This window comes from Bemisia tabaci, chromosome 5, assembly GCF_918797505.1.
Source record: "Bemisia tabaci chromosome 5, PGI_BMITA_v3".
Classification (NCBI taxonomy): Eukaryota; Metazoa; Arthropoda; class Insecta; order Hemiptera; family Aleyrodidae; genus Bemisia; species Bemisia tabaci.
In genome coordinates this window covers 54075702-54186218 of record NC_092797.1, presented here as the reverse complement: position 1 = coordinate 54186218, position 110517 = coordinate 54075702, and the positions used below count along the sequence as shown (strand labels likewise).

The window sequence follows — 110517 nt, the reverse complement described above, 5'->3', positions numbered from 1 at the left end:
CCATCGCATTTGACATCTATGGTCCAGACTTTCAAATTTTCAGAAAATGAGACTGTCTCTGCAGATCCACTTGTCCGGTCCTTGAAAAGTCGCCACCACCGAGAATGGAACCCTAGCAACCTTCTTCGCGTTATTGGCGAGAAATCGCGGCGAAACGGTCATTTTCGCGGAAAATTGAGATATTTTGACATTTTAAGCCCCCCCCCATTTTGGGGGACCGCGGGTCCTGGTCAAAGTCACTTAAGACTTTTCTAGACAAGAATTTCACGAGCTTTCAGAATGGTTATGTGGAGTTTTGCCCTAAAATCAAGCCTTTTCGGGTAAAAGTGGGAAAATTCGCAGAAAAGTCGGAATTCTGAGCAATTTTGGGGGGTTTAGGGGGGGCCTACTCCCCCCCACCACGATAAAATTCGCGTAAACAAGGAAAATCTTATTCTACTAGTTGAGAGCTTCAAGAAAATCACCATCTTCAAAATTCCCACGGGGGGGGGGGGGGGAGGGTTACCCCCTGCTGGCCCACGGTCTAATAGGCCAACCTCAGGCCGGCTGGGGGCAAGCTGATCATTTTTAAATTCTCCATGATTTTTTTCAACGGGACATTCATCGTCCTCCCAACGATACAGAACATAACTTTACTTCAAGACTCCTTTCTCAATCGAGACGTGTACGTAAATCAGAAAGCTGTCAAACTTGAAGCTGGCAAGTTTTTATGCCCATCTACAGGAGAGTTAAAACTCCTGACTGCTGCTGTCTTTCTATGGAGCTTTAAGTGTTTTTTGCAATAGACGCTCGTCTTCTTAAGTTCCGTAAGCGTCACTATCTGAACCGTCGACGCACAATGGATCGAGTCAATAGGTGAGGTCGTACAAAATTTGGAAACTATAAAAGCTTATAACTCCGTTTATTCAAAACTGTGAGGTTCTAAAAGTGGTTTTATCGATTTTCTCGTGAAATTTTCTTCTAGAGGCACCCCATAGAATTTAAAATGTGACGATAAAAACGTCAAAATTTGAAACTTTAGCCAAAAATTGTTCAACGTCAATTCTTAAAAACGTCCCTGATTTTTCTTCTCCGTGCCGAGAAATCTCCGTGAAAACTTGGAAAAATGTTTCTCTTTTTTTCTCCTGTAAAAAAATCAAATGGGAATGAAGATTTAGAAACACCGCAAACGATATACGCGGTCCAGGAGTCTATCATTGCGTCGATGTGTTAGTGATAGCAGTCCTTGACTACTCCACATCTCGAAGGTGAAGCACCCGAACCACGTATCTCGTTTGCGATGCTGTAAAATATTCGCGCCCATTTCATCTTCTCGAAGGAGAACAAATCAATACGATTCCGTGAAGTTGGCAGAAGACAGTAGTAAGGCAGAAAAGAAAAATCACGGAAATTTTAAAGAATAAACGTTAGGTAGTTTTTCATTTAAAAATTAAAGTATGACAAGAAGTCTGTAAGGTTGTAAACTGAGATACATGGTTTGGGAGTTTCATCGTCCATTTGTCTTTTTTCAAAGCCTCAAATGTAATTAGACTCTCTCTGTTTAAATATGCCCAATTTTCCCCTCCAATATTACCTTAAATAATGTATTTTTACACGTATGATAGAAAGTAAAATAAGCAATAAACTCTGCTACAGTATTTTTATGCGATGTGTGTGCTATTTTATATATTATATGTGTCGCAGGCAATTAGCAATCGCCGGCAAATTGCAATCTATTCGTGTTGAATCAACAAATTAAAAAAATTTAAAGTAAAAAAAAAAAACGAGATTGGAAATAGTGATTATTATGCTTTAAATTCAAACATTCGTTATACCCTTCCTCTTGAATGCATGGTACCAGCTAGCACACTTCGCGAGTTCGTGAAATATAATCAATAATCTGAGTTGGGTTTGGTTTGGTTAAGCAACTAAACTAACTCCTTGGCAAAGCGGAGAGTATCGCTGGATTTGAAGGCGTTCCAAGCTGAGGTCGTGCCTTGACTTTCTTTGCTAAAGAAACCTTTACTATATCGATGTCATTGTAATTTCAATTTGACGAATTGACACGCACGGAGCTTGCAAATTGCCGGTGACTGCTGATTGCCTGCGACATATATACTACGTAAGCAGAACTGATCAGGTCGACTTTACTCAAATTCTGAAGTACATCCGAAAGCACGAGAGATTCGAACGAACGATCCGAGACAGATGAAACAAAACCGAACATTAGCCACTGTCGTGTCGCGTCGTTCACGAACTGACAATGTCGCAAAAATAGCGCTCATTCCTCCAAATTATAGTTCGCAAATCTCATATCCGCTCGTCAATACTAGAAAAAGCTATTGCTGCATAAAAGTGAATTTCCGCCGCCTATCGTGTTGTCATATTTATTTGAAATCAGTGAAAAAACTGCCAATTGTTGCTGAGGTATGCTTCAGAATTCGTTGAGAACCTCATCAGTTAATCGATATGATGTTTTACCCCTGTTTCCTATAATTTTAAGTGGAGAACTACCGATCATTCGTCAGTCGATCATCAGATTTGAGTTATTCATTGCTACGGTGGTCAGCAGTGCCACAAAACCATATTTCTACTTTTCTTCGGTCACCATTATTATCATTACTAAGCAACACTTTGCTATGGACGGAATCGTCTTTGATGTCGGATCAATCTGCATAAATGTTTCAGATCAGAAATCAATCAAATTCTCGGTGGATCAAAATTAATACCAATTGGATTGCATTTTTCAAACAGGAATCACAAGCATTAGAATGTAACTAATAGACTTGTGCAATGGTTACAGCTTACATTCTTTGCAATGAAATTACTGAAATCATGCAAAAAAGGAAAGTCCCAAAGGCAATTTTCGTCTTGAATTCACATTTAATTGGGAAGATAAGATAAGATAAGATAAGATGAGATATTTCTATTCAAAAATAAGAGAGATAAAACTCGTTTAGATTATCAGTCTATATTTGCAAGGTAAAAAAATTGCACGATCTTACAGACGTCGGAATTCTCTTGGTTCATTTTTGCAAAATGCAATCCAATTAATTGGACACAAAATTTTGTGTCCAGCTCTCTCTGATTTAAACTCCGTCACTTCGATTCAAAACGTACAGCTTTCATTTCAAATGTTGCATCATGAGGTACACATTTATATGACCTCCCACACTCGAACACTGAGCAAGTTAATAGTGGAGGGAGTAATTGAAAACCACGGTGATTTCGCATTCGAGGGCTGAAAATTTTCCGTGACGTACGCAAATGGGAATGGGGAAGAAGCGACGGAAACAACGGTGGAGCCAAAAAGGTGATTCGTTACGTCGAATTGCAGCGTCAATATTGTCTGGGGACAAATAAACCGAACGGAATCAAAATTTGTTTCACTCGAGTGAGGATCCGAACAAATTTAGACCTAATGCTTAGACCTTGCCAAGTTTACTAGGGTTTAAGATATAGGGTCGTATTTTTTTCCGAACGATAGGAGGCGGGACCGATTGAGGCGAAAATGGCCGCCGTGTATTTTTCGCCGGCTAAACGAGACAAACATTTTGACTCCAGTGCTTTTCGCATGTTGACAGAATTTGGTCAATATTAGATGCGTTTCACAAAACCGTGTCAATAGAGGGAGGCTTTCAAGTGAATAAAAAAATGTTTTTTTCCGGGTTTGTTTGGGTTAGGAGATAGATCTATTATTTTTGGAATAGTCTTGACTAGCGGTAGTTTAGCATGCAGTATGGTTGCGTTAAATGTTTAATAAATAATTGTTTTAATGTGAGACGCCTTAGACTTTTATTTTGAGGTCATGGCTTCCATTTTTCTCGAGAGGGGCGAAAATTTGTGGGTTAAATCGTCGCTCCTCTAATTTTTTTTTTTTTTTTGGGGGGGGGGGGCTCAGTGTATGTACATCCCGGACTAATACTCCATTCTTAAGCGTGGACTGTCCCTCCATTTATGCCTCGCAACAATTCTCACCGAAAAAAGATGATCGCGTCGGAATAAAATTGTCTTTTTCAAAAAGTGCAACCCCTCGGTTCTACTACTAATACCATTCGAAAAATATAATATATGCGATATTCTCACAAACTTATTTGTTTTCAAGCACTGTAAGTGAAATAAATATGATGAGCCAAAATAGAAACTGCCAACATGAACCCTTTTTAAATTCAGCCAATCGATTTGCTGAGTGATATCGGCGATAATTTAGGAATATCGAGGATAGGGTGGGGTAACATCCCCGTAACACATCTCTGAAAAATTATGAATGCACATGATAAGGAAAAGGGGGAAAACGGCGGCTTTTCGCAGATAAAACGGTTTTCCTCCAGAATCGTTGCAGCTATGCATATTTGGCTAAACTAATGCACAACCGGGAATGGGCCTTGCATTGGCTGTATGCAAGAGATACAGCCGTGCGAATAGACTTTTTAGTGGTTAAATGACACGAAAATTACGATGCTCACATTAAAAAAGTCTGAAATACACTCCTTATTGCGCAATTTGCGTTGTCAGGAACGCGCTTTTTCAAATTTCCCGCGTCTGGGGGCAGTTTTCTAACGGAAACAATTAACGGCAACTCGCGGCTATTTCCGGTCAACTAAAACTGACAACATAACCTAAAAATCGGAGCTCGTGATATCGTGAAATGAAATGTAGAAGGATTGCGTTGGATATTTAAAAGTTGATCGATTTGGTTACTGCATAAAGCGTATATGGACCACTTTAAGAGATCACGTTGGGTTTGTAAACAAACTGAAAGAAAAAATAACAACAACAACAACAACGACTCGACATCTTCCGGAAATCACCGAGCCCGCCGTTTGCTCGTTTCCGGTGATTAGAAAACTGCCCCCAGACGCGGGAAATTTGAAAACGCGCGTTCCTAACAACGCAAATTGCGCAGTAAGGAGTGTATTTCAGACTTTTTTAATGTGACCATCGTAATTTTCGTGTCATTTAACCTCTAAAAAGTCTATTCGCGCGGCTGTATCTCTTGCATGCAACAGGCCCATTGCACTTAGCGAAACGGATCTACTTCTAGAGGGTTGAAAATATCTAAGTGACTTTGGAGATGTAATGGCGCCTTGAGCGTTTTCTGCGAGCAATCTCCGTTATTAGACTGTCCAGCTTCCATCGTTCATCGCACACTTCAAATTGCAAAAATTCCTCCATCTAGCGATTGTCATCAAACCCGTCCCGTTTTCTTAGTTCCAACCAGTTTAGGAAAAATGAATTGATTGATTTATGTCCCTAATATAATTCCCCCAAAAAGTCTCCTCCGTGCATAGCGGTCCTATTTTCTTTTGACGCTTACAAGTGATATTATATTAAAATAATATCATTTTGAACTCATTCTGAGCTATAGAGCAATTCGACGACTGGAGAATTCCACCAACATGAGTTGTCTAGCGCAAAACACTGCGAAATTACAAAAGCCCCTACAGAAGTTCGGATTCTTTACCTTCGTGTAACGCAATCAAAATAATTAAATAATTCTCACTTGACATCGTTATTCCTGCGAATATATTTCTGTTTGACAGTTTTTCCAATCAGTCTATTCTCCGACGGTTCATTTTATTTTAATGTTTTTCAATGTTTGTTATCGATCGCCTTGTCACTGCTTCACTTCGATTTGCGTCCGCATTTGACAGCTCCGTTTCATTTCAATAGCACCAAGTGTCATGTCATGTTTCGTTACTACTGTCTGAATATCGCGCTCCACCTACAATGCTCACTGATGTAGTCCTTTTGCTGCTTAAGGTTTTTCACCGATTGAAATAAAATTAGCATGGAAGTTTGAGTTAAACGAGCGTCCAAATTCCAATACTGAATTCTGAACTAATTTCCCTAGATGATGAATATCCAAGACGGAATAACTTTAAAAAAATCTTAAAATCTCATGTTTCCAAGAAAACTATGCCAGAAACAAAGATCATTAAACTAACCAATCAATTTCTGAATCTCTCAACAGCCGAGGAAATACTCTGCTGAAAATGGCAAGAAGGAGTAGGTGAAGGATTCTTCTGATATCAATGGAATTTCTTAACTGACAAAAGTAAAGAATCTAGTGATATCATGAGAATCTCTCCACTTGCTTTTGACCAATCGATTTGAGAAGAGACCCAACGGATTTGAGTAAAAATCCAGATAGACGTTGAATCTGAGAAGCATATTTCAGAAAATAATCATTGCATTACATATGAAAATTTTAAAACAATTCAGCGATTGTTGTTAGATTTTACTGATAAGTCTCCTGATCAGAAACCGCAATTTTGGAAAATTTAAAAGATACACTGATATGAGGATTTTTCACTAACATTAGTTGGGGGCTCTGATGAAATGGGTAGAATTTTCTCCAATGTAAATTGGTCAAAAACAAGTGGGCCTTTTCAACATTTTTAGGGGAATAGTGACGAAGAAAAGAAAACGTGTTCAACTTTTTCGATCCTTTCTTAAAAGAATAATCACATTGACATATGACATAGTACACGTTATTATGAGTTCAAATGAATTAAAAAGAGGTAGTTTCATGAAATACTCCATACTCGTGGTTTTAATTTTAGTAATTTACGGGAGGGTAATCAGATTTAGATCATTTCGGATCACTTTTTTGACTGACGACCAAACGCCACTGCCAAAAGCTCCGGTCGTGGAAGCCGTACTTACGGACTATATAGACATACCGTCGTTTTCCTCACGAAAGAACGTAACTACATTTCAATGTTGCCAAATTTTCCTTCATAAATTGCATTTAACCAGAAAAATCTTGGGCATTTCTAATTGAAAATTTCACTGATTTTTCTTCCCATTTCATGCAAAAATCAGACAGATTTGGATAAAAATTGCACACTTAAATTTTTGTAAAATAAATTGATTATTAGAGTCAATTTGGCGACCTTGGATTGGAGTTACGTTCCTTCGTGCGGGAGACGACGATACTGTCCGCGTTCCGGGCTCAGAGGTCGAAAATTCCGGGCGTAACACCCGGAGCAGTTGAAGCTAGGACTCCAGCACCCGGAACGGACGGTATGTCTAGTACAGCCCTTAACTGTCTTTCAATGTAAATAAAATCTACGAGGAATAGCGGATCTAGACGCCTACAGAGTCTGAAATATCCCGGAGGTATAACTCAAATATGTATACTTTCTCGTCTCGGAGTCAAAAATTATCATACCGAAATCCTTCTCCGGATCTCGGTGGAAGTGAGCGCCCTCTGTCGGTGCGATGTGGCAGAGTCGAAAACGTCTCGGAGGATTGCTCATGTCAGCGTAAGTCCCAGCGAAGAGAACATCACATCATTCGATGAAGAATAAATAAAATGATGTATATGTCATCGTACAATACGTGATTATCCAGCTTAACGCTCGGCGCACTGTGGTAAAACGAAGGGACGTGGCCAAGCAGGGATATCCCGCCATCAATCTGAATCCGATGATTCGTCATCCCTAAACAAAGGGACGTAAATTCTCGTTACCTTCCAGCCAAAGCATCACAAGCGACATGCGAAGTTCCACTATTTTCGCCGCCATTTATTTTTTTACAGAAAAATTGATGGTTGAATCTGTTTGAAAATTTTACTGAAAGTTAACGGCAGAACAAAAAAGAATTCAGTGAAATTTTTGGACAGCTTTGTTGAACAACTTCTCCGTAAAAAAATAAAATGGCGGCGAAAATTTCGAAACGTTACATAACGCTTTTGATACTCTGGCCGGAAAGTGACGACTTTATCTAGGTTCATGAATATGATAAATACTTTAACCTGTTCTCAAGAAGATGTAGCTGAACGATTTGCGTCTAAGATTTCGCTGATTTTTTAGCGTATTCAAAGGAATAAATGCCCAGTTAGAGACCTCAAACGACATCTCAGTATACATAAAGTCTGCAAATGAAGAAGAAGAAAAAAAAAAAACACTATGAAGTGGCCCGAACTGTATTACTGTATATAACTGTATTATAACTGTACCCAAGGTGGACAAATGGTGCTGGGTCCACACCATTTCGCGGGGAAACATGACATAAAGTCTACACGTGTAACTTTCGCAACGTTGACTTATAGTTATGTCCTTTTGTTTGAGAAACGACGGATTTTGTAAATCGAATGACCGTGGAGCAGCAGCTTGTTTTAACATTCATGAAAATTAAAACATAGTGAAATTGATCGTTGAAAATTGTTCTAGATCGATATTTAAGAGATGTTAAGCTATTAATTTTTTTTTCATATACCATCTCACTTAGCATATACCTTAATGTCAAGAAAAAACGCTATAAAAAACAAATCCGTTTCAGTCCATATCTTTTACGACTTTAAATATTTTTTCTACGATAGCTAGGTTTTTAATTACCTCAATGCTTGTCAAAATCATGACTTTTTTCTCGTGTTTTGCTCTTATTGCAGTTGCAAATCGTCGTACTGCTCTTCAAGGATTCGTTCCCATAGTTTTACTGCTAAATTTAACTCAAGGTTCGCATACAACTATATAGACGTATCTCTGCCAAACGGAACTATGTGCATTAAGGCATGAGCCTTGAGACCCAAAGGAGTACATGCGTAACAGGGCTCACGTCTTAATGCACATAGTTCCGTTTGGTAGAAATACTTCAATATTTTCTTAATGCTTTGTAAAATGCTTCCTTCATCCTCCCCTAATTCCAATGCAAACCATATGGAGCCCCCCCCCCCCCTTTTTGAGGATCAGTTTAGGAAGCGATAATGAACACCGCCGTGCTGAGGAAGAACGCCGTATGAACCTTCAGGCGTTTCCAAATTTCCTTAGGTAAATTACGAATTATCAGGAACATTTATAAATATTTTTCCTCCTATTTCCCAGATAATTGTGTTTGCAATTCCACCTAAATTTCCTGAAAATTTCAAGGCGAAATTTTCACAAATTCACTCAAAAATGAACATTTTATCGTAGGAAATTTGGCTACTCTCGAATGTTCATACGGCGTTTTTCCTTAGCACGGCAGAAGACGACTCCAAACCTCCCGGGCAGTCCCTGAATTTTGAACATTCGCACCACTGCATAGCTGAAGGTAGGTAACTGAAACTCACGAATACATCCACGCAAAATGTAAATGTGTCTCCAATGACGCATGGCTGTTGGCTCAAGATCTTTGTCTTCCATTGTATTCGCCCTTCTCGTCTCTCGGTGAACCCGTCACGTCCTTGTTGATTGCGATTACGAATTGGGCAAATAATGTGTCATTTGTCATTTGAAAAACCTCATACCTCTTAGCATTGATCAAAGAGGTCAAAACGAAGTGTAGAAAGGTGTTACGTTTTGATGCGCGCGCCGCGCCGCGCCGCACTATGGTCCAGAACTCATAAATAGGAAGAAATAAGTCGGTTAATGACTGAAACATCACGAAAGTTTCACTTTCAGTGTTTTTTGAGTCGTCGAGCCTCCCAAAATTCGCCCTTTTTCGGTATTCGATTCGACCATCGAACCAAGGTTTAAGTGGAAGCTGATAATAACAGACAACTCAGGAAAAAATTTCAAGATGAGTATAGGAACCGTTTTCGAGTTACGGGGGGGCAAAGGGGACAAACTTCGGCCTTATTTTTTGCTAATTTCTTGTTGAATTGAAGTAAGCCCGTACAGCATATCTAACTGTTATAATATCTTTGTTCCCAAAAAACACGCATCACATTGCTCAAATTCGTACCTTGTTGCCTGGGCCAATGATTCGCCTTCAACTAGCCGGCTATGCAAAATGACTGCCGTGACGCACGAATAGTGGTATCAGAATTTTGCATTATGTTTATGGATTGATTTGAAGGCGCTCTTCTGTATCCATTGTGAGTTGCCTTGTACAACGATGTTGACCAAAAAGTTCATAATTTTGGGTTTTAAATCGAGCTGCATATTCGAAAAATGCCGAGGAATATTATTTTGAGAAAATAATAAGTTTGTTTCTGGTCTCTACGTCTTATTTCAAAGAAGAAAGCGCAGGCAGCTGGATCAGATCGTGTTTTTTTAAGTCCCTTGGTTCTCCCGTCGTATTCTGAAGCGATACTGAAAGTGTCGCCTTACACGACCAAAACTTACTCAAAAGCGGTTGTGAATTTAAAAAGTTTCGCACGGATAAACGAGCTTTCGTTGATGTAATGTGAATTAATTAAATTTGAAGAAAAGGTACTTTTTCCACTGGTCCATTAGGAAAGCGTAAATCATGGATGGTGCATCGATGACCAACTAAATCTTATCTGATAAGGAATTCTAAGTGTGAAACCCTTTTTTCAGTCTTTAAATGATCCAAATCCACCAACAAGTTTAAAACACGAATTGCAAAAATGCGTATCTCTTGTTGAAGTGTCGATTCTTAGTGCCAAAAACTCGAATCTCGGCATTTCTGCCATATTTTCTAACAGTTCGTTAAATTATTGAAACTGCTGCTGGAGTTTGAAAAAACATCTTCTTCTTGGTATCCTCAAGAATTATTACCCTCCTATCGACAATAAAGAGAAATAGAGTCAGTTTCTTTAGCCTCCTGGAAAATCGTGTTTTCCGAGATTTGCACTTCTGCACTTTCACCGTCGATAAAGTGCTTTCGTATTGTTTAATTAACATTTGAAGTGAACAGGCAGTGATTGTGATTCTTCAGTCACTAATTTTTTTTCTCATTAATTTCTTCACAAACATTCTCAGGTATATATGTTGCAGGCAATTAGCAATCGCCGGCAAATTGCAATCTCTTCGTGTTTAATCAACAAATTTAAAAAAATTAAAGTGAAAAAACGAGATTGGAAGTAGGGATTATTATGCTTTGAATTCAAACATACGTTATACCCTTCCTCTTGAATGCATGGTACAAGCTAGCACACTCGCGAGTTCGTGAAATATAATCAATAATCTCAGTTGAGTTTGGTTTGGTTAAGCAACTAAACTAACTCCGTGGCAAAGCGGAGAGTATCGCTGGATTTGAAGGCGTTCCAAGCTGAGCAGGTTGTGCCTTGAATTTCTCCGCTAAAGAAACCTTTACTATATCGATATTATCGTAATTACAATTTGACGAATTGACAGGTACGAAGCTTGCAAATTGCCGGCGATTGCTGACTCCCTGCGAAATATACACTGATAAAGATTTCAGAGATATTTATTTTCATCTTTAAGTTTACATATACTTTTCTCTCTTCTAATCAGCATGTGTGTTTCTTTTTTGTTTCTGGTGCATCCCTCGGAATTCTTGGATTCAACAATCGATGATCTCCCTGGACAACGCAAATCGTCAATTAAAAAATTGGGATCGTTTAATTAAACGGGACACTTGATTCACTTGACTGAATCTTTAAATTAACTGGAAACTCTTTACCAGAAATCCTACTCAATCAAAACTTTACTCAACCGGTGATCTTACCCACCGGAAACTCAAATCAATCGACCAATCGTCCGGCCGAATTTTACTTAACCGGAAATCGACAACCATAAACTCTGCTCGACCGGAAACGTGCTCCGATCGAAAACTTGACCCAACTGCATATTCGATCCAACCTGAAATTGACCCATCCTGAATCTGACCCATCTCAAAATTCCAATTCACTGGAACCGTAATCCATCCGTATTTGACGTGACCGGAAATTAACCCAACTGGAAACTCTTTCCAACCGGCAACGTGTCCCTGTCGAAAATTTGACTCGACTGAAAATTTGATTCGATCGGAAATCTGACCGACCGGAAACCACAATCAACGGGATTCGTTATCTACCCGAAATTTCACTTGACCGGAAATCGGAAATCTTTATTTCTACTCGACCGGAAATGTGCCCCAATCGAAAACTTGACTCAACTGGAAATCGACCCGACCGGAAATGTGTTCCAACCCAAAATTTGGTCGTTCTCGGATGGAGAATAACCAATTTCAATACCAATATATCATTGATTTTCCTAAAAAATCGCAAAAATTCAATATAAACGATTGACATGTCCACTCGTTAACGTTAAAAATCGATTCTACAAAAAAAAATACGTAGGTGCCGGTGTACTTCAGTCATATTAGGTGCATTTAGTCATCCATGAATCAAAAATGAACAATTTCAATTTCAGCAAAAAATCGTCGATTTTCAGTAAGAAATTTTAAAAATCGATATAACGATCGATATATCGACGGTGAAACTACCAAACCACGTATCTCGGTTTGCGACGTCGCAGACTTCCTGTCATACTTTATTTTTTAAATGAAAAACTACTTAACATCCAGTCTTGAAAATTTCTGTGATTTTTCCTCTTTGTGCGGAGAAAATTCCGTGAAAATTTCAAGGAATGATATTGATTTGGTCTACTTCAAAAAAATAAAATGTGAGCGTAGATTTTTAAACACCGCAAACGAGATACGTGGTTTGGTAGTTTCACCGTCGATATCGACTCGTCAACATTAAAACTCGATTTTGCGTGTAAAAATACGTAGGAACCATTGTGTTTAACATGTGTAAACAACGATAACAACGCCGCAGACACATCAATTCAACAAGAAAATAGCGAAGAATAAGGCCGGAGTTTGACCCCTTTGCCCATATTCGTAACTCAAAAACGGTTCCTTTACCTTTACGGATACAGCAGAGCGCCTTCAACCCACTCCGTAATTTAAATGCAAAATTTTGATACCACTATTCGTGCATCACGACAGTCATTTTGCATAGCCGGCTAGTTGAAGGCAAATCATTGGCCCAGGCAACAAGGTACGAATTTGAGCAATGTGATGCGTGTTTTTTTGGGAACAAAACGTTCGAGGGTGCCCCTCCCCCCCCCCTCTTGGCATCCAAGAGGCCCAACCCCCGGATACTAAGTGCGTAATGTTACCTAGAAATTGAAAATATATAATGAGCGTTCATACGGCTTTTTCTTCAAGGAATTCACCCTACGCCTACTGCCTCAGTGGAATACTTCTATTTGAATGCTATATGCTTCATCATCAATAGTCAGATAATTCTTTCTAGAAGGTGTACTTGCGACAAAACAAAAGAACAAAAAAAAAAAATTGGAAACTTTTTCTGGCGTATAATTTTCATCTTATTTGAAAAAAAAAAAAAAAAAAAAAAAAAAAAAAAAACTAAGTACGCCTTATTTTACTCCTATTTCATTTTCATTTAATTTTATCGTGTCCAAAAAAGCTCAAAATCGTTGCGTGCATCTAGCTAACCTCCGTTAGGAATATGAGGGAATTTCTCTGTTGTTTTTTTATTTATCTAATCGTTGAAAGGAAACTATATTTATCACTCAGTGAATTGGCTCCGACAAAATACATCCGACTATGCACAAGTAAACTGTCCTTGACACTTTTGGAACATTGCAAGACTTACGCCCTTTTTTAAAACATGAATCCATGATCTCGTAGATGAGATCTATTTTTTCTCGAGGGTGCTGCGAGAAGCATCCCCGGACAAGCAAGTCAAACGACAAACAAGGTGATTGCACGGCAGGGATGGAGACCATTGGCAGGGTCATTTTACACTTGCCACTCCGACACAGAATATTGTTTTTATTTGCTCCTTTTTACGACCGTCCCATGCTTTTGACCACTTAATGAACAAATGCCAACCCCCTATCCCGCCTGTTTCCGGCCACGCCGACCCTCGCGGCATGGAAGGTCACTTGGACCACGTTAAGCAGAAACGAACCAAGCCACATTACCTATTCCCAAATTTAATCGGGCGATTTAATTATTTGCATGAAAACGGTTGCGCGGATCTACGGGCAAATTTCAGTAAATTTTCGAAATAGTTCGAAGCTGATTCCTAATTTCCAATAAAATCCGCACAATAGTTTTTTTTTTTTGTAAAAAATTAAATTGCTCAGCTTTTGGCAATATCTGATGTGGCTGAGTTCCTTTCTGCTACACCCGGTCCGCTTATGGGCGCTATTACTGCCGTGCTAAGGAAAACCGGTTTCCCCGACTTTGGCTGCTTAGTGTTCAGGGGGGCGGCCCCCAGCTTTCGCTGCTAAGTGTCCAGGGGGGTGGCCCCGCGGCTTTGGCTCCTTAGGTTTCTGGTGGGCGAACCCCCGCTTTGGCTCCCTAGGGGTAAGGGGGCTGGCCTCCGGATTCGGCTCCTTAGGGGTCAGGGTGCTGGCCCCCGGCTTTGGCTCCGTAGGGGCCACGGGGCTCGCCCCCAGCATAGGCTTCTTAGGGGTCAGGGGGCTGGCCCCGGCTTTGGCTCCGTAGGGGTCAGGGGCTCGCCCCCGGTTTTCGTTCCTTAGGGCTCAGGGGGCTGGCCCTCGGTTTTGGCTTCTTAGGGGTCCGGGGGCTGGCCCCCGCTTTGGCTCCGTAGGGGTCACGGGGCTTGCCCCAGCATAGGCTTCTTAGGGGTCAGGGGGCTGGCCCCCGGCTTTGGCTCCGTAGGGGTCAGGCGGCTCGCCCCCCCTTTTTGGTTCCTTACGGCTCAGGGGGCTGGCCCCCGGTTTTGGCTTCTTAGGGGTCCGGGGGCTGGCCCCGGGCTTTGGCTCCTTAGTGATCAGGGGGCTGGCCCCCCGCTCAGGCTCCTTAGGGGTCAGGGGGCTGGCCCCGTCATTGGCTCCGTAGGGGTCAGGGGGCTCGCCCCTGGCATAGGCTCCGTAGGGGTCAGGGGGCTCGCCCCCGGCTTTGGCTCCGTAGGGGTCAGGGGGCTGCCCCCGGTTTTGGCTCCTTAGGGGTCAGGGGGCTCGCCCCCGGCTTTGGCTCCCCAGAGGTCAGGGGGCTCGCCCCTGGCATAGGCTCCGTAGGGGTCAGGGGGCTGGCCCTCGGCTTTGGCTTCTTAGGGGTCAGGGGGCTGGCCCCCGGCTTTGGCTCCTTAGGGGTCAGGTGGCCGGCCCCCGGCTTTGGCTCCTTAGGGGTCAGGGGGCTGGCCCCAGCTTTGGCTCCTTAGGGGTCAGGGGGCTGCCTCTGTGTTTGGCACAGTAGTGGTCAGGGGGCTCGCCCCCAGCATAGGCTCCGTAGGGGTCAGGGGGCTGGCCCCCGTCTTTGGCTCCGTAGGGGTCAGGGGGCTGGCCCCCGGCTTTGGCTTCTTTGGGGTCAGGGGGTTGGCCCCCGACTTTGGCTACTTAGGGCTCAGGGGGCTGGCCCCCGGTTTTGGCTTCTTATGGGTCAGGGGGCTGGCCCCCGTCTTTGGCTCCGTAGGGGTCAGGGGGCTCGCCCCCGGCATAGGTGCAGCCCCTGCGTTGCTGCAATCCGTACCCCGTTGCCTGGAGTCAATGTTTCGCCTTCAAATGGCCGGGTATGCAAAATGACTGCCCTGACGCACGAATAGTTGTATCAGAATTTTGCATTAAGTTTACGGATTGATTTGAAGGCGCTCTTCTGCATCCATTGTGAGTGGCGTTGTACATTGATGTTGGCCAAAAAGTTCATAATTTTGGGTTTCAAATCGAGCCTTTTATTTGAAAAATGCCGAGGAATATTATATCGAAAAAGAATAAGATTTTTTATGGTCTCTACGTCTCATTTCAAAGATGAGAGCGCAAGCGGCTGGATCAGATTGTGTATTTTAAGTTGCTTGTTTCGGTCATCGTATTCTGAAGCGAAACTGAATGAGTCGCCATTTACAAGATCGCAACTTACTCAAAAGCGGTTGTGATTTTAAAATGTTTCGCACGGATAAAATGAGCTTTCTTTGATTGACTGTGAATAATCAATATTGAAGAAATGGTACTTTTTTCACTGGTCCATTAGGAAAGCGTAAAGCATGGATGGATGGAGCATTGATGACCGCGCCCTTGCCGTATGAACATTAATTTGACTGCCCCCAAATCTTCTTCGATGAAGATTTATTTTCAAGTGAAATTATGGATATTTTAAAAGAGCAATGGAAAGAGAATTGGAGAAAGAGAGGTACGAAGTTCGAGAAAGTTAGGTCGTAGATCGCCACAGTTTAAATGATCTTATTTCTACCAAACAGCACTATGTTTGCTATGACGTGAACCCTGTTATGCATATATTCTTATGGGTCTCCGGGCTCATGTCTTAATGCACATAGTTCCGTTTGGCAGAAATATGTCCAAATGGAGAGGAGGAAATTCTACTTCTATAAATTCATTGTAATTTTCTTTAAAAGGTCCCCTTCTAAATGTATGCAAACATCAGTCCATAAGAAAAGAATATTATTGTATTTTTTGGTAAACTTTAATATTTGCCTCTCCACGTCCAGCACGTCCTAAAGTCCGATTCTGGAAGGTCTAATAGTAAGATTATTTAGCAAGCAATGTGTGTGTCTTGCGGTACAAGCACCAGGTATTTGGAAAAAAGAGACGGAAATAACTTTGGCCAGACTTCATATTAAAAAAATATCAGACATTTATTTTAAAAAATCTAAAAAACTTAAAACAAACGAGGTTAAAAACTCAACTTTATCCTTAAATATGACTGAAGACTCATTAAAGTTTATCGAATCAATATGTGCCCACATACCCTAGTCAAACATAGCAATAATTTTCACTAGGTTTGTTACGATCGCTCCAAAGTTGGCGAATCCAAACTATCTTAGGAAACTTGGTCAACACAATACTCATTACATCAAACGAAAAACTTAACAACACTCATCAGCTTCATTATACTCTCAAAAATCTCGGTTAGAAATTCGAATCGAATTTCGCTTGGGAGCAAATGATCGGAGTGAATTCATTCTTCGACTTTGCTAATGGAACAAATTTCATCATCCACATTTTTCAGCGGTATCAGAGGCCTCGACTAAATGTGCACTGCGCATTCCACTCCGAGATTTCTAGCGGTGTAAATGTGTTGTTTTTTTAATGTCAAAGAGTCAATGAAGCTGATTTAATACCGCAAGCAAATCAGCAAACTATTTGCTTCGGCGATTTTAATTCGGAAATACTTTGCGACTAGAGCATTGGAAGTTAGACTTCCGGCAATTCTTTCCTATTACTATAGTCTATAGTCTATAGAGGCTGATTTTGTGGGATCGGCTCCATGGTTGGCTCCGGGGTCGGTGGTTGCTCTGTTGGTGGTTGAACAACAGCCGTTGTCGCTGGACGTGGAAATCTTGAGCAAAGAGAAAAAATTAGGAAAAAGAATGAATTAGGTCTTCCTGCAGGCTGATTGTTGAAATTGATAGACAAATCGATAGACAAAGAAAACATAAGGAATATATAGCGAGGTGGTTCTCATAGACCAAGGGAGAACATGATGGACTAACTAAGGGGTCCCTCGTGGGTTGCCGTTAGTTTGTCTACGACCTACCTACTTTGTCCATTGTGATCACCCGCTTCCACCAAAAGGATCCCCCATATCATCCCTTTTGTCATGTTTGTCTATCGCTGCGTCTATCAATTTCAATAATCAGGCTGCTGGTGGTTTAAGTCTTTATATTTAATATTTCTATTCCTTGTACTTGTACAGGGTGTCTCAAAGTTAAATTTTTGTAGTAAAGTTACAAAGTAAAATTAATAGATTTTTGGGGCCAAAATAAGACTTTTCTGTTCTGTAAAGTAGTACCAAAAATCTCCCCCACTTTCGGAGTCACGCCCCTCCCTCCCCCCCCCAAAAAATGCCTTAAAAAACCATCATAATAAAAATAGAGCTATTTTTTGGTCCGACTTTTAAAGGATTATAACTCTGAGAGGGAGGAAATGTTTTTTGGGAAAACTTTAAAGAACAAGAAGAAAGTCCTATGCTTTGATTCGAAAAATTGATTTTGACAATATTCGCGTTTAACCTTAGGACATTCTAGATGTTACAGAATCAGACGGTATGCGCCTTAAGGTGAAAACTCTTAATTGAACTGAAATCAATCGAGGAGCTGGAATGATCAATCTGTTCTCCAACGAAATTCCCTGATCTAGGATGAAACATTAAGTAGATTAAATTCTCACCTGACTTTGGATTGCTTCCTTCTCTTTCCGCGTATGAAAAGTTGATAAGCGATGCAGAGAAGAATCATGAGGAGAGGACCTATGATGATCAGCATGATCGGCAAAATCCTCCCGATCGTTCGGGACGAATACTCCTGCTGTCCTGCTCAAAATAATCAGCTTTTAAGTTTATCCCTGGCTAAAAATCTCTAGATTCACTTGAGACTATGGGTTTCTTCGCAGTCAAGTACAACTCCAAACACAAGTAAGCTCCAGAGTAGAGGGGACTTAAGGTGATTCGATGGACGCCATATTTTGTGTCAGAACGGCATGCGATATATCGCATCAAAGGGTTCATACTTTTTCAGCTACTCGTCATTTTTCTCCAAATTTGAGATCGCAATTCTGTTGTCAGGAGACTAATAAAGCACTCGCTTACCAATTTTAACAAAGAAATTCAACGTAATAAAGGCGTGGTTTTTTTTTAGAGAGAAAACATCGCATTCGATACTGATATCGAAACTGCACGCGAATGCGACATTTTCTCTCTAAAAAAACCTCGCCTTTATTACGTTGAATTTCTTTGTTAAAATTGGTAAGTAATGCTTCAGTCTCCTGACATCAGAATTGCGATCTCAAAATTGGAGAAAAATGACGAGTAGCTGAAAAAATGGAACCAATTTATGCGATACATCGAATCACCTTAACTTAATGATGTGTCTTCATGGTGAACAGAACTAGAATTTTTTTGCCGGAAGGGAGACGGAAGGGTACTTTTAAATTTTACTCGCCTGGTAATTCATATTATAAGGCACTAAACCGATATATTTGCTAAACTTATGTTCACCTTTCAAATTTTCTGTACGGGTCAAACATTAATTATGACTGTTCGCATATGACTCCTAAGTCATTTGGGAAAGCAGATTCCCTAAGAAATATTATCATAACGTAATGAAAACATATCGACGATGGAACTATACCAGACTGCGTATCTCGTTTGGGGTGTTTAAAAGTCTCCGCTCCCATTTTATTATTTTTTTGAAAGAGAACAAATCGATATCGTTTCTTGAAATTTTCACGCAGAATTTTCTTCGCACGGATGAGAACAAACACGGAAGATTTCAAAAAATGATGTTGAGTAGTATTTTATTTGAAAAATGAAGTATGACAGGAAGTCTACAACGTCGCAAACTGAGATACGTGGTCTGGTGGTTTCACCGTCGATATTGTTTATTCACTTGTTATAGTTGAATTTTTTCTACCTACGAAGCGCAGATCACACGCTGCAATGTTTATTGAATTTGGGCGTCGATGTGTTGTTGAATGTTATTTGAATGCTGAGGTGAGAAGCTATTTGAATAGAGCTCTTACAAATCAGATTTGAAAAAACTCAAAGAACGAAAGCAAACATGTCGAGTACCGATTGATTCAACTCCAGATTCAGCAAAAATTGCAACGCTTGATCCAGGTTTAAGCTCTTACTGTTTTGCTCTTTTCTTTGATACTAATTAATTTTAATTACATTATTTTGTACTGATTCTTTTAATAATTAAGTTTAGAAACACATTTTAGGGATATAGCCAGACTACGGAGTTTTTCAGAAAATCAGACTGCAGACTGAAAAACTCCGTGGTCTGGCTATATCTCTAAAATTTATTTCCAATATTAAAAAAAAACCACGCAATATGCGGCTCGCAACTCATGAATTAAGTTTACGTAAGGATATAAATCTACATAATATCTGGGGAAAATTCCTCGCTCGAACTAGTTGTGTAGCCAACTATCTTTTATTGTTGCTCAATGGTCAATATTTTATTTTCGAATCGGGGGGAGAGATTGGTAAAAATTCTTGAAATTTGGATGCTATGACTATTTTTTAGCTATATAGTATTGGGGCAAGGGGGAGGCGTACCATTTAGACCCCCTTAGGACCAGTGCTGTAAGTTTTCCATCCTGAAGAGCTTCAAGCCTAGACTTAATTTTTTCATTTTGAAAGAGTTATCTCGTCAATTTACACAGGTCAAGTTAAATGGAGGAGATGTAATTGATTCCTAAATTTAGAAGAGCTTTATTAAAAATGTATACTTAAACAAAAGTACTCACATGAGCGGCAGCATTGGACGGCAAGATATAAGGAGAGGGGGAAATATAATGTACAAAATTATCACATACCCTCAGTCAGAGCGCTTAAGCTAGAAAGCGTGTCACCAGGAAGATGACACTTGATTTACTCATCAAATAATGCTACAAAACCATAGTTTTCATTCCACTAATTTGTTCACATACGTAAAAATTGCATTTAACAATTTTGATCAGTACTTGACTAATTTATCATTCAACGTAATAATAATATGGAGTAAACGACAAAATCATGACTAACCAAAATGAATGCTTGCTTTTTAGGGAACATATCACGAGATTTGAAAGTTAAAGCTAACATAAAAACATACAACTGTATTTTTTCACAACGTTTCTCTTCGGAGAACGGGATGGTAAAATACAATCGACTGACTCTATGAAACTCAACTGCGAGAGTCAGCACTCAATTAGGAGTAACACGCAAATCAAATTTTTTAGGAACCTCTTAAATCATAAGATTGTGGTACCATCATTAGCGCAAAGACACTCCTTTCAACGAATAAAGAGACATGTTAAACGAGTGAAAGTCGCAGTCAGTCAGAAATTCACGGCAATTTGCAAGTGGCATGCAATCGAACTCGGCTTTTAGCGCCTTCAAATCCTGGGCATACTCTTCGCATTGCCGGGGAGTCAGTTTGGTCGCCTAACCGAGTCAAACTCCGATTTTACCATGCGCATTTGCGAAGGTGCTAGCTGGTGCCATGCGTTCAGGTGGAAATTGAACGTCCAGCTTAAGTATCAGTACTTTCATTCATGTTCCTCTTCACCTGAATTTTTACCCATTTTTTACAACAAAAATAGATTGCTTTTCGCCGGTGATCGCTAACTGCCTACGACAGATGGATGTGACAATAGTGCGGGATGACATGATGAGAGTGAGGATGTGCACGATTGGAAAAGCAAGGAAATTCTTACAAAGAGATGAAGGCTTAAGGTGCATTTGAAAAACAGGATTCAAAAATATTGCTCCTGAACATACAAAAAATGAAGAAAGGATCCTTTAAATTGTTCGAATCTCTCAATTTTTTTCATTTATAATTTGCAAGAACTGAGAGAGCTAAATTACATTGCAATATTTTAAATTCCTGTCAATTTGCTCACTCGAGAGCAAATGCATTTTTTTTCTATTTTTTTTTTCTTCTTTTTTTTTCTTTTTTTGAAAGAAAAGATTTTGCCTACTGGCTTTCACCTGTTCATTCTTGAGCGTTCGCTAGCACGATAAACAAGCTGCAATATTATTTGAATAAATAATTAAATATTATGATTGACATGATTGCAACTTAGCAATTTTCAGGCTACAGTTTTAACACAGAGGAATATAAAATATCACCCAAACGTATTTTTTGCTCTTTTCCTTGAAACTGTTCATCTCGTCCTCGTGTGAATAACTAGTGGAACGAAAACTATGCGTCTCGAAAAAATATCCATTTGAACTTTCCTAAAGATAAACTTTCGATGAATTAAAAATATTGTTCCTTCAAGAGAAGCTCCTTCAATTACAAAATTTCTTATCTTGTTCTATCTAAATGGTTGAAAATTTCAACATTTCGAATGTACATATACAAGGAAACTAATCATCAAGACTTACCCGTATTGTCGTTATAGAAATACAATTTTTATCATACAGGTCTCGTGAAGCTCATTGGTTGAAACCCGAGAGTATTAAAAGTCAACTTAAATTTTACGGCTTAAAATATCGAAAAACATTTAAATTACATATTTATGTACAGTTTCGTACGTCTAGACAAGTTCTTTACGTAGAAGTTTATCATGAATTTCGCTTAAATGGCTTATTAAATAATTGACGAACTTAGCTCTTTATACATCAGAATTTTATTTCTCATATAAGAGTTGAGAGCGATTCCGCAGTACTAATCTGGAGAACCCAGTTCCAGTTAAGTCCCTTTTCGCAAAATTCAGTCAACGCCGACAATTTTACCAAAAGATTCCTAAACTGGGTGGCATGAAACGTAAGAAAGAAATAAAAGATTGGAAATTTCAGTGAAATATTTCATGAAATTTCACGAGGCTGCGAGATATAATTTCATATTCTTCAGGGGCTAAAGTTTGCAACCCTCACTCACTCAAAAATAGGAGGCAATCACGATTTTTAAATTTGGCGACACATGAGAAGTAAACCGGTATTTTTCAATATCTATCATTAATTTCTGACATTTCATGAAATATTTCACGTGAAATTTCAAGATGTTATTTATCATGAAATGCCACCCTGCTCCTAGATCAAAGTCTGGATCTGCGTCCGTTTTTGGGGGGTTTTGGGAGGGGGGCTAGCCGTGGAGTCCGGGGAAGCGCTGCTAGAGGGGGCAGGACGGGTGGGATCAGCAACGGGGACCGGGCGAGGAAGAGCCTGCCGCTGCTGGGGTTGGCGGGTGTAGGTCAGGGTGGAGGGGGAGGCGGGGAGCGACGAGGGGGACGGCGCCCCCCTGGGGGGCCTCGCCCCGGGCCCGGCATACTGGGGCGAGGACATGGGCGTGGAGATATCGCTGCCGAGGGTGGTGTTGTCCTCCTCGTATTCCAGGTCCCAGACCTTGTCCTCGAACTCGATGTTGGGCTTCCCGGGGAGCGGCTCGTGGGTGCGGTAGATGCCGTCGTAGAGGACCGGCAGGGGTTTGTCCTTGGAGGAGGGCGTCGAGGACTCGGAGCTGCGGAGCGTGAAGGAGATGTTGGAGAGCTCCTTGTTGATCTCCGGGTCCTTGGAGCGGGCCTCGCGGTCCGGGCTGCGCGTCCCGGCGAGGGCCTGGACGAAGGACATCCGCTTCCGGGCCGCCGGACCGGACTCGTACTGCCAGGAGCCGGGTGCCCCCGCCGGGCCCAATGACCGACGCTTCCGGACGACGTAGTTGGCGAAGCAACAGAGCGCCACTAACAATGGTACCACTATGACTACAATTATGCCTATCGTTATCCACGCGTTCCTCGATTCGTACTCCACGTGACCTGGGGCAGAAAACGAGGCGTCAGTTGCCGCATCAAAGCCGACCCCTTTTTTAAAAAGGCCAGTCGGTTCTGAATTTTTTTTTCCAAGATTAGATTTTCTATTTTTTATATCCCAATAAATTGGCAGAGTTACATTTGTTTTTGTCACGCAAGTTGTCAGTTCAAAAAAAGGTCATTTAAAATTGTTGTTCCTTTTCATTTTGCGATACTGAAAAGTTTAGTTTTTGAACACCTTAGCCCCTTATTCTCAAGATCTAGTTATTGGATTTTCGAAAACTTGTTTTGTTATACAGCTCTAAATTTCCTCTTTAATTGACACATGATTGTTCTGATATGTTGTTAACCAGAGTTTTTAGAAGACTTGGAAGTGAAAAAATCATTAAAAATAAAATGAAAATTTCAGAAATGTCTCAAAATTTTATTTTTAGGAAAATCGAAATAATTAGGTACACGTCAATTAAAATAACACGTTTAGACCTGTCTAACAAATACAGTTTTTAAGAAACCATTCAGTAGAACTTGAGAAAATGGGACAGATAGTGACATAGGTTTCAATGTGTAGGGATAGACAGAACCGACTAGCCTAAAACCTCTCTCTCTCTGGCCGAAAAGAAGCGGCTTCCATACATATTAAATTGTATTTTAAATCTCTTTGTGTTCGAAATTACTAATTTAATGATACACTGCGAAAGTATTCCTGCTGTTGAATACATTGGTGACAGTACGTCAAATAGGTAGTAAAGAGCTGTTGGGTGATATGACTTGTCAACAACGAGAAATATTACTTTTTCAGGTGCGAAATGAATTTCAAGAGAAAAAAGGTATATGTGTCTACCTTGAGAATCACTCTACAAAGAGCTTTAACAAAAAATTCCGATTAACAATGAATAGTTAAACACTTTCACGCTGATCGAATGAATGGAATGAAAATTATGGTTTTGAGCAGGGAAAATTATCATATTATTGGATGAATTCACCTAATTTTCTGGCATAAAAGCTGTAGATTTAAAATTTAAAATGTGCTTTGTCTTAAAACGATCAATATTGCACCTTCCAATGTAAACGTGTTTAGGCATACATATTGTTTGATGTTTTATCCTCCGGGCGAGTCAATGCGAAAAAAATGGTTAAAAGTCTCAGGTACTGTGCGGAGGAATAATTTGATATACAATGTGGATCACTAGACAGAGTGTTATCCCTTCAAAATTTTACACAATAAAATGGGTCTTACGACAGGAGGTTCAGAAATTAACCTCTGAAAAGTTAGCGCTCAATTTCTTTTGATTTAATTGATAATCCCGCTTTTCCATTTTCTCAAAAGGAACTATATCTACTTTACATTGTTTCTTCTGCAGCTTCCACGAGCACACCCCATCTTTCACTTGCACATAGTTCCTTTTCGCATATATACGTCCAGTTTTAAGTGAGCATATTAATATCTCGCTACAAAGTTAATTACCGTATTTCCCATGGCGTAAATAGCTTTCTCGTTAAATTTTAAAGAGGAAACATAATAGGTACAGTGTTTTACCTTACTAAGATAGGTTTCTAATGCCTCGTCTAGGGGTCCATTTTGCAGAAAAATCAGGCAAAATTTGGTGCGAAAAAACAACGCGGTGCAAGAAAGAGAAGCCGGATATAAGGAAAAACCAAAGATTTGGAGGTTTTAGCATGGGTGAAGTGACGGCAATAATTAATATGGTGCAACAGAATTTACACTTTGTTCGTCAACAATGTTGAGCACGAACCCAAAACGTCTCACGAACCTCACTGGATCAGAAAGTTTGCTATCAGCTGCTCATGTCTAATTTAATAGCCTTGTAAGATCTTCATAAGATATTTTCACCATCCCGATAAGAAAAGTGATGGAGTTATGATTGATACCATGTGATGGGTCAATCGATTTCCGCAGGTAATTTAACAAAAACTACGGAAGTTACAATTTCTAAATTCTTTGAATTCAATTCTCAAATTACTGTAAAAACCTTCTCTCTGAAATAATTTTCTCTAATTTTTGTACAAATTTATTAAAGTAAATTCTGAATTTATATTGACATTTTGGAAGTTTCTTTTCTGTCCCAAAATTCACGAAAATACTGCTCATATAACTTCGATATCGTATAGACAATCGAAAGTATCTCACTCATGTCGGAAATCGATCGACTCCTTATGAAACAGGACGTGTTGAAAGGAAGGAGCGTGTCAGCAAAGTGAAAGAAGATATGAAAATAAGGGAGCACTCACGAAGGCATTCCGTGTAGCCGTATTCGGGGATGTCCCAATGACCATCCGCAGTGCACGTTCTTCGTTGGTCTCCGATCAGAACGAAGTCCTGGTTACACTCGAAGGTCACCTTCGTTCCGGGAACGAATAAGAAGTTACTCTTCCGCCCGAAGCGTGGGGTCTCCAGGATCCCGCAAGAAATCACTGGAAAATAAATGGATCTCAGTCAACTTCTGAGTGTTGTCGCGAATAAAATTGCCTTAATGGTCCAGTTTTGCTGGTAACAGAGCCTTTTGATGCTTAATTCTTGTAGACTAGCTAAAAATAAGAAAATCTGTCCAAACAGCAACTTTCTACGTTGAATATCAACCAAGATATGGCCCTTTGAAAAGTCGAGTTTTTGACCTCATCCACCGCGGTAGTGCATAACATGGTATGTACCTCTGAGGTGGATGACGTTATTAATCGAGTTTTTCAAGCCGCGATATCTCGGTTAATATTCAACGTAGAAAGTTGTTGTTTGGACATGTCTTATTATTTTTAGTTGATCTGCAAGAATAAAGCACCAAAACACGATTCTGTGACCAGCGCAACCTACCCATTCAAGTACCTACATTTTGCAAATAGGAACCACAAGTTCTGGCACAGTTCTGAAAGAACGTTTGTATAAGTACCATTTGTTTCCCTATGCAGACAGGTGTTTTTACAGATGAGCTAGAAAGAGTAATTCCTAATTGCAAAATGACGTCCGATTGATCACTGGAGAGGGTAACAATAGAACGAACGTTTCCTCATTTAAAGTTCATTCAAAACCCACTGAACTCATTAAAATATTTCATAATCAACGCTGAAAGAAAATCCAGTGTACTCTCGGTAATTCGGCCTTGCAGTAGTGTTCGAGCCTCACCAAAAAAAAGCCATCTTGGTCAGTATGCTCAGTATTTAGAGGTCATTATAGTTTATTCGGGGGCCACAATGATTATATTTTTATATAAAAAAAACTTTGACCACAAGTTCAATTAGTCAGGTGTCGATTAGAAATGTCTAGGTGCATTTTGTGCATTGCCTTCGTTGGGTTTGAATACTGGCCAGGAGGGACTGCGGGTTTATCCGCATTAATACTGTTCGGCTGTTTCCACTGAAGTTGTTAATTTTCATAAAAATGGAGATCAAATCATACAACTTTTACAAAATAAAGCAAACTAATGCGTTTCTTTGTAACTTGCCTGTGAATTACGAAACCTCCTTTTTAAAGGAGTGATCATGGTTACTGCACAAAATGTCACACTATTCCCATTAAACCTTTCATAAATATTATAATTTTGGGCAAAGGTATTCCTTAAAGTTCTTTTATAAAGGTAAAGTATGGACAAAATTATTCTGAAACTTTGTTGTTTCTTGTCTTTACATATTTTCAATTTAAGTAGTTTCATTGTTTATAGTCCAAAACTTACATGAAATTATTCAAATTTAACAATGTTCTCCTAAAAACCACAAAAGCGTCACCTCCTTCTTCATTATATCTTTAAGTTGACCTTAAGAAGCGCTACTTCACAATTCAGGTGTAAGAAGAATCGTTTACCTCTAACGACAAGAGATAAACGACCGCCCATGCTAGAGCGGCAGGTGTAAAAAACACGAGCGCCTTCAACCACGGACGCATACCACTATTCGTACTCCGAATACAACTATTCGTACTCGATGGACGTCTGTATTGCATGCTCCTAAATTGAAGGCGCTTGGATTTTCTTGACCGTCGCGCCTCGCGCGTAGTGGCAGTCTAACGCATCGTGCAGTTATTATTAATTACTTGTGAGAATCCACTTTGAAGAGTACGAGAGTCGGTAAGGGTGGTCACTTCTCGATTAAATAAAATCCCCACGTGTGTGATAGAAACCACTTACCTCTTTTTTCGGGCGAATTTTGTGATTTGATAGCCGTGAACTGCTTCTGGTAGGACAGAGTGTAGTAAGCAAGATCGCGATTCAAAGAGACCGCATAATCGTATTTACACTGGTACGAGTCACCACAGAGTTCATTTGCTCTTATGACATCTTGAGATCTGCCCAACATAGAAAGGTTTCGACGAATATCAAAAAAAAAGATGGATTAAATCAAGGAAATTTTACTATTTAGTAAGGAGGTCTTGGGCTGATTTAATGAGTTAATTACTAAAAGTTTTTTAAACAAGGCCGTAGCGTAATTAGAAAGTGAGAACTTGAATTCTATATTTCTTTTATTAAATTTCTTTCTTTCTTTCGCCCCTTTTTTAACCGTTACGACTGAAAATATTATTTTCAGGGTTGTTTACGCCTTAGAAATCCTAAAACCTCGGGAACTCCTTACTTGGAGGGTAAAATCATGATATAACTACTATTTTTCGTACTCTACAACAATGGCATGCAAAATCTAAAATAGTTCTAACTGCCTACATTGTTTTAATGCTGGAAAATGTTTCCGGGGAGGGGGGGGCGCATTCAGTCGTCTGATTGAAGGAACCTTTGTCATCAGGAAGAGCTCAATAATAGCTTAGGTCTTAGGTAATCATACATGCATAATTACTTTGTTTAACTCTATCATTCCCTGGTTTCAATTTTAACTTAACTAAATCCAATTTTAAAGGGATCTTTCGATTTTTCGGAGAAAATTTGGCAAAACTAGAAAAATCAAGGTCACCTTCGGAATCAAGGATAATACTTGACTTTGAATCATTACCAAAGTCAGTAATGAATCATTAAATGACAAATGTAACCTATTAAAAGGAAGACATGCTGATTGTAATAATTGAAATGTACGTTTATGGGTATAATATAACGCAAAATTACCGATTTGCCGGGATTATGTCGAAGGGAGTGGACCGCCATTCTGGGACGAAATACTCGCTGGCGTAGTAACTGGCCGTGCGCCCGTACTCCCGGTGAAATAGGGCTGCTCCTTTATTCTTGTCTTCACGGTCCTCCAGAAGCCCTGTTCAAGCATTCATTTTTAATTGTTGCTATTTCAGATTCAAAAAGATCATCGTTTGGTCTCATGTACCACGAAAAAATGACCACCCTCTGTAGAGTGATACAGGGCAATATTGCAAAAATGAAAATATCTCGCGAATTGTTTCTTTTATATTATTCCTTACTTTTTAGAAAAAAAAGAGCAGATATCACTGCTAATTATTCGCTTAAATTGGTTGTAATTAAAAATTGCAAAAATCTCAGGGCTCCACAAGTCTGCAATTTACATTGGTAAGGCACAGATATTTGAAAATCACGATCGCTGAAATTTCAAACCTTTTGGAAAGTAAGAATTTGGGTTTCCATTTTTGCCATTTTTTTAAATTTAGGTCATATCAGCCAGAATTTGGTGCCAACCCAACAAAATCTAACAAAATCTTAAACTGGTCAAAATAACTTTTCAAAATATTTCACAAAATATGTGAAAAAAGTTGGAAACCGCAATACATTGCAATTCAAGAGATCTTATAGGTAGATATGAAATCCTCTTACATTTTATCGCAAAATCTCTATGAACCCTTTCAAAGTTGTTCAGATTAGGGTTGACAGTAGAGCCGTCTGGGAGAACGAAATCGTCACTCTGATCAAGGCTCCATTTCCCAAGAAGTCCAACGGTTTGATTCTGAAGGGAGAGAAAAAAAAATTATTTAGAGAAAAGAAAAGTCAGTAAATATTTTTCATCTTAAAATAATTAGGGAATCTAGATATACGTGATTTGTCTCAAAGTACAGTATATAACACGTTCTGTGTATTTTTAACTCTCAACATAGTAAATATTATATTTTACATTTTTTTATAAAAAAAAAACAGCACATTATTTTTAAATTCATTGCTTTGTGACTGCCCCGAGAAAAAGTATCTTATTACCGAGTGATTTAAAACATACTCAATGACTAGAGATGTGAGTTTTGAAAGTTATGGCACAAGAAAGCTTACAATTGTCATACCACACCGAAATCATTTTAAAGTTAGCAGCTCACAAAATCTAAGAGCCTTCGTTTCTACTCGTAGTTACAATCTTATTTGTGTGATAACAATTATTTCCTTCCTGGTAACAATGCAGCATTGTGGTCGGGGTTTAAGCACTATTGTACCGGCGGACTATACCACAAATGGACGCATTTCTGCCAAATAGATCTATATGCATTAAGGCATGAGCCCCGAGACCCATAAAAATACATGAATAACAGGGCTCACGTCATAATGCACATAGTACCGTTAGGCAGAAATACGTCCAAATGTTCATTCGACTATAGCTAGAAAAATAGGTTGAACATAAAATCCAGGCGGAATTGTATCAAGAATTGTAAAAGCGACGACTGCACTTTCTTTGTTGCACTGGATCCAATTTTTTCCAACCAACTGCCTTCGAACGAACATATTTCTTAAATATCCAATGCGGATATCTCTACTTTTTCACCTTTACGAAGAAAAAACCCTTACCATGAACTGCATCGGTAAGTAAACCCTGGCGGTCATGTATCCTATGTTCTCGACAACTTCAATTCCGACACCGGACTGGAACATGACGACGACCTCTGATTGGTTTAGGATATGCGATGGTGTGTAGACGGTGACTCCTGTAACAAGTATCGAGGCTGGACATCATACTCCATAACATCAAGTGTATTCTGTCTTAAGCGGTTTTACAGCTCATTCTGATTGTGAGTGGAGGCGTGGCGCGCGGCCGAGGCGGGGTCCAACCAAAACTCATCGACAAAGCGATCAGTAATCATTGCTTCGGTTAAGGCTCTTACTGACGCAAGTTACAGTACACGAAACTAGGAATTTTGAGTGACAGAACAACTCAAAATAATGTCGAATCATTATATAGAACGACATCCTGTCGAATGTTTAGAACCGTACTTTTGCAGTTTGCATAGAGAGTTTGATTTCATTAACCTTTCATTATAGGTACCTACTTTTTATATTTTACTCTCATGTATTATTTTACCCATTTTTGAGGCCGTGGACTATTCAATTAAACTTGTAAACTGTGAGTACTTTCTGATGGGCTTTGGAATGATTATGTGGAAAATCAGCTGCACCATTAAGTACGAGTCTAGGGAAATAGCGAAACCACGTATCTCCGTTTGCAACGTTGCAGACTTCCTTTCATATTTTGTTTCTATTTTAAAACTTAAAATACGAGCCGAGAAATGGAAACACTGCAATGGAGATACGTGGGTTCAAACTTAAGATATCGATATGTCGCAGGCAATTTGCAAATTGGCGAATTACAATATTGTGCACCGGCATAACGAAGGTTCGCTTGGTGATAGCCTTCAAAGTCACGATCCTGGATTGGAGCGCCTTCATTTTTCTATGATACTCTGCGCTCTGCCTTGAATTTATTTTGGCTGCCTGCAGGAGCTCCATTACGGGGATAGATGATTTTCAGGTTTTAAGAGTTTACTGAATTTCTGATTTTTTTAAAATGAATTTTAATGAATTTTATGCAGTATTTGGAAAGTTATGATAGATCGAACAAATTTACTAAAAATAGATGTATGTGAACGGGTAATGCCGACCTTGTGAAGTCATGAGGCAAAAAATTATCAGATTTTTTCTCTGAATCACTCATATTACAGGAAAAATATTAAAAAAAAATGCTGCCCACTCGGCTTATCTCGCACTTTCATTTGAAATAGCAAAATTTTGCGAAACAATGAAAACTCTCAATTTTAATGGCTGCTTCTACCAAAATGTTTTTTCAGTTATTCATAGCCACTTTAATTTTTTACTAGGGAAAATAATTGGGAAGTTATTACCTTGGAAATGTTGAATACGGTATGGAGGTCGATCAAAATAGACACGCTTTCCGTCCGCAAACACGTCCAATCTATACCGCCATTGAGCGTGACGGGGTCGCACCCTTAGTTCAATGATTGCAGATGTATTGTCACGCGCTGAAAAAAAAGAAGAGAGAGGCATTCAGTTTTTGTTACAAATTGATTAACATGTTCTTTGTTTTCAATAAATTGAGGTACTGGATGCGAAAAAGGGCACTAGAGTCCCTTTATACCCAGAGTTAAGACAACTCGATTATCAGCTGACTGGCAGCCGGCCTTGGCTGGCCATGGAGGCCGAAACGAGTGCACCCAAACGAACGATATTGAGGGATAAGGATCAGGAATCCTGCGATGTCTGTCACACAAAAACAACAACATCAACAAATTGATCAATTAAAAAGAAAATGAGATTGGTTTGTGAATAATTTCTTATTCTCTTTTCATTTTGGACCGATGGAAATGACAATTTACTCTTGATAAACCACAATTAGGTGATATTTTCATTATTCTTGTTCACATTCGAGGTACCGCCATCTTGGTGCACTCGTTTCGGCCTCCATGAGCGAGAACCAATCAGAATTGGATTTTTTTTTAGGCCACTTTCAGCCGAACCAAAAGTGAGTTGTCTTAACTCTGGGTATAAAGGGACTCTAAAGGGCACTTCTCGATTGCGGTGTTTCAAAATATCAGTTGCTAATTGGACGTATTTCTGCAAAACAGAACTATGTGCATCATGACGTTAGCCCTGTCATGCATCTAATCTTGTGGGTCTCAAGGCTCATGTCTTAATGCACATAGTTCCGTTTAGCAGAAATATGTCCAATTAATCTCTTGGAGAAGAATTTGATGGGTAATTTTTCCAGAATTATATCCATAGGAAATCGTAGAATCATGAAGAATATTCTGTAAAATTTTTAGAGAAATGGATGCATTCACTTTCCTTACAATGAATGAAATATTAGAGGAGGCTCTGAAACCGAAAAGTGCCCTTTTTGCATCCAGTGCCTCAATTCAATATTTAAGTAGCGGAATCAATCAGAGAAATTATAATTCTTTGGAATCTCAGACGATGGACCACTAGACACGGTACGAAATTAAGCATTCTGATACATGTTCCTAAACCAAAATTTCACGTAAAACACGATTCGTGCAACAAAAATTACTGACATTAACTCCTTACCAAGATACTTAATGTTTCTTGTCGCATAAATTCAAACCTCCCGCTCACGAAAACACGATGGTCTACGTGAGTCAAATCATACATAAAACATTACTGTGGCCGTCTTTGCGATACGAAAATATAGCAACCTCTATCTTGACGCTTTGGCTAAGGTATAGCAATTTTTTTAACACTTCGTACAATAAATGGTGGGAAAGGAACAATGCACGATTGAGAAGCTTGTCAAAACCGAAGACGCGATTTGACTCACGTAGAGTATTGTGTTTCTTGTGAACGGGCTATGCGAATTTCTCGTAAATAATGAAAAAAGAAAACGTTGATATCTTAATTAGGAGTTGAAATCAGTAATTTTTGATCCAAGAATCGTGTTTTACGTAAAATTCTGTATAAGAAACATGTATCAGAATGCTTAAATTCGTACCTTGTCCAATAATCTCTTTGCTGAGTTTAAGCGTGGGATTTTTCGGTCTATCGGTTACTTTGATCTGAAATTGATTCCTTTCAGGTACTACAGGCGTGATCGAACAGGCGCGAGATTTATCGCATTGATCAAGTAAAGAATTTTGACAAATTTTGAATTATCAGTCCAAGAAACAGCGATAGCACCAGCATTGGCTATAAAAATAATCTGCAACGGAAAAGATTCTTTTCGTTGAGACAAATATAAGAACTGGCTCTGAAAAAACTATCGCATTCGATACAGCAATAGATCACCATACTGAATTCAAGTTTTTTTTCGTGGTCATATCTTGTTTTCATTCCCTATTCGACATTGAGAATTTGTCTCGTTACGAATGACTTTATCTATGTTTTGTAGGCCCCTAAGTCAAAATCTTTGACTTTGACCAAAAATTTTTACTTAATCGCGGTGCGACGAATTACACTTCAGATATCTGGATGGATCATGGGAACATGCATGGATCCGGGAAGAATCGCCCAAAATGTAGATTCAGGCCTGACATTAAGGGTTTATGGGGGATGATATTTTTACCTGCGATGGAAGTAAGCTGTGTTGCTCTGACAGGGCCGTAAATATTGTCGGGAAGCTGTTCGAATCTTCCCTGGATATCCAGCTTCGTTTTTTCCGAGTTCGTGTGGACGAGGACGAACTCCCCTTTGCCGTTGAACGTGTATTGGACGTCATCGAAAGTAATGAAGTGTGGGTCTCCAAAAACGGTCCCTAAAAGCCAAAAAGAGATAAATAATGAGTGTGCCACAAATAATCCTAAATTGGAAAAATACTCTGATGTGTTGGACGTTGGTCGTGTTGCAATCTTTGAAAGAAAACAAACGGATTTTTTTTTAAAGTATCCGTCAATTTTCGTCTTTCATTCAGAAGTGTTCATGGAAAATTTCAGACAGTGGTTAGTCTCCTTGTAAAAGAATGGACATGGGTGGAGATTCTTGAACTTTACGATGACGATTCAAATTTTTCGAGCTCTCGTCCTTCAGTGTAATAACGTCAAATAAGTGTGTTAGTTAAACTGCTGGATTTACGAAAATTTCAAGAAAATTTTACTTAAAATGCTGTTACGTTTGAGAAGTTCTTAGGCTGCTCTCAATCACGACGCACAAGGCGCATTAAGCCACCTTTTTATTGGAAAAAGCTGTGTAGGGAACGAATATGAGGGCCCCGTGACTTCGACAGTGGCGATTCTTGTTAAATGGCAACACTGTTTTTTCCCCGTTTAAATGTATGTAAAACAATCGATTTTTGATGAGGCAGCCTGTCCCGCCTGCAATCGATATATTCAGTGCATATAAATGAAACAGTGTTGCCAACTTGCTGGAATCGCCACATGTCATTTTGACCACCGAATTTGTACCGCAGTCTTAACCGGGCGAGTCTTTTCTCATTTATGAATTTGTGTCCCGACGGAATGTGTGATGTGGGTCACGAAAGCTATGATGAGCGGATATCTTACCGACGGTGGGCGACTGATAAGCGACGCAATCTTGGGACGGGCGCCGCTCGAATCGGAAGGTTTCGCAACCGACGGCCTGCTCCTCCTGCCATAAACAGCACATGTAGAACGGGCTCATGTCGTGGAACCATTGAGACAACGTCGGCACCTACAAAACAATACATTCCAATAAAAAATGACGCAAACACTTGCATATTCTAGGGCTCACACTGTAGACATCTCCAACACGGAGGAACAGTGTTCGTCTTAAAATCCTACTTACTTTCTTAGTCGTAGTTATAATCTTACGAGCGATTCATGGATCGGTTTCTCAAGAGTTTGATTATTTAAGCCCAAGAAATTGATTTAATGTCGGTACGCTAATCTTTTTCCAAGGAGATTCTGGCACAGCTCGGAAATTATTATTTTTTATTATTATTATTATTTTTGTTTGCGTTTCCACCCTTTACGAGTGGTAAGATAGGAAAAACTGGAGCCTGGTCTTCCTCACTTCGGCGTTTTTCACAGCATATTTTGTTGATAATTTGTGTGAAAGAAAAAGGAGGCTTGTTTCGGTTGGAGTCGACCCTTTTTGGGTCAACTTGGAAAATTATACCATTGTAAATGGTACATAAAATAGTTTACACAAATATGATTAAATCCTGTGTGAGGAGATTTCATGAATAAAAAGTTTAAAAAAAAACAGTATTGACAGCTCGTAGATATCTCTACTGCAAAATTGTGAATCGACTATTATAAATCGTGATTTTAGCTGATTCACCGCAAGATCGTCTAGTAAGTCGTCTAAGTAAGCCTTGAAGATAGACGTTTGGAATGTATTTGTATTAATCCAGTTCGATTCAGCGCCAAAAAATTTGCTCCTGGTAAAAGATTGACGGGCTGGATCGATCTTTCAAAAGATCGATTAAAAAATCACCACCACGTTCCAAAACCAGGCCTGACATGCGCGGAAGATTCTTATAGAAAAATAGGTTTGGAACCACTAGAATTAAACGAAGACTCTATCGAACTGTTGCAGATCAGTTAAAATGAGTTGAGTGAATTTGCTTCATGGGCATAAGCATCAGAGCGCCAGGCGGTGTTATTTTATCATCATATCAAACACAGTGTCATTTTAACAATTCTTTTCTGTGTTATAACTTTCAAACGAGTGCTTAATGTCTTTTTGGAGAATTTTTCTAGTGCATATGAAAAAGTTTCAAATTAGGCTTCAACCATATTTTACAGATAATTACGCGACGAGTCGTCAAAAGCTCACCATTCAGTCGCCGAGTCGCAACTTTTAATCTAATTTAGCTTTTTTAAAGCTCCCTTTTCCTCGAAACTGCCGTAGATCAGTTTAAAACAAGTTAGGTAAATTTGCTTCATGTGCATAGGCATCAGAGCAGCGAGTAGAATTCTCATCATTTCTCAAACGACAGTGTGATTAAATAATTTGCTCTATTAGTTTTTAAGGGATGACACGATGTCCTTTCCAATCGTTTGTCATATTTTAATCGTGTAATTAGCTAAAAAGCAATGTCAATGATAAAAAAATTCTAAAATTTACCTTATTTGCTTCTGTCCAAGGAATGTAGCCAAGATTATGGGAGCGACGTGGTCTAGATCCCCATTGCTGGTCGTAAGAAAGCATCAAATAGTGGTTTTTGTCATAGCAGCATTGCTGCTCAGAGCCCTCCAAACTAAAAAAAAAAAAATAAGTTATGTCGACGATCGTTTATTTTAAAGAAAAAACTCAAATTTATGGCGAGAGGAAAAAAATTCTATAGTGAGTAAATGCCCCTTTTTCGAATATACTTTTCACCTTTACAGTTTGGGAATGGGAACGCGTTACTGGCAGCATGTCTCTAAATTGGTAGAGTCTATACCCTACACCAACTTAATTTCGTAAAAAGTGGCAAAGCTACCCTTATATGGGCCAGCCGTCCATATAGAGATATGCTTGGGTAGAATAGAAAAGTAACAAGAATCGGTTCTGTTAGTCTCTATAAATGACATTGACAGTAATTTAAAACTTAATGTGTCGACAGGCTTATAGTAATGATAATAATCCTGAGTTTATTAGAAAAAGAACGGGTAATCTCCCCCAACCATCGATTTAAAAAAAAAAAGAAAAAAAAGTATCAAAATCTCTCAGATCACCGATTTGAACAAATGCCAGATTTACACTTTAAAATTGAAAAGAGAGAGAGAGTGAGGGGGAAAAGGAGAATGATCATACCTTGGCGCTCCAGTCCGAACACAGTGAACAGCCCCTTTATTGTACCTGCAATCTGGATTGGCATCCTTGTCGCAATCGAAATCAGGCAGGAATCTACCTTTGTCCGCCAAAGCGTGTTCTAGAGTGCAAGGACACTGTGCAACCTGAACAAAATTAAGAAAAACGTGCGATATGAAACAAATGCGACTGGAAAAATTACGAAGATGCGCATGGTATGTGTGTACGCGCGATCCGGATAAAAGAGCCTTCATTGCTTCGGCTATGCAACCTTTACAACAATGAAGCACGAATAGTTGCATGCAAGGAGAGTCGATAACGTAGCGTCTCGTTAAGACATCGCGTGGGTATGTCAAAGCAGATACGCATGGGTCTGTTCCAAATTTTTGTCCGAGCGAAAATAAAAATTTAATTTCTTTTTTAAATCGCTCTAAATCATAATGAGCTCATGAGCAAAAAAAAAAAAAAATAAGGTAAATTTTACTCCTACAAAATTTCAATTTTTAACTTCAATGTGTTGTGTTTTCTTGCACTCACACATTTCTTGGTGGATTTTACTTGTAAGAAGTTGATTTCTCTCACACACATGTGCATTGTCATAAAGATCTATTTTCAATGTTTAAAATTACTAGAAGATATTTTTCAGGAATATAAAAGTCGCAAAACACGTTCCCCAATTACAACGTTTTAAAATCTTTGCAATGGTTTTAGTTCATCAAAAAAAAAAATTCAATGAACTTCATTTGTCAAAATTTTGACAAAATATTTTGCACGAAATGAAAAAAAAAACCAGTACAAATTTCAAACAATAATTTGTCAGTCCTTCTTAGAAAAACAAACCCAAAAATGTGTTGATAAGAAAAAAAAACCAAAAATAAAGAAAGACTTCTTGTGACAAAAAGAAAAAGAAGAAAATACGAAAAAATTTGAAATGTCGCAAATCGAGGCTTTCTTGTGACTTTCATTATCAACATGCTGAGTTGAAAAAATAAAATTGACCACTGACAAAATTAATACTTGCCAAACTTGTATTGTTTGCTCTCTCCTTAACGTAGTAAAAGCGTTACACTCAAAAACGCTTGTACTCAGAAATGTATTTAAATAGTTACCTCTGCGGCAAAGTTCTTGAGGTAACGATCATTTTTGAGCCATTCATCGCACATGCGCTCTGCCCACCGTTGGCCATACATCCTTTCCCACTGACCCGAGAAATACCAAGCCAATGGAATCGGCTTGCTCCATAACACACTTTAAAAATAAATCAAAGTAAAATATCATCATTTAAAACAAATATAAATCACTAAAAACTAATATGTAAACTCACATTTTCCTTTAGTGGGAAATTAAAGTTCACCTAAATCGTCAAATCGGACACTAAACCAATTTCGGAATATTTCATGATGGAGGAATTTTTTTCTGCGTGTTAAATTTTCTTCGAACAGATGCTTTGTATGTATAATGGATGTTCTTCACACAAAATGACGGAAACCCCCTAAGCCGTGTTCTATTCATCTCATTTTATTTATTTTTTTTTCACCTCACGGACATTTTTACACACTCCGTCATAATTGGAACACACTTCGCACTAGGACCTAACTAGTATATTTGGCTCTTCACAAATGACATATCGTTATTGGTCTATCAATACGCAAAAGTGTTTTTATATTAAGGCATTTAAACGGACGAATTTGTGCTAAAAGGAACTATGTGCATAGGATTTATGCGGAACATAGTTCCTTTTAGCATAAATACATCCAAATATTAACTCCTGATTGGTTATGTAGTCCAATTAAGAATTTTCTATACTCACGGAGTGACAGAAATTCCAGCGTGAGATATCGGATCGGTAAGATTTATTTGAATGAAACCAAAGCGGAGATCCTTGACGTTCATCTCGTTGTTTCGACTGCGGTAGCTCCCAGGAGATATTGAATAGGATCCGGTATTTGGTACTCCATCCTGAAAATCATTGGTTCTTTTACAGAATTGTCGAAGAAAAACTGAACCGTAACAGCAGATAACCCTGGTAAAAATTGGCTGTAGAATCTGTGTTCCAAAATACCATAGACCTACGGCCGGCTGTAAGATTTTCAATAGCTTCTATAGCCGGCTACACAATTTCTTATTGCCTTTTATAGCCGATGGCGACTAAGCAACTCACAGCCAGGCGATCAAGTGTATGCTAAACGTCACTAATTATACGGATGCTAAGACTTAGTGAGTTTTTGGCCTACCGCTCTCTTTTTGGGCCGTAGTATCTTGATTTATTTTGCAAGGAAAGCTCCGTACTTTTGATGGATGCCTGCTATTCCTAATATAGTTCCTCCTATAGAGCGCCTTCAGTATCGTATGATACTGTGTAGCACCTCTGGTGTGAAATAGTTGCTCCAAGCGCCGTGGCACGTTGCGGTGCGGCAGGCGGGCAGCCAGCGCGGAACACGCATTGGCGCCTACAAACCTAACAGGGATACTTCACGCGTTGCGCAATGCGTGAAGTATCCCTGTTAGGTTTGTAGGCGCCAGTGCGTCGCCGCTCCGCTTTGTGCTAGGCTCTAATATTCAATCTGGCGGAGTCAGCGTTATTTAACTCATGATTTTGAAATGTTTGCACATCCTGTATGGATTATCCTCGTTTCAATGGACCACTAGACAAGGTACGAATTTAAGCAATCTGATACATGTTCCTTGATCAGAATTTTACGTAGAACACGATTCGCGTAACGAAAATTACTTAAACCAACTCTTAACGAAGATATTAACGTTTTTATTTCACACTGGTTACGAGGAATTGAAACTGCCCGCTCACAAGAAACTCAAAGCTCTACGTGAGTCAAATCGCGCACTACAACGGTCTCAGCAAGCTTCTCAATCGAACAATGTTCATGTCCCACCATGTGTTGTTCAAACTATAAGCAATTTGCTATAGCTGAGCCAAAGCGTCAAGATGGATGTTGCCAGATTTTTATATCGCAGAGACTATCATGATAACGTTTAGCGCGCGATGTGAACCACGTAGAGCATTGAGTTTTCATGAGCGGGTGGTTTCAATTCACGCATCAAGAATCATTAAATATCTTCGTAAAGAGTTGATTTCGGTGATTTTCGTTAGGCGCATCGTGTTTTACGTGAAATTTTGGTTAAGAAACATAAATCAGAATGCTGAAATTCGTACCTTGTCTAGTGGTCCATTGATGAAAAAAAATATGTATTCCAGGAAAATATAACGTGTGTTTTGTAAATATTTAGGTGGTTCCGTATCAAACTTAATGATTTTCAAAGCACATGAATTTCAATACAATTTCTTACAGCCTTTTATAATCGATGGCGAAAAAGCAACAGGCAGGCGATAAACTGTAAAGCCCGGCTATAGGAACTATAGCCCGGCTGCATAATTTTTTATCGCTTCGTCTAGCCCGGCCGTATGATTTTCTCCGCATTCTATAGCCAGCTATATGATTTTCTGTAGCCTTCTTTAGCCGGCTATAAGAATTCCTATGGTATTTTGAAACGCAGCTCTTATCGCCAATTTTTACCAGGGAATGATAATGTACGAAGGAAAGGTTCACATGGGTACGGATTTACGACAGAGAATCAAGTCACAGAGAAAAAGTGATGACACCGAATGAAACCTCTTTTTGGTCGTCTCCTTGAAAGACACGAGAACTAGTTTTTTTTTTTTTTTTTTTTTTTTTTTTTTTTTTTTTTTTTTTAAGGAGACAGCTTTTCGCGTTAAATACAATTTTATGTGTGATTGCGAAATTGTATCTACAGTAGAGCATATATTCATCATATGATAATACCATGGTATCATCTACCTAAATAAGATTTGACCTTCATTTGATCATTTTATTTTATAACCTTACGTGAGTCGTTTGCCTTTGTAAGTTTTATAAAATAAAATTATGTGATTCTAGTCAAGCAATACGCAGTGATATCATCATATCATGACTCTCCAATAATTATTTTATGTTAGCGCCGCTAATTGTGAGGAAAATTAATGTTTAAATTCTTCTGATTAAAACTTTGATACTGAAAATTTTCTTCATTATAATTGATATTGAATATCTTCGATCACTTCCTTCGAGCAGAATTTTTCTTACCCAGGTAAGTTGCTTTTTTTCGCTGAGCGCTATGAGACTCTAACAGAGCTGTCTCCGTAAAAAGTATCCCATGATGTGGAGAAACGAATTACGAATTCTCCTTAAAACGACACAAATCAGTGTAATCCTGTAATCTGAGTTTTACATAAACTGAACAGCACTCTTACCTCCAGCAGATCAATGTACAGAAGTTGCGGTAAAATAGTTGTTTCTTTGTAGCCATAAAGCGAGATTCTTAGAGGGGCATTCAAATTGGTGGTTAAATTATATTTGTTCCAACTTATTTTGATCTCCTCGGGGTATGGTTCGTGAACACTTTTTGTATCGAAAAATATGCGCTCTGTCGCAGTAGCAGGTGTCTCTAAAAAAAAATTAATAAATGAAATTAGTGCAACTAATGAGGCATCTTAGAGAAATATGTTTCGATTTACGAAAGTATCGGATGCAATAAAATAGTCTAGAGATTTCAGGGAAAAAACCCACACTCTAATCTCAAAAAATTCAATTAAAAAAAGAAATGTAATTGCAATATGCATCTCGTACTATAGAACAATGCATCAAGCTCGTGCTAGTAGACCCACTGGTGGTCGTTCACTGACGTAAGGGAGTAACTTATATTTGAGTTGAGCCATATTGTCTATATAATTCCATGCCTTTAAGAGCTCATGTAGACTTAAAGTCAGGAAAAAGCGGCGTGATGAGGCCTACGTGAAGTTAATACGTTATCTCATGGGTAACTTTGTAAACTTACCTACGAAGTATTTTCCTTTCCAGTTGTACTTGTCGTCATCAATTGCAATGTCAAAAATTACGTATCCTTCTGCCATTAGAAGAGGCTGTACGCAAATGGCACGATTTTTATTCACAACTGTTCCCACCACATCAACGATATCAAATCTTTACCAGGGCAAATAAAACAAAAATTAAAAATTAATGACCAACATATATGGACTGAGTTAAGCAGAAAGGAACCAACCCACATTTTGGAAAAAATTGAGTTATGAGTGGTTTTGAACTCAACCTCTGCTCTACTATCCATCGCCAAAAATTCAAAGTTTTTGTTGGAGCAAATTTTGCAGAAATTCAACTTGAAGTTTATCTTTTACATTGAGTCTTATGCAGGAGCTAAACTTTAAGCCTCTTTTTCTCGGTTCGATCCGGATGTGGCTTGGTTCCTTTCTGTTTAACTCCGTCCATATAATAATCTTAAAATAGGACAGGAAAAGGCGGGGACGAGGCTGAAAAACACAAAAATTTACAAAACACGGGACGTTTCATTTGTGAATTTTTGTGTTTTTCACCCTCAACCCCGCCATTTCCTGTGCTATTTTATATCTATGTTCTCAAACTGCCATAGTGTGCATTTATCTATATATCACAATCTATAATATAAAATCATCATAACTTGTTATGACACCTACAGCGCAAGGGGTTTTCGAAGGGTAGGACCGCGAAGCAGTTAGAGGGTGTACCTGTACCCCCTAATTGTGCGAGAAAATCAACCTTGAAATGAGTAAATTGTCCCTGAACACTCGGAACAAAAACATTGAAGAAAAAAATGAAATTAAAAGTGGAACTTGGTGCATATTATTTTTTTAAATCAAATTTCTTGCATTGGTAAAATAAACGCAATTGATGAAATCTCAAAATTTCATCAATTTATTGCTGATGTCCAAAATCCTTACGGTAGAGCATTTTTATTGAAATTAAAAGGAAGCACTTTTTTCAAGTAATATCGACCAAACACCAGTTTAAATATTTAATTTTAAATCAATCCCCTGCATTACCTCAAATTTGTTTTGACTCACTACAAACTTTTTTTTTTTTTTTTTTTTTTTTTTTTTTTTTTTTTTTGTCGCAAATACATTCAGTGTTTATATTTTGACCTGATGCAACATCTAATGGATGCCCTGGATTCAGTTTATATTTTTTTAAAGGATGTTAATCATTTCTTCTAGGCCCATATATTAAAAAAGACCGAGAATATACTTACTTGCATCTAATTTTCATGTTGGGGGTGAAACATGGTCCCGTTATATTGACTACCGTTCCACCAAGCATGTTTCCACTTTCAGGGGCAAAAACAAGCGGCAGAGTTGCTCCAGCTGCAATGAATAGTCGTAAAACTCATTACGGTCAGTTCACTGAAAAAATCTTCGCGCAAAAACTTGAAATACTTGGAAAACTTTAGACTTCATAGGGTCAGTATTTGTTTTAAATAAAATCGTCACACTGAAATGTCTTCACTGGCATTAATGCAAGTTAAAGAAATCCGGACAGTTGACTCTTAGATAGAAGATAAGATCCAAGAACTCCAAAATAGGTTTCCTACTCGAAATTTCAAGCAAAACTTATTTATTTTGTTAAAAAATTCAGATTCAATAGATTCGATTAAAAGTTAGTGTTTACATTTCGAGTTAGAGACAGAATATACACTCTAAGCTCTCACTCACGAGTGCACCAAAATAAACTTTAGTCTACCCAGGCAACGGAAGCAAATGTTGCCCTCGACTAAAATGGAAATTGATAGACAAAGCGGTAGACAAAGGAAGTCAAAGGGAAAATATGGAGCGATCCTTTTGGTTGAAACGAATGACTGCTGTAGACAAAGAGGGAAATGATGGACTAGATATCAGTCTATTACTCCTCTCTTGTTTTTCGCAAGACGTCGCGTTAGGGTGGTCCAAACTGGGCAACTTCGGAAAATGAACCGCGACTCAACCTAAATTTGTTCCTTACCATCCAAATATGATACCTGCCAAATATTTTCGTTCTCCGATAATATTAACACGTGCCGACTTGAGGCTGAAAATCTCCCAAAAAATTACATTGATTTAAATGGGGCGAAAATCGGCCGATCCGCGGTATTTCGTTTTTCGGCTGTAAAATGCGCCAAAATGCAAATAACTTGCTCTTAACTTACGATGATACCTAGAGGCCTATTGTGAATGAGAAAATCACACATTCGACCCATTGGAGGGGGGGAGGGGGTGACAGTGGAGCCGATTCATAGTTGCTGGGGCGCCGCGTAAAGCATCATGCGCTAGTGTGATACGCTCCGGGCAACTTCGGGAAATGGACCGCGTCGCTCCCTAAATTAGTTCCATTTGATCCAAAAACGACGCCGGCCACGTTTTATTTTACTCTCTGATAATGTTAAAACCTGCCACCGTAAGACTGTTTTTAGGAAAATTGCAAGAAATAGCAAAACAAGACGAATATTATTAAAATTTGTAACGTTGGTATAAAAAAGCAGCGTTGCACCTTACTTGTGTTCGACCGCACCTATAAAATACGGATTTCAAGTTTCAGCACTTGACATATAGCATTCAGAAATTTTTTTTTGGAGAGAACCTAAAAAATATTCGAAAATATCAAAAACTGCAACAACGGTAAAGTAGCTAAAACATGTTCTAGCTTGAAAATTTCTGATGCCCGCTGATAAGTATCAGTGCGTATTTAAAAAAAAATATCAATTGAAAACTGAATGAGTATGCTTTTAAAGTGAATTTAAAGCGAGTAAGAACACTGAAAATAATGATGATGACATAACTATAATAACGAGACTATATCCTAGATAAGGAGCAACTCTATCTCGTGAACAAAAATTTGTTTTGTATTGCCAAATGTTACACAATAAATTATATACACATTAAACATTATGTAGACATTAGTTGTGGAATAGACTTTCGTAATTAAAGTTCTTAAAATAAAAAACAGGCAGTAAAAAGAATATTACCTTCTGTTCTATTCAGAAGTCTTGAGTCATCCTTTTTTTGTTGAGCTCCCTGAAGAGCTTTCTGTACTCGGCAACATTTTGTAAAATACTTTGCCTCTGTGCTTATCAGCAGGTCAGATGATTTGCTTTTCAAACTCTAGAAATAACATCATTTAATTTGCAGTACGGCAATGCGTATCAGGGAGCAGGGAGACCGAAAATGCGAGCGCGTTCCTCTTCTATCAGTTTGGCGCATGGAGCCTCGCGCAGCGCGCAGGGCCGCGGGGCCTAGGAATCCGCTCCGCTGTGACCCCCTCCCCCCCCCCCTCCCAATGAGTCGAATGTGTGATTTTCTCAATCACAATAGGCCTCTAGGTATCTTCGTAGGTTAAGAGCAAGTTATTTGCATTTTGGCGCATTTTACAGCCGAAAAACGAAATACCGCGGATCGGCCGATTTTCGCCCCATTTAAATCAATGTAATTTTTTGGGAGATTTTCAGCCTCAAGTCGGCACGTGTTAATATTGTCGGAGAACGAAAATATTTGGCAGGTATCATATTTGGATGGTAAGGAACAAATTTAGGTTGAGTCGCGGTTCATTGGGCCAAAAAAAAATTTCCCCATGTTAACTTGGACCACCCTAACGTCGCGTCGTCTTGTGCTTCCACCAATATCGGTCCATTTTACTCCGTCCCCTATGTCTATCACTTTGTCTATAAATTTCAATGATCAGATCGCAGAATGAGCCCACTGATTTCGTGAAATGTCCGTAGCGACATTAATTATAATCTTACCGGCATCTTTATTGCAAGTTCCAAGCATGATGTTTTCGTCAATTCGGAAAATATGCCGTCCGGGAAACCCGTTGGCCCAGCCACGGCCAGTGAGATCTCGAATGGTCGACCTCTGGGAATACGGATAGTAATCATAACTGCGAGTCCCGTTTCCAGCGTTGAAACCCACCTGAAACAATCGACACCTTCAGAACGACCGGAAACAATAACGACAATTAAGTTTGAGGATTAATAATAATTGGCGATTCCGCAGATAAAACCTGACTATCACTGAAAAAAGTTACGGGCCATATAGACATACCCTCCGTTCCGGGCTCAGAGGCCAAAAGTTCCAGGTGGTGAATCTGTATTTTCGATTTCTCCGGGTGTTACGCCCGGAACTCTCAGCCATTGAGACCAGAACGCGGACGGTTTGTCTATGTATAGCCCGTAAGTACGGCTTCCACTGCCGGAGTTTTTTTTTTTTTTTTTTTTTTTTTTTTTTTTTTTTTTTCAGAGAAGTAATTATTCCGAGCAATCGCAAACCACGCCGCAAAAATTGGTTGGGAAGCATGTTTCAACCTGGAGACTGAAATCTCTCCACGGGAAATATTTTTGAGACACTGAAAATTTTTACTTCTTAATTTAAATAATATTTTTTCAATTTCAATATCAATATCAATGGAGGCTTCTCCATTTTCCTTTCAAACATATTTAGAAAACTCTCTTTAATATATCCAAAAGTAATGGGTATCCGCCCTTAATTGAGATTATGTTCAGAGATGTTTTGAAATCACCGAGTTTTTCTCCGTCCGCACACAAAAATGCCTCATTTAGTCCAAGATCTCAGTGCTGATGGACTTTATCTCCATCCGCCATCCATTTCACCTTCAATTGTGCGCTTAGGCATAATCACTTCCGTCACGCTCGGTAAGTTGTTTTAGTTCAATGGGCCTGTTGCAAACTTTTGCTGGAGCAAAATTAAGGGTTGTTTCTTTAAGAAAATGGCTCAAAAATCACAATGAGCGCATCAACAAAGTCTGAAATGCAATCCTAACTTCACAATCTGCGTAAGAAATTCACGCTTTTTTGAGCTTCTCGCTTCAAAAGCAATATTACGGTACAGGTGAGCATTTCGTTAGAGAAATCGTCCCTTCAAACCTCTGTGCAGTAGGATACTGCACAATATTCAACATAGCCGACGCCAATTCGCCCAAACTGGCCAAAACTCATGTGCCGAGACGAAATTCTAACCATTTGTTAACAACCTGGCGTGTTTACATTCACGTTTTACCCGCGTTGATAAAGATCCGTCTTGATAGCGTCGGTTATGCTGAGTATTGCAAAACATTGAAGTACGCAAGGGTTGAATGGAACGACTCCTCTGACGAAATGTTCACCTGTGCCGCGGTATCGTTTTTGAAGCGGGATGCTCAAAAAAGCGTGAATTTCTGACGCAGATTGTGAAGTTAGGAATGCATTTCAGACTTTGTTGATGCGCTCATTGTGATTTTAGAGCCATTTTCTTTTAGAAATAACCCTTACTTTTGCTCTAGCAAAAGTTTGCAACAGGCCCATTGATCATCCCCTGCTGGTCTCTTTTCACTAACTAGAAATATTTAACCAACCTAATGGCATATACAGGCTGATCATTAACATCCGTTTGGCAGAAATACGTCCATTTATGAATGACCCCCTACACAAATCGTCGCTCCTCTGACGAAAGGGCGTATCTTGATTTCCACTTGACCCCCAGGAAGCATGCATGCATACGTAAAACGGGGTTCACTCGGAGATTGAGGTACGCCGTTACGACAGAGGAACGAGGAAATGACTCATTGGTATGTGTTTGGTAAGCATCGGAATGAGAGGCCGTAGTAAAGTGTAATCTAGGTACTCGATAGTGAGTGACTCACAAAGGCGGGGGTTCCTCCTTCGCCGCCGGAAGTGTCACCTCCCGCTTCCGTGTGACTCGTCCACTGCAAATCCGCGTAGTTGAAAATAGCGTACGTGAACACCTCATCCGTCGCCAGCACCAGTTGAAACGTGTTCGTCTAGGTTCCAAAAAACGGAAAATCACATTATAAACAGAAGCGGATTCAACAATTTGGCAAAACGGGCTCCCTTCATTTAAATCTCGTTGAACGATCGATTCTTGTCGGAGCACCTTGCCTCTCCAATAATCGATATATTTCCATAGGTTTAAATGGAGAGCTACAATGTTGCCAATTTTCTGGATACGCCAATTACTGTGAGCCCTATGGGCGCAAGAGGACATCAAGAGAATGGGTCACTAAACATTCTGTTTTTTATTTAAGGTGATTCGCATAACTGCCGGCCAAAGTAAAGATGCCGTCCTCTCCATTCAAGACTTTTTCAATTAGTTCTGACAAAATGCTGTTTTACAGAAAGCGTAACAAATATTCATCCTTCATTTTTTGAATCCAACTCCGCCGCACCATTAGGAACTAGAAATGAAAAAATGAAGCCTTTCTGGCAATTGAATTTTCTTGTGAGAGAGCAGTACGTGCTCAAAAAAAGGAACAAATTTTCAGTTGAGTTACGACGTTTTTGTTATGGACAATAGATAAGTCTAAATAATCATTCTAAACCAAAAAATTGGCAAAATGTAGAGAAGTGCATGAAAGCAGAATCCTGTTAGGAGAAAAACCTCGCATTCGATACAATTATCGATTTCTGTATCGAATGCGAGGTTTTTTTTTCCAAGCCAATTGATAGTTTAGAACGATTCTGTAGGATCATGCGCAGGGGCTATGGTTCTTTTTTCGGCTAAAAATTCAAAATCTGCCGAGATTATTTACCTAATCGATGCGATAATATTGCATGCCAGTTCGACCACGTCAGGAAGCTTGACGAATTGCCTTAATTTTCTGCTGAAAGCATCGGACGAGAAGATTGCGTGGTGATTGCGAGAATCGGAGGAGAGCACCTGTGGTCACGTGACCTCGCGTAATGCCACTTTGAGAGCTCTACTTTGATTTTGTCGACTCGAAGCGAAGGCGGATCCAGCAATTTGGCAACACCGGATTTTCTCCATTTAAAGCCATGCTAAAAGATCGATTTTTGTCGGAGCTTCTGGCCCCTCCAAGAATCGATACATTTCCATAGGTTTAAATGGAGCAAATACAATGTTGCCAATTCGCTGGATCCGCCAATGACTGGCAGAGACGAAAGATGACGGAAATATTCAGTATAAATACGAGTTATGGCATCACTGACAAAAAGAGTGCGTATGTCATGTATGTTAAGTTCATAATGCTGCGTAATACAACATCTAATCTGACCCGAAGGCCGGTTCTTAGATAGAAAATTTTGGCCAAAAGTTTTGGTGTGTCTCTTGAACAAAAATTATTTATCTTTATATTTTTCTTTTTTTCTGTGAACATCGTTTTTTCAAAAGGGGAAGATAAAAATGTTTACCTTGTACAAGGAGTTATCTATGCCTCCGGCGAAAGACATGTTCTTCCAGGTGACGATTACAGAGTGTTTGGGGATGAAAGTTTCAGCCCCTACGACCCCTTCGCGAATGTCCCACATTAAGCGCTCTCGCATTTCTACTCCAAAAATGTCCGTCCGAGACTGCAAATCTCTCTCCAGCCTGAAAATAAAGCAGAAATGTCTTAAATTGACTACAGTAATTTTACAGAATTTTTAGGGAGATCGTGGACTCTGAATTTAAGTTGTTTTAGATTCACAGCATGGAAATTGTTACAAGAAGATTATTTAACTTTACTGAGTATTAAGTTTAAGTGATTGCATCACCGCGAATTGCGCACAAGTTACATGACTAGTATAACAAAAATTTTGAAAAAAAGTTACAATGCAATGCAATAAAATTTCATTTTAACGATCGTAAATTTTAATATTGCACATTCCTGGTAAAAATTGGCGATAGGAGCTGCGTTTCAAAATACCATAGGAGCTCTTATAGCCGACTAAAGAAGGCTATTGAAAATCATATAGCTGGGCTGTAGAAAGCGGAGCAAATCATATAGCCGGGCTATACGGAGCTATAAAAAAGTATACAGTCGGGCTATAGTTCCTATCACCGGGCTTTACACTTTATTGGCTATAAAAGGCTATAAGAAATTGCGTAGAAATTCGTGTGCTTTGAAAATCATTAAGTTATATACGGAACAAACTTAATATTTACAAAACACTCATTATATTTTCCTTCAAAACATATTTTTTTTTCATCAATGAAAATGAGAATCGTCCGTACAGAGTGTGCAAACATTTCAAAAGCATGAGTTGAAAAACGCGTTGACTCCGCGAGATTAAATATTAGAGCCTTACACAAAGCGGAGTGGCGACGCACTGGCGCCTACAAACCTAACAGGGATACTTCACGCATTGCGCAACGCGTGAAGTATCCCTGTTAGGTTTGTAGGCGCCAATGCGCAATGCGCGTTTTGCGCTGGCTGCCCGCCTGCCGCACCGCAACGTGCCACGGCGCTTGAAGCAACTATTTCACACCAGAGGTATTGCACAGTATCATATGAAACTGAAGGCGCTCTAATATATTAGGAATGGCAGGCATCCATCAAATGTACGGAGCTTTCCTCGCAAAATAAATCAAGATACTACGGCCCAAAAAGAGAGCAGTGGTCCAAAAACTCACTAAGTCCTAGTATCCGTATTTAGTAGCGTTTAGTATAAACTTTATCGTCTGGCTGTTGCTTAATCGCCATCGGCTATAAAAGGCTATAAGAAATTGTACAGCCGGCTACAGAAGCTATTGGAAATCTTACAGCCGGCTTTAGGTCTATAGTATTTTGGAACACGCATTCTACTGCCAATTTTTACCAGGGATCACTTGGTCAATAAATGCCTATTTTAAACAATTAACATGATGAGTTCCCTGTATTAGAAATATGGGACATCTGCATTACTAAGAAAAATTATAGCTTATTCCAATTTTGCCGCAAAAAACTTCAAAAATAAGAGCCCCTTCAATTTGAGGATAGGCAACGTACACAACGCTCTGACGCAAGAACAATAATTGGACTACATTTTGCAATTTGGACCTATAGATTCTAGCCCGGTTTAAAAACAACGTATGTGCCATTAGTTTCCCTATGCACATGAGTGCTTTTCCAGAAAAACCAGAATTTATAATTCCAAATTGCAAACTGCTGTCCAATTTTACTATGTAATCGCACTATATTTCGACCTTTGCTTCACGGGAATTTGAGATTTCGACGTGAGGCGTTTATTAGAATACTTCACTTTTTCACGGATGTTTAGATGAATAATTGTTTCTAGAATTGTAAGGGGTTCTATGTCTTCTTTTTCCACGTGGGCGTGGTAGGAATTTTTGTAGACAGCTTCCATTGTATACAATTCCATCAACATTTTATGGGGCCGTTCATAAAATACGTAAAGCTAAATTTCAGATTTCCGCCCTCCTCCTCTTGGTAATGATTTTGTGACGTAGGTCCTTATCCGCAAATACCTAAAAACTAAATGACGTAACACTCACCTCAACCCTTCGAGCGATACGTATTTTATGAACTATACCCCTAACTCACTAAAATCAATAGAAAATTAAATCCCACAATTTTCCCATAAGAACGCACGAGAAAGTACCTGAAATAGACTCCTGGTGCGCGCTGATCGACGTCGGAAGCTCTGAGAGCTCCGATCCGGCATTTGCTGTAGAATATTCCGATGAAAGAGGGGTCATTTTTCTTGGGCCAGTCCTTGTTCGGAAACGAGAGAGGGTATGTGAAGTGCTCAGGCGGATCGCTGAACTCCAGATATCCGTGCATCGATAACTGTCGATTTTCAGAAAGGAAAGAGAAAAGTTAATGACGCTTTCATAGGTCGGACAACCACGAAATTCATTGCGCTATGAACGGAGAATTCTACGGCTGGATTAAACAGAGAGTAACCGAGTTACTCAGTAAAAAACAACGAGTTAGGAGCAGTTTTGATCTTAACTAGCCGTTACTATTCTTTCTGCGTTATGTCGATGGCCAAAGTGCGAAACCACGTATCTCTGCTCGCGACGTTGCAAACTTCTTGTCATACTTCATTTTCTCTTTGGAAAACTAGTCAACGTATAATTTCTTAAAGTTTTCCTTGACTTTTCTTCTCTGTTGACAGTATGTATTGTGTATAAAAGTTGGCTTTTTTCTCTTCAAGAAAATTTAATGGGAGTGCAAATTTTGAAACGTCGCAATGGATATACGTGATTTCGCACTTTGGCCATCGATGTGTACCATTAGATCCCCTACACACACAAGTGTTTTTACGGGTGAGCCAAAAATTGAAGTTCCGAATGTGTCAGCTCCACTGGTCACAATAGTATTTTGATGCTTGATTCTTGTAGATTTGCTGAAAATAATTCGATCAAACCAAACAGCAATTTTCTACGTTCAATTTGAATAGAGGTAAAGCGCTTTGAAGAATGCGGTTTATGACGTCATCCACCGCGGAAGTGACGCACCATTGGTTTCTTACACATTGGAAGCATCAATCAGAGAGATATCGACGGCGTAAGTCCGCAATCACATATCTCGTTTGCGATGTCTGAAAATCTCCACCTCTACGTTTTTCCTTTAAAGGAGAAGAAATTGACATCATTCCTTGAAGATTAGGTATGCAGAATTTTCTTCGCACAGAGAAGAAAAATTATGGCAGTTTTAAATAATTGCCGTTGAGTAGTTTTCCGTTTAAAAAATAAAATATGACAGGAAGTCTGCGACCGAATTATGTGATTGCCAACTTACACCGTCGATATACATTTGCACTAGTTTCTCAACGTTTTTGGATGAAGGTACGATGGAAGAAACGAAAGATGACACTACAGCGGTGGATGACGTCGTAAACCGAATTTTTCAAAGCGCAATATCTCGGCCAATATTGAACGTAGGAAGTTGCCGTTTGGACAGATCTTATTACTTTTAACTAATCCACAAGGATCAAGCATGAAAACACGATTCTGTGACCAGCGCAACTGACCTATTGCAAAATGTAGCCCAAATATAAGTCAGAAAGGGCCCCGGTTGGTAATTCGTGTATGTAAAACACGTCGATTAAGCTAAGGCTGAAGGCCGGAAGTAACATGGGACTTACCCTAGTGTAATTGAATCGAAAACCGAAGAAGGGAAGTTGGAAGTTGAAGTTCTTGTGGATTTGGGGCGACGATGCGTGGATGTCCTTCTGGTAGTCGCCGTAGCCGTCGTCACCGCCACGGTCGTAGAACCAGTACAAAAATTCTGATCGGATTTCCCGCAAGCGCTGCTCTGAGATCACGTACAGCGGACCGTCCAAGTACCCGGCCCGCATCGACGGTGGCGCATACCTGTTGTTTCCTGGATCTGGACAAAAAACCGTTGCACTCATCAACAGGGGAAAATAAACCGATGGCCGACGTGCATAACCACATATCTCCATTCCAGTATTTCAAAATATTCGTTCCTATTTTATCTCTTCGAAAATCAAAATGCCAACTTCATAGTTTGAATTTTATGGAAAACATTCTGCCGATGGGATAGAACACTCGAAGAAGTTTTCAAGAGATCGCGTAGACTAGTTTTCCAAAGAAAAAATGAAGTTTGACAGCAAGGAAGTCTGCAACGTCGCAAACAGAGATACGAGGTTTTGTACTTTGGTAGGGGAGTTAGTGGAGCGTCGATTTGAGGAATGTTTCCCTACCTCCTCTTTAACCACAGTGGTCTTAAAGCAAAAAAAATGCGATGAAACTGTACTCAAAAACGGTTTGCAGGGGTGGGTCTATGGTGCATGTGTACTCAAAATCTCGAACAATCAGAGTCTCTGCTGAAATTTTTGGGGTGTAGGTACCACAGTCGCAAAAGTTAAAATTAGACAGTTGATTCTTTCCTTGTAGGTACACAGTGGTCTTGAAGCCGCAAAAACAATGCTACAAAAAGGAACCCAAAACGGTCTGCAGGGGGTGAGTCATAGTACGTGCGCACTCAAAATCGCGAAAAATCAAAATCTTGGCTGATCCTAATTTCGAGATATCGCAATTGAAATTTTCATAGTAAATGCAAGTTTTTTACTGATTTTGATCGGCTTCTTTATTTATTTGTCCATTGAATCGGTCTTGATCGGTTCAAGTTTTCATTTTTCGTTCGACCATGTCGATCAAATGCAGTCCCTCTTGTTACATGCAGACTACCTATCATACTCTTTTTTTCTAACTGTACAATTCGCCTTCTGCTACGTCTGTGGCAATTGTTGTTACGAATATGTTGTGCGTGCTGATTTTGGCCCATTACATACTTGACTCTCTGAAGGCGTTTTATGTGCGAAAGCAAATCGCCTTCAGCTGCGCCTGCGGCAATTGTTGTTACGAGTATGTTGTGCGTGCTGATTTTAGCCCATTACATACTCGACTCTCTGAAGGCGTTTTATGTGCACACCTAGCGCAATCTGTCGGAGAACGAACGAAGTAGGGGTTGAGCGATTCATTCGATCTCACTTCTGTTCATCTCTAACAGGGTGCTCAACTTTCGCAAATTAAACGCATTCAAAGAGTCAAGTATGTAATGAGTTGAGATCAACACGCTCAACATATTCATGACAACAATTTCTGCGGATGCATGCAGCTAAAGGTGAATTGAAAACAACCGTAAAATAATACACGTTGTAAAACATTTTAGCTTATTAATTAATATTGTTACCAAAAGAGAGTTGTACTTCATGGTCTTTTTATGGGGGATTGACGGTCCTGTTGGAGATGAACAGAAATGAGATCGAATGAATCGCTCAATCCCTGCTTCGTTCGTTCTCCGACAGATTGCGCTACGTGTGCACATAAAACGCCTTCAGAGAGTCGAGTATGTAATGGGCTAAAATCAGCACGCACAACATACTCGTAACAACAATTGCTGCAGGCGCAGTTGAAGGCGATTTGCTTTCGCACATAAGACGCCTTCAGAGAGTCAAGTATGTAATGGGCCAAAATCAGCACACACAACATACTCGTAACAACAATTGCCACAGACGTAGCAGAAGGCGAATTGTTCAATTAGAAAAAAAGAGTATGATAGGTAGTCTGCATGTAACGAGAGGGACCGGGACTGCATTTGATCAATATGATCGAACGAAAAATGAAAACGTGAACCGATCAACACCGATTCAATGGACAAATAAATAAAGAAGCTGATCAAAATCAGTGGAAAGCTTGCATTTACAATGAAAAGTTCAATTGCGATATCTCGAAATTAGGATCAGCCAAGATTTTGATTTTTCGCGATTTTGAGTCCACACGTACCCGGGGGGGGGGGGGGGGGGGCTTCAAGATCACTGTTCACAAGAAATTAATCAACCGTCTGCTCTTAAATTTTGTGATTATGGTACCTACACCCCAATGGTGAAATTACCCGGTCCGAAGACTGGGCAAATTCTTTGTCCCGTCTGTGGACAGTTCACCTACGTTTCCCAGTCAGCGAACTGGCCGATGTTCTTGTCCATTCTGTAAACCGGGCAGTAGTGAGCAGCCAGGCCGGTCGTCAATTTTAAATGCAATTCATACGCCAATCCGCGAATGTCCCCCTCTGACCGATTTCTGAAGAATATTTCTCGAGCCTTTTAACGAAACTCAAAAGTATAACAGTACAGTGGTAAACACTTCACAGGTTAAGTAAATGAATTTTACAACCTATTTTTTTTTTAATTCTTCAAAGGTGTTTATTAAAAATTAAAGATATTTTATTGCTCGTATTTTTAGTATCTTGAATGTGCGGATTACATATTCAAAAATTGGAGGCGTTTCCATTTGACACAGACTAGACTGAGTTGATTGTAGCGCCTTGATGCAACTATTCGTGTCCCATGTTTGTGCGTGTTGCATATTTAAAAATTGAAGGCACTTCCGCTTTTCTCACTTCTTCGGCGGAGCGCGAGACTTGTTACTTGAAGCACAGTAATGACATAATGACGGTGTGAGTCGGCAATCATATAACTCGTTTGCGGTGTCTGAAAATCTCCGCCTCTATGTTATCAAGGAGAACAAACTGACATCATTACTTGAAATTTTTGCAGAATTTTCTTGGCACAGGGAAGAAAAGTCACGGCAGTTTTAAAGAATTGCCGTTGTATAGTTTCTCGTCTAAAAAATAAAGTATGATAGGAAGTCTGTAACGTCGCAAACCGAGATACGTGATTGCCGACTTACACCGTCGATAAGTACCTTTGTAGGGGAGAGAATTACTAGCTACCGACACGAGGCCAGAGCATCTAAGGCTAATAATTGAATCGGTCATTCTCAAAAAGACATAAGCGCCAGAAATAAAAACCCGAGGAAATCATTAGAAACTGTAATTATCGACCCGTCTTAAATCGTAGATTACAAAATTATGTGATTAAATTTTTCATAGCTTTAATATTTCAGAACGCTGAAATTTAGAACGAGTCGATTAATTTTTTTTTTTTTTTTTTACTATTTTTTTAGTACTATTTCTGGCGCGTAAGCCTTTTTTAGAGTGACCGATTCCCTACGAATGACCTACAAATACTACGCTGATGGTGAGTTAGTTCATGCAACTATTCGTGTTCCACGGATGTGCGTGTTGCATGTTCAAAATTGTAGGCGCTTTCGCCTTTCTCACCTCCTCAGAATTTCACGCGGTTATATTTGCAGTAACACCCGACTAAAAGAGTACCTACATAGAAAAACTATAGGTATTGCATCTCAATCCTTTCATTACGAAAAAAAATGCCGCTTCCTAATTGGTCAACGAATTTCAAGCTCTCGTGAATTTTCTGATTTTCAAATTGTGAAATAATTTCTGAAAAAAAATTGATAGATTGGTATTCGCAGAGAATCATTCTTTTTCTGTTACTTCCCGCATTCATCCCATCTTCAATAGAACGAATTTCTAATCATCAGTTGTATCGGTTAATTGTGTCCGTCTTGATTTTAGACTCGGTCGACAGTTATGCTCCCCAGTCGGAGGGAGCCTGACCGAACGGTTTTTTTTTTTTAAATATGTGTCATTTATTGTGTGAAGAAAATTCTTGATCGAAAAGTTCAACATGATTCCTTCATTTAATTACAATTTTATTTTAATAAATGTTGAACCAATATATGTGAATCTCCTTTGACCCGCAATTTACGCTATTCTTGCTAGAAAACCAAATGTTCTAATTCAAATTACATTGATTGGTTTATCCATAATTTCTTTTGAAAAAAAAAAAATAGAAAATAAATCCAACGAAAATTCTGCAAAGGCGCAATAAGCGACTTTACTCATCGATATCATGTGCCACCACAGGTTTCGACTGAAACATTCTAAGCTCATCTTTAGAATCCATCTTAACGACTTTTTGTCTTTTTCCGAAAATTCGAATTATTCGATAAGAGCTGTTTTAGTGTAGTGTGATTCAGATGGAAAAGTATTGCAGCGATGTAACTGCCTACATTGCTCATCAGAAAATGCTCATTTCCGGTTCCTAGTGTGAGTCATTTCCGGTTGGTGACATCATTCTTGCTGAGAAAAAGTCGTGATTTCTGACCTAACTACATCAACCTATTTCTTCGGCACCACTGTCCGAGTGGAACTTTTATCAGTAACACTAAAATGTAAAATTTAAAATTATACACTTTAATTAGTCATCAAATGGTTATGTCTCCATTTTCAAAACCTTTTACTTACTAACGGAAGAACTTAGAGAATGTATCGCCTTAAAAGCATTAAGAGATTCAACAACTGAGATATAACGGTTTAGCCCAGGGAAAAAAGGTTATCAACGATTATAAGCAGTTGAGCGATTTGGTATCGGCGTCGGAAGCTATTAACACAACAGATGAGGTGGATTGCATTTTGCAAAAAGGAACCACTAGCATTGCAATGATGCTAAGATTGTGCAACTTCATCCTTTGCAATAAAATTGCGGAAATTGTGAAAAACTATGAAATTTAGATGGTAATTTTTGTCTTAAATTTACAGTTTTTAGCGAGTAAAATAGAAACTATTAAGGGATAATCGGATTTTTCCTCCAAGACAAAAGAAGTTGCACAATCTTAGCAACATTGCAATGCTAGTGGTTCCTTTTCGCAAAATGCAATCCAGGTGTGAAATAGGACACCATCCTTTATGACAATTTGCCAAAGCCCCTTCAAATATTGAAGCTAGGCAACTTCTCTACCACGTTGAGTAAGCACAAGCCTGTCTTGGGCGTTCTCGTATAGAACTGGATGTAGAGTGACTTGATTTAAGCAGAAATATGCTTAAATGTGCCATCTAGAAGATTTACTCCGGAATCAAGGAGGGCAGTGCTTATTATCCTGGAAGGAAGTTGCTTATATCAAGCACAACCCCACTTAATTCAAGAGAAAATCTTCTTGGCAGCAAATTCGAGAATATCTCTGCTTAATTTGAGCCACTTATTTTTCCACCGAGGATTGGAGGCTAGAGACTATAGATTACGGTTGAATCGAAAATCTCCGATTGGTCCATACTTTTTGATCCATCTTTGATTTCAGGATTTGACTAGATTTGTTACTAAGAGAGTCGGGGGAGGGGGAGCTCCTTGTTCCCCCAGATATATTTTCATTGTACGCAGTCGCTCATTACTAGTAAATCTTTTTGAAGGGTGAGTGGATCCTTTGCCCCCACAATGTTTTACCAGCTACGCTTATATTTCACGTAAAGTAATACAGGTCGAAACCATGGGCGGATCCAGCATATTGGCAACATTGTTTTTCTCCATTTAAACCTATGGAAACCTATCGATTCTTGGAAGGGCCAGGTGCTCCGATAAGAATCGATTATTTAACATAGATTTAAATGGAGAGAATGCGGTGTTGCCAAATTGCTGAATCCGCCTTTGGTCGGAACGGATTGAAACTCACCAAAACTTTGAGTGAAGTACGGCCTGACTTGCGGAATGTAGGGTCGGCTGAACTGATTCTGGCCCTGCTGCTGAAAACCGAAATTCTGAGGCGCCCTCCGAGATCTCCGCAACACTACGTCCAAAAATTCCGGATTTTGAGATTGGCACGCCAGGCCTTTCTCACACTGCACCACGTTTTCATCACACGCAGCAACAGAAATCACAAATATATTTATCCATAAGTATTTCAGAATGTTGTATATTCTGTCTTGTCTCGACATTCTGGCCCGTCTTTTGTACCGGTCAAAATTTGAAAAACATTGAGATGGGAAGAAAATTCACAGGTACCCGGGTGACTTCGCCATTTTTGAACGCGCCAAAGCCGTAGTATCACTGCACAGCGGTAACACTTCCCGACGAAATGAGAGATTAATTTTCAGCCTTATTTCCGAAATATCCGGTTGTTTCGAATTTACTGAGGTAAACGATGGAGGTTTAAGAGAGAGATATGTTGAAAAAATTCGAATCAAAAACAAACTAAACACACTTTTTTTTACCCAAAATATCGTCGATAAAATTTAAAAATGCGTTTTTTCCGCGCAGATTTTTGTCCGAAAAATCGATAAAATGTAGAGAACCGCAACTATATTCCACTGCGTATCAAATTTAAACGCACAGATTACTATCCATCAGTATCGGTAGGAAAATACGAGAGAAAACCCAAAATAAAATGAAAAACTGTCCAAAAGTTCGGGGAGACACGGCGATAAAAAATTACTAAATTTATTCGCACAGATCACTACATCAGCTACTATGTTAGTAGTAAAACACGAGATATAACCCAAAATAAAAAATAAAAATAAACGGTCCAAAATTTTGAAAAAACAGGGCGAAAAAAAATCACCGTAAAAGCAGGATTTTTGCACAAATTTGTTTCCTAAAACTAATTATGAATGTTTCGAGGGCCGAAACCTGGGATTCGGGACTCAACGCTGGAACACACCTGTGAAGCACTCATCGTGGCGTTGGCCGGGATGCGGCGCCCATCGGCGGTATTTTATCTTATCTCCGGGACCCACCTCTTGGTCCCACTTGCAGGATCTCCGTCTTCAGAGCCAGCTTTCGAGAGCTTATTCAGACCCGAAAATAAATAATTTTTTTTTTTTTTTTTTCAGATACTATTGCTCGCGGAGCGGGAGGTTTGTACACCTTGACGCGACGATAACGCCTTACTCATGCGTGTTACACAACCCTCTCTTTGCTCACCGCCGAAGGAGATAACGCAGCGACGCGACAGGATGCAGTCCTCTGCGCTTCCGAGCTGAGCTGTCGTGCTAAGGAAAAACGACTTATGAGCAAGCACATGTCGCCACATTTCCGCTGATAAAAGTCGAATTTTTCTCAGACATACACAGAAAAAAAAAAACACATTGGATCTAGAGTCCAGACTCTTGAAAACATTGACAAGAAAAAATACTCTTGATTCAATCAGATTTAAGCTTGAATCAAAAGGAAATCCGCTCAAATTAAGAGGCTTGGTTCTTGATTTAAGCAAAATTCCGATTGAATCAAGAGTATTTTTTCTTGTTGATGTTTTTAAGAGTCTGGACCCTAGATCCAATGTGTTTTTTTCCAGTGTAGTGCAAATTTTTCGTCGATTTTTTTTTAATATCACAATTTACAATTTAACCTAAAGTACAGCTGAAAATGGTTTAAGAAAATAAACACAGATTCACTTTAAAAAAAAAATTGTCTCGAGGAATTTGGCGGCGTCCGAACGATCATACTATGTTTTTCCTTAGCACGGCAGTAAGAATAAATACTGTATGAACATTGAGACGTTCCCGAGTTTCTTATGATAAAATGACGAATTTCCCGGAAAACTTGCGGCTATTTTCCGTTGAAATTTTGTAAAAAGACACTTTCCGATTTGTTTTAATACACCTGAAAATTTCAAGGACAATATTTGTAATTTTCCTCGAGAGTAAATACTTCATTGGAAGAAATTTGCCGCAATATTCGAATAGTCATCCGGCACTCTTCCGAAGCACGGAAGCACACGTACACATCGATGTCCACAGTGCGAAACTACGTATCTCAGATTGCAACGTTGCAGACCTCTGTTAATACTTTATTTTTTTCATTAGAAATATAGCAAACTTAATTTCTTGAAAACTTCCTTGATTCTTCCTCTCTATTAGCAAAATATTCTGTAGAAATTTTGATTACATCGTTTCTTTTCGAAAAATTAAAAGAGGAGCAGAGATTTTGAGACACCGCGACGGAGGTACGTTTTTCAGCCATGGACGTGCTGCAGGATTCTACCATATTCACAAGCGGAGGATACCAAATTCTTCCCGATATATTATTTACTTTTTGAATTATGAATATATTTATGAATATTTTCCCTTGAAATTTTCAGTTATATCAGAATGAAATGTAGAAATTATTCTCCAGAAGTGATACAGCCAGCCTCCAGAAAATGTGTGTTTTATTAGAATACATTTGACAACGTGTGAATGTTCATACGACGTTTGTAATTAGCATATCGGTGAGGAGCGGTACAAAGGGGCGTGAATGATCTATTTTTGATATTTCCCATTTTGAAGCTATGGCAAAGAATCGATTATTAAGGTGCTCGTTGCGAAAACCCTGTTTATCGATCCTTTTCCATAGGTTTAAATGGCAGATCAATCAATTTATCGCAAACCTCGAGGGATGAAAGTCCCCGATAAACCCCAAAGAAGACCCTTCGCCCTGAGGAAAAAAAATCAATCGTACATGTTCAAAGTGGTGACATTTCAATTTATTCCGAACAATACCCCAAAGGAGACTAAAAAAACACACACATTTTAAAAAGTCTATACTCTCTTTAAAAACTCTTTCACTTATTTCTCCATTTTTTTAATTGGAATTCACAAGAGGTAAAATTTAAGTGTACAAAGAGCTAAAATTATTCAGAAAAATATACCTGTTACGGAAGATTTCAAAATTGGACTTTTCCGAGAAAACTTTAAAGAAGAAGCTCGTTATATAATAGTTTTTCTCTCTGTCTTTAAGACTTGCTCGCGTAAATTTTACCGAACGTCTTTTTTAACAGCTAACATCGTTAGAATTCCTTGAGCTCACCGTAGCCCTTGATGAAAGTAAGTACTGAAGTACTTTGAAATTCCTCGACTGTTTGATAGAAACCAATGTTGATGGCGTCAGTTCAAAAACACTACTGAATATACTATATTTCAAAATCTCTCGACTTTATTCCATTTTTAACGAGGAAAATTAATACTGTGCCATAATCATTGCTATTCAATTCTAAGAGGATACAATACGTTCTGTGAAAAAATCACGACAATTTCAGTCGATTTATGCTCTAAGTCTAGAGAATAAAAAGTTAAGGTGTCTAAAGACAGACAAATACTTGATTATATCATTTTTCGTCACATTCAATCATCAAAAAAGTTTGCAATTAGATCACATCTTTGAACTTACCAAACTAGACTGAAGAACTTTAGAGTTCCTTCAATTTCAACGAACGCAATATATGATACACTCATCCAGTATTTTGCTATGGTTCCGCTAGGTAGCAGCACCGTCGTGGACCTGCAAGAATTCTTAACCTCACATTTTGCCAATGTTTACAAATGTGATACACGTGTTGATCCTTGATCGAAATTGTAATTCGTGACAATCATGATGGAAAATACTGTGACTTCTGACGTCCTATACGAAAAGAAAGCCGTAAGTCAAACGAAAAACTGCCCAAATTTCCTCTTTTACTCTGTTACTTATTTTTCAAGTCAGCATTTCAGTTGGTACTGATTTGCAACATCCATGTCCAACTTCAAGCGAAGCTTATCCATTTCTGCGAACCCATTACTCTACTCCTTCCTGCTTCCAGTTTTAAGCATTACTCTCGACCATATAATGTAGAAATAGTGCCTTAAAATTCCAGTTTGTTGTTCCTGTTGTAAAAATTCCTCAATGCTGAGTAACTATTTGTGCGTCGCTCTGTCCTCGAAGTACTTCTTAGTTCTTCGTGTTTTTCCAACTCTTCCGTCTAAATGTTAGAACAAAGCTTCGGCATGAAATGATGAGATCAAAAGACCTACTAATTTGAGAACGTAGATAAGAATGTATTGCTGCCTAACAATTTTGCTTGGCACTCCCGCATGTATCCCGGCATATTCTCTAAATTCATTATGAAATTTTATTAGCAAGTTTCCCATCAGCAAAATTTAGTAGTAAGTAGGTAATGGAAAATGGGAAAACAGGAATTGAGTTTTACAGTTTGCTGATGATACCTACCATCTCACTGTCCTTGTAAGCACCGAGTATTATGATGAAAATATTCGTAATCTTGCACAGTTGTCAGGAACTCGGTGTAAGATGAATTATATAATTTAAGGTAGGAGTGAATTTCTTGTCATGAAAAAACTGTGATGTTTGAGCTTTTGTACCTATCCATAAGTTAATTAATTTATTTACTTACATCAATTCTTGAAGCTCCCCCCCCCCCCCCCCCAGATAAAGCTTGCGCATCGTATGTTGAGACAAACGTCAATCTCCGATTAGCTCTGAATTCGCACCACTCAACAGGCAAATACATGTAGTTAGGTGGCACTACAAGTGAATGGTGACATAAACAATTCTTTGAAGTTTGTCTCAACATACAATGCACGAGCTTTAAGTCGGCAGTTCTTTCACTTTTGACTCCTGTTTGTCGTCAATGAATACGAGTATTTTGGCATGTAAGTACATTTGCTCTCAATCAATGCTTTTGGACAGCAGCGGTGTAACCATCTGCAAATGATGGTCAATTTAGAATCTTTTTATAAATTTAATCTGCTTTGCTCTTGTTTTCAGGAGAAATGGATCAATCGTCAAAGAATTTTAGTATTTGCATCCCCAGGTATATCTCACATAGATCGTCATCTGATGAAAGATTTACTGTCAATGATGCCTCATTCCCGATATGGTTCAAAAATGGAAAAGAAAAAGAAATTATTTGAATTAAATGAGGTAAGAAATGTTTTATCTTCACTGAATATCAAAATATATATTTTTATTATTCACTTCCTGCACAGTTTTCATGCCTCAAGGTACGGAACCTAAGGCGTGTCTTTCTACGGCATCTGGATGCCGGCGGAAAACGCTGCTTTCGAGTCGAGGGTGAGAAGACGCTCACATTTTGGAGCACGGCACCTAAGGAGCGAGATTGGTGGATTTTTTCCGCTGCGTCCACCGTCAATTTCTCGAATTTCTTTTGATCGAACCAGTATGTTCTGAGACGCGAAAATGATCAGACGCGCTTTTTCAGGAGGGTACGGATTCGATTGACAAAAATCGACCGAAAAATGGAAATGGAAATCGATCGACACTGATTCGATGGAAAAATTATTAACAAACCGGTGGCGATTTGATCGATGCGAAACAATTGACACTGATTTGATCGACACCAAATTTTATAAAAACCCTTATCAATTCAATCGACATGACTCGATCAAAAAACCAAAACATCAACCGATCGACGTGATTCGATCGACTCACAGCTTTGTCAGTCGATTCACAGCTTTTGTTGTTCGATTCACGCCTTTTGTTGATCGATTCACGGGTCGGTTGATCGAACTCAAGACTTAACACATTGAAACGTCGGTAGGATAGACAGCAGACTAAGCAAAACTAGTCAACGTCTCCGTCCCAATCTGTTGGCGACAGATCAGAGCGTCTCTCTGCCGCTAAAGTGCCGTCTTCACGCTAGACCATCAGGCAGATTCATCGGCGTCTGGACGCCATAAATATGCGCCGTAGGTTCCTTACCTTTCATTGCTCAAAAGAGATAGGCTAATAGTTTGTAATCTGTGGAGTGACTTATCGACGGTGTAAGTTGGCAATCACATAACTCGTTTGCGGTGTCTGATAATATTAGCCTCTATGTTATTTTCTTAAAGGAGAACAAATTGACATCATTCCTTGAAGTTTTTCCAAAATTTTCTTTGCACAGAGAAGAAAAATCAAGGCAGCTTTAAAGAATTGCTGCTAAGAAGTTTTTCGTTTAAAAAATAAAGTATGACAGGAAGTCTGCGACGTCGCAAACCGAGCTATGTGATTGCCGACTTACACCATTGTTATGTTGTTGAAGATGATTTTTCACGATTTCTGGCGTAGTCAAACTGGCGTGCAATATGCCGTTTGCCAGTTTGACCAAATCAGAAATATTGACAAAACACCCTACGTATGATTAAAGTAGTAGGTATCTCTGTAATTGGTTAGTATAGAATTAGTTAGTTCTGTTTCAAGAAGGTATATTTATTTTTTACAGTTAATCGTAATGCTCAAAGTTAGCATTGGTACAAATGTATTTTCAAGCATTTATCGTTTGTTTTTTTTTTTTTTTTTTTTTTTTTTTTTTTTGTCCCCCAAATACAAGGAAATTGAAGCAAGTTTTAACTTTTGGAATCAATATTGCTATAAAGTAGCATTTTCAATAAATAAAAAAAAAAAATGATCTATCGATCCTCACAGATTATTTTTGTGCGTGTAGTAAGGAAGACTGGTTATAATATCGCAATAGATGTGCTATTTATAGCAATCAATAGACTAATTTAGTGACTACTTTATTTGATATGTGATACATTCAATCATTGGTTCCACCCAAAAAAAATTGACTGTTTTGATATCAATGGTTTCGCTGTGCTTTTTAAGGGCACCAAAATTGAATGACGATTTATCGAGTAACGTAACCACTAAATCTGTCCATACCCAATGCTAGGGTACCTAAAGTATCTCTATTTCTTAAATCCACTGTTCATCAGTAGTCAATTCATTTTTTGTTACAGATATGCAAATCAGAAAACTGCAACAAATGCATTCTGTTTGAAGGCAGACTAAGAAGAGATTTGTACATGTGGATTTCAAATATCAAAGGAGGACCCTCAGCAAAGTTTTTAGTTGAAAGCGGTGAGTGCCTAATCGTTGTGTCTGTTCAATATTAGTGAAACAGCAGCCTTGTCTGGATTTCTGTTCGTCATTTACTAGGCATACATTTGTCGAGTCATTTTGTTCAAAAAGATAAACCTCTAGAACACAATTTATTGAAGTAAGTCTACCTCCGGAGTAAACCAACATTGATGTGTACCTAGTGCAAATTTCGCCGAAATTATTGCAACATTGGAAATGCGCTTCAAACTCCTTCCGCTAATTTTCTCTCCTTCCTTTCCTTTCTCGTTGCCTTGCCCAGCAATCCTCCTCGGGCTAAGTCCAAAATCGGAGGCTGGGTAAATGTTTGTTCTGCCACTTTTCGAATGGCGCTCTTGCCACCTACCCTTTTTTCTCTGCTAATTAGAGCTTTCTAGCCAATTGATCATTCATATCCTAAATATCCCCACAAATTTATGCTATTATTTTTTTTAATCTTCTGTTTCAGTATTCACTTTGAGAGAAATGCGACTTACGGGTAACTGCTTGAAAGGATCACGGCCACTCCTTTCTTTTGATGAAAATTTTAATAAGTATCCTCACTACGCTGTCTTAAAAGAATTATTCATTCAGGTATGAAATTAAGCTGCCATGTAATATTTCTCTCAGTACCGTCTCAAACCATATACATGGAAATCCCATAAATTCTTTTTAGGATGAGGGAAAAATACATAGGTATCGATTACATCAGAATAAAAATACTAGTGTGTCTGTCGATGGTGAAACTACTAGACTATGCATCTCGTTTGTGGTGTTTAAAAATCTCCGCTCCCGTTTAATTTTTTTGAAGGAGAACAAATCAGTATCATCACTTGAAATTTTCACAGAGTTTTCTTTGCACCGGAAGTTTTCAAGAATTGACGTCGAGTAGTTTTTCATTTAAAAAATAAAGTATCACAGGAAGTCTACAATGTTGCAAACCGAGATACGTGGTCTGGTCGTTTAACTGTAGATATTTAATTTTTAACTTACCCTTTGAAACTTTTCTGCTATTTTTTTTTAAAAAACAATACATACTTGCATTCACAGTGAGATTGCAAAGTTTTAACATTTACCTTGCTGAAATAGTAAAATTTTTCCACCTCGGCAGAGCCAGCTCATTAAAATTTTTAAATGCTAGAACTGGGGAAAGAAAAGAAGAGACAACTGTCACATCCAAAAATTGCACCATTCAACAGATATTTACATGCTAGCCAATTGGCCAACTGATGATTGATGCACCCAGACTGATGTGACTTATGTCTCTTCTTTTCTTTCCCCAGTTCTATTATTAGTTGATCACAATCAATAAACTTCTCATCTTATTTCCAGGTTTTTGGTGTTCCAAGATATCATCCAAAAAGCCACCCATTTGTAGATCACGTCATTACTTTCTCCGTTCTCGACAATAGGATATGGTTCCGCAACTACCAAGTTCTGGCAGAAGATGGTGCATTAATTGAAATCGGTTGGTATTTTCCTCAGCTCACTCTAGATTTTTTGTATGTGTATCTGTACAAGATACTATTATATTGTACCAAGATTTCATTAAAATTTCAAATCTAAAAGTTTGGCCGGAAAGATAAACATTAAATTATTATATTTTTTTTAATTTTTTTAAAATTCCCTTTGGGATATCCCATGAGCTTACAGACAATATTAAAAATATCTCCATAGTAAGGCTTGATGCCAAAGCAAAAGAAACATTTTCTTGCCAAGACTTTTTTTCTGGTCTTCTCATTTTGTGAATTATTCTTCTGACAAATTTGTCTGAAAGAAACTTATATTTGGGACCACATCTGTGAAAAGAGACATAAATTAATAGCAAAAATTCTCCCTCACTTCTTGCAAACGCATAGAGGAAACAAACTGGAATTTTTGGCGAAAGTTGAACCCTGAAAGTTAAAAAATTGAAGGAGATAATATGAGCCCTAAAGTCCAAAGGCAAAAATCGTGGGTTGTAGAGAAACATTATTTATCTAAGTTTTAAAAAACTTTACGGAAAATTTTCCCCGGAAAGATATGATCCTTATAATCACATTTGATGCTGTAACACAGACTTTCGCTTCTGGTCTCATCTTAGTAGATTTTTTTGTCAATTTAGGTTTCCCCGACCTAATTTTACAATCAATCAGACATGATACCTAGACTTCTTCTCAATCACTTAATCTTTCATTTTAGCTCAAGAACTTTTTCATGTTTTTAACTTTTCACTTTCATTTTATTTTAAAGATTTCATTGTTTAATTTTCAGGTCCTAGGTTTTCCTTAAATCCCATCAAGATTTTCAACGATAGTTTTGGAGGAGACACACTGTGGACGAATCCTACTTATATCTCCCCTGCTAAGGTAACTTTCTCATTGAATTTGACAGTGCTTATTTCAACATTCCTGCAATTCTCTTCAAAGAGAGTGATCACAAAAACTCAAATTTTAGCTTCCTCATCTGTTGAATTTTTTTTAGCACTGAAATCTAAAGTGATTTTCTAATCGTGAAGTAATTTTACCCCCAGAAAGTTACTCACTTCCTTCTTTTATCTGCAGCTTTGATCGTCATTTGGACTGCGCTAAGCAGAAAGGAATGAAGCCACATCAGCCGTTTCCAAATTTAATTGGACAATTTAATTTTTTACATGAAAACGGTTGTGCGGATTTTTGTGCAAATTTCAGTGAATTTTCTGCATAGTATGACGAAAATTCCTTAAAATTTTCAAAGAAATCTGCACCAATTTTCTCTTGTGACGAATTGAATTGCTCACTTAAATTTGGTTATAGCTAATGTGGCTCGGTTCCTTTCTGCTAAACGCGGTCCACTTTTGGGGGAGTAATTGTCATATCCCTTTGACGCTGATGAAAATTATTCTCCCCAATCTTTTTCATTTTTACCTACAAATGTGCAAGTGTCTGCAAAGTAAGGAATCTTAGCCCCCACTGGCAGCCAGTCAGCCAGTAGTCATAGCAACATCTAAGTAGATTAAGTTTCTTGTCCTTTCAAATGCAAAACTACCGGATCAATTTTACATTGTTGTATTTGGGCAGACTATTCCATTTTGCGAGAAAATCCTCATCGTCAAAAGCAGGAGGAAAAATGGCGTGTTTTCTGACTTTTTAGTTTACTTAGTGTTGGGGATGTTCAGAGTAGTATGATTGATTTTTATCCTATTATTTTTCCAGTATCGTCAACAGTTGAAGAAAGCCGCCGGAGAAAAATATGTTAGCAAAAAAATAGCAAAGGAAGTCAAACTAGAGACAAAAGCTCAGTGCGCAGAATCTTATGCTACGAATCCCACTGACCTCGTTTTCTCCGCAGAAGTCCCAGAAGAAATCAATGAAGCGTTCAAGAAAGTTCCTTTCACAAGTCTAACTACCGAAGAAAAGAAACGGGAATTGACCAAACGGGAAATCTTACGAATGAAACAGAAGTTAATCCTGAAAGCCCAGGCAAAGGAACAGATGAAGAAGGAATTAAAAAAGAAAAAGGGTGGAAAACTTAAGTTGAAGAAGAAAAATGTTAAGAAAAATCAGAAAGCAAAAAGTCAAAAAGCACAAGCCGCTAAGAATGCCAAAAAGAGCACGGCAAAGAAGACAGGCAAAAACCGAAAACCACTGAAAAGCAAATGAGTTTCTATAAGATTTTATGTTTTGTGATAATATTTTTTACTTCGATTAGTGACTGTTAGCTTGATGTCAGCAGTTAACTATTAATGCCTTTTTTTTCTTTTCTTAAGAGATCACTTTTTTAAAATCAATCTGGGCATTATTATTTCGATTGATATCAGAATCGTTCTGTTTTATCACAGTTTTTGAGTTTCATGCTCTGAATTCAAAACAATCGGATCCATAGTGAAGAAATTCTTATCTGAATAGTATTATTCACAAAATATATTTAAGAAAACACAAACAAAGATAAAAGTATGGTAGACAATACTGTGATCGTTCTGTAAGACTGAGGGAGAAGCAGGAACTACCCCACTGATTGAGAAATGTGTTGAGGCAACCCTGTTGAAGGGACAATCTTATCTTTAAACACTAGCAAAGAGGCGATTTGCCCCTTTGTAGCGTTTCCTTGTGCCTCTTGGTCTTGGAGTGGGTCCTGCGATGCTTTCACTCTCGCAGCTATATCTGTGAAATGTTTTCTGCTCTAATAACAATTTTATACCTTTGCACTTCTTAATACCTGAAATTTTCAATTTTGAAGTCATTTTTGCCTCTCAAATGAATGCACACTTATTCTTTATGATTTTCATTTTCTAAATGAAAAAAGTCAATTTACACCCAATAACTGTCATAAACCTGAAAAACACCAGCACTAATATGTAGAAAAAAGAAAGAATCATGTAAGGATCCACTTTCAGGAGAACTCAGTGTCTAAAGAAGAAATTTACTGAAACTGGCAAAAGCCGCAAGAAGAAAAAGTATGTTGCTGTCATCTCAATGTATTTCAATACCTTTCAGTGTTGTAGTTTGTGTCTATGTTCTATCAACTGAACTTCCTCTTAATCAAGTGTGATGATTCATCCTTTCTTATATCAATTAAAAATTGTTTTAATAAAGAAAATACTCTTTCTAAATCTGTTTCCTGCTGTTCAATATTAAACTCCTAGGATCACTAGATAGTCATTTAAATCAATCAAGGTCTGTGTATTTAAGAAATTTGCATCTATCGTTTCCTACATGGATCTCTTGCATGCTATAGAAATTTTGCATTTTTAGTTCTTTAGCCTGTGCAAAATATTATGTAAACGTAATGGTGAAAGTAGGTGATCTTTACATTAACAGTCTCATCTTTAAGGGTTTTTTTTTTTTTTAATTTGAGAGTTTTCCAGAAAAAATAGCAGTACCATGAAGTTTCTCGCAAAATTTTGTGTAGGATTATGGAACTTTAATTATGAGTAAATGCCTATTCCTGTGGCATGCAAGAGCTACATTTTTTGTGTTGCCCTGTCAATTTTCTTTGAGATCATAAATCTTTTCCAAGCAGAATTTAGTTTTAATCATTGAGAAATACATCATTCACATTTTACAAAGTTTCAACTCGGCAATTTAAGGTAGCAATTCTATAAAGGTGCAATTAAGGTGACGATTCTTGAAAAAGAAAATGAGGTAATACCTAGTGACGTATTTCCTGGCATGATCCTTGTAACAAATGCAGTGCTTAGAAGTATGTAATTTCAGGAAAAATTTACTTTCCTAATTTGAATCTTAGATCTAATTTTTTTGGATCTATCGTTAACCAGCCCGCCCACAATTTTGCTCTCCATCAACAAAAATGTTTGATTTTAAAGTAGAAAACTTTAAAACCTTAATCTCAACAACACTTATGCAAATTGTCTACCATGTTTTATGTTAATGGATGAAAACTGACTGTTTTTGTCCATTCAATTTTGCTCAACTTTTTTTTTAGTTCTCAAACAATACTCCAAAAAAACTCAGTCCTCGCAAATTTTTTAACTTTGAGAAAAAACGCGAGAGCAGAATTATCGATAGACTGTATTGGAGCAGACAGGCAGCAAATTAAAAAATTGAGATGTTCATCATTTTCAAAGTCAACTAAGTGTATACTTTCTTCAAAACAACTTAACATCAATTCACTTTTCGTCTCAGCAGTGCAGTTCGAAAATCCACTGCCTTATACTTTTCAATTTTTTACGCAATTTTCTCATTTGCTCATCAATATAGGTACATTCAAGCGTATTACCTTGAATGCTTGAGATTACTAAAAAATTATGTTGAAAAGATTGATTACTTAAGTCAAATTATCAACAAATTAATTCATTGGATTTTATATTATTCAAGCAGCTCATTAAATCCTTTCCCTCTCATCCTCTCCCCTTTTTTTCTTTTGTTTTCTTGTTAGTATTTTCATACTTGTGCAATTAAATAGTTAAAAAAGAAGGCATCATGGTTCGCACAATATCTGAGCTGAACTCCCAGTGCTCGAGTTCTGCGCCTCTTCGCATAACGTACCCAAATCAAGGTCCTAGACCAGGAAACAAATAAACCGGGACAGTGCTACTTCTTTTTCAAATGGAAACCAATGGGCATTATTTTTTAAAATTTGTATTGATTTTTCTTCGCAGGTAGATAAGTGCAGAAATTCTGATTTAAAAATTTCTGACCAAGGTGTTCATTGGTTTCCTTAAAAATTCAGTCGGCCAACAGTAAGTAAGTAATTTATTTTCACAATCAAAATATTTAATATGTGTAAATTCCTACCATCGGTCACCCTAATCAGATAAGTGTATTCATGAATAAGCCACAAATGAAATGTCCCTACTGTGAAAGGAACTCATTGTCACTTTGATCCCGTAAATTTCAAATTACCCGCCCATTCCACACACTTGCCAAATGCGGTGTTGCCGCTCCATGAACTCAAGTATTTTTTATCGAAGAGAAGAAGAAGAACTGTACTATCACAACAAATAATTTTCATGAGCTTTTCTTTGTGACAACTTTCTTCCTAAATTTTATTTTTGTACGGGAAATAAATGTCCCCAGACTGAGTGTTTTGTGTTTAGCCCTATCTTTCAATTCGTGTAGTATTTATCAGCATTGAGCCTTTAAATTATTGCTGCCCTCAAGTCAAGTAACCTTTCAAGTTGACAGTTGCCGCAGCAGAGTGACTGAAATAGTCTAAAATGTAAGTTTGTTTTCCATCTTTCCACTCTCTTGCATGCTTCCTCTACATTTTAACCACCTTTAAATGTCAAATTGATGTATTAATGGGAGCTGTGAAAATTGAAAAGATTGAAAGTATCTCCCCTCGCCTGCCCAGTCGTTGTCTCCGGCCACTTGAAATGGAGCCAAAAAATTAATGGTTAAAAAGATTGGTATGTTTAATTGATTTGTAATTTAGCCAAGAAGATTGTGGACACTATTATTAGAGTATAAATTGATTAGTAGTTCAAACATGGCTTGCAAATTTTGAGATCTGGATATTTGCCATGATTAGTGAAAGAGAAATTCGGCTTCGACTGTAATGATGCCAGTCACCAAGGATTTGAATTTACTCTGCCTTTAATTTTTCTCTAACCCAACTACTTAAGAGGTTAAACTTTTGGCAAGGATCTTGTGTTTTATAATCCTAGAGTAAGTAATTTTAATCCCTTGTTAATCCTTCACTGATCCTAGAATGTAATATCAGTTATATTGTGACGCCCATTTTACCGTGTTATACCTGGCATGTTGTTGATTATTATTCATCCATAGCTAGTGTTATAGATCTCCTGAGTGTTTTGTAAGGTCTCTCCTCGACAAGTTCTGTATTACTTGAACATGAATTTGCTACATGTCCATAAACATCCAAGTAAACAACCTAATCTAATTTGTTCTAACCATTTCATGCTGACCTAGCGGTGCCAAAGCCGCGGATTAAATGTTTGTAATTTCTTTTGTAGAGTAACTATTATGTGTAAGCCTTCATCCAAGTATGTAACAAACGCTTTGTTCCTAACCTTGCCGAAATCATTCACAGCGATTGAAAACAAGCAATGACAGTGCCATTGCTCTCCCCGACAGGTTCAAGGCATCTAACAAGGAGAAAATCCGCCATTACTTATTATGATTTACTTTCAAAGAGTGATACAATTAAATTTACCACAATAAGGAATCCAAGGAACATATTCTCAAGCCCTGAAAGCCTTGCTTAGTTAGGGAAGTGCTCTCTGTTTCTCAAGATTTCAATCTTTTTAAGGTCTTCCCGTTTAGTTACAATCACCATGTTTTTAGCAGAAGATTTACGCAAATCTCAAGAGAGTACTTTTCTGCAGAAAGAGAGAAATGCAGCATACCGGAGCGTTGCCTACGAGAATGGAGAGGCCTTAACCGGTCGGTTTGATGACGTCAAACTAGTAGAGCAATCGCCATGTTAACCAATCAGAGCCGCCATCGATTGGCTGAAGTTGCATGAGCGGCGTATTTGAATCGCAGTGGGGTAACGATATTCGATTTTTAGTCGTGTTTAGCTTTTATTTCCTCAATTATCAGACAATGTAATTTATAAACTAGGCAGTACTCTGATTGAAATTTTATCTTCTCTCAATAAGGTTCTTATGAATTTTTGCACCAGATCAACCCCTGAAAAGATATTAGCACATAAGGAACATGTGTCATGCGTTCTCCCATAAAAACACATGTTTGATCCCCGCCGAGTTTCATCTACTAGCGTGACGTTACAGAATCGTAGTTACGGCCTCTCTATTCTCGTAGGCAGCGACCAGAGTTGGGCTGTTTTTAAATTGACTGATTTAATTTAGTTGCTTACTTGAAAACACACCATCTCCTTGTCTCTAAATCTCTTTTCTTACATTTTTTGGTTCAGTGTGACCTATATACTCATTTTTTTGCACAAAAAAGTATCGTAGATTTAATTGCGTCTTTCCTGCAGAAATAAGGAACTACAAATGATAGATACTATCTTCCCAAATGGAACCGTTTGAAAATGCCCCTTCAGAAAAAACAAGAACCTGTTTTCTAACTACATAATACAATTGAGATAATCATAAAATTAATCGGCAAGGCTATCCATTTATCCATCACGTAATTGAGGTCCATTCAAATATTGCCTGTAGGGAATGTCATTTTTTTGCTTCTTTCCAACCCTTCCATTTTCCATGTACCTAATGTTTATTAAAATATACTCTATTTCATAATATTTGATCTCATTGAGACCCATCTCCTGTGGGTGTAGTATCTACACATTACTCTAGGGCTGCTTAGATTCTGCCACGGACTGTTATAAAGAATCATTGCATTATTGATGAACTCCAAAACTGTAAACAACCCTCATACATTCACAGCATCATACCTTTTGGCAAGTAATTATAAATTACCATTAGAGTCCACACCCTTTAAGTTGCAGACAGACTCTCACTGTGAGACTTGAGATCTTCTATCGGGGCTTGCGCCTTTTACTTTCAATGGGAAAATTTAGATGGCATATCTTCTGTCGCACTTTAAAGTCGGTCAACTTGGACTCTTCTTAACCTTACGATGAATTACTAGCTTGTGTTTTTCTAGTAGGATTCTGATAACCAATATGAATTTGTGTGTTGATTTATCAATGGGGCTAATGTATTTTTGTAATTTATTTTTTTTTTTTTTTTAACTTTATTTACTTATTTCTATAAGTTGTTTTGACCTGCGAAATAATTCGACACAGGTGGATATTGCAAAATTATGCTACTCCTCTGGCACCCTACCTTATGATGTACCTAATCATTAACACAATTTAGAATATTTAAAGCTTTTTTCTAACCAAGCAACATGCCAGCCATCCCCACTCCTGTTTTGTACCTAAGGGCTCTCTTACGAGCATGAAATTGTCAGCATATACTCCTTAGTAAGCCCAATGTGATTTGCTTTATGTAGTTGTGATTTTTATTTGACTGAAATTGACGTAACATTCCAGATACGCCCAGCCAGTTATATTCATGAAATTAGATAGCTGTACCTAACTTAGTCGATGTATCGTCTCATTTTAAAGTTACTGAATTTTGTACCCACCCTTATATAAGTATTTTATGTCCAAAAATGTTTTGTAAATTGAATAATTCAAAACGTTAAATTAACTCCAAAATCTTATTTAGAAAATACCTAATTTTAGGAGGAAATCAAACGGTGAAAAGAAGTGTATAAGTAGACTTAATATTTTGAGAGTTCAAACCAATTTTCCCTTTTCAGCAGCAAAAAAAGTACCTAGTCTTAATAAATTTCTTGGTTCATGAAGACACTTAAAAATTAAGTTTTTGGTCACCTAAATTTTACAGGACCTGACATCACTTAAATTCTAATGATATGACAAATAAGGCATCTTAAAGCAAAAGGAGCCACGTCCGTGTTGCTGATGAACCCTGGATTACATGAGAATACTAGCGTTATGGGAATAATCAGGAAAATGGACTCTGTTCCCTTTGTTTCAGGATCCCTTAAATGTGATGCACTCGAGGAAAGAGGAACTGCAGGTGAAAAAAAAAATTGAGATACTTAACTATTTTATATCAAGTAATCTTGTTTGTATGTTTTTTTTTTTTTTTTTTTTTTTTTTTTTTTTTTTTTTTTTTTTTTTTTTAAATTATGGAATGTTCAAAGTAAAGTGATTGAGATTCCGAAAGACAAACACGGCATTTGAATTATTCGCGAAGCGTAGAACAACGGAGGAATATTCGAAGTTGGGTTCGAAGCGAACATGCAACTATTTTAACTCCGCTGTGAGCCGGGCTGCATACGCTCGATTTTGAAGGCGATTCCGAGATCAGCCCACGACTTTCGCGACCGGATACGCGGCTCCAATCATTTTTTTCCTCGAACGTGACGTATGTCTCCGTCAAGTATTTGGACGCTCCTGTCGCGCAGATTTGTAACGCGATTTTAACAAATTGAACGTGAAATAAAGGAAGAATACACGAATTTGGGTATAGACACAAGATGCAGCTATTTTAATGGGTCAGTTGCGCTCGTCACAGAATTGTGTTTCGATGCTTGATTCTTGTAGATCGACTAAAAATATTAAGATCCAACCAAACAGCAACTTTCTACTTTCAACCGTAAAGTTGTATTGGACGTGAAAAGTTGCTATTTGGACAGGTTTCATTATTTTTAGCTAATCTACAAGAATCGAGCATCACAACACGATTCTGTGACCAGCGCAGCTGGTCCATTCTACCGTGGGCCGGGTTGCAAACTCTCGAGGAAAACACTGCTGCACCTCTACCCTAGCGAGCATCGCAAGCGCGCGTTGGCCGTGGACAGGTCTCACATTTCGCCTGCAAAATGTAGCGTATGCAACCCGGCCCACCGCGGAGTTAAAATAGTTGCATGTTGGGTTAGAACCCAACCTCTTCCAGTGTTCTCCACCCGCGGCGTTGTTTTGAGTTGAAGGAGCTTTCCAATATCTAAGATGTTCCAAAGGGAGGTTCAGATTTTATCGAAATGCCACCTATAATATTCTCAATAAATATTCTCAGTTTATGCACCTGAACCGCAAACTGATAGGAGTGCACGTGACGGAAAGAAAATACCAACGTGCGATTCGAGTGTGGAATTGAAACGAAATATGTTTGAATCAGATGGAGGATTAAGATTCACTACCTTACTTTGAACATTCCATAATTTTAAAAAAAAAACCCATTTTATGTGAAGGACCAAAACTGCATTTTGTGGTTCTCGTGGAAAATTTGGCAACTCACCTTAAGTCTCCTTTTCCTCAGATGCATTACAATTTATGCAACCCAATCAGTTTAAATCATACTGAGGCATAAACGATGAACGTTTGAGTCTGCTGAGGTGACATTACTAATATATTTGAACGCGCAGTGCATGATACATTTTTGAGACTTTGATAGTCGACTGTTACTCCTATTTGCTTGCTGTCCTTGGCTGTGTTCAAAACATGCCTTAAAATTTTTAATAATAAGGCGGTAATGATGCCGAATTTTTGTTCTTTAGCAAAGCCTCACCATGCATATAGATGGACTTGGAACCTCCGTTAAAGTAGCGTCTAATTGAAAATAATTGAGAGTGCTTAAGTAACTACGTCATTTTTGTCCTTCCTTTTTTCAAGTCTGCATGAACCAAGAATTTTTGGATCACCTAAATGTCTGTCTTGTAAAAACTTGGCTCTTGTATTCGGCTGAAAGATTACCCCGCCACCGGGCTCCTTGGACAAAAATAAAGTCTGCCACAATATCCGGACTAAGTTAATCATTCTGGAGGACGCCCCAACCAAGGTTCCTCTCTTTCAATGCCTCTGACTGTTTCGATTCACTTGATCTGTCCTTGCTTTTGCAGGTGGTCAGCTCGGGTCTTCCGCGCGATGCTCCGTTGCGAAACCCTTAATTCGCACCGATTCTGACCCCGTTTCACCGTGAGCAGGCTGGCTGCCTTTTCCGTTAGAGGATGATCAACCATGACCAGAACATCGACGTTTCTTATCGCGCGAGTCCGCCCTCGAAAAACTGCAACGCAAAGGCCCGAAACCGGTGGCTCCTCCTAGCACACGCCCTTCTCAACAACAAGGAAAACCTGAGCGTCAACGAGGTGGATCCCGTTTCCGTCCGGAGGTTTCAGGAGTTCGGACTCTTCTCCATCCGGTCCTCATCTGAAGTGGACAACGATAGCGTTAGTTGGTTCGACTACTCCACGCGCGTTGCCGATCAAGACCTGAGCGTTAAAGTTCGCCACGTGTCCAAGCTGATAACGCCTGCGGATTTAATGGGCTTCAACAATACGGGGAACGTCTGCGTCTGGCCCTCCGAAGAAGTGCTAGCCTTCTACTGTCTCAGCAACAGGGACATGTTCCGCGGGAAATCCGTCCTCGAGCTCGGTGGAGGGATGACCTGCCTTGCGGGTATCATGTTGGCCAAGTTTGCGTGTCCTCAGAGAGTTCTGTTGACCGACGGGAATCTCGAGTCCGTCGAGAACGTTCGAGCGATCATCGATGCCAACGAGTTGCGCGAGACAACCGCAGAAGCAGCCGTTCTCAAATGGAACTGCAACACTGGATCCTGGGCCGAGAATTTCGACGTGGTCCTGGCAGCCGACTGCTTATTTTTCGAGGAAACTCGGAAGGACCTGGTGATGACTATTTGGGATTGCTTGAAGGGAGGCTCCGTCGCGCTGATCACGGCTCCTGCCAGGGGTCAGACCCACTTGAAATTCCTCGATGCTGCTAAGAGTGTTGGTTTCGTCACTAAGCTCCACGGTCAGAACTACAACGCCGATGTGCATCGCAGGCATACGCAGTTGAAATCGAGTAGTCCTCTCTACGAGGAAGACATCCATTATCCGCTCTTGATTTCCTTGTACAAACCATCCACCGATAAATCCTAGCCCTAGTTCTGTGATTCCCCGTTAGATCGTATTCGATGGTGGTTCGATGCATCGTTTGGTTCAAAACAACAGAATATAACCTTAAACAGTAATTTTAGGACTTCAGTAGGAAAAGCTGAAATTGAGAAAATTCCCAACAATTTCATTTTTCATTGCCACTTTATACTTGTACCCAAAGAATCAAAACCTATCACAAGAAACCCGTTCCCTCAGAGCATTCAATTGACTTTTGGGGCTGTGTTCACGTGTTGAACCAATCGATATCGATTCAATCTTACCTGTTTGATGTATTGAATACGATCCATAGAGAGGATCATGAATTCCGTCCACTTCCAATAAATTAAATGTAACAGCCTTTCACCTAGAGAACGATTCATGCAGCAAAACATTTGGAAATCGGAAGAGAGGTATCGAAATGTGCACTCAAAATCTATCAACTACACTTGAAGTCCATCAGCTGGGGTATGAAGCACGAACGAAGAAATGACGTCATTTGTACTTTTACCATTCAACTAATGTTAATTGTAAATACTTATATCTTCATCAGAAGTTGATTTCCAAATTTTGTTGCGGATGAATCATTTTCTACGTGAAATTCAAAGAATTAATCAGTTTGTACTCTAGTCAGTGCTCCAACCAGTGGCGTAGCCAGTTTTTTTCATGGGGATGGTCAAACATGATCAAAGATTAAAATTCCTAAAGATCACGAAAACTTAATTTTTCCGAGTTAATTTTTGACTTATTGGGGGTCCACCCCTCCCCCGCCACGGCTACACCACTGGCTTCATCAAATCGTAACGAAATAGTCTTATAAAACATTCATTAAAACTATGCCAGTGCCCTATTGAACCGCACGGACACGCCTAATGTAATAGAGCATCAATGAAATCTGTCCGTTTGTAATTAAATGACGCATCTCTTTTTTCTACAAAAATCCTTTAGAACTCAAACCTATTTTAAGGGTTCATTTTCTGTGAAATGAGAAAGGAACGCATACTACTAGAAGAAGAGAGTCACTAAAGGTGTATTTAAAAAAAATAGATGCGGCTTGTTTTTAAACCGGAAGGCTCTATTAATTTGGTTCTTTACACGATCTTGAAATTTTGATATGATTTCCAAATTATTTGAACAAATTCTTAAAACTTTAATTTCAAAAGTATCTCAAATTTTACCTCAAGGATATGAAATGTTGTAATGTAACTTCAAGTCTCATGGAAGTTGAAAATTTCATATTAATATTACGAATTGATTTTTACCATTTGTGTCCCGTCCATGGATGAGGGGACCTTTCTTTTATAATATTCAAGATCGAAATATTAATGCAGAGCTGAGAGGAATTTTTTATACTTTGGCACTAGGCATGCCTAGCAATCTCAAAAAAACCAGTGTTATGACAGTCCGAAGTTCTAGCATCAAGAATTAGTTTGGGGAAAAAGCGATTCAAACTTTTCATCTAAGTACCATGTTTAGGGCTCAAAATCGCCGCTTCATCGAAACTCCACGCTCTTTATCAGCGCAAACATGAGTCATTGTTGGCAACTTTGAGCCACAATAAGCTTTTTTGGCTTTAAAGGCTGATTTTTCGACTGAACTTCACGGAACTTGCTTACCTTGAAAATTTGCGTGTGTGCACGCAAGTGCCTTTTCTCGTACCCTGTCACATCTCGAATCAAATTGTGGTAAAAATAATTGATAAGCTTGAATCCGGGTTTAAACAAGTCCAGTTGAGGGTGTTCATGGCGGAGACAACGACTTTAACAGGGTGTCAGTGAACTGACCTGGGTAAATAACTTTGACGAAAAACTTGCTTGTCCCTGGTCCCCCAACTCTGTATCGCTCTGGCTATAACCAAACTGGCAAGAGAAAATTTCACCCAACTATCGTGACCTAAATAATTTTGTAGTTGAACTCGGGATCTTGAATCATTCCTAATATTTTTTTTTTTTCAATTCCAATGCATGGATCTGATAATGCAATGGTGTAAATTTCTTCAAACTAGTCTTCGTAGACCGTTTTTATGACACCATTCAGTGAAATCGATGGCTCTACCCAGAACAAATACATAAGTACATATTCCGCCTGGTTTTAAGAGCGGTAAATTCAACATTGAATGGTTAGTCTAATAGCTTACCACTTTAGTCTAGTCGTACGTGATCAAACGTTGGTTTATGTACCAATGAGAGTGAGCTTAAAAGCAATCATTTTTTTTTTCTTCTTTTTTTGTGCCAAAGATATTAATTGTGCTTTTCCCCTCTTCTCAAGTCTCTTTTTCTCCAAAAAAAAATATTCATTTTATCTTAAGAATGAACTCACGCCATTCCCATTCTCTGTTAATTTTACACTTATCCAACCGAAGACGTAGAATCAGAAATCGATAAAATTCTGAGAAAAAAAACAGGAAAACTAATTTTGAAATCACACATTCTCATTGTTTGAGATCTCAGAGTTTTGTCCTTAAAAATGTTCCTCATAGATCTCTGTTTGTTAAAAAAAGGAGACAATAAGGTTGCTTACGTTCATTTGAAAATGATCATGTCCTCTGTTTTTAGATTAAGTACATCTTCAGAGTATCTGTAAGAACAACAAATGCCACCGCCAAAAACCCACCATCATAATCGAAAAGACATTTCCCTTTCTCTTCGGTGAAGTCCATTCCTATTCCAAGTTACCTGTGCCAACTTTTCGTAACTGTCCCCTGTTTCACTGTTGCAAAGCATCCAACTTTTTTTTCTAACCCTGATGTGCCTTATCATCTTCCAGAGCATGATTTTTTTTTCCCTCGCAAACATGTTCATGCTCCTTATTTTCCATGAGTTTTTCGGTAATGCTATCGATTTGGCAAAGCTCCAAATCCTCGTCTGTCTTGGCGTGGCTACAAATTAAGGAGCAGTCCCTTTTTATGATTAAGAGAAGCTGCCAACCGTCCTATTGCCTTAATCCTACCTTGGACTGTTGAAATCGTTACCGATCTGATCTTCCCCCTTTTTTAATGAGTAATATTTTCCCAACAAACTTTGCAATCCACTGCCTTTTCTGTTCATCATTAATTTTGAACAGGGCTCCTCCTTTCCTTGAATTATTTATGGTAATTTTCCATCTTTGTAATGTAGATTCATTTGTTCCAAATAGATTTACCTAGTCCTATTTTTTTATTATTATTTTATTTGTTTCATTAATTTTTTTTTTCAAGGGGGGTTGAAGAATACACTTAGGTATTTTGTTTGTTATCTGTTAACTTTTTATGTTGTACATTCCTCCGAAATGATAGGAATATCATTTTTTTTGCCCTCCTAGTTGAAATAGTATCCCTTACGTTTACCAAAAAAATAAATCTATGAAAAAAATGAAATTTGCACGTTTTAATGTATAAGTTCATCGGGTGCATTGTTTACCCCAGCAACGAAGAATAGAATTATCGGAAGTATAATTTTAACAGACATTATCTCGATGGTTAAAGTCGAAAATTCGTAACTTAGAATGCTCACGAGTGCAGAAAATGTCATTCGGCCGAAGTCGCGCGGCGTGTTTTGCGATATATCGATGGATTCACCATTTAAACCTATAGGAAAGGATCGATAAGCAGGGTGGTCGCAACGAACACCTTAATACTCGATTCTTTGCTATAGCTTCAAATAAGGAAATATCGAAGATAGATCATTGACGCCTTGCTTTTGCACGCAAGTGTATTTCCTCCCTGAGAAAAATGTTTCCTCGACAGACCGAAAGTCCAAAAAGTCCTAAAGGTCGATAAATAGTCGGAATTTCACCAAAGATTTATTTTCGTCGCCGTTCCTCGTTTCTGAAAAGAATTTTCTCGCTTTCCCGACAATTTTCTCACATGGAGGAAATTTTTTCTCTGGAATAAGGAACATTTTCCTCGCAAGCCTCAAACTTGTGCTTGGCAATTTTCTTCTACATAATACACGAAAAAATAACGTTGCGTAGTAGCTGTCAGGAATACTGAAAACTTCTCCTGAAAATTCGAAAAGACTGATAGACTGTCGGAGTGTTTCCGGAAAGACTTTTCGGCGTCCGTTTGGACACAAATTTCCCCACTGATCACGCAATTTGCGGATCGGCCAAATTTTGCACCCCTGAAATGCGTCTCCGCGCATGTCTTGTTAGTTTTTTTTTTTTTTTTTTTTTCAGGAATACTAGCCAATAGCTATTAACGAAATTTGTCGTGAATTTTCTTAATAAATTCTAAAACAAAAACCTCGCGAAATTGCAAGGAAGCATTTTGGTTGATTTTTTTTTGAGGAAAATGTGTAATAATCGTAGCTTTTTTTAATGTTGCAATCAAGGTACGAATTTTTTACTTCTAGCTATCAGTCTGTTTTTCAGTAATTATATTATAGGTATATGGCAAATTTTCAACGCTGTGAGCTGATGACTTTTTGAGTTTTGTTACTTTTCTGCGGAAGGAGCCGTATCTATCTGGCCACGAGATGCCTATGAACCGATCATACATTGGCTCAGTTCTTTGTTTCATTTTTCCGCTGGTTTTTCCCCCCGTTTTAGTATCCACAATTGAAGTTAATTAAGTCCTACTCTCTAGCACCTATTTAATTTTTGTTGTTTTGTGAATGATATGTCCGTATTTTATTTTTCCTCGTATTCGTTACCCACCGTGTGAAATTTTTGTGATCTAGATACTAAGTTTTTAGACAATTTTAAGGTGCAATCGAAGGCAGAATTGTCAATTTAAGCAATAATGAAAAACCTTGCCATTGTTTTCTGCATAACTTTTTGTAAAGTATTGAACCAGGTAATAAAGTAAATGTGCCTTCACCGTATTCTTGTTTTTCCTTGTTTTGTGCGTGTGTGTGTTTCTCTACGTCACATCTATAAGAGGGACAAGACGAAAATGTGACATCAAGATAGCGTAACAATAATAAATTTCAGCCTTGTATGATTCAGTTGACATTCTTACCGTTAGCGTCAAAAATTTACCTTAATTGTTTTAATTTCATTAATTTTATTATTACAACTAAATCCTTAAAATTATTTTTGTGCCTATAAATAAAAAAAAAATGTTGTTAATAGTTGTTTTGGTTCATAAGTAGAATCTGAGGGAGGATCTCTACTAGACCTTCTGACAACATCGAGATCTGACTGAATAGAGGGAATAAAATAGAGGGAGACCATGTTACAAGTTCCGCACTTTTTACTTTATTTTTTCACATCTACGCGGAAAGGAAACTTCAATCAATCTCTCTAGGAATCCACAACATTGTATTTCGTTTGAAAAGCAGCCAATACCTATGATATTTCTCTGCTCCCCGAAAAGTTTCTTTCAGACAAGGAAAACAACTATAGGATAGCCTTATCCGAGGAAATAGGTACATGTTTTAAAAAATAATGTTAGGTACATCTTCTCAAAAGAGTTGATTAAATTCAAAGAAAATTTTCTTTAAAACATCATCATTGTGAGTTCGTGTGTTTTCCAGTCCAACATTTTCCTGAGCAAGAATGAAAGATTGAACCAGGTCTGGTAGACCTCTATCTCCCTCTCTCCCCCTCTTTATCTCTCTTCCTTCTAGTTTCAGTTTCAATTATTTAAAAATTAAATTCACCCCATTAAAATTACAGAAAACTTTCTTTTTCTTTTACTATTAAAAAAATTTCCGCAGTTTAACCAGCGCAAGTTCAAACGTGTGTGCTCCCCTTTTCAAAATGTATCCAAAACCAGTCTCGAGGTCAAAACTCCACGACGAGTTAAAAGAATCGTCTGAGAGGAACTGTATTACAAACCTGCAATTTTCAGCCACTATCATATTCTAAAGGGTTATAGGTCTCCAAAAAACAAAAAAAATTAAAAAAAAAAGTGATTTTGCCTCGTGAAATTTTTTGTCCTTTTTGGGAATTTCGACTGTTTTTTTTTTTTTTTATTATCATTTATTGCATTATTTATTCACTTATATATTTGTATGACTTTCTGTTTGATTTCTCGGTTTGAAAATATGTTTTTGAAATCGCAGCAACCATCTTTGTAACGATCTCTAGAGTTTGGTAGAATATCGAAAAGGACTAAATAAATATTTGAAAATGAAGGTTGCTGTTATGAGGTATTTAAATGATGGATGACCATGTTGATGTTTAATTATTTCTGTGGAAATTTTATTCTCGTATTTAAAATCAGTTTTTACCATTAATTTACATTCGTAACTCCAGGTATAATAATTTTCATGGAGAATTTCACCTTTATCCTTCAACAGAAACATGCGGTAGCTCTTTTGCAAGAAACTTAAAATGTTTGCCAAATTTTGAAATTTAGCGAGACAATCCTTAGTTTTAGGTTTACCAGTTCAGTTTTTTTCAGACAGATTTGATCTTAATACTAAGCATGTAATGCAGGTATCATCTAAAAGGAGGTTAATACCCCTAGCTACCTCGTCCAATATCTATCTTTGCCTTTTTAGGTCAATCAAGCTGCTTTTGACAAAATGCTTATTTTTCCATAAAGTTTTCTGCAATTCAGTATCAACCTAGGTGAACATAACAACTCTTCTTCAATGTAACCAGGTAATTACCTTCTATGAGACAAATCATGGATGTCTCTTTGAAAGAATAAGGTTTCGATGAGGCAGAGTAAACTTGTAACTAGTTTTTCCTCCTGCAAATTATAGGTAACAAATTGCCTGTGACAGATTGCATTTTTCTCCCCCATCAATGCACCGAATGTGTGACGGGCTCGAGGATGACCAGAGTAAAATTTCCAAGGGAAGAAAATCTCCATCTCTTCTAGTGGCGAGGCGTGAGTGGTCGATTATCGATATTTCCTCATTCGAAGCTGCAGTGAAGAACCGATTATTAAGGTGATCGATTCTTTTCCATGGGTTTAAATGGCAGAACCATCGATATATCGCAAAGCACGCCACGCCACTGATCTCCCTAGTTTGTTCACACAGACTTAAGAGTTAATTCTAGAGTGTTCTTCATTGCTCTGCGACGCCCAACGGCCTTAGTCCCCTATCCTTCCAAAGCCTCTCAAGAAACTGGCATCCCCTCATTACGCGTGCAACTTCATGTTGCCACCCTTTCACTGGGCGTCCCATTCATCCACTCAATGAGAAACTCGATCAAACAACCTCTCCTACGATATTCTGCTGACATGCATACCAGCAGGCTGATTATTGAAATTGATGGACAAAGCGATAGACAAATGAGGCAAAGAGAAAATGGAGCGATTCTATTGGTTGGAACGGGTGGTTGTCCTAGACTAAGGCGGAAAATAATGGACCAACAATGGGGTCTCTCGTAGGTTGTCGTTAGTTTATCTATTACTTCCCTCCCATTTCCACCAATAGGATCGCTCTATTTTCCTCTCATCTTCCTTGTCCATCAATTTCAATGAGCAGCCTGCTGACTGGCTACTTAGTCGTGACTTTGAACACAGTGTCATTTCCCACTCAGGCCCTGATTTGGAGCATCTTTTTATTGTTTTATTGTCAGTGTATTTATTGTTAATATCTTTATTGTTTTTTGCGGACCTGATCTCCGCTAGAAGTTCCTCTTACCTCCCTTGGAAATCCATCTCTGTTGCTCATAACATGTCTTGCGGCCGCTTCTCCAGCTACCAAATCTTATACCCATTTATCAAAATGCTCCTCTTACAACTTTCCATCTTGTGATATTTACTTTGAATAAAATAACGGGTCTATTTATTAATGAGCCTTGTGCTGTTTTCCGAGGAAGGTGATGAGGCATCGGTTTGATAGTTAGGCGTATGACTTAAGTGCTTGGGTTAGTTCATAGGCAAATCCAGGGGGGAGGGGGGGGGGGGGGTTACGCCCCCTCTTTCAACCGAAAAAAAAATGAATAAAAAGGAGGAAAGAAGAGAGGAAAGGACGAAGGAAAGAAAAAGGAAGGACGCTTATTTTTGGTAATTATCAGTGGCGAGGCGTGTTATGCGATTTATCGATTGATACGTCATTCAAACCGATGGGAAAGTATCGATAAACAGGGTGTTCGCAGCGAACACCTTAATAATCGATTATTTTCCGCAGCTTCAAATGGGGAAATATCGATAATCAATCGTTCACGCCCAGCCACTGGTAATTATTCGTGTCGAAATTTACTCAAACTGATAATTCGATGCTTGAAAAAGTTGATAATTTTCTGGGTGAAGCCCTCCCCCCCCCCCCAACTCTTTTCCGCCCCCTCGTTCGAAGTGCCTGGGTCCGTACATGGGTTACTTGGACTGCGTTAAGTAGAAAGGAATCAAGCCACGTCAACCATCGCCAAATTTAGTTGGGCATTTTAATTTTTTACATGGAAACGGTTGTGCGGATTGTGCAAACAAGTGAATTTTCTGCACATTGCGAAAGAAATTCCTTAAAATTTTCCAAGGGATCCGCACCAACGTTCTCTTGTAAAAAAGTAAATTGCGTCCAGTTAAATTTGGCAGTAGCTGATGTGGCTTTGTTCCTTTCTGCTTAACGCCGTTCAGTCGTGCTTTATCTATCGTAATAAATACTTGTAACTCCTTAGTGCTTCCATTTGCGCTCCTTTTCTTGCTGAACCCATTGCTTGCGATTGAAATGTGCTCTGACAATTGCTCTGACCACTTTTGAACATTTCTGTTGCAGGGCAGATTACTGGAAGTCTCAGGAGAGAAAGTTCTGCGATTTTTGCAAGTGCTGGATATCGAACAATAAACCGGTAAAATAAAGTCGAGAGATTCGTTATTTTTATGTAATCGAAAGTTCCAAAGATCAGCTTTTTTGAAGTCTCAACTTGTTATGCAATTAGTATTTGCCTCTTTCCTACTTGAAGTCTTTGGTCCATATTTTTTTTAATATGTATAGAAGTAAAATTGTCCAAGTTTAAAAAAGTAAAGCCAAGCATTTTAATTGCATTCTTATAAATACTTTGTCTTCTTACTGAGGGCCCGACCAAATCTTTAATGAATTGCTCAAGAAGATGCTGTGTTCCCTAAGTTGAAAGCAGACCATCCTCTATTCTTTGACGTTTTTTTAACATGTCAGTATTACACATCATCATCACAGTGAGCCCTTAGACCCTTCGCATTTTTAATTTTTGTCATAGTTATACTTCTAGAAATCTACTGTGCCAATTATCATGATCTTCTGTCTGTTTGGAGTTAAAAATCTAGCTAACTTTAAATTTTCCTCATCATTTTCTCTTCTTTGTTTCGAATTTAAAATTCTAATCCTTCAAAAAAAAATGTGTTTAGTTACATTTCTGGATTAACTCAGATCCATCACGCATCTGAATAACTTTACGAAGCTATGTCTCCATTTTTATGAAGTGTTCATCTTTCCCCATTTATTTTGGTTTCAGAGCGTTCAATTTCATGAAAATGGGAAGAAGCATCAAGAAAATGTGGCAAGAAGAATTTCAGAGATCCGGCAGAAAAGTGCAAAAGCTCACGAGAAAAAACTTGAAGTTGACAAAGAAATGGAAAAAATGGAACAAGTGAGTTTATGTGTGGAATGCCCATGTATTCTTTCCCGTCCCTAATGGGTTAGGTGGGCGCGTTGAACTACTGTGTCTGAATGGTCGAGTCTTATTCATAAATAAAAAATAATGCGATCTGGCCAAACAAAAAGTCTCATAGTCTAAGAAAGGCCGGGAAAAGAAAAGCCATTCAAAACGGGCCACTCAGACGAACCGCGGCGGCGGCTTCGTCGCTGCTGACGTCACTGGCGCTTTATAATTCCCACTTATTCTTACGGCCCTCGACTAACGAGCACACCCCTTCTTTCCCACCTGTCTCTCGTTCCGTTTGGCAGAAATACGTCCAATTGAGAATACTGGAGGCGAATTTCCGCATGTGGATTCGATTCCTTTTTTAACCAAATTTCACAGAACTGCCAATCGATAAAGAAAAAAAACCTGCCAGAAGTCAATAAGAACTAAACTCTGAGGTTTGATGACTTGCGGCCAACGTTTGGATTCTTGGATAAGGCTATCAATCCTGACGTGGAAACGAAATTTTGGAGGCGCACCATCGCCGCGTCGGGAGGAAATTTCGTTTTGTTGTCACAGAGGTCGGCACTACTAAGTCAAAAACTTATCTGAATCCACGCGCAGAAATTCGCCTCTTTTGTGCAGTAAAATCAGGAATTGTCCAAAGAGTCTATTTCTCATTTTTCACCATACACAAAACCATATATATTTTGATTTTTAATCTCGTTAGGATCCGAACAGGGCCGGATTTTGGGGGGTGGTCACATAGACCACGGCCAATGACGGCAAATTTTGCAATTTTTTAAAATACAGGTATAAAAAAAATCGGATTCGGGAAACGAGAAAAGGCGACGAAATCTCTCATCTCCTGAGAGTATAGTAATTTCTAATTTTGTCGTCTTTCGGTGATACAAGGGACAGCACTTTTAATTAGTCGAGTTAAGAGAGAAACCAAACACGCAATTTGGCCTAGAGCGGCGCGGTGCAGAGAGCAATGATGACGAGGATCTGAGATGAAAAGGAGAAGCCCTCGGCGCGGCGGTCGGCATGTAACACATATTAGCGCCTACAAGACTGCATGAATACTTCACGCATTGCGTCAAACACAGTGCGGTCAGCGCAAACCGCTCAGCGCCTACGAGACTGCATGAATACTTCACGCATTGCGTCAAATACACTGTGGTCAGTGCGGCGCGGCGGCGGAAGTTAAAATTATTAAACCATATTTATGTTTGTTCTCTCATAATTTTTTGTTCATTTCTTAGAAATGGAAGGCCTTGTCCACATAGAGATAAGTTTACGGAACTTAGCTTTCGCGCAAAATTCCGTGAAATTTTGCTAGTGTTGACACGGCTTTCACAAAAATGTGCCCAACTTGAGTAAACGCGTCTTATGCAGACCCCCCCCCCCCTCCGGCTTGTTCACTTGATGGTTTTTATCGATGTTTCAAAATGAATGAGAAGGGGGCGGCAAGTAGGTAAATCCGGCCCAAGATCCAGACATGACTCGATCGCATAGTTTCCTTTACTAGTAATATTTTCTTCTTCAGGCTGCCCTACAAGCTTACCTGAAAGATATTGAAAGCAATCCGGACTACACATCCAACGTAATCAAAGAGGAAGTAGCAAGAGCCAAAGCTGAGAAGGAACAACGACTGAAAGAAGCGGAAAAAGAAAGGAGACAAAAAGAAACCCTATCCGCAGAAGCTGAAGCTACAAAAAGCACAGTAGAAACCCCCGCTAGCAAAAAATGGTTCGAGGCACGTTCACCAGAGGGCTACTCGTATTACTGGAATGTTGAAACTGGAGGTGAGTTTTCTTGTGGCTCCAACTGATTGACAACCAAGCATCTGAATTTCTGGTTGTTCAACTAACCTTAGCTCTTCGTGTTGTATTTGTCCCACTTTTTATTGGCTCTCGGTTCATTTTGGCCGGGAGTATATTAAAGGGTTGTTTTTTATTCAATTCCAAAGAACGTAAAGAGAGGTGACCTAGGGACTTTTCTAATCTTCAAATCTAATGAAAATAATATATAGTGTGTCCGGAAGTTAAAGTATTTAATTCTCAGGATCGATTTTTTGGCCCAAAATATGACCTTTTTTTCCCTGTACACATGTGCCCGAAAATGCTTCATGAGTGAGCTATGCGTTTCCAAAGTTGCCATTCTTTTTCTTTCGTACTGTTGATTTTTCAAGTTTTCAAGGACGTACGTCTTCGGAAAATGACGTTATGAGCGTTCCCAAATTTTAAAATTGCGATAACTTTTTTGGTAGATGATATTTGGTAAAACGGATCACGGCACGTGAGAAAGCTCAATAAATCAAGTGGAGAAGGTGTCCACCACAGAAAATTTTCTAGAAACGCGTCATCTCGACGCAACATAACTTTGAAAAAGTTTCCGATTTCTGAAGCTCCTCGCTGGGTAGGCAATTTTTACTGCAAGAACTGTAGAAATTCATAGCGCACAGCAAAGGAAGTGCGTAGCTCACTTATGAAGCATTTTTGGGCACATGTATATAGGTGGAAAGTTATATTTTGAGCCAAAATAACGATCCTGACAGTTAGGAACGTTAATTTCTGGACACCCTGTATACCTCTCTGTCATGTTAAACAAAAGTCTTGTCGTGCGCTTGGAGATCCCACGTAGCAGTTCTGAAATATTCACCCTTGAATATCAGCAGAATTATGTTTACTTTAGAATGGTTGAGTCAAACAATAAGCAGGAGGAGAAGATTATCGAAGCCAATCTTCGAGTGATGAAAATAAAGGAAAGTCCTAGTAGATCTGCCAAAAGTCAAGAAGTTTTGAATAACTATTGAAAGGTTTGTGATGCTTTGCAAAGTCCTTGAATATACATATACTTAAATTTTTTCCGAATATTCTTGCCAGTAAGTAATTTTTGAATTTTGGGAAATTGCCGAAGCGCACTTGATGTCCTTGAATTTTACATCATCTGATTAGTTTAATTTCGATTATTCAGAAATTTTGCCTCTTTTCACTTTTGCTTCAGACTCTTTCAGAATTTCAATTACATTGTGTCATCCAAACATCATATTTTTGCATCTTCAGGTATTGCTAGCAGAGAATAAAGATTTCCGAAGGGGAACTTTTACACAGTTTGAAGGCACTCTCGAAGACCAAACGGAAAAATCTAGCGCCGGCTAATTTTCATTATTATTTGATATGTTGTTGTTAACAACCTCCTGAGTGCAATGAGGTTTTAAAATTAAACCTCCATTGCATCGTTTTTAAGAAAAAAGAGGCCTAGAAGAACATTTTTCAAAATTTTAGATGGCTCTTGTGAAAAATTCAAACAAATAAGGTAACAGTAACAACTAATTATAACCTGATTTAAAAGAACTCAACAAAAAATTGTATGTAATTGTTTTACCTGTTTGCCCTTTAGAATCCAAATGGGAACTACCTGAAGGCGCTTATGTTAGCTTAGAAGAACAATTGAAAGAAGCAGAAGAGAAAAAGAAATTAGAGGAAAAGAAAAAAGAAGAAGAAGAGAAAAAACGAGCTGAACTAGAACTGAGAAAAAGGAAATTAGAAATAGAGCAAACCAATGAAAGAACCAAGCATTTACCTTCGTTTGGACCTGCTCCTAGGCCAGCAAGACCAGATCCGTACGGAGGTTGGCAAACAGTGCAAACGTAAGTTATGCGTAAAATAACTATCACCAATCATGTTAATATTCAATCAAGGAATTAGAAAGAATTGCAACGAGCACCAAAGAAAAAAAATAATGAGGAAAAATGTGATAATCTAAGGAGAAAGTTGTCCTCAGTCTGGGAAAAATGAAATAATATGCATGCTGTAAAGAGTTTTGTATGAATTTTTTTGCACAATCTCACCCTTTAGTTTTCAATGGATCAAGTGTGCTGGTCACAAAACTGTGTTTTGATGCTTGATTCTTGCAGATTAGCTAAAAATAGTGCAATCCATCCGAACAGCAACTTGCTATGTTGAATATTAACCTAGATATAGCGCGTTGAAACAGTCAGTTTATGATGCTATCCGCCGCAGTAGTGAAATCTTTGATTTCCTTCTCCTTGCTTTCATCCGAGTTTCAAGTTGAGTTAACAGTGCAAGAGTGTGGGTCTCCCTTGACTGATAAAAGCAAGGTGGAAGAAACCAAGGGTGTCACTACCACGGTGGCTGGCATCATGAACTGACTTTCTCAAGGCGCAATATCTTGGTTAATACTTAACTTTGAAGTTGCTGTTTGGACAGATCTTATTACTTTCAGCTAATCTACAAAAATAAAGCTTCAAAACATGATACTGTGACCAGCTCAAGTAACCCATTTAACTGCTCTCATGATAGTTTGAAGTCTGCAGTTCTACAAACATAGTTTTCAGAAAAAGCCACTTAATGTTTCTATTTGCCTTATTCAGTCAGGACTCAAAAATTTTGGCTTGAACGGTAGCCTCCTTACAATGAAAATTAGAAACATTTTTGCAATTCATTGATGTCCTAATCAAAGTACTCTGTCAAATATTTCATGGTAAAAGCAAAGACACACGACGCACTAAACCAAAAAAAGTTTTAAAAGGATGTACTTCAACAGAAAGTCGTAAATTGTAACGTTCCATCAATTCATATTTTCTTTTGCCCTTAATGAAAAAATTGTGGAATATTTTTCCTTGCACTTGCAACAGAACATTCTGTGTGGCATAACAAAAATTCACAGGAAATTCTATGCTATTTTAATTAACTTTCTTGAAAGAAAGAAAAAAGGTATGGAAATTTTACAATGTAATGAATTTATTCAACCAGAAAGTGATGTTGAAAATGCCTAAAAGTTTTGAATGGAGCTTCTAAATATTTTTTCCTGAGGTAATTTCAACAAATTAGTCGAAGACTTCTTTTGAATCCCTCCTACTTCATTTTCCTATGGTCAGAGGAAGGAAATTCAAAGATCAATTTTTTAAAATTATAAATGGTGTTTTCTGTAGTTTTAATTTTCCACTGGTCAAATTTTTTCATGAAATTCACTCTCTTGTTTTTTCTAGAGATGAAGAGCCTGTCGATTTGCAACTTCCAGAGCAAGAATACGTTGAGCTGAATGTACCTGAATTACAATCAGATGCGCCAAAAATTGAATTCAAAGAAAAAGTAATCACGTCTCTGAAAGACTTCGTTCCAGATAATGTTAAACAAGAAAAGGGTGTATCTGCTTTCAAGAAAAGAAAATTTAATCCAAAAGGTAATGCTCGCCAAAGACTAGATAATGACTGAGTAGAAAGGCACCATTTCCAGGTGTATTTAAATTTTTGGAGGTGCAGTGTTAGTCATGAGCTCTCTCAGAGTCGTTTCAAAGGAGTCTAGACTTTACGGTAAACCTAGTTTCATCGGATGAATTTACCATTGGTTTAAACTTGCAACAAACTACCTGCAAAAATGATTTTCATTTCTTCACATTGTAGTACAGAATGCAAGTATATTTCCAGTAAGGTTACTTGAGGCTTGAACCTGTTATTGGAGTTCATAATGGCTCACTGTGTTCTGAACTGAACTGTAACGTACTGTTTGGTTTGACAGACCTTCGATCTTGGCCCCTTTTGAGCAATTTTGCTCAATTTTGTAGCCTAGTAAAGTTCTGGTCAACACAGTTTGACTAGTCAGATTTGAGCCAGTGAAATGGTTGAATCGCGGAAGATTAAATTTCAATGAACTCGAAAACTAGGGTTTTTTCAGTTCTTGTTTTCTTTTACACAGTTGCTAAACATGTATCTTGATTGCAAAGGTTTTTAAAATTTCAGCTTTTTGTTTATTTTTGTAGAGAGAAATCTATGAATGTAAGTTTTTAAAAGTTTTCTAGAATATTCTGCACAGGATTGAAGAAAAAGAGTAAAATTTCTAAACATCAATGTCACTGTTTTTTTCCTTAAAAAGTAAAATGAGACAATAAATCTGTAATTTTGAAAATCAAGGTACATTTTATGCACGTGGATACTTAATTGCGGTCCTGAGCAAAATTGTATTGTGTAGCTCGAAAACCGATAATGCCCATTTTCTCCAATTTTAGGAAGTTAGAAGTTTAGGAAGTTAATTTAAGAAGTTAATAATTACAGGAGTGGATTTTAGAAAAAGATCCCTAACAGTCTCCAGCTCCTCTTCCTTCCAGGACGGAGTAATTAAAAACAAAGGATATCGGACACTAGTGGTTTTTGCATGAAACAAAAAAATCTCAGAGTTTTGAAGCTGTTTGAAATCTTCAAAATTCATTTTAAAGAGATCAAAACTGTAGATTATCATTCAAATAAAAAAATTAAAATAAAATTCTTGACAATTTCAACATTTATAACAAGTTTCATCTCGAAGCTAACAGCGATAATCTGGACATTGGCGGTTTTCGCACAATTTGCACGTGGACCGTTATGAAACATTGATAACGCATATTTTTAAGTACAGTTTGTATTGAAAAATTAAAAATAAGGAAACCTCTTAAAGCATCTCCTAACTCGCTTTCATCATTCTCTTCATTGGAGGAGTCATTATTTGACTCTGTGAGTGGCCAAGTCGCTGTGAAGCTCTTAGAAGTTTTCGGGTTTCTTACCCTAACAGTCTCAATTAAAAGATTAGAGGGTGGTATTTAATTTTATCATGATTTTAAATCAAACATTACTCCAATTATGAGGCATATTGCGGAAGATGGACATTAGCGGTTTATGCACGATTTGCAACCAAGGATCCTTCCTTGAAAGGGGCTCAAAGGTAAAAAACAAACATGTTCACCACATCAATGAATGTGTTTAACCTCCAAGGGTGTTTTAACCCAAAAATCTCAAAATTAAAAAAAATGGACATTAGCGGTCTTTGCAAGACACTATTCAATTATGAGAGACATATTTTTTCAAAGGCAAAGACATTTTTTTTGACAAGTTCCAAAAAATGGAAGTCAAGTATTTATTCTCATAAGCAATATTACTTTGTCGGATCAGATTATCTGTTTCTAGAATGGGTCAATTGCAGACAAGAGATGAGGCTATCTCAATAGACTCATAGTCGGTAAAATCACTTGATAACGTTGTGTACATCAAAAATGTTTAATATACATTCATTAATGGGTAAGTTATGTAACAGGTAATGATTAAATTGTAACGCTCTTTTCATGAAAGTGATATCATGGCTTCTCTGTAAGCACAGATGTATAAAAGAAATTTCAAATGACTGAATGAAACATATGACATTAGCCGATCATTTTGTACAGATGCAATTTTACCTCTAACCTCAATTTCTGAGTTAACGCCCTCTATTACTATTACATTGTATGATCCTGAGTAGACTGGATGTTATTTATGTCGATCATCTAATTTAAGTGTACCAAATTGCCGATGCAAAAAATAGCCGGGGTTTTTCGGTTATTTTTTTCCGCCTGAGGATGAGAGTTGCTGTTTCAAAACGTCCTCTGTTTTTAATTAGTTTATGATATTTTCTTCCTTTGCGGCCTTTCCCTAAGTTAGGTTGCTATCTTATAATAAGGTTTGCTAAATGGTTGTTCATTATTCCTCTGCATTACGAGGTCTTTTTCTTGACCAGGGGTGGCTACCCCCACTCTTGATTACAAACCATAGAGAAGCCGGAACACATCTTACCTGCAATTGCAAGGATATGTGCCACGGATACTCTCTTTTGAAGGTCGCTGCTTAGTTGTCCCATGACTGTGAAGGCAAAGTCAATGGCACTAGATGCCTTCTTGTGCCCCTGAAACACATAGAAGAAAAACAAAACGTTTCAGTCAAAATACATATGGAGTTAAGATCCTTACTGCAAAATTAATTCAACTCATAGAACAGATAGGCTGTTGAGTTCCACCCAGAATATGTCATTATACACAGACTGTAATAGGAGATCTGTCGATTTCATCAAATCAAACCATTACGTAGCCTAAATGGAAATGACGGATCTTCATACACCCTGGGACGTACAAGGAATACAGAAATTGAAACTATATGGGAGGAAGCTGCGGGGCCGCAAGGGCTGGTATATCTAAAGAATTTAATGACATGAAAGAAATCTCATCTCAAGATGACTCTTTCAGATGGTCCATATACAATAATTCAAGAAAGAAAAACACTAAACATTTTAAGATACAACAAATTAAGTATACATAATTACTTATTACTTTTGTGAATTACTTAAAACAAAATAACAATAATGAATCAATCTCTAATAGCTCTATTTAGGAGCAAACCAATGAAGGCATTATTTTCCTCAACATTTAGAAAAACACATTTTTTCTATTATTTGTGATGCAGGAATAAGAAGGAGATTTTCACCATAGAAATATGGCTGGCAACATTTTAAATGAAAGTTTTTCAAATGAAAAAGAGCTTGACTCATAACCAAGCGCCCTGAGGTGTCCTTTTTCTTAAGCAAAACTTCTCTAGCAATTATAAAACCTTGATTCATAGAGTAAGAAAATAAACATAATATCCTTATGAACCTCCCATCATTGACAGGGGCATAAGAATTGTCTCTTAACACTTCTTATGTAGAATACACATATTCATTTGTCAATTGGTGCATACACACAAATATGTTCTTCATATGTTATGTGCAACATAACATTTTTCATCGGAGGCAAGGTTGCCAACTTTGAGTTTGAGGGTGACAGTTCCTTCTACCTGGGTAAGCGAGCCATTCCAACTTTGAACCTGTGATGGGGACCAGCGCAATTTTAACTGTAGAATATGGGCTGTATATTGAACCATTGTACGTTATTTATTTAATTGTTTTATTGTTCTTCCCCAATAAGTAATGGAGTTTGCTCAAAGATAGCCACTGATTCCTGTGCATTGCAATGCTCTACGTGATTCACATTGCGTGCTAAATTTCTGTACTCTTCTTCATTATACTTACAGAGCAGGCCTGAAAGGAGGGGTATCGATAAGGGCCTTTTTTGGCCCCCTCCTAGAATCTGGAAATTTATGCGGGTTTTCCAAGTTGACCCAATGTAGTTTACAGAAATAATCATGATTTAGCCCATAGGCCACTGGATACGTGTTGAACAGTTGCCTAAACATAGGTCTGCAGGCGTATTTTAGCGAAAATTCGTGTTTTTCTACCACTCCGAGGCTTTTTTGACACCGAGCGCATCGTCTAACTAAAACGAGCTTTTGATATGACATCAAGGAGGCTTTAGGACATTTTTTAAGCCTGGTTTGGTTTTAGTTAAAATGATGCGCTCATAGTTAAAAAAAAAAAACTTTTTCAAAAGTCGACGTTTAAGATACATCTGCAAAAATCATAGGGAACACGTCTCTCAAACTGTATGGACGCTACGTATATTATCGAGGGCAGTTATCAAGCCTTGTTAAACCCTTACAAGGATATTTTCTTTAGTCGTAGCAAAAAAAACCTCTAAAGACGTAATTCCCTAAGATTTTTGCGGATGTATCCCTTAAACGTCGAATTTTGAAAACTTTTTTTTAACTATGAGCACATCATCTAACTAAAACCAAAGCAGGCTTAAAAAATGTCCTAAAGCCTCCTTGATATCATATCAAAAGCTCGTTTTAGTTAGACGATGCGCTCGGTGTCAAAAAAACCTCGGAGTGATAGGAAAACACGAATTTTCGCTAAAATACGCAGACCTATGTTTAGGCAACCATTTAACTCGTATCCAGTGGCCTATGGGCTAAATTATGATTATTTCCGTAAACTACATTGAGTCAACTTGGAAAACCCGCATAAATTTCAAGATTCTAGGAGGGGGCCAAAAAAGGCCCTTATCGATACCCCTCCTTTGGAACAGAGGAGCTGTTGGCTTAACTTTCTGCAGTGCTTCACTTAATTCTAGATGGCTCAGCGCCCTCTAGAACCTCTGTTGAGAATTACCTAAGAAGAATTGTCTCTCAAGTGTAGAATATGGGCTGTAAATTGAACCATTGTACAATTTTTTTTTAATTTCTTTAATATGTTGTTCTTCCCCAAGAAGTAATGGAGTTGCCGTGGGGCGGTTCGGGGGCTTCAGGCCCTCCCCGCGGGTTCACCCGATTGTTTAGGTTCTCGTCGTTGTCCTCTTCGTCTTGGAGAATGACGACACAGGAACATCTAGGAGGCGGGCTGGTCTGGGTCCCGTCCTCCCTGTGCTTCAGGCGATGAGGGTAGCCTTCGTTTCTCCCCGACTTCCCGAGAGAATCATGGCTGCCGGTCTCTGTTGGTTTTCAATTACCTCGTCCAACGGAGGGTTGTCGGTGTCCATGAACTCCTTCCATGAGTACTTTCCACTTTCGGATCGAAGTTTGCTAAAGGACGAGCGGAGTTGTTCAACAACCCGAACCCCCTTATCGACAAGCTCGTACACCTCCTGCACTACAGATTTGTCATCGTAATGGCGTTTAACTTGAGGTGTCGGCGAGTTTTCGCTCGACAGCGAGCTGTCCGAGTGTCTGCACATCTGGGGCGTCCTTTTGCCAGGTGTCACGTCATTAGTTGTTCCCGGAGGAGGTCTCGCATAGCGTCGTTGGACCTTCTAATCTTGTCCTCCAGGGTTATTATTTGACTAGCTACCGTGCCGAGGGGGGTGAAGTAGGCCGGGGAGCCGTTTGGGGCATCCTCCCTATCCCGCGTCTGCGAAGTAGGGGTGCCCGGGGTGTGGTTTGGGTCTTGGGATGGAGTTCGGAGTTTTTTGGGCGGGTCATTGAATGGAATTGAATCCTTTTTTTTGGGCGGGATCTTTTTGCCTTTGGAGTCTTTGACGTTTGCCCAAGACAGCAAATTGGTGACTGTTAATTTCGGCAGTTCATGCGGTTCCTTCTTTTGCGTTGAGCTCGTTCATCTTCGGACTCTTTGACTGTCTTTTTATTTTTTGTGCGTCTCACTAAATCATCATAAGCGAGCGAATAATCCTCTGAGAAGGAAAACAAAAAAATAAGAATAAAGCTAATCAAACCAATCAAATATTTTAACTAATTGCTGATAGCATCAACGGAAATTAAACAGAAATAAAGAAGAGAAATAAATTATTTTAATACTATACGGACTGAACAGGAATAAAAATAAAGCAAATGGATGTACGTTAAGCATATAGAAATCATACGACCAGCCATTCGTAATTTCTACTCTTCAAAATAAAAAGTGAGAGATGGCCATTCAGGATGTCAGCACATTGAGAAAAATGTAAAGGTGGTCTCCAACGGAGGGGTATCGATAAGGGCTTTTTTTGCCGCCCCCCCCCCCCCCCCCCGAATCTGGAAATTTATGCGGGTTTTCCAAGTTGACTCAATGTACTTTACGGAAATAATCATGATATGGTCCATAGGCCACTGAATACGTGTTAAACAGTTGCCTGGACATAGGTCTGCAGGTGCAATTAGGCGAAAAATGCATGTTTTCTATCACTCAGAGGCTTTTTTGACACCGAGCACATGATCTAACTAAAACGAGCTTTTGAAATGTTATCAAAGGAGCTTTAGGACACATTTTAACCCTGGTTTAGTTTTAGTTAGACAGTGTGCTCGGTGTCAAAAGCCTCTGAGTGATAGAAAACACGCATTTTTCGATAAAATGCGCCTGTAGACCTATGTTCAGGCAACCGTTAAACACGTTTCCAGTGCCAGGGGCAAGGCAAAGTCTTCAATTAATTTTAACATCAAGAATAATTGGACCGCGTTTAGCAAAAAGGAACCAGCCACATTACCTATACTTACAGTAAGGAAAACAAGGGCAATGTGTTTATGACATAGGAGAATTTAGGCTAGGTTATCTACATGTACTAAAAGGAATCTGTAAAAATGAACAAATAAAAATTGCTAGTCAAAGTGAAATAAATTTTTATTGAGTGGAAAAACGAAACGCTTATCAACTAGTGGAATCTATTTTGAACTGCACCTTTTATAATGGCACCTCTGTAATAACTTCCAAAACATTTTCGGGAAAGAATTGTATCTATCAAAACACAAAAGACTACGTGGTCATAAAAATAAATAAAAATTGTCGTATTCTGGACAGTGACACTATCCGAAGTTGATGAGGTTTGTTGCCGTTCTAATATCGCTCTTTGTTGACTTTCCTTCAATTTTTGTTGTAAATTACCTATTAAACCATGCATCGTAGGGAGTCGACATGTTCGTGAAATATAAAAAGAATCCTGCAAGAAAAATATAAAATGATCAAATTATTTTCTGTAATGTGTCTACTGAAAAAATATGGAAAATATGAAACCAAAAGGCTTTTTCCCCACCCGCTCCCCCCAAGCCAACAAGCACACAAGGAGCACTTATTGTTTTACAGTTACCTGCGCATACATGGACAAAATCATCAAATGGGAGACGTTCCTTCTTCTTACACATGCCATCGCTGCAATAGGCAAGGCCATTGCTAGCAAGCAATTTTATATTCCTGGCAATTATAAATGATTAAATAATCTCCTATGATTTGATCCATTTTTCTTGCTTTCTTACCGCTCATTTCCAGATCCATTTTATGCGTTCCGTGTTCCTTAAATCGTTTGTCAAGTTTCGCTCGTTTGTTGCGGGATCGTCGCAGGATAGTAAACATTTTGTGTTAATTAATGGTTTTAAGACTTCATCTTTATACTTTCTTAGCGCTTCAGGTAATTTTACGAGCAAACCCATCACATTTTTGAAAAGCTGTTTACTATTTACATACCAATCGGTTTTTTGAAAAGTTAAATATGAATTATAATCTGGGAAACATCTTAATGTTAGAATATCCTGACCTGTTATTGACTGAATTAGTACACTTCTAATTCCTAACATGTAACAATTTAAAAAATTAAGGGAATATTTTTTAACAATAATCAATTTAACCATCAATCAATCAAACAAAAAATGAAAAAAACCTATTTTGATCTCTGACGGAGTCAAAAAAATTTGAAACTTTCGAAAACAATCCTCATTGCAACGATGATTTTCAAGATTATAGAGCAAACGATACATAGAAACAGGTTGATTGACCATGGAACGGGTGTGATCAGGATGACGATCTGGGAGGAGCCCAACCCGTCTGCGATGAAAAATTGTCGGCTACTGCGCTTCGTCGTGTTGGTTACCGCTGCGGGGTCTTTCAGTGCCTCGAACCTAGGTGAAAACTCCTCGTTCCGTCGTTGTTGTTCCTGCAGTTCGCCTAGGTCCAGAGTCTTTCAAACATGTCTGACTTAGAAACGTCATCGAACAGAAGTCTGAAAAGTTCCTTTTTCGGCCCATTATCGTCAATTCAGCCTCCGGCATGTTATGTTGATCAATAAATTTGACTAAAATCTTTTTGCGGGAGAAATTTTAGGTGGCACTCCCCCGCGCCAGGAATTTCTCGGGATAGTGCGTCTACGTTGAGGTGGAGTTTACCTTTCTTGTATACCACGTCCAAGTCATAGTCCGCCAGTTTTAGCGCGACTCGGGTCAGGGCGACCGAATGAGCCATTTGTGATTTTGGCGTCCTGTTTCAAAGCGATGCGGTCTGTTATCACTCTAATCCGCTTCCTTGCCATAAAACAACGGAATAGAATAGAATAGTGTTCGAATGGAATAGTGTTCGAATAGAATAGTGTTCGAATAGAATAGTGTGTGACGAGAGTCTGAATAAAAAAAGGGTTCCGCACGATGTTATAGCGAGAGCGTTTTGAAAGAAATGTTTTCGGCACCAGTTGTTCTTTGATATGTAGGAACAACAAACTACAGAGAGACGTGGATCAAATAAGGACACTGGATCTTCTTGAGATGAATTCGATTGTATTGTCGTTTTACTTTATTTTGCCCTTCCGGGTTTATAAAGTTACAGAGATAATATGTATATTTCACAGAATTTTCTAATACTTAAAATTTATATTAATTTATTACCAACTTATGCAAAGATGTCGATGAAAATTGCTTTAGGGATTTCAGTATTTAAAGTTTTGGTAAAAATTAATAAAACAACGGAATCGCTTGCATGATTTCCAAATTCCAAGCAATGGACCACTAGACAAGGTGCAAATTTCAGCATTCTGATACATGCTTCTTAACCAAAATTTCACGTAGAACACGATGCGCACAACGAAAATTACCAAAATCAACTCCTTACGAAGATATTTAATGATTCCTGATGCGTGAATTCAAACCACCCGCTCATGAAAACTCAATGCTCTACGTGATTCACATCACGCGCTAAACGTTATCATGACAGTCTCTGCGATATAAAAATCTGACAACCTCAATCTTGACGCTTTGGCTCAGCTATAGCAAATTGCTAATAGTTTGAACAACACATGGTGGGAAATAAACATTGCTCGATTGAGAAGCTTGCTGAAACCGATGTAGTGCACGATTTGACGCACGTAGAGCTTTGAGTTTCTTGTGAGCGGGCAGTTCAAATTCCTCGTAGCCAATGAGAAATAAAAACGTTAATATCTTCGTTAGAAGTTGGTTTCAGTAATTTTCGTTGTGCGAATCGTGTTCTACGTGAAGTTCTGATTGAGAAACATGTATCAGATTGCTTAACTTCTTACCTTGTCTAGTGGTCTATTCTTGGCAAATAGTGGAGTATCTTCAGCCTCGCTGATTCCATCGCGGCAGATTCCATCTTTCGCAGTTCCTTTAGGACTGAACTCAAATATAATAATCAAGTATAATGATACTGCACGAACATGAATGATTCATTAATGGCACGAACTAACAATTTGTTTGGTATAGTAGTGCACATTCATTCAGCTGAGAATTGAGACTTACCTAAAAAATCACAATCGCAAGGGCGCGCATTCACACGAAGAGGCAAGTGACTTGTCAGGCCAGCCGCGCCGCGCGCCGTCTCGTTAGGTATTGTAGACCTGCTAGAAGGATAAGTAACTTCTAAAAGGATAAGTAACTTTTAAAAGGATAAGTAACTTCTAAAAGGATAAGTAATACTAAAAATGGGCAGAGCTGAGGGCCAGTGGTTCCAGAACTAATCTATGACAAAAAAGGGGGAAGAAGGGGGCGAATAACTGCGACACTTCAAATAAATGCAATAAAATTGTATTTATACTTCATATCCCTCTTTTTGAGGGTTTTCGGCGGTTTATTTGGAAGAACATGAGATGGACTACGCAAAGTGTGCATCAAAGAGTAGATTTTATACATTTTTTACTCAGATGCGAAACGGTATTCTCATGTGATTTTACCTGCGAAAAGTCCGTCACATGGCCTATCTCTTGTGTGCATTAGGCTCATTGCAACGTTGATGCAAGTTTCCAGTTTTAGTTTTTTAAATTTTGATCCTGAAAATTCTGGAGTACATCAACTGTTTTTGGATTTTTTAACTTTAAAATTTTACCCAAACAATAACATGAGTCAAAGTGATTTTCTTCTTTTTTGAAGGGTAAAACAACAGTCTTGATCCCTAGACTTTTGTATCTTGTCATCAATTTTTTGCATTCATAAATTTTATCCATATTTTTGATGTTCAAATATAGTTTTTTACGTTACAAAATCTTAGTTTTTGTTTTCTCTCTCTGTTCTAATTTCTGTTGTCATCTCTTGAATCAAAACTCATTAAGCTTTTGGAGAATCTATTGGTGCCAAGTAAATCCTATACCATAGTAACCAGTAACTGAACTTACCATTGGACAGGGTATAAAATTAAAAATACAACATTTGTTTTCTTATCGAAGTTTCATGTACTTAGAATACTATGTACCCACTAATCCCTTCCGAATTTTAGTCGTAAGTCCAAAAGTAACGGGGATTCTCTATGGTCATTTACACCTCCCGCTCGCGGAAAAATGGATTAAATTTTGCGATAAGGAATCACTATCTCTGGCTCTTCTGTAAAAGCACCCTCTTGCAAAAGGAAACTAATGGCATATACGTTGTTTCTAAAATGAGCCAGAAATCGTGGTCTCATTGTAAAATGTGGTCCAAATCGGAGTTTATTAGAGTCAAATGGCGCACTCATTTCAACTCATTTCAGTATTTTTTAACGTTGGAAGAATTATTTACCTATATACTAACCTTTCCTCTTCTTTTTTGACAAAGTCAAAGATACCCTGTATCAATAATTATCGCAGGACATTGAAGCGACATTAGTCTCAATGAGCCGCAGTTGTGCCGACATAAACTGCAAAAATGAATAAAAGAGGAAAAAAAACCAAGAAGAACGCAATCTTTAGTTTTAACCCATTTGTACATCGATCTTTTAGAGTCCAATACGTCAAATTTTGAGCGTTTCGTTGCGCGTACGCACCTCGCTGCAGCACAATAAAAGCAGAAAATGTGAAAGAAAAAAGTAAAAGTGCTTTGGAAATCATTAAATTTGACACGGAACCACCAATATTTAAAAAACGCACATTATATTATTACTCTCCCTTGATAAATTAATACATATTTTTTCCCCATCAATTTAAATGAGAATAATCAATGCAGAGTGTGCAAACATTTCAAAATCATGACTTAAAAAACGCTGATTATGCGAGTATGAATATTAAAGCCTAACAGCAGAGCGGCGTGCTGCCAGCGCGAGAGGCTCACTGGCGCCTACAAACCTAAGTGGATACTTCACGCATTGCACAATGCTTGAAGTATCCACTTAGGTTTGTAGGCGCCAATGCGCGTTTCGCGCTGGCCGCCCGCTCGCCGTGCGGCGGCGCCTGAAGCAACTATTTCACAACAGAGGTGTTGCACAGTACTATACGAAATTGAACGTATTAAGAATGACAAGCATACTTTAAAAGTACAGATCTTTCCTCGCAAAATAAACTAAGATACTTATCGTAACAGGAAAAATCTAAGAGCCTTTAGCTGAGGCAAATATAGAGGTTTATCCGGCTCAGGTATAACAAGGTGGGAATTTCTTGAAAGATAATTAAGTCCTATTACACCAAAGAGGTGTAGAGAGTTTTAGTGAATTTTGTCTCATGGAATTGACGCTCCCCCATTTTTACCGAAACTCTCAACTAAATATTATTCTCCGATGGACCAAACAGACAAAACAAAAAAACAAGCAAACCCATTCTTCCAGGACATTATATATTTTCATCTAAAAACGTCGTGAGCAATCGTCGTTTGTATTTACATGTGAGCCAATTAACTTTGGGTCTCAACTGGCTCGTGGACCAAAACTCCTGTGCCTAAAAAACGCATGGACGTAAATTACTGGGAAAAACAGGCGGACAAAAATCGTTGACGAAATATCCTATAACCATCGACAACATATTTCTTCACTTATTAGCACTTCCTTGCCAATGAAATAAATTCCTTATGAGTATGAGGGGGTGGTTAATTTCTGCTGACAAATACAAAAATGTCTGGAAAACTTGAGCCTTTTTTTTTGCTGAATTTTCTTCATTGTATTTTAGCGTCCCTGAAAATTTCCTGGAGAAGTATTCATAACTTTTCCTTAAAAGTATTATTTTATCGGACGAAACTTAGGAACGTAGATTGTTCATACGGCGTTTTTCCTAAGCGTGACAGGGCAGGTGCATTTTTCTCCTTGAAAATGTCAGGATCATTATGCACCGCACGTATGCACTGAACATTTTTAAAAAAATTCAGGCTTTCTTGTGTAAATAAATATATTGTCTAGTGTAACATTGCAATACATTTTAAATCCTTACCAAGACCAAACTACTGCGCGCAACTATTTGTGCTCCCGTGTCGCTAATATTGCCATCGTGGATATTGAAGGCGAGCTCGGCAGAATGAGTGTCAAGCAGTAACGAGAGAAATCAACGTTTGTTCCTCGCTGAGATTGAGCAAGTGGCAAAAATACTGCACGCAACTATTTGTGCTCCTATGTCGCTCACATTGTCATCGCAGTTATTGAACACGAACTCGAAGTATGACATACGCAGTGAAGTTTAACAAGACTTCAAATCCCTTGATTCGAGCTGAGTTCCTTCATTTCATGAGGTATGTATGCAATGTGATCTCCGGGGAGTTAAAATAGTCGCTCGAGGTCAAAGCTAACCAATAGCATCAGCGCGTTGGACGGCAAGGCGCTCCTACTCAGACCATTTATGAGCAGACTCATTCGAAGTTCCCTCATTTTATTGAGTACCTATGCGATTTCAATTCTACTAAACTATTAGTTCCTCGAGGCTGCGAGGAGACGGTCATACATAGGCTGTCCAAAAAGTAGTGCAATAATCGGCAATTAGAACGAACGGAAAAAGCTAAAAAAAAGCTAAAAAAAAAAAAAAAAAAAAAAAAAAAAAAAAAAAAAAAAAAAAAAAAAAAAAAAAATCTGTGTACTTATTCGTGTAGACGGATTAAAAACCGATAAAATGAGACCTTATTGAGCTCTTTTGGTCAAAAATTGACCGAAATATGACGTTTCTCCCGCGGCATGTTGAGAGACCGCCTCCTGGATGTTAGGGGTACATTTTGCAAAGAAAAAAACGAGTGACCGGCAAGGTACGGTGTACCAACATTTGGTTTCACAAGGAAAAACTGTCAATAAGAAGTGTTATTGCAAAGTTTTAGGTATGCTTCATGAACACATTGCGAAAAAGCGCCCTGAATTGAAAGAATCTTGGATACTCCATCATAGGATAACGCGCGCCTCCTTATGGCAGCTTTCACTAAGGAGCTCCTGGAGAAAAGAGGACTTGTGACCCTCCTCCAACCCCCCTACAGCCCGGACCTCGCACCTTGCGATTATTGGCTTTTTCCTACATTGAAGGAAGCCATAAGGGGCAAGAAGTTCAACTCTACTGATGAAATTCAGGCTGATGTTTAACGGATTCTCAAAAGTTTCGCGCCAAAGGACTTTGGAAATAACAATTTTGGTTAAATGGGAAGGACGCCTTCGTTTGTGTGTAAAACATGAAGGAAGGTACTGTGAAAAGGAACGAAAAGGTCTTGAGTCTTTAAATAAAGAGTATTGAATGTAAGCATCAAGGTAGGATAAGTTTTTTTTTTTTGTTGTTGTTGATTTCTTTTAATAGACTCACTTAAGTAACTGTCACTCGTTCTTTTCTTTGCAAAAAATACCCTTAAAATCCTAGAGGCGGTCTCTCAACATGCCGCGGGAGAAACGTTATATCTCGGTCAACTCTTGATCAAGAGCTCAACAAGGTCTCATTTTATAGGAATTTACTCCGTCCACACGAATATGTACACAGATTTTTTTTAAACTTAATTTTTCCCTTCGTTCTAAAAGTCGATTATTGCATTACTTTTTGGACAGGCTATGTATTTATCTGATATTACCTTGGCCATGCCCTTAGACAAGTTTCAATCGACGAAGTCATAATCTCAAAGATGAATTGTTAATATTTTTCGACTGCGCCACTAAACTCGTTCATCCATGATACCCCTCTAATTTGACTGGAAATCCATGCGTTTACGGAATTATCGCAGGCAAGTAAATCCGTGAAAGCGTAAGACATTCTAGCGTCGTTTTTACTTGTCATCGCGTAAGATTTTTCTTTTTTTCCCTATGCCAATTCCATAAATTTTGCCCCTTAAAAATGAAAATCAGAAGAAAAATTATGTTGCTCCTGCCCCTGGGATTTCATTTTAATGGAAATTCATCATTCAACGTGAGAAATCTGTAAGTCGGGTTGTGATTTCGTGGCGGAGAATCATTATTGAAAGTTGAGGCTGAACCTTAATGGAAGCTCAAAAACACGCATCCAAAAAGCGGAGGCATAGTTAGACTTTTGTTTTTTCTCTCTTTGAAGAAAAACCAATCAACATATTTTTTTTGAAATTTCTTTCCGTTCCTTATTTGTTCCGAAAAAAATTCCATGATGTTAAAATTAAATACTCAGAAGTGATATGTTTTTAGTCAAAACAATGATGTGAATTAATTAATGTGGAAACGCCTTGATCGAGTTGCGTGTGTGTGAACTTTTTCCAGCAAAATGCGACGTGACGACTCGTGATGAGGGTGTCCGGACACAAGATAGTTCCTTTTTATATTTCAGGCGATTGATAATTAAATTCATCTATTCCTCAGACTTACTTTTTCTCCCGGTCTTTTACTTTCTTCTCTCTTCATCTTCTTTTCCCGCACGATGTAGCTTGCCTGAATGATTTGTTTACAAATACAGTTCGAGGAGGGCAATCTTATTTATTTTTTCCGACTTTTTTGTAGAGATAACGTTGCATTATAGATTATCACGCCTTTCTTATTGAGCACTATTCTCTAATTATTCTGTGAGCGATTCTAGAAATTCCGAGGAGAATCACAGCAAGCCGTAGTTAAGATCGAATTCAAAGTATACCGCTACTTAAAGTAACAAATCGATGGGATCATATGCAATATCAATGGTGAAAGTGCAGAAGTGCGTACCTCAATTTTTGACGGTTTTGAATTAGCTGCATGCATAAACGTGTTGTTGAAGATATCGTCTATATGCAAGCTACACATTTTTAAGAGCAGCCCGAGACAATGATAACAGTGGAAAAACAAAGGGAGAAAAACGAGATACAAGGCTAAATTGGACTGCATTTTGCAATTTGGAACTATAGATTCCGGCCCGGTTTAAAAACGACGCATGTGCCATTAGTTTCCCTACGCACATAAGTGTTTTTTAAGATAAGCCAGAATTTATAGTTCCAAATTGCAAAATGCAGTCCAATTACACTCTTAATAAAAACCGAGACGTTTTGACCCAAAACTGAGTCATTTTCACTCGGAAATACAATAAAATTTTTTTTAAAAAAAAATTTAAAAAAGAACATCAGCCAATCAGAGGGACTCGCCTGATGGCTTTAATAGTTGAGGATGCCGTCTGCCACATGATCCGTAGTTCAAATTATGATTCCTGTTATCCCAATATATACCAATTTCGAATCGCAAAGTAAAGAAAGTCAAGGGCGGAACTAATAGGGGCCCGTCATCAACGAATCTCCTTGGTTTTTCAAGAAATGTGAGGGATCAATCTTTTGTCGAAAACAGCTCCAAATTGCTTCAGAAGGGACTTGACTTTTCAAAATTTTACGTGGAGACCCCCCGAAACCCTCTCTGGAACTAGGAAAATCCCATGAACTTTCCACTTAAGCTAGGGGAGTTCAACAGATTCTTTTTGGTGGAGTGTTTTTTACAGCCCCCCAGTCCTCCCTTAATGAAGTTGTATTTAGCAAATGGGTGGTTTTTATACGAGGATTAAAAATAAACAGGTGGTACGGAATATAACAAAATAATATGAACTATGCAAAACGATAATCCGGGTATCGGAACTTGGCTGTTTTTGAAAACGCCTTCAAATGCGGCGTGATACCTTACGCATTCCGGAGAGTTCAAATAGTTGTATCATTAAATAATGTATCATGTTGTAAGAATGTGACGGAAGATTAAAATGGAAATAGCCTCCATGCATGCTAGGCCTGTCGATTTCCTTCGACATTTTTGCAGTCGTGAATGCACAGCTGAATTGCGCTCCAGCTAGAATTCTGTTCTTCTTGCCCTCTCCCACACTAGTTGCATCCAGTGGCGAGGCGTGAATGGTCGATTACCGATTTGTCCCTATTTGAAGTTATGGTAAAGAATCGATTATTAAGCCGGTGTTCGTTGCGAAAACCCTATATATCGATTTTTTCCTATAGGTCGAAATGGCAGATCAATCGATGGATCGCAAAGCTCGCATCGCCACCGGCTTCATTCGTGAAGAGTGCAGAAATTATGCACTCACAGCCGGACATTCCTTCTACGTGCAGAAACCCCCTCGACGTAATCTTGTGTCGCGTTTATCGTTTATTATATCATCCCTTCGACCAGGAAGAAAAAAAGACGAGGCAAAGAAAAAATGTCTGACCTACGCGAGCAATGCGCAGGTGATCGGGAACTGATCCGATTCGATTATTTATAGTATTGCTTCGGGTTAAAATACTTTTCTTCAAATGCTAAGGTTTGACCTCTCGGGCGATCGTTCGTTGTGAAAGCGTACAGTGGTTATTTTCCACCAAACGTTACGTAACGGAGGATGCTCATGCGAGGATGCCGCAGAATATCGGTTTTTCTCCCTGTATGATATTATCCAATGTAAAATTTCCACGTTATATTATGCACAATCTGGCAGCCTTAAGCGTCATAAACTGTAATGCGGGGTTGAGTGATTCCCCTTGCGTCGTGGAGCCACATCGAAGTCAACATGCTTATCATTTCTGGAGCCACCCTGGAAAATTTGAGCAGCATAATTTTATAGTATTTTTTGGAGCTCATGTGTTTTATATTGCGATTTGCGCGCGCGCGCACATCTTTGTGTGAAATGCTAACCCTAGATTAACCCTTTGTTGCATGAGCTACTCGTTGATTTTGGAGGGAAAATCCACATTATACAGTATTTTTTCGACATTAGAGTCGGTTAGAATCGATTTTTATGGGTTTTTTTAAAGTAAAGAGATCAGACTTAAAATGTTCCTCAAAACTCATTTCTTGCTTCGATTCAATTTAATACTCCAGCACAGAAATAAAGCTGAAAACCATTTGTTGCTTTCATGCAACGCTATGCAATAAAGGGTTAACTCCTAACCGTGAAAATAACGTTTATTTATGAATAAATTCAACCTTTCCGCTCATAGAAGAAAGAATAATTTACTTGGGTTACATTGTACGCTAAACGTCACGATAACAGTCTCAGCAGCATGAAAATATGGTAACCTCAATCTTGACGCTCGGGTATAGCAAGGTGTACACATTTTGAACAACACAGTGTGGGAAAGGAGCAATGCTCGAATGTGTAGTCTGCTGAAGCCGTTGTAGTGCGCCCTTTGACTCGCCTAGAGTCTTGTTTTTTTTTCACCGGACAATTCAAAGTATTCCCGTAACCAGTGTGCAATAAAAACGTAAATATCATACCTAGAAGTTGATCCCAGTAATTTTTAATGCAAGAATCGTGTTCTACATGAATAATTTTGGTTGAGACACACGTATATGAAAGCTTAAATTCGTGCCTTGTTTAATGGTCCATTCAATCTAAAAAAGTGAACAAAGAGAACTCTCCTGACTTTTCTCGGAAAAAAAATTTATCGGGAGAAACGAGGCAACGTTGTAAGGGTCATTCGGTGTCGAAACACATCATGGGCCTCTTAAGCCCCATTATTCGATGCCGCGATTATCCTAACGCAAGTTCAAATAACCGCGCTGAACACTGTGCGGCCGTTGTCACACTCTTAGCAGCGCCTGCGAGACCGTGTGAATACTTCACACATCGCGCCAAACTGTGCGGTCGGCGTGAACGCACGTTAGCGCCTACAAGACTGCATGAATACCTCTCGCATCGCTCCAAACGCATTGCGAGGCGAATTTGAAATAGCTAAACGACCTCAGGTATAAGCATATTGCCGCTAGCTGGATTGAAGGAGCATCACACTGTGAAGATGGCTCGACACTCGACCGCGCTTCCCTGGATTGCGCGACGCTAATATCGCCGCAAAACTATAGGACCAAGTGCCATTTCTTTTGACGGTATCTTCCCGGCATTTACCAAAATTAGAGGGTAAATATATACATATTTATTGGTCCTGCCTTAGTATTTTGTGTTTTAGCCTTGTTTCCGCATTTTCTTGTGTTTTTGATTGTCGTCTCCGTTTAGGGCTGCTTTTACATTCTCTTTGTTTTCCACTATATACATATATTAATTGCAACGTTTCAGAAGCTCGGACGATGTTCAAGTGAGCCAGCCATTCTGAAACTTGATGCGCGTAAGATTCATTTGGTTTAATAAAAAGAAAACAGAACGAACGAAAATATCGCGTCGACATTTTTTTCCGGAAATTTCTAAAAAAAAACTGTATGTAGCTTTTTT

The 110517-nt window shown here is 38.5% G+C and overlaps 4 protein-coding genes across 5 annotated transcripts; 3 read left to right on the top strand and 1 right to left on the bottom strand.

The window, feature by feature from the left end:
• Positions 1-16221: 16221 nt before the first annotated feature.
• Positions 16222-58644, bottom strand: mesh (sushi domain containing 2 mesh). 2 transcript variants are annotated; one of them, XM_072300948.1, is made up of 23 exons: positions 57642-58640; positions 51893-52137; positions 50402-50589; positions 48233-48410; positions 46708-46845; positions 44813-44981; positions 42293-42404; positions 41051-41196; positions 40467-40660; positions 38010-38158; positions 37309-37447; positions 36203-36345; positions 35531-35663; positions 33982-34129; positions 33048-33236; positions 30856-30993; positions 29528-29664; positions 28577-28706; positions 27905-28046; positions 26984-27141; positions 25101-25283; positions 17781-17922; positions 16222-16950 (listed from the first exon to the last, which is right to left on the bottom strand). In XM_072300948.1, the coding sequence occupies exons 1-23, from the start codon at positions 57901-57903 to the stop codon at positions 16848-16850; spliced, it is 3666 nt and encodes a 1221-aa protein (XP_072157049.1). In that variant the 5' UTR covers positions 57904-58640; the 3' UTR covers positions 16222-16847. The 2 variants fall into 2 exon arrangements, with proteins under 2 accessions (XP_072157049.1, XP_072157048.1); XM_072300947.1 differs by lacking the exons at positions 16222-16950; positions 17781-17922 and adding an exon at positions 19804-22856 and having other exon boundaries at positions 57642-58644.
• A 2568-nt stretch (positions 58645-61212) lies between these two features.
• LOC109039874 (ribosome biogenesis protein BRX1 homolog) lies at positions 61213-69146 on the top strand. The gene is made up of 7 exons (XM_019055577.2): positions 61213-61360; positions 62486-62641; positions 64459-64579; positions 65046-65170; positions 65909-66044; positions 66830-66924; positions 67750-69146. The coding sequence occupies exons 1-7, from the start codon at positions 61313-61315 to the stop codon at positions 68194-68196; spliced, it is 1128 nt and encodes a 375-aa protein (XP_018911122.1). The 5' UTR covers positions 61213-61312; the 3' UTR covers positions 68197-69146.
• Positions 69147-70960: 1814 nt separating this feature from the next.
• Positions 70961-104886, top strand: LOC109039866 (WW domain-binding protein 4). Its single transcript, XM_019055564.2, has 6 exons — positions 70961-71215; positions 85995-86067; positions 86710-86844; positions 88388-88646; positions 90244-90493; positions 91856-104886. Coding segments are annotated over exons 1-6 (945 nt in total). The 5' UTR covers positions 70961-71213; the 3' UTR covers positions 92082-104886.
• On the top strand, positions 71231-82199 carry LOC109039867 (calmodulin-lysine N-methyltransferase). The gene is made up of 2 exons (XM_019055565.2): positions 71231-71664; positions 76363-82199. The coding sequence occupies exon 2, from the start codon at positions 76471-76473 to the stop codon at positions 77401-77403; it is 933 nt and encodes a 310-aa protein (XP_018911110.2). The 5' UTR covers positions 71231-71664; positions 76363-76470; the 3' UTR covers positions 77404-82199.
• Positions 104887-110517: the final 5631 nt, after the last annotated feature.

What these genes read in the sequence shown, in the direction of transcription:
- mesh (XM_072300947.1), bottom strand. Translation starts at nt 57,903, where the DNA reads ATGTCGAGACAAGACAGAATATACAACATTCTGAAATACTTATGGATA. An exon ending in AACATGAAAATTAGATGCAA is followed by an intron (nt 41,197 to 42,292) that starts GTAAGTATATTC and finishes GCCCTGGTAAAG; the next exon opens with ATTTGATATCGTTGATGTGG. An exon ending in GCTGGAATTTCTGTCACTCC is followed by an intron (nt 37,448 to 38,009) that starts GTGAGTATAGAA and finishes TTATTTTTAAAG; the next exon opens with TGTGTTATGGAGCAAGCCGA.
- LOC109039866 (XM_019055564.2), top strand. An exon ending in AAATGGAAAAAATGGAACAA is followed by an intron (nt 86,845 to 88,387) that starts GTGAGTTTATGT and finishes TTTCTTCTTCAG; the next exon opens with GCTGCCCTACAAGCTTACCT. An exon ending in CTGGAATGTTGAAACTGGAG is followed by an intron (nt 88,647 to 90,243) that starts GTGAGTTTTCTT and finishes TTTGCCCTTTAG; the next exon opens with AATCCAAATGGGAACTACCT.
- LOC109039874 (XM_019055577.2), top strand. Translation starts at nt 61,313, where the DNA reads ATGATGGAAAATACTGTGACTTCTGACGTCCTATACGAAAAGAAAGCC. An exon ending in AATTATTTGAATTAAATGAG is followed by an intron (nt 62,642 to 64,458) that starts GTAAGAAATGTT and finishes TTTTTGTTACAG; the next exon opens with ATATGCAAATCAGAAAACTG. An exon ending in TGGTGCATTAATTGAAATCG is followed by an intron (nt 66,045 to 66,829) that starts GTTGGTATTTTC and finishes TTTAATTTTCAG; the next exon opens with GTCCTAGGTTTTCCTTAAAT.
- LOC109039867 (XM_019055565.2), top strand. Translation starts at nt 76,471, where the DNA reads ATGATCAACCATGACCAGAACATCGACGTTTCTTATCGCGCGAGTCCG.